General features: G+C 40.4%; 3 protein-coding genes across 5 annotated transcripts; 1 reads left to right on the top strand and 2 right to left on the bottom strand.

The window, feature by feature from the left end:
• Positions 1-9,356: 9,356 nt before the first annotated feature.
• On the bottom strand, positions 9,357-15,938 carry rpl26 (ribosomal protein L26). Its single transcript, XM_052014791.1, has 4 exons — positions 15,818-15,938; positions 15,286-15,458; positions 12,297-12,437; positions 9,357-9,541 (listed from the first exon to the last, which is right to left on the bottom strand). Exons 2-4 carry the CDS (start codon positions 15,451-15,453, stop codon positions 9,413-9,415), a joined length of 438 nt encoding a protein of 145 aa, XP_051870751.1. The 5' UTR covers positions 15,454-15,458; positions 15,818-15,938; the 3' UTR covers positions 9,357-9,412.
• Positions 15,939-17,333: 1,395 nt separating this feature from the next.
• Positions 17,334-21,153, bottom strand: pttg1 (PTTG1 regulator of sister chromatid separation, securin). 2 transcript variants are annotated; one of them, XM_052014701.1, is made up of 6 exons: positions 21,051-21,153; positions 20,083-20,179; positions 19,541-19,746; positions 18,458-18,557; positions 17,707-17,865; positions 17,334-17,629 (listed from the first exon to the last, which is right to left on the bottom strand). In XM_052014701.1, the coding sequence occupies exons 2-6, from the start codon at positions 20,162-20,164 to the stop codon at positions 17,544-17,546; spliced, it is 633 nt and encodes a 210-aa protein (XP_051870661.1). In that variant the 5' UTR covers positions 20,165-20,179; positions 21,051-21,153; the 3' UTR covers positions 17,334-17,543. The 2 variants fall into 2 exon arrangements, with proteins under 2 accessions (XP_051870661.1, XP_051870660.1); XM_052014700.1 differs by having other exon boundaries at positions 17,340-17,629; positions 20,083-20,188; positions 21,051-21,150.
• A 37,684-nt stretch (positions 21,154-58,837) lies between these two features.
• Positions 58,838-121,073, top strand: nsg2 (neuronal vesicle trafficking associated 2). 2 transcript variants are annotated; one of them, XM_052014250.1, is made up of 5 exons: positions 58,838-58,982; positions 60,006-60,172; positions 60,609-60,728; positions 109,305-109,415; positions 119,879-121,073. In XM_052014250.1, exons 2-5 carry the CDS (start codon positions 60,044-60,046, stop codon positions 120,080-120,082), a joined length of 564 nt encoding a protein of 187 aa, XP_051870210.1. In that variant the 5' UTR covers positions 58,838-58,982; positions 60,006-60,043; the 3' UTR covers positions 120,083-121,073. The 2 variants fall into 2 exon arrangements, with proteins under 2 accessions (XP_051870210.1, XP_051870211.1); XM_052014251.1 differs by having other exon boundaries at positions 58,859-58,964.
• Positions 121,074-136,352: the final 15,279 nt, after the last annotated feature.

Here is a 136,352-nt window from a genome sequence, read left to right as displayed (position 1 = left end):
GGGAGAACATGCAAACTCCACACAGACAGTGCCAGAAATGTGGATCGAAGCAGATTCGCTTGAGCTGTGAGGCAGTAATCTTGGAGCACAGTATGATTTGTAAAGATTACAGAGATTGAGGAGTGAAACCATTGTGCAATTTGAAAGCAATGTTGAAAATTTTAAATGGCAATGTACTGGATCATGAAACAACATTGATCAACAAGAACAAGGGTGTCGGATGAACAGGAATTGGTGTGAACTGGGACAGGGATCGCAGGGTTTTGGATGTTTGAGTTTATGACAGGAAGCAGTTGAAACAACACAATGGAGTGAAGAAATAGTCAAGTTTTTGAGGTAATAGTGTGTGAAATCTTCAATGATAAATGGCTGAGGCAAATGAAGGCATCATTATACATGGATAGGATTCTTGTAATTTGATAAGGATGTGCAAGATATAAGAAGACATTTATTTATTAGTCACATGTACATTCAAACACACAGTGAAATACGTCTTCTTGCGTTGCTAAGCATGTGCTGGGGGCAGCCCGCAAGTGTCGCCACTCTTCCGGCACCAACACAGCATGCCCACAGCTCCTAACCTGTCCGTCTTTGTGGGAGGAAACCAGAGCACCTAGAGGAAACCCACACAGACATGGGGAGAATGTACAAACTCCTGACAAGCAGCAGCGGGAATTGAACCCAAGTCTCTAGCGCTGTAATAGCATTACACTGACCGCTATGCTACTGTGCCACCCCCTATGCTACTGTACAGGGTTGTCGTTTATCTGTTTAGTATAATCTTCATGAATTTAAGATCCTATGCACCTTGCAGATTCCCTGCAGAGGTTGAGCAACATTTGCCCACAAAAAAATTTTGGTATTTTCCATAATCTTGCTTGCCTGTGATATTTCATGCTCCTTCTTTGCCCTCCTAATTACTAGTTTGTACCTCTCCCCCCATACATTCTATATTCTTGTATGGCCCTCCCCATTTTTAATTCTCTAAACCTGCCAATAAGATTCTTTTTTTAAAATCAAACCCTGAATTCCCCTGAAGATAAAAAAAATCAGAGATACTGAAAATCTGATATAAAAATAGAAAATGCTAGAAACCCCCAGCACAGATCAAGTTCTGTGGAGAGAGATACAACAAGAGCAGGGAAGTTATGCTCCAACTTTATAAAACATTGGTCAGACCATGGCTGGAGTACTGCATGCAGTTCTGGTCACTGCACTATAGGGAAGATGTGATAGTGTTGGAGAGGGTACAGAGGAGATTGACCAAGGTATTGCCTGGAATAGAGTGTTTCAATTATGAGGAGAGACTGGAGAAGCTAGGTCTATTCTTCTGGAGGGGAGGAGGTTAAGAGGGGAAATGATTGAGGCATATAAAATTATGACGGGTAAAGATTGGATAGACTGCATGAAACTATTCCCCATATCAAAGGTAGATAAAACTACTGGACATAAATTTAGGTAAGGAGTAAGATATTTAGAGGGGATCTGAGGGGACCATTTTCATCCAGTTCCTGGAATACACTGTCTGAGAGAATGGTGGAAGCAGAGTTGCTGACAACATTTAAGAAGTGTCTAGATGAGCATTTGAATTGCCTAGGCAATAGAAGGCTGTGGGCCAAGTACTGGAAGATGGCATTAATATGGATGGGTACCCACTGGTCAGCATGGGCATGGTGAGCCAAATGGTTCCATGATTTATGATGCCACGACTATAACCAAGAAAGAGAGAAACACAAGGGTTTTCAATAGCAGAGAAGGTGGGGTGGTGATAGATTGAACAAAGGGAATATCTCTGTAGCCACAAGAGACTGCAGATGCTGGAACCTAGAGCAACAAACAATCTGCTGATAGAACTCAGCAGGTTGAGCAGCATCTGTGGGAGGAAAGGAATCATCAACCCTTTGGGTTGAAACCCTGCATCAGGACTTGTGCAGGGATTCGACCTGAAACGTCGACAATTCCTTTCTTCCCACAGATGCTGCTTAACCCGCTGAGTTCTTCCAGCAGATTGTTTGTCGCTGCAAGGGAATATCTCTGATACAATGAGATAAATGGGTTAATGGGACAGTTAGAGTAGAAGTTCGCAGCTCGTTATGCTTCTCTATCTGTGCAATGTGTGTTTAAAAGCAAGGCTGTAGGACATGCTCACAGACCAGACAATATTAGCAGGGGGAAAAAACTAAGCCAAAATGATGACACACAACAATGGCCAGTTTGGATATAGAGGGGAAAAAAGTGAGCTACCTAAAGTTGGAGAGTTCAATATTGAGTCCAGAAGGAAGATGAGGTACAGTTCCTTGAGCTTGCATTGGGGCTCATTCTAACAGTGCAGAAGCCCACAGACAGAAAGGCCAGAGTGGGAGTGGGATGGTGAGTTAAAATAGCAGGCAATCAAAAGCTCAGGGTTACTCCAGTGGACAGAACACAGGTCCTCCACAGACTGATTACCCAATCTGCATTTGGTTTCTCTACTCCAGGAGGGACCACATTGTGAACATCAAATGCTAGACTGGCGGAAGTGAAAGTGAATCGCTGCTTCACATGGGAGGACTGTTTGGATCTTTGGGTGGTGGGAAGGAAGAGGTGAAAGGGCAACAGATGTTACACCCCCTGTGATGGCATGAGAAACTGCCTAAAACTAGGAGTGGTAGGTGGAAGAGTGGACCAGGGAGTCATGAAAGGAGTGATCCCTTTGAAGTGTGGGAAGGGGAGAGAAACAAAAGTCTGGTGGTGGAATCTTATTGGAGCTTGTGGAAATTGTGAAGGATGGGAAAGCCAATGGAGTGGAAGGGGAACTCTTTCCTGGCTTAGTTCAGGAGCGGGCATGGGAGAAGAGCTGTGAGAAATAAATGAAACACGATCAAGGGCTTTGTTCAGTTTTCTACCATAGTGGGGGACTCCTTGATTAATTTGGAATGCCATCTCCTGTTTTACACTCCACCCCACTGGTCTTGCCTGAAGATTCTATACCCTGTGATGTTGAGTGGACTGTCCTGCGCTTCTGTCTATTGTATCACCCTGATGGTAACAAAATCATATTCTCTGGTGTTAATCCATGCCTTAGTTCATCTGCATAATCATGTTAAAGGAGGTGGAATCCAGCCTTGCATTCTATTCGCCTTGTCAAGTCCATTTATGTTCCAGCTACAAATGACTCTTTCTTTCTTGCTCTTGGGCTCCCACTGTGTCCCATTCCCAAGCCAAATTAGTTTAAACTCTCCCCAACTAGCAACTCCCTTCCACATGAATGATGAATTGTTTGCGTTCTGGTGCAACTGCTCATTTTATACATATCCCACCTTCCCTGGAAATGATTTCAGTGATCCAGAAGTCCAAAGCCCTCCCTCCTCCACCATCCCTCAGCCATACATTCATCTGACTTATGCTCCTATGCTCACGAGAACCTGGCAGTAGAGGTAATCCCAAGATACAGCCTTGGAGGTCCTGCTTTTTAATCTGCCACCTTATTCTCTAAATTCAAGTTGAAGGACCTCTTTCTTCATTTTGCCTGTCACTGGTATCACTGTGACCTCTAACCATTTAATCTCCCCCTTTAGAATGCCCTGCAACTGTTCTGTGACATTGTTGATCCTGGCACCACAGAGGCAATGCACCATCCTGGATTCAGTCTTTGGGCCACAGAAACACCTGTCTGTTCTCACTATCAAGTCTCCTGCCACTATTACCCTTAGACTCTTGCTCCTTCCCTCTTCTGTGGCTGAGGGATCCACAGTGTTGTGAACTCGACCTTGGCTGTACTCCACACAGGAACATACACATCCACTGTTTTCCAACACAAAAAATGATTCTGGAGTGAGATGCACCCTGAGCTTCCTTTACTATTTACTGCCTTTCCTCTGCTTGGAGACATCCATTCCCTCTCTAACCACATTTCCTTAAACTGCTGAAAATGTGCTATCTATCTGACTCTCAGCCTTATGGATGCACCATTGTACTGCAGCTAGTGCTTATGCTTTGAAACCCAGTGCTCAAGCTGGTCAAGTTGGCAGCTCTTCCCACAGAGAAACAAAGGACTGCAGATGCTGGAATCTAGATGAAAAACACTATGATGCTGGAGGAACTCAGCAGGCCAGGCAGCATCCATGGAGAAAAGCAGGCGATCAATGTTTCGGGTCAGGACCCTTCAGGACTGAAGCTAGGAAAAGGGGAAGCCCAATATATGGGAGGGATAAGCAGAGCCGTGATAGGTGGATGAAAGAGGGGAGGCGGGGTGGGCACAGGTGGTGATAGTAGATACAAGTAAGAGATAGTGATAGGTGTGGGGGAGGAGAGGAGAGCAGATCCACTGGGGGATGGGTCAAAGGTAAGGAGAGAGAGAATAAAAAGGGGGTAGAAAAAAGAAATTGACTAGCAAAGGGAAGAAAAGAAGCAGCATGGTGGGGGGTGGGGGTTGTGGGGAAGGGAGGTGGGGATTACTTAAAGTGGGAGAATTCAATGTTCATGCCGTTAGGCTGCAAGGCTCCAAGACGGAAAATGAGGTGCTGTTCCTCCAGTTTGTGTTTGGAATTCTCCTGGCAGTGGAGGAGACCAAGGACTGACATATCAGTGATAGTGTGGGAGGGGGAGTTGAAGTGACTGGTGTGATCATTCAGACAGAAGGGTCTAGGAATTCCTACATGTTGCAGATCGTGAGGTAGTGCAACACTACCTACTGTGGCACAGCACTCTTTGTACAACTACAGACTCTTCTGCAACTATCATTCCCCTCCCAATCCCAACTATTGATTGCAACCTACGGATACCAATTGCCATGTCCACTTCAACTAACGATCAGGTCTGGCCCCTCCAGCTACCAATTCTGCCTTCACCAAACCCAGCAAGTGACCCTTGCCCCAATTCCATTGTTTCACTTAACCCAGCCCTTGTGATGCCTGATCACTCTCCCTTCCAAGGCCTCCCCTGTGAAGAGGTAGCCTTGATGGCATGAGGCCTATATACTGATGCAGTTGCAGCTCATGCAGTGCTGAATTTCCCAGTAGGGGCCCACAAATTTTGTTGGCTTTTTGCAATCTGACTGACCTACATTAAGAGGCAATGACCATTTTTAGGCATCAACCTTTAAAATAATTTTAAAGGTGGGAGTCACTCTATTTCATGGGTCCATGGCCCACACAAACAAACTCACACCTTGCCAATGCACACAAAATGCTGGAGGAACTCAGCAGGTCAGGCGACATTTATGGAGGGAAATAAACAGTCAACGTTTCGGGCCTAGCTGAGCTCCTCCAGCATCTTGTGTGTGTTTCTCTAGATTTCCAGCATCTACAGTCTCTCATGTCATACCTTAGCAATGTATTTAAAAGGCAAGGGAGATGAAAAGAGAAGGCAAATGCATTGCAGATGCAGTAAAATGTAGATAAGTGTTAGGTTATCCACTTTGGTGACAAATACAGGAAGGCAGATTATCTGAACAGAGATCGATTAGGAAGGGGGGAGGTGCAACAAGAACCAAGTGTCCTTGTCCATCACTCAAATAGGCACTGGATGCAGCAGCCTGTTAAGAAGGCAAATGGTACGTTGGCCTTCATAGTGAGAGGAATTGATAACAGAAGCAGGGATATTTTACTGCAATTGCACAGGGCTGTGATGAGACCACACCTTGAGTATTGTATGGAGCTTTGTTCTCCTTATCTGAGGAATGATGTACTTGTTGTGAAGGGAGGGTGTTGAAGTTTCATCGGACCAATTGGACTTATGCTAGCAAAAGTTTAATACAATTAGAGGGGCCTCATTGAAATGTATAAAATCCTGACAGGACTTGACAGACAAGATGTAGAAAAATGTGGCTAGTGATGGAGGTCAGGAGTCCAGACCAGGGGGCCAGGGGGTCGGAGCCTAAGCATATAGGGTACACCATTTAAAACTAAGGAAGGAACCTGTCGAATTCTCCACCACAGAAGAAAGTTGAGGCCAAATCATTATATTGATATAAGGAGTTAAATATAGTTCTTCAAGCTTAGGATTGTGTGGAGAAAGCAGGAACAAGTTTATTGAATTTGGATGGTCAGCCATGATTGTGCAGAATGACAGAATAAGCTCATAGGGCTGAATGGTCTATTTCTATTTTCTATGTTTACTATAAATTTTGAGATTTCATCATGTTCTCAGAATCACTCCCTAGACCTCATGAATCAGCATCAATAATATAAATTGGCACAACAGTGATCGGACAGTGCAAAGGATCATTATTGCAGCATCCAAGGCTCCAACATACAGAATATCTCAAGAAAACTATCAAACCTATCTTTTTTATATATACTAAACATTTATGCTTTTTTAAAACCTGTTTTTGCACGGTCCACTTGTGTCCTTCACAATTCTGTTACATCATGCTTGCATCATAATACTGTAGTCCACATCATATTACATTCCATCAATTTCTAACAGCTGGATTTTTCATTCTTAGTCCTGAGATGGAGGTGGAGGATAAGAATAAAGTCCAGCTGCTACCCCAAGGGTCTCTGAAGACAAACAAGGAGTCACCAGGGAGCAAATCTGAGGCAAGTGCTAGCTGTAGTTCAGTCTCTCCCAAAAGTGATGAGAGCCTGATTCGGGCACTGGTTGATTTAGTGACCACAGCAGCAACAACAGCTCAAAAAGCAAGAGAAAGTGAGAAGAAAGCACAGCTTGCTTTTAAATATTCTGAAGAAGTGCTTTCTTTTGCTAGTGATGTGACAGATAACGCCGAGCAGACACTGTTAACAGCCAAAACTCTGTCAGAGAGACTGGTCAGACATACTTCATATCTGGATTACCAACAGTTTTTCCGTTCCGTCACAGACCTTTCCATGGATTATGCAACATTTGCACAACTTCTACAATTGTCAAATGCTGGTGATGATGTAGGGAACTCACGTTTATTAAAGAAAGGGAAAGGACCCAGATATGGGAGAAGTGAGTCAAAAAGGGATAGACTATGCTTTCTCTGTCACTCATTATCTCGCCGTGAAAATGATGCTCTCTCTCAGAAACGTCCCCAGAATGCATCTCAGTTGGGAGATAATTACGAGGGTACAATTGAAGCAGATGATGAAAATACAGATGAAGAAGAATTTGGATTTGGGAAGGATGTGTACCGCAAACCTCAAGCCAACATCAGTGCTGGGATAAATAGTTCTCATCACAAACAGGTGGAGGCTGTCCGAAAAGAGGAACACATGGGTGGGGCCTTTGTGATCAGTAGACGTAGATCACCACGGAGGTCACCTTCTGGTGGCCTTGATGGTCTTGTGTCACCGTTACTTACTGAAGATGAACTAACGACATTAAAGCCACTGAGTCATTCCCCCTCACGCCAAGGATCAACAAAGGTAGTTTACAAGATGATTCACCGAGACAAGTCACAAGAGAATTCAGACAGTGATATTGAACACTTAGAGGAACCTGCTCAGGTTCATATTTCCTGTGCAGAAAATGAAGGCTTAGATCCTACAGAAAACTTAGTAATGAAATCCCAATAGTATTTCTGTATAAGCGACAAATCTTAAATAAAATACATTTTTGTATAGTTGAGTTTTGCTTAAATGGGGCTGGTTCTTTGTTGTTAACATTGTCCAATATAGCAACTACTAGTCACAGGTAAGAATGAAAATTCAGATATGGCAAGTTTCATTTTTAGGAAGTGAAATTTAGTAATGCACACAATTGTTGTGTTTGTGATCTCATCTCATGTTTGTTGATCGAATGCCAAGACTGAGGGAAAGCAGAGCATTTATTTTTGACCATATAGTGCAGTTAATTTTCCTAATTGTTATCTGCTGTGAAAGATGGATGAACTTCCAACATCTTGGATATTCAGCATTGAATGGAGACTACAACTGGCATGGCTGTCACAAACAACACAATTAAACAAACCCAACAGGGCCAGAAGAACACACTGGTTGAGACAGAAGGAACAGGTTTAGCAGATAGAGTAAATCACCCTTATTAGGAGTTACTCATGAAATGAAGCTACTGCTCACGTCTTAGTTGACAAAAGACTGCAATTATTTTGTACTGAATTATGGTGGATGTTTGTGCAAAGCTTTTTCATAAAAATGAATTCAGTGGCTAAATATTGCAGCTGGTCAGCAATTTCTCCTAGTAAAGTGTAAATCATTTTATCTTTGGTTAAGAATGAATGTCAGCTTTGCCTGTATAATCATTGCAAGTCAATATAGATAAAATGGATAGGTGTAAATGATGAAATTTCCTGTAAATGCTCATGGCAATCTTACATCCATAAAATAAGAAGTGTATGAACAGAGCTGCTGCGAAACAAATTTAGATTTATGCAAGTTATACATGGAGTAGGGATATACTAATAATTAGCATGTTACAATGAGTATTGTTCATTTTTGGTGTACTACTATTGCATACAAGAATTCCAACATGAACAAATTTCAATGCTCAGGGGGCTGTACTTTCAATCGAGTCACCATCAAGCTACTCATACAAGTCTTAACACTTTACAAGTAGCAATTAATTACGCAAAACACCACAGCAGTGTCTGACTTGGTTCACATCTGTACATTTTCACCAGCAATTGCTCATTCACTGAAACGGTGCCTGTTTGGCTTCTTCAACATAGATCACCAAGATGGCAGTATGGCATAAACTAAAAATGCATCTAGGTTATCTGTATAATGTACAACTGATAAATATCCTAAAACACTATTACTAAAATACTCAATGCAATGACAAGTTGGACCAAAGGGCCTGTTTCAGTGCTGTATAACTAAACTTTAGAGAAGTGAATGCAAAATAATTCAGTTACCCTCAAAATGATATTAAGGTAATCTTAAAGATAAAATTGTAGCTGATCTCAAAATAGATGCCAGAAGAATATATCAAACTCATCTATTCAGTGTGTTAGCATGTATGAAGAATATCTCAGCTTAAACCTTTAATAATTTATGCATCATAATAAAATTCAATACATCACCCTAACAGCATATTTTTTAAAAAAATTGTCCAACTTAACCCCATACCAGAAAATATCATTGGAGACCACACATATGTAATCAGAATTTGGGATTAGGTTGATCAATGGTAGATTTCAATGAATATTTTGGTAATGGCACATGGGCTCATTACTTGCAATTCCTCACAATCTGTTGATTTTTTAAAAGAAACTCAAGGCTTTCCCACAGACAGGATTGTCACCTTACACCCAGCTCATTACTTTACACACAGATGGGAATTCTTGAGAAGTTTCACAGAAGAGATAATAGCACGCGATTATTTCCAATGTAGGATCAACTGAAACTGAATGTCTTATTTCTCAAATTATGCTTAGTTTTGAAAGATATAGATTTTCTTTGAGCGCCAAAAAAATCATTTTATTGAAAAGTAAATAGTTTGCAATTTTTTCCACAGCCTTTATTTAAAGTAGCAGAGGCAGAACATAAAACTACTCCTGCATTTTTTCAATGGATTCTTCTTTATATTTCCCCTTATCCTTGCCAACTTGGCGAGATTTGGCTTTGCGTTCCAGGATCTTCTTTCGATCCTTATCCAGCTTTAGCCTGGTGATCACGACCTGCAACAGATTATACATTTATTACAGGTAATTCTTCAACAGTGTGTTCAGAGATTAAATCACACAAGTAAAAGAAAATAAATGGAATTAGCAGCTGTTAAAAAAGTCAATTATGACATTCTATGTGCGAATTCACTCCAGTGTCAAAGATGTCACAAGTCATTTTCTTTCATCGGGAGTAAAAGTATTATTTCATTGACACAACAAAATCCCCAAAAGAAAGGGCAAAGTGAACCACACACCTCAAGGCAAGTACAATGGATAACTGAGGTTGGAAAGCACATTTTCAGAAAAATGTGCACACCGAGGTAAATACAACTGTTAATTCTGCAAAGTGACTAATTTGTTTCACACTAGCCAATGCACAGAGAAAAATAGGAGTCTATAGCACAGGAAGCCAAATCTTTCTAACTAGTTTGCAGCAGCTGAAGGTGATAATAGAGCCCTCCTCCTTTCCCCATTTTCTTGGGTTCTCTGCATCAAATAACTAGCCATTTTTTCTTGACTGGAGTGGTTAACATAGAAACCCACACCACTCCCCAGCATTGTAAATTTTATCACTCACCTGGTTACTTCTTTACAATTCACCTCAAATAAATTGCCTTTTCTTCTATTAAAACCCTGCATAATTTTAAAAACACCCTTTGGGCCTTTCTGAGCCAATAGAAAAAAATCTCAGCACATCCTGGCTTACAGTTTCTGCTGCCCGGTATCACCCTGGGACTGGCCAGATGGATTTCTATACTCATTCCCTATACTTCTGCATAATCAACTCTGTTGTTCCAACATAATTTACAGGCTGACAGGAAAAACGGTATGGCTTTTAAACATTGTTTTATCTGTGTTCTGTGCTATCACATTCATGAAATCCATAATGATGCAAACATTCATTGCCTTATATGACTAATACATATTATGTATCTGCACACCCAGCTCTCCATATTCACCTCTTATCACTCTGGTATTAAACAACAAGCCCCATATCTATTTGTCTATCTCCACAATAAGGTGAACTTCTGAATGCTCATTAGTTTGAACTTGAATAATGGATTCCAAGTTTGCATAAAAAAGGTCAACACTCAAGTAGTTTAATTCCTACTGACATCCACTTCAAAAAGTGCCCTAAAATTGGCCTGACCTGTACCAATACCGAAAGATCCAGTTATTAAGTAGGGAAGAAGCAAAAAGTTTTTAAAATAGCCCAGGCTTGTCCGAGGAAATGTTATCTGGCTCCATTATCAAGGATTTGCCTACATCTACTAAGAAACACCAACATTTGAGAAGGTAGACTAGTCCTACTGAAGCAAATTAGAATTCTAGATAGTCCATTACTAAGGTAAATACTGTAGAACTAGCATATAGGCTAGTGTCAATACATGCCAAAAATGACAACTAAAATAGGTGGCATGTCAACACAATCCAAACATTGATTTCTGAAATTGTCTAATTGCATAGTCCAAGATAAGCAGCAAATTTTAACCATGTACTTATCCCAGTAATGCAAATTAATATTCAACCTGCTTACCACATATGACAACTGCACTGTAAAAATTGTGGGAACACAATTTGAATTGAAAGGTCACCACAATAATCCAATGCCCATCTTATTCTTCTAGGTCTAACATTTTCTCTTGCAACATCTTAATTTCACCTTTGTTTTACCAGCAGTTTCTCCACAATCTGTGCTATGGTCTGCAGTAATGGACATCCTTGCTATTTATGAGCAATTATTTATTCAAGGAATGGCAGCAAGCTATTTGCCTACACGAATGGAGAATGGCAGTAAAGCCAAACCCTGGGAATTTGTATGCAAATTAGCTGCTGTTTCCATACACTTCAGGAGGAACTATTCAGATTTCATATCTGTTCATCCCAGCAAAGACATGGAATGCGGTAGATTTTCCTTCCTAAAAACACTGTACTGAGATACTTTCATGTGTCTGGAACTTTCTTCCCTAGCCCTTGGTGTTCACTGCTGATCAACAGGACATATTTCTCTATACCCCTGAAAACATCACTCATTATCAAAGTGAAATATATGCTTTATAATCTTTCTTTTAAGATAGTTATAAAGTCATCTGTGGGCAGAAGCTTCAACAGCTTAAACAATATAAGCTTTAGAGTTAGTAGCATAAAATGTCATTAATTGTCAACCTCTACATTAGTACAACCATTGGCCAAACTGCCCAGGCAAAACCAAATCCAAAGTTCACTAAAACCATGTATATACCGAAATTATCCTCAGGTGGCAAGAATTAAACAAAACTAAACCTAAGTTGTGACAAAATGCAAATGTTGGTTTCAGAATTGCCTTATGATCCCATGATATCAAAGCACTTTTGAAATATGGTCAGTGTACAGAATGTCAACAGTTAATTTGCAAGCAAAGTCCCATTAACGGTAATGGCAGCATTAATCGGGAGATAATGGCCAAAACTCCAACTTTGCCCTAACAGTACTATATTTCTTGTTTGATATTTACTTGAGGCCTTAGTTTAAGATTTAATTGCAAACTGGGAACTGACAGCATAACATACACTAAGTAGAATCTGAAAAAGCTGGTTTAGCTCCAACCTTTTACAAATGTATTGCTTAAACAAAAAAAGAGGCGTACAGATCAAATTTATCGTTCAAACTAGTAAGATTTTGGTTTAATGGTAGGAAGCCACCTCAGATCATTCCAGTTCCCACACCATTACACCAAGACAACCAAGTACAAATGCTGACATAAACCAGATTCTGTTGTAGCACCTACCTTGCTGGGGTGAATGCCAACATGAACTGTGGTACCATTGGCTTTTTCGCGCTGCACACGCTCAATATAGATTACATACTTCTTCCTGTACACTTGGACAACTTTGCCGATCTGCTGGCCCTTATAATGACCTCTGACGACCTGCATGCAAGATATCAAATATAAAATTCTCATTTAATATAAAAGCAACTAAAATATCCCATTTATAGCACCTCGGTATTTGGATCCAGCACTTGTGACAGACGTCACTTTCATTAAGACCTTGGCTCGTGGACCCAGCAGCATCATTATCAAAAATTAACAGAACACAATTAAAACACGCAATAAAACTGAATGAAATTATACCAATTTCATTAAAAATAAACAATTAGTCTCAAAGTACCAGAGGCACAGTATCCCTCACATTAAGAACCTTCTAAATCAGGTAACACACATAATGTAGGAAAACATTTCAAGATACCTAGAAGAAAAAAAAAGCAAAGGAAAATAACTAAAATCTTAGTTAATAAGTCTTCTAAGAGGAGTCGAAAAGGATAGAGAGGAAGAGGGCCCTACAGGTAAAATTCCAGAATGTCTAACTACATGGCTAATGGCTTAGCCATAAATGGTGGTGTAAATGGGGTGGAGAATGCCTCGAGGCAAGAGCCAGAGGAACTCAGTTATCAGAAGACTGTAGGAGAGGGATGCTGATACCATTTTGAAATCCAATGCGATTTTACATTAGGTTTCATGTCAGCTATTTGGGAATGAAGGTGGGTTTGGTTTGGGATCCAATGTGAGCATTAAGTGGCTACTGACAAGCAAATATTAAAATGTCAAAGCAATGCCAATATATAACCAGTCAAAATAATGTTTGATCAGAAATGCACAATGACCAATGAAACAGCTAAAATGCAAATCCAATTACACCCTCATTCTACTAAATAGTACCGGTCTAGTCTCCTTAAGCTCTCTTCATACAACAAACTTGCCATCTATCATTCTGGTGGATCTTTGCTGCAGTTCCCTCCATTTCGAGTATATATTCCTGGGAGAGGAACCAGACCTGCACACAATGCTCCAGCGTTCTTGCTAGCACCTTATATAATTAGAGCAAAACTTCTCTCTTCTTATACTGAAATCATCTTCCAATACATTATCTGTTGAACCTGCATATTAACTTCAAGGGATTTGTGTACAAGAATATTCAATTTCCAATGAACACCAATTCTTCACTCTTTTCAAAATATTCTGTATTTATATTTTTCTGCCAAAATGGATGATCCTACCCTTTTCCACATTATACTTCCACTTGCCATGCTCTATCCCATTCAATATCCCCCAAAGCCTTCTCACATCCTCCTCACAGCCTATTCTGCCACCCAACTTTGTATCATCAGATTCCCAACAATAAAATGATTCCTCATGCAACACCTTATTAAAGGTCTTCTGAAAGTCCAAATACTAGTTTGCCTCATCTATTCTGCTTATCACCATTAAAAAAAATCCAATAAATTTGTCAAGCATGATTTCATAAATCCATGCCTACTCTGCCCAATCCCAAGTGACCATTAAACTTCCTTTATAATAGAATCTGGCATATTCTTTACAACTGACATCAGGCCAACTGATGTTCAGTTCCCTGATCCCTCTCTCCCTCCTCTCTTAGATGAAGCGGTTACATTTCCTACCTTCCAATTTGTGGGAACCGTTCGAAGATGTATGGAATTTTGGAAAATGACAAACAGTGCATTCACTAGTGTCATAGCCACCTCCTTCAAAACCACAGGATGCATGTTGTCAGATCCTGGGAAATTATCGACTTATTAGTCCCACTAATTTCTACAGCACAAGTAGGGTTACTCATGCTGATTTCTTTTAGCTCCTCAGGGAAACTAGACCCATAGACTGGGAAGATTTCTCTGCCATTTCCTTAATCCCCAACAGTATGCAGGTATGACATCAATGACCTTTCTTAATTGTGGCCTCCCTTTCACTGTAGTTGACAAAGCTCCCATAACTGCAGTTATTCTATGTCTCACACTTCTGCTCTCACCCACCCACTGTAAAGGTTCTTTTTACCCTTGTCTTCCACCCCACCATCATCAATGTTGAATGAATCAACCACTGTAAATGAGATGTCATCAGACACCTTCCCCTTCCCTTTCAGCATTTCATAAAAGGATCATTCCCTCTGTCACTTCCCAGCTCACACTTCCATCTCCCTTCAACCATTCTGCTTCTCTCTACACCTACTCATGCAAACACAGGTGATGCCACTTCCCACAGAGGCATACCTCTTCCCACAATCCAGGGGCCCCAAACAATGGTAAAACAGCAATTTACTGGCACTTCTTTCAATTTAATTTTCTCACAATGTAATCACCTCTACACTAGTGAACCCACAACCTACATGAACCCTAATATGTCTTCATCTCCATCATGTCAGACATACCCTTCCTCTGCTCCATTTCTCTCCCTACTCTGCAACTTAAAACAAGTTTTATTTCAAACTTTTCTTAGCTCTAAGGAAATGTCATCAATCTGATACATTAACTCTGTTCCTCCCCATATATTCTATGTTGAGTATTTGCAGCAATTTTTTATGTATGGCTGAGTAGAAATGATTACTTAGATAATTATCTACCACCAATGGGCCATTGAAGCCTAATTTTCAAACCTTAACATCATGGTAATAACAAACACTTTCAAATACTTAAAATCTGAATTGGAAATGCTGACGAACATCTAATAATTCTACCTCAAATACACCTGTCAGCAGTTGCAATGCAGTACATGTCCACAGAAAGGCAGAATCCATCTCCAACTTTCAATTTGTCCACTCAGCTGATGCAATTATTGTACCGTATTATTCTTAAAAACTATGTTCTTTCCAGCATATTACAACAAATCAAGAATTAGTACCATATCAGAGACTCCGGGTGACACGTCAGATAGAATACCGGGTTAATTTTCACTATTCATAACTTTCCTTGCTCTCGTTCCATACCTGAACCTCATCATCCTTGCGTATGGGCATTGAGCGAACATTGTATTTCTGCCTCAACTCCTTAGACAGCGGCGAGGACATGATTTTCCTGCGGATGTGAGACGGAGCATTGAAGTGCCTCTTGCGGTTCTTCCTCCGGGAGGACGTTACAAATGGGTTGAATTTCATGTTGGCTGCACAGAGAATAAATACAGAGGTTTAAGCTGCTGCGGGTCTAAAACCAAAAAAAAACGAGCTGCTAGCCGGGCCGGGTTAGGAAAGGAACACTCTGCACCAGCCACGGAGCCAGAAGCATCAGGAGCCCGGTAACAGTGAGTGCAGCAAACGCCGAACCCTCAGTCCGCGATCCCGGACCCTTCTCACTGGGCCCCACGGGCTTCGGGAATTGCGTTGGCCGTTCCGCACACCATCGTTCAAAAATATTGACACAAACATCGAGTATATCATCCCCCTGAACGGCATGGACGGTTGGCCGGCCCAGAGAAGCTCGCAAGCCATCGGATGTTGGCAGATACTAACGATGGGATCTTACCGTCCTACCCGGTCTCTGATGGCCGCCAGAGGAAAAGAGAGCGCACGCATGCGCCGTGCACCATTAGTCAGTTTCCAATTCGCGCGAGATTACAGTAGGGCCCGGCGAGCTCGTGTGCTCCCAGTGCAATGTTCCTGGAAGACTTACATTTCTCTAGCGCTCTTCTCTCCTTGGTTTTACAGCCAGTTCGTAGGAAATTCCCAGCAACAGCAATGTCTATTAACTTACTATTACAATGCTGATCCAAGGGTTGAAAAATGTTGACTAAGAATTCTTTATTAGTCACATGTACATCAAAACACACAGTGAAATGCATATTTTTGCATAATGTGTTCTGGGGTCAGCCCGCAAGTGTCGCTATGCTTCCGGCGCCAACATTACATGCCCACAACTCCTAACCCATACATCTTTTGGAATGTGGGAGGAAGCCTGAGCACCTGGAGGAAACCCACACAGACACAGGGAGAATGTACAAACTCCTTATAGACGGTGGCCAGAATTGAACCCAGGGCACTCTAAAACATTATGCTAACCGCTACACTACCATGCCTGCCCTTTAGATAAAGGAGAATTTGAAGTATTGCCGTGGGATCTTTGATATGCTACTCTTAGGGGCCTGTCAAATTTTGGGCTCAGTCTCTAGAGTAGAGCTTGATCCAAGAGTGTCTGACTCTGGTTTTAAAAAATGCCACAGGTAACACTTGGTGGTAAAGTGCAAACTTTGCACTTATTTTAAATTTAGGCACAAGAAAAACTCAAAATATAGATGACAAAAAGTGTTTGATAGGACAAAAAGTGGTGTGTAATGTGTTGGAGACATAACAGAATGGGTAAAACAGAACAAGGTCAAAAGTAGCTCCATAGTGCTCGAGTAGATGTAGGTAGCAATGAGAAGTACAGTTGGTCAGTTGCTGATATAAAAAGCCATGTGGGATTATAATGCTGAGATGAATTGGCATTTAAATATTTGAGTACAAGTTATTCAGGAAACCAATAATAAGGTTTCTGCAAATATGACAGGGAGGTCAGTCCTTAAACAGGCAGGTTGTTAACTTGCAGGATTTAAGACAAGAAGAACAGTAAAGGAACTGAAGGCAAATAGAAGGATAAATAAGCTGATGTAGGAAACTTCGTACAAGAACAGAGTTGGGTGTAACATGCTCAAATTTTAGGACAGCAGCAAACATTGAGGATCCTGGGCTTTATGAAAAGGTGGTACAGAATGCAATTTACTTCATTCTGTTGTAATTTATCTACTTATTTTTCACTATCCCACTAAAAGCAAGGCTCAGTGTCAAGCTCCCTAATGTGTTTAAGTATTTGAAAAATAAGTACTGGAAACATCTAACTGGGGAAAGATTAGGGTCTTCGATCTGAAACTTTCCATGTCAGAAGTAGCTAAAATTGTTTACCCACAAGACAGACTCCACTGCAAAAAAAAAATCTATTCCAAATTTAAATCATTCAAATTCAGTAGCAATTGTAAAGTGATCAAGGGAAATAAGTTTGGGCTATTGATGTCAGCTTGTAGAGACTGTAACAGTAAATGTATGAATGCTACTTCACAATGCACAAAAGCCTTTATTAAAAGTTTGATTACATGGCATAAATAAGAAACAATGGAAATGTCTTCAGTGTTCAGGATCAGTCTGCAAGATAAATCATGCAAATTATGTACACAACCAAGTTACAATAAACATGGTTTGAAGTTTCAGGTAATTAGTATTCAGAAGTCATATTCCATTGGTGGTAATTCAACTTCAATTCCATCCAAGTCTTCCAATACTTCAGTATTATCAAAAGCCATCAAACCTATAAGTTAAAGAAATAAAATATGTAGTTTCATCCACACAAAAAACTCCATCAAAGAAAGAAATTGTATTACATACTGGATTCTTTTACAAGTGAAGGCCACTTCATAGGTGAAGGGACTTTGTTCAGCACTTTTTCCATTAAAACTCCTTCCTTCTCAAGAATAAGGAGTGGCAAGCCTGCCAGGCAGATGTGATCAAGCCTATGTTCCTCTGGCACATTAAAGTCTTCAAAGTCTGCAAGTAAATATTAAAATTTTAATTTCCCTCAAAACTGAAAAATTCAGACTTGTGCTTTTCTTGATTGTATACAATAATGCAGTGCCCATGGTTCACTCAAGGAAGCAAGATTGAAGCCTGCAGAAGAGTGCATATCTGAAAAATTAGCTTTTGTAAAAGTTCTTAACAAATATCTTCACAAAAATTATGTTTGCACATAAAATCTTTGGTCAGTTTTAAAGTCAAGATACTTTAAAAAAATTCAGATTAGAATATTAGTACTCCAACAAGTGTCCCTGCATGCTCCAGAGCCAATTATGTTTGGTATCACTATTAGCACAGAAATGGGTCAATTTTCAGAGCAAGATCCAAGAAAAAAGGAATCAGAGGGATAATGCTGATATGAAAATTATAGCAAATTATTTCCACTGTAGATACTCTCCAAAGAGGTTTTTCCAGAAAAGTCATTAATATAGTTGGTGAGAGATGCAACATAGGTAAGGAGAGTTTGACAAGTTACTGCCAACTGATGCCATTTCATTCTTAATTTTTTTCATAGAACTTTCTCCTCCCTTCAATCCATCCCACAGCCAAGTTATCAGTCACTTACCAAAAGGATCAAATGGAATGAAAGTTTCAATTTCAGGATAGTCATCAGGTTGCTCACCAGGGCATTTTGGTGGCTCTGAAATGGAAGTTTTCTCTGTGGGCTGCAAATACAAGTACTTAAATCATCAATCAGGGGTTAGAGAGCAAAGTGGTGCTGAGGCAAAGATTAACCTTCTAAAAAGTAAAAATACACACACCTTCGTCACATTCTATGGTGGTGCAGGAAATGGAATATTCCTGCTTCTATTTCTCACTTTGGGAACAATCAAGAGTTTGATGCTTCCAAAAACACTTCAAAAAGTCAATTTCCAACAAAGCACATTTAGAAATTAAGTTAATGAAGCAGGAAGGCAAAAAGTGAAAAAGCTAAGGGGAGGGTGGGGAAAATAAAGATAAATACTTGAACATTCAGCAAGGGGTAATGGGCTTCAGATGACATTGGATGCTCACTTTCATTCTTGAAAGGACAAGTAGTACTATGGCTGCAACTTTGGAATTGAGAGCACAGCTTTTATATTGCTTAGCTTAAAAAAGGCATCATTAAGAAAATGTAGACAAATTCTGCAGCAAAGCATCTTTTGGGGAAGTATCATACAATTAATTCTGGAGAAGCAATTAAAATTGCATATTATCCAGTTTGCTTAACTGCATAGTGTCTCCTAATTACATGCTCCAAATATAACCATTGTGATTTTTCAAAAAAAGAATGCATTGTACTAACTCATTCAAGAACAGAATTTGCTCAGATTGTTTGCATCCATGGTAGGGTGGGGGTGGGGGAAAAAGGGGAACAGAATGGAATCTAGACTTCTGATCTTAGCTGCTATGTTATTGGTAGCAATTTGAAAGTTGGGAGTGGGGGGGGCAGGAAGGGAGAGAAAGCACTGCATACAAAATTCAGGTGGTTTAAATCAAATGTAGGACTAATACTGATCATATCATAATAGTTCATCTAAACATAAAAAGGAAAAGACAGACCTAAAAAAGTTATTTTCTACCCAACCCAAGTGCTTCCAACCAAACTATTCAGTTGGACATATTTATTCAGCATTAAAAGCTCCCTACAAATAAAGTGTTTAAATACCTTAGTCATTTTAAATGTTTGTACATTACTCTGCATTTTGTGGACCTTTTGCCTTCCCTTTTTCTGAGAGTGATCAGTCTTGGCACCTGTATGCAAAAGACAGTTCACATCCCCCAGTGCCTTTCTTGCAGACTGCTGTAAGCGAGGTGTCATGGTTAACATCTTTCCAGCTTTGGGAGTCTGCAGTAGAGATGTTTCAGCTGTAGCTGAAAGTGGAGAATTCACTTTTTAGTAAAAAAAACATTAAGTTCCATGCAAACACTAGTCAGCACTGTGTACATTTGTATTTAACCAACGAGGTCTCAACATAGTCCACAAGTTTACAGCATAGTTCAAAATTCACAGATATGTTTAAAACGGCCACTGGGGCCACTTCAGAGCACACTACCACACTAAGCTAGACTTTTCCCAAATACACTTTCCAATTAGAATGGAATTGCAAACCATTTTTGTTTTGTTCAGTAGGTCAAAAGTTTAGTGAAGTAACTAGCAATTTCTCTTGTTTAAGTTAAAGAGAGACAAACCCTATTTACTATACTTACATGAAGAACGTAGCTTTGGATGTTTTTTGGTACAGGCACTCAAGAGTTCATTTTCTTTCTCCACAAATATTCTCACTGCCATTTCAATTATAGATCACTGCAGAAACTAAAAGTGCATTAGTCCACTTTAACATAGAAAAGTCAGAAAGTTTAACAGTAGAAACACTAAACAGTGCACAAGATATCACCCAAGTTTAATGCACTATTTTATAAGCTAAAATACATTTTCGACACAGATGTAATATTTAAGGACTGAATTGTCTTCCAAATTACACCCTCCTTTCTCTTTAAAGATACACAATTCTCAATACGTGGAAGTGTACAAGGAGCTGCAGATGTTGGATATCTGCAATAACACAGCTTCCTGCCAAAAGATTTGAGCCCAAACAAACTATTTTCTTCCCACAATCCTACCCAAACTGCAGAGTACTTGCAGCACTTCCCGATTACATTTTACACAGCTTTCAGTTCTTCAAAATAAAAAGTTGGGATTTCTAAGTGGTTTGCCCAAGAAGTTAGACCTGGGTGTTCACTATTTTCTACCTGACCCAAGCGTTTCCAACTAGACTATTTACTGGACATAGTTATTCAGCATAAATAAAAAGCTCCCCGGATCACCCACAGTACCGACGACAAGTTATTGGTTAACTCAATGAGCTACAAGCCCTTATTCTCTACAATGTTAGAAAACAGTCCACGTTAATGACTCAACATTCTACACACACGCGTTTACACTGTATTCAGAGTTTAACTCTGACATTTGGCGAGGAGTTTAGGTTTGTCATTTTGGAAACCAAAGAGTTTAAAAGAAACAATTACTCCTTAAACTCCATTTGACCAAACTACACCAGGCTAGTTAACACAAACAGCGTACAACACTCTAGGTCCAAAACTAAATCGACAACGCTTAAAGACAGCCCAAAATTAAACACTGGAACGCACGGCAAATAAAGAACCAGGACACCCACCACAGCTCGTTAACACCAGGTAACCACCGAATGTCTCAGCAATGTCTCGCCGCCGCCGTTTTAAACGATGCCGAGCGACAAACTGCCTGGTGATTGGTTGGAGCGGTCCGGAAGCCTGAGGGCGACGGGAGGCTCCGCTCCCCCAACAACAGCGCCCCTGCACTCCGGAGGATACATCTGTGCACAGTGCTGGTAAGCAAGAACTCGTTGATGCCTTGCTGCAAAATCAGTGCGGTTCACGGATCAATTCTCTTTCTTGAATTCATGGGCTGAGCCTCCACAGCCCACCTGAGCTTAGAATTCCAAAGACTCGCCGTCCTGTGGGTCAAAACAATTCTTCTCATCTCAACCCAGAATGGTCAGTCCCTTATTCTGAGTTTCTGATTCCTTGTTCCAGACACTCCAGCCAGAATCTGTAAGATTTTTTTTCTATTAACGTTTTAATAAGATCAACTGACAACAGAAGCAGGGCAATTAGAAAGTAATGATATAACTGAGCAGAGTGAATACGGATTTATGAAAGGCAAATCATGTTTGACAAATCTAGTGTTTTTTTTAAAAAGCTGAATCTACCAGACTAGATAACGGGGAAACCAGTGGAAGAGATATATTTTGACTTTCAGAAAGCTTTGAAGAAGGTCCCACCTAAAAACTTATTAATTCATGGGACTGGAGATGATATATTGCTGTGGATTGAGGGCTGTTTTGAGACACAAAACAATAAATGGGTAAATTTTGGCTGTGACTACTGAGGTGCCACAGCTGTTCACAATATATATCAATGATATGGGTGAGGATAATATATCTAAGTTTGCTTATGATATTAAGCTAGGTGATTGTGAGGAGGACACATAGAGGCTTCAGGGGGTATCAACAGGCTAAGTGAATGGATGAGGAAATGACGGGTGTTATATTATGTGAAAAAAGTGAGGCCATCCAATTTGATAGAAAAAAATTCAAATCAAATCAGTTTTTAAAATGTGGGAGATTGAGGGACATTGGTGTTCAGAGGAACTTGGGTTTCCTCGTGCACAAATCTTTTTATTTCAAAGTCAAGTTTATTGTCATATGCACAATTACATGTATGCACAGGTGCAGTTAAAAACCTACTTGCAGCAGCATCACAAGCACATAGCATCATATAAGTAGGATTCACAAGATAAACATAAATTAAGCATAAATTCTACACAATTTTCACAAGAAAGAACACCATTAGAACAAAAAAAACAAGGTCCATTTTAGTGTGAAGTGGTCATAGCAAAAGAGAGAGTGCAACAAGGGTTCACCAGATTGATTCTTGATATGTTGTGGGGGGCTAGTTCTTCTATAAGGGGAGATTAAGCAAATTGGGCCTATACTAAATAAAGATAGAGAGATCATCTCATTGAAACATGCAAAATTCTTATGGGCTTGACAGGATAGATCTCAGAACTAAATGCCCAAGCATTGCACATTACCTGAAGCTGACCCTATCTCTCTCTCTCTAACATCTCTGCTTCTTCCCTCTCTGAACTCATCATGTTGGTGAGATCCATCTCCTTTTCCCTCAGCTTCTTTCCCACTATGATGTCCAATACCTCTACCTGGCCCATTTTTTAACCAATGTTGTTAATGATGTTCTCTCCCCAGTTGCTATCCTTTAAACTTATTCCCACACCTCCTCTCAAGAACAATAACTCTTGATTCTATTGTATCTGCAGATTTATGCTCCATCACCAACCTTTTCTCTCTAACATCCTTGAACATGTGGCAGCTTCCCAGATTTGTGTCCATCTTTGCCAGAAGACCATACTTGAATGCTTCCCTTCAGGGGACTGCCTGCCAGTACAGAAATGGCTCTCTCTTGGCCTGCTCCTGACCTATTTTCTGCATCTCCTCTGCAATTCTTCAAGACATCTATGCTTTTGCAGTTCTACCTCTTGAATACCTTCACCTTGCAAGAAACCAAGTTCTGGAATCTCCTATAAAAACTTCACATCACTCCTTCCTCCCTTCAAACTACTTCTTAAAATCTATTTCTTTGAGTGTTGGATTTTTCTGCATGACACCGCTGGTGTCAAATTTTGTTTGATATTGTTCCTCTGAAGCTGTTGCAATTTTTTTTAAAGAGGTGCTATAGAAATACAAGGTTACATTGTTGTTGAGCTCAAAAGAAATAACTTTTCAGGATCTGAGTATCACCCGCAAGGACAGCATTTAGTGCTGTTGAGAAGGTGTTGGCATTAACAAAGAAAGATCTTACAATTAATCTTTAGCTTTCTGAAAATCAACTTGAAACAATAACAGATTGCTGACTGTTCAAAAATCAGTGTAATCTCAGGCAGTAGTAAATCTTCAGAGCAATGATGGTTCCATCTTTTATTACAATATGTCGCCACTAGAAGGTGCTATGTGCTAATGTTTATTTTTGGAAGATACTGCAATGACTAACTTGTTGGTGTGTACAAGCCACTTCTGGCTTAGTGTCATTGAGAAATGACAGTCATACATTAGAATAATATTAGTTACTTCAAAATCCAATTCAAAATTGCTATTGTTTATTTAAAGAGGACAACATTTCCCTCCAGGAAAGCTGGAATCCAACTCTTGGAGTCCAACAACAACTGTCAAACATTAGGGGAGGGGGAGAGAGGAGAGGAGAGGGGAGGGAGGGAGAGGGGACGGAGGACAGGAGGGGAGAGAGGGGAGGGAGGACAGGAGGGGAGGGAGGAGAGAGGAAGAGAGGGAGGAGAGGAGGGGAGGGGAGGGAGGAGGGGAGGAGGAGGGAGGAGGGGAGGGGGAGGGAGGAGGGGAGGGGGAGGGGGGAGGGGGGAGGGAGGAGGGGAGGGGGAGGGAGGAGGGAGGAGGGGAGGGGGAGGGAGGAGGGAGGAGGGGAGGGGGAGAGGGGGAGGGAAGGGGGAGAGGGGGGAAGAGGAGAAGGGGAGGGGGGAAGAGGAGAAGGGGAGGGGGGAAGAGGAGAAGGGGAGGGGGGAAGAGGAGAAGGGGAGGGGGGAAGAGGAGAAGGGGAGGGGGGAAGAGGAGAAGGGGAGGGGAGGGGGGAAGAGGAGGGGAGGGGGGAAGAGGAGGGGAGGGGGGAAGAGGAGGGGAGGGGGGAAGAGGAGGGGAGGGGGGAAGAGGAGGGGAGGGGGGAAGAGGAGGGGAGGAGGGGAGGGGGGAAGAGGAGGGGAGGAGGGGAGGGGGGAAGAGGAGGGGAGGGGGGGAAGGGGAGGGGAGGGGGGGAAGGGGGGGGAAGGGGAGGGGAGGGGGGGAAGGGGAGGGGAGGGGAGGGGAGGAGGGGAGGGGGGGAAGGGGAGGAGGGGAGGGGGGGAAGGGGAGGAGGGGAGGGGGGGAAGGGGAGGGGGGGAAGGGGAGGAGGGGAGGGGGGGAAGGGGAGGGGAGGGGAGGGGGGGAAGGGGAGGGGAGGGGGGGAAGGGGAGGGGAGGGGAGGGGGGGAAGGGGAGGGGAGGGGAGGGGGGAAGGGGAGGGGAGGGGAGGGGAGGGGGGAAGGGGAGGGGAGGGGAGGGGGGAAGAGGAGAAGGGGAGGGGGGAAGAGAAGGGGAGGGGGAAGAGGAGAAGGGGAGGGGAGGGGGAAGAGGAGAAGGGGAGGGGAGGGGGAAGAGGAGAAGGGGAGGGGGGGGGGAAGAGGAGAAGGGGAGGGGAGGGGGAAGAGGAGAAGGGGAGGGGAGGGGGAAGAGGAGAAGGGGAGGGGAGGGGGAAGAGGAGAAGGGGAGGGGAGGGGGGAAAGAGGAGAAGGGGAGGGGGGAAAGAGGAGAAGGGGAGGGGGGAAAGAGGAGAAGGGGAGGGGGGAAAGAGGAGAAGGGGAGGAGGAGAGTTGGGGGGGGGAGTGGTGCGCAGGCGCTGAAGGGTTTGGGCGGGAAGTATTGCACGCGGTGGGTGTTGTCCGGCCCGCTGGTCGCTGATCGCTGAATGGCGCAGGTGGAAGGGGTGAAGGTAAAGGCGGGCAGGAAGGAAGGCTTCAGCGCCGTGTACGTTAACCGCTTCGGTAAACACGTATCCGGCTCGGTTATCGAGTTCGCAGGCAAGAGCAGGAGGCGGGAGGAGCAGCGGCGTCCCGCTGGCCCGGGAGAAGGCACATGTCCCATTGCAGCAAGTGGTGCCGAGCTGAGCCCGGAGCCTGGCCTGAAAACCCGCAATCAATCGAAGCGAACCTCATTCAACCCGCCGGCCCCTATTAAGGGCCCGGGGTTGTCGCTGGAACAAGCAGACGCAGAAACACGTATACAAAATGGTGGGCTTTCGGCCAAGAACGGTGCCCACTCTAATACTAGTAAGAATATTAATCATGATTGAGTGCACTTTTCAACCAATTTGTCGTCGCCATTCACTAATTCATCTTCTGAATGCGAGCTGAGTTCGGGCTTTTATTTTTGTGATGCAGTCACTGCCAAGGTCATTGTTCATTGTGCATCCTTAGTTGCTCATGGGGTGGAGGTGTGTTTGCATTGCTGGTGAAGGTGCTCTCTCGGAGTTGTTAGGTTGGAAGTTCTAGGGTTTGGAAGCAGTTGATGGAATGACTGTACCCAAGTCCAGGGTTTGGAAATAGTTGAAGGAAGGAGTGAATGTACACAAGTCAGCAGGGGATGCAGTCTGGAGGGGAGCCTGCAGGAGGGTGGATTTTCCCAAGCATCTGCTGTTCTTATTTTGCTGGTAATGGAAGTCATTAGTTTGGTAGGTATAGTTAGTATAGTCTTTGCAAGTAACTGGAGTGTGTTTAGTAGATTGTGTATGCTGCATCTACGTTATGTCGGTGGTGGATGGAGTAACTATTTGAATAGACGGATGTGCTAATCAAGTGGGCTGCTTTGTCCAAGATGGTATCCAGCCAATTTGGGTAGAGACCTTGAACAAATATTTTATAGTGTTAATGGCAGAAAGAAAGGCAAAGTGGAGGGTGGAACTTAAAGCAGCCATTCATGAGAGGAAGAAATACTGGGCAATGAAACTAAAGGCTGTTAAAGTCTCCTGGACCTGATGATATGCATCCTACAGTCTTAAAATTAATGACTGTAGAGATGGTGGATGCAATCTAGCAGAATTCCCTAGATTCTGATGCGTGTGCCAGCAGATTGAAAAAACTACAGATGTACTCTGGAAATGTATTTCCAAAGGCATTTGATAAAATACCACAAAAACTGATTGTCATGAAAAAAGATTGAGTAACTGACAGAAAATGGTGAGTTGGATAGGTCATTTTCAGGTTGGCAAAGGACATAAGTAGCAGTAGAGCATACGGCTCCTGGAACCTGCTCCACCACTGAATATGCTTATGGTTGATGTGATCTTGGCTTTGGCACCAGTTGCCTTTTGACTCCATTATAGACTAAATGTCCATCTATCTGGCTTTGAATATATTCAGTGACTTACCTCCACACCTCTGGGGTAGAGAAAACCAAAGATCTACAACCTCCTCAATTCACCTCTTATGGGTGACCCCTTATTCTGAAACCATGCCTCCTAGTTCTAGATTTCCTAATGAGGAGAAACATCCTCAGCAAGCCAAGATAGACTTGATTACAGTATGTAAAATCACGAGGGCTCTTGACAGAGTGGATGTCAAGTGGATGCTTTTTGTGGGAGAATCTAGAATTGGAGGGTCACTTTTTTAAAATGAGTAAGGGTGGATCACCTATTTAAGACAGCCGTGAGGTGATTTTCCTTATATGGAACTCAGTGCAAGCCGAGTCTTTGAACATATTTTAAGGCAGCAGTAGATGGATTTTTGATGAGTAAGAGGGTGAAAGGTTACTGCAGTTTATTGGATAAAGGCCCAACCTGCTCAAGTTTTCCTGAGATGACTCCTTTATTCATAGGACCACACCTGGAATAGAGTTCTAGTTTCCTTATTTAAGCAGGTTGTTCAGAGAAGCTTCACTAGGTTGGTTTCTGAGCTAAAGGGGTGGGCCATTTAAGGTGAAGATGAGGAATTCTTTTGGTCTGGATCTTTGAGAATTTTCTACTTAAGAAAGTTGTGGAGGCTGTCATTGAATATATTCAAAGCCGACAGGTTTTTGGACTATGGAGGACTTGATGGTGTTGTAACGGGCAGGAAAGTGGAGTTGTGGCAAAGATCAGATCAGCCATGATCTAACTGAATGGTGAAGCAAGCTTGAGCAGCCATTTGATCTACGCCTGCTCCTATTTTGTGTTCTTTTGGATTACACTGGGCTCTATTCCTAGCATCATCTAAAATGGACTCAGCGGTTCACAGGTTAGTTGATAGGATGGGAACAGTTTGATAATATTCATGTTTTTCCTGCCATGAACATTCTGGTAAATTTGTATTGTCTGCTTCTGGTAAGGATCAACTTAGCTCAAATTGGAGATCATATATGGCCCTTTCCTAGTTTATATATCTAAAGAGTATTGAAAATAAGACACATTAAAAGAATTACTGTCTGATTTTAAAATGTAGCCAGTATTAATTTTTAGATGAATTCTCTATGCTTTTGCACAGTATATTTTTGAAATTATTTTTTGGTATAGGAGGAATTGTGCACAAAGTAACCACCAGCAGCTATGAAAAATAATAGAAAGTTCTTGGCTTGCTTCAGCATCAAACAAAAGAAAACTTGAAGATGAAAGTACTTATGTTTTAGTTTAACCACAAGTAATCTGAAAGTATTCTATATGAATAATTACACAAAAAATTCATTTGGAAGGGTGTTGCTATCAGCTCAAAGAATTCCATTATAACAAAATAAAAATACACTTGGAATGTACAAAGTACTCCAGCAATTAAAATACTTTGAATAATATAGCAGCCGTAATATTAGTACCATCAATCACGTTCTAAAATGAAAGCTGTTATTCTGGTATTCTTCATGAAAAGCAATTAAAATCTAATTTCATCTAATGTTTTAACAAGGATTAGACAGTGCTTGTACATTTCATAGTATGGATGCAATTGTTAAAATATGAAGTTATTTATATTGGGAAGTGTAGCTTGTGCTTTTTTGTTCAATGTCAGCTGTGACTCAGTAGGTAGGACATTTTACACTGAGCCAGGAGACTTTTCCCATTCCAAAGTGTTGGACACAGAAGTGTAGGCTGATACTCCAGGGAATTACTGAGGAAGTATTGTGGAGGTGCAATCTTTCCATTTACATGTTAAACCACTTCATGCTCTCTGAATTGAAGGCAAAAGATCCCATGGCACTATTTGGTAGAAGATTATTTTATCCTGGTTTTGACTAATCAATAAATGTCTGCCAGTTAACAAAGCTAAAGAAAAACTATTATCTGGTCATTATCATATTCTTGTGTGTGTTGACCTTGCTTTGCATAAATTGGCTGCTGCTTTTCCTAAATCACAGTACTGACTACATTTCAAATGTGTCCCGTTGGCTAGATTGTCCCAAGATTCTGAAAGGTGCTCTTTAATTTAAGCTTTTATTCATGAAATGTCATCTTGTATTTCATTGGTTTTTATGAGCTAATGATGACACTAGAGTGCACAAAAAGTTCTTGTAAACTTCCTACATCACGGTTCTGTTACACTCAAGGATGGTAACATTTATTTCAGTCAAATTGTCAGCTAATTGACTCATCCATAAATTTATTCCTTTTTTAAAAATGGTAATTTAAGTATCATTTTTCAAAGGTACAGAAAAATCTCCCTATGTGCAAAAAAAGGAGTTTGAGACGAGAGACCAAATATTATTAAAACCTAGCAGACGTTTTAAATAAAAAGGGAACAAAAACATACATGCCAGAACCCAATTTGAAACTTATCCTGATGCACATTTGGGGCTAGAAATTTGTTTCCACAACTCCAAAACCATGTTAAGCTGTTCAAAATTGGCTAAATCTGGATCAGAGCAATTTTGTGTTCACAGGGTAGCAATATGCCTGTCAGGAAGTTGTCTCAAATTTTGGCAGGACTTTGGTTCTTTCTAGCACTCTTTATTTGGCATAAAACTTACTTAAAGATGTCAACTGTAGTGAAATAGACAATGTTTATCTGCAGTGAAACTTTCAATCAATTTCACTGGTCTGAAACAGAAGATTTATTTACTCTCAGAATAACCAGGTTTTACCAACCTTCATCTGAAACTGCAACATTCCAGCTGAATTCCTTGTCCTCAGATCTGTTATCTCAAACATAGACCCATGCATGTCTTGATTGCTTTGCTCCTAGATGTCAGGGTCATGGTCACTGTCACCTTGTTTGTCTCAATATAATGTCGTGTTGCTGCTGCTGTTGCATCAGGGAGGTCATTCAAACTCCATATATCAAGATAGAAAATTTCAACTACTTTTCTCTTGAGCTACAGAACTTGGCAGTGTAGGTTGGCAATAGTTTAAGTGTAGGCATTCATAAATTTCACTTGTCCTTGATGTGATTTCCTTGGAACCTCCTGCCAGAGCACCTGCCTGTAGCCCAGGAGGGTTTCCATGGCCCAGAGCACAAAGAACATGCTCCTGTGGGCATTGGTTTTTCACCTGCCTGTCTTGGACCTTCTGATTGTGTCGATCCACACTTGTAGCCCGAACAGCAGTCAGGAAGTGGACCATAAGTTGCAGATTGAGATAGAAAAAGCATGTCAGAGTGACAATGTGAAGATAATTATGGGGGATTTTAACATGAAGGTGGACTGGGAAATGCAGCAAGGCGGTAGTACTCAGGAGAGTGAGTTTGTGGAATGTCTAAGGGATGTTTTTCTGGAGCAACTTATTGAGGAGCCCACCAGGGGATCGGCTGTTTTGGATTGGGTGCTGTGTAGTGAACCCGAGGTGATTAGGGAACTAAAGGTAAAGGAACCACTGGGAACAAGTGATCACAATATGATTGAGTTTAGTTTCAAGTTTGAGAAGGAGAAGCTGATAACTGGTGTATCGATATTTCAGTGGAATAAGGGAAATTACAAAGGTATGAGAGATGAGTTGGCCCAAATTGATTGGAGGAGTAAGTTAGCGGGAGGGACGGCAGAGGAAAAATAGAAGAAATTTCTACAGGAAATAAGGACAATGCAGGACAGATATATTCCAAGAAAAAAGGTTTTGAATGGAAAAAAGGCACAGATGTGGATAACGAGGGAGGTGAAGGATAAAATAAAAGCAAAAGGGGCGGCGTACAAAGTAGCAAAAATTAGTGGGAAAACAGAAGATTGGAACGATTTTAAAAATCTGCAGAGAGAAACTAAGAAGGTCATTAGGAAAGCAAAGATGAGTTACGAAAGGAAGCTGGCGGACAACATTCGGAAGGATTCTAAGAGTTTTTTTAAATACATAAGGAATAAAAGAGAGACACGGGTTGACATAGGACCAATTGATAACGGTGCAGGAGGTATTATAATGGATGATAGTGAGATGGCAAGGGAATTGAATGAATATTTTGCATCGGTCTTCACCGTGGAGGACATAAGCAATGTGCCCATTAGTCAGGAGTCTCACGAATTGGAGCTGAGTTCAATTGAGATTAATAGGGAGAAGGTGCTTGGAAAACTAAAGGGGCTTAAGGCTGATAAGTCTCCCGGACCGGATGAGGTGCATCCCCGGGTTCTGAAGGAGGTGGCTGTGGAGATAGCGGAGGCGTTGGCGATTATTTTTCAGGAATCGATAGATTCTGGCATGGTTCCGGAGGACTGGAGGGTAGCGAATGTAGTTCCGTTGTATAAGAAAGGTGGGAGGCAGCACAAAGGCAATTACAGACCTATTAGTCTGACGTCAGTGGTGGGAGAATTATTGGAGTCTATCCTCAAGGAGGAGGTTACCGAATACCTAGAGGCGCAAGGCAAGATAGGACCTAGTCAACATGGTTTTGTGAAGGGGAGGTCCTGTCTGACCAACCTATTGGAGTTTTTTGAAGAAATCACAGGTAGGGTGGATAAGGGAGAGGCGGTAGATGTTGTGTATTTAGACTTTCAAAAGGCCTTCGATAAGGTGCCTCACAAGAGACTGATTAATAAGATGAGAGGTCATGGAATTATGGGCAGGGTAGCAAAATGGGTGGAGAATTGGCTGGTTGGCAGGAAGCAAAGGGTGGAAATAAAAGGATCTCGTTCTGGTTGGTTACCAGTTACTAGTGGTGTGCCGCAAGGGTCGGTGTTGGGGCCTCTCCTTTTTACCTTGTACATCAATGATTTGGATGATGGAATAAATGGTTGTGTGGCTAAGTTTGCGGATGACACCAAGATAAGTGGAGGAGTAGGGAGCATAGAGGAAATAGAAAGAATGCAGAGGGACCTAGACAGTTTAGGAGAATGGGCAAGGAAATGGCAGATGAGATTCAATGTTGAGAAATGTGCAGTTGTACACTTTGGAAGTAGAAATAAGCGGGTAGATTATTATCTAGAAGGAGAGAAGATTGATAGTGCGGTAGTACAAAGGGACTTGGGGGTACTCATACAAGATACCTTAAAAGTTAACCACCAGGTTGGATCGGTGGTTAAGAAAGCGAATGCTATGTTGGCATTCATCTCGAGAGGTATAGTGTATAAAAGTAAGGAAGTGTTGATGAGGCTCTACGGGGCGCTAGTGAGGCCTCATTTGGAATACTGTGCGCAGTTTTGGGCCCCGCATCTTAGGAAGGATGTGCTGACGTTGGAGAGGGTTCAGAGAAGATTTACGAGAATGATTCCAGGAATGAAAGGGCTTAAGTATGATGAGCGTTTGTCGGCTCTTGGACTGTACTCGCTGGAGTACAGAAGGATGAGAGGGGACCTCGTAGCGACATTTAAAATGTTGACAGGTAAGGATAGAGTAGATGTGGCTAGGCTGTTTCCCTTGGTGGGCGTGTCCAGGACCAGAGGGCACAATCTTAGAATTAGAGGGTACAGTTTCAAGACAGAGATGAGGAGAAGTTTCTTTACCCAGAGGGTGGTGAAATTGTGGAACTCCTTGCCACGCACAGCAGTGGAGGCCAGATCAGTGGGGGTATTCAAGGAGGAGATAGACAGATATCTAAATAGTCAGGGTATCAAGGGATATGGGGATAAGGCTGGCAAATGGGATTAGAATAGTTTTTTTTTTCTCTCTCTTTTTTTCCCACCCCATTTCTTTTTCCCTTTTCCTTGGAGCAGACTCGATGGGCCGAATGGCCTGCTTCTGCTCCCTTATCTTGTGATCTTGTGATTATCTGTGCCTTATGAGCCTAATTGAGTTTTTTGAGGAGGTGACAAAACAAGTTGATGAGCTGTGGTGTATGTGGATTTTAGTAAGGCGTTTGACAAGGTTCCCCATGGTAGGCTCATCCAGAAAGTCATGACACATGGGATCTATGGAAACTTGGCTGTGTTAATTCGGAATTGGCTTGCCCACAGAAGGCAGAGGGTGGTAGTAGATGGAGTGTATTCTGCCTGGAGGACGGTGACTAGTCCGGAAGTCAGTGATTAGTCCACAGGGATTTGTTCTGGGACCCCTGCTCTTTGTGGTTTTTATGAATGACTTGGATGAGGAAGTGGTAGGGTGGATAGTAAGTTTGCAGACGACACGAAGGTCAGTGGTGTTGTGGGGTATTGTAAATTACAATGGGATATAGACAGGATGCAGAGTTGGGCAGAGAAGTGGCAGATGGAGTTCAATCCGGAAAAGTGTGAAGTGATATACTTTAGAAGATCGAACTTGAAGGCAGAGTACAAGGTTAATGGCAGGATTCTTAGTAGTATGGAAGAACAGAGGGATCTTGGGGTCCAAGTCCATAGATTTCTCAAAGTTGCTGTGAAGTTGAAAGGGTGGTTAAGTAGATGTATAGGCGCTGGCCTTCATTAGTTGGGAGATTGAGTTCAAGAGCCACGAGGTAATGTTGCAGTTCTATAGAACTGGTCATCTCATTATAGGAAGGATGTGGAAGGTTTAGAGAAGGTGCAGAGGAGATTTACCAGGATGCTGCCTGGATTAGAGCAGTGGTTTTCAACCTTTTTTATGCTGTGGCCCCCCAGAACATGTCCTTGTTAGATGGCAGACCCCCAAAGCCCACAAAATCAAATGATCGATAATTCATGCATACAACAGTTAAATTACTGCACATAGGCCCTATTGAAATAGTGACTATTTCAATCACTGATAATTACCAGCAGTGTCTTTCAGTGTTCAGTTCAATGTGAAGGTTGTGCCTGTTTTGCACTGCAGAGTTTGTCCAAACGTGGTGGTATGTGCGACAAACATACGCGTATGTCATCAATATTCGGTCTTGACCTGTATTTGGTTTTCATGACAGTGACTGCAGAAAATGCTATTTCGCACAAGTAAGTGATTGCAAATGGTAACAGAACATTGACGACTTTGCCAGACAGCAGTGGATACTCCTAGGAACATGCTATCCAGAACGACAACAGTGACATTCCGTTGAACTGCAAGCACAAAGTCCTGTCAGATGACAATTCAGCTAATTCTTCTTGTTCACATCCAGTTAAATCAGTAAGCATGCATTCAAACAGATTTCGAATCCAATCAAACATGCTCGTGTCATCGTTGCCGAAATACTCATGGAAATAATGTGATAGCTGTTGAATATGGTTCAAAACAGCGCTCGCAATGGTCTGTCTTAGTCTCGTTCACTGTCAGAAAGTCAGCCAGCAACGGAAACATATCATAGACTCCTTGCTCACATCTTCCCTTCCAGATACGGAGTTTTTTCTGGAAGGCATTGATTTTGTTTTCAGAACATTTGAGCCAGGTCCTTGCAATGATAGATTTAAGCTGTTCAAAATGTTGAAAATATCTGCAAGATAAGCTAATTTGGCAACCCACGTCTCATCTGTCAAGAACTGTGCCAATGATCCGTTATGCTCATTTAGAAAAATGAGCAGTTCATCTCGCAATTCATATACACACTGCACAATGCGGCCTCGTAACAGCCATCTGACTTCTGTACGTAGCAACAAATGCTTATGCTCGGCTTCCATTTCATGGCATATGTTTTCAAACAAACAATGAGCAGCCTGGCTTTGATAAAGTTAACAATTTTAATGCACATGGAAAACATCCACAAGATTTTCATCCATATCCTTTGCACCAAAGCCTCACGGTGAATCATGCAGTGGGTTGCTGCTACATGTGGAGCTACTTCTTTCACTCGTGCGACTAGACCTGACTTCCATCCCGTCATTGCGGCAGCACCATCTGTGCATACTCCAATACACTGTCCACGCCAATTTTACAAAAAAAAGTGTCAAGCACACGGAAAAGTTCTTCACTGGTTGTACACCTTGGGAGCACCTTGCAAAACAGAAAGTCTTCCAAAGCCTCTACTTCCCAGCAATATCGAACGTAAACCGACAACTGCGCAACACTGGCAACATCAGTACTTTCATAGAGCTGAATAGCAAATGTGACTTGTTGAAGACGTGCTATCAGCTGGCTCTGTATATCTTCCGCCATATCGCCAATTCTTCTGCTTACTGTGTTATCAGACAGTGGAATGGCTTTCAGTTTTTCACTGGATTCTTTTCCCAGTACAACTTCGCATATATCTACTACTGCAGGCAGTATAAGTTCTTCTCCAATTGTGTGAGGCTTTCTGGAACGTGCTATTCGTAATGCTACCAAATATGATGCGCGAAGAGCCTTCTCGTTTACAGTGGCGCAGGCTGTCATTTTGCCTTTCTGCTTGAGGTACAGCTCCTTTTGCCGCTCAAAATATTCCTTCGGCTTACTGGCAATATCTGGATGCACTGTTGTTAAATGGCGCTTCAATTTTGCTGGTTTCTTTGCATTGTTGGACAGTGTTTGTAAACACAACACAGAGAGGTTGGTCCGCATTTGTCCCCACTGCGATGAAGCCATATGAAATGTATTCTGGATTGTACTTGTGTTGTTTTCTCTTTCGGTCACCCTTATCCGCTTTGTCATCAGAATCTTCTGGTTTCTGGTCAGCTTTTCTCTTCAGAAATTTCTCTATACTCAGCAATACACGCTGGACAGTTTAATTACTATTACTGATGAAATTATCAAAACTAATCTAAAATTTACACGCTTGCGCACTTCTCGTTTAACAGTGACGTCACTGGCGTAAATGCACGGTAATAAGCAATATTATTAAGGCACACCAACAATGTCACTCAGTCTCCCTAACACTACAGTGCACAACAGAATAGTAGTGAGTAGTGAACACTACTGATTACTCTGACTACACAAATCGAATATTAAGTGGCAGCTTCCCAGAAGGGAACATCGTCTAATTCTCTAAGATTGTCGCCTATAACAGATAGAATAGATATGGTCGATTTTATGAATAGTGGAAAACTGGAGCAAGCAAGTAAGCTACGTCTTTGTAACAGGTCACTTTTCCATTTTTTTTCTTGGCTTGCTTGCTGACCCCCTGGATTAGAGAACATGTCTTATGAAGAAAGGTTGAGTGATCTAGAGCTTTTCTCTTTAGAGTGAAGGAGGATGAGAGGTGACTTGATAGAGGTATGTAAGATTATGAGAGGGATAGATATTGGTCAGCCAGCACTTTTTTTTTCCCAGGGCAGCAATGGCCAATACCAGAAGACATACATTTAAGGTGAGTGGAGGAAAGATAAGAAGAGATGTCAGGTAGGCTTTTTGCACAGAGAGTGGTGGGTGCCTGGAACACACTGCTGGGGTTGATGGTAGAGGCTGATACAATAGGGACATTTAAGAAACTTAGATAGGCACATGGATGTAAAAAAAAATGGAGGGCTATGGGCTGTGTATAGAAGGGAAGGGTTAGATTGATTGTGGAGTAGGTTTATATAGGTCAGCAAAATATAGTGGGCCGAAGGGCCTGTGCTGTACTGTTTTATGTTCTATTCATTAGCAATGCTCCCTTAGAGTGTTGCTCCCAGAGTGTTGCTTCTGTGAGTACATCCCTTTAAGAGTGGCTAGAAAGATCATAATCAATAATGTCAGTCTCAGTGTGGCGTTACACTGAAAAAAACTGACAACTATTTTGTAAACCCTGAAATTGAAATTCTCACTCTAATGCACAACATTGTTTTAATGTCACAGAGTAATTTCTGCACCTTGCACTATGCACATGGTTTCCAATCAGACAAATAAGTGCTTTACTTCATAATTTGAGATTGTGGTCTGAAAGGACCACAGCTGTCTTTGCAGCAGAATAATACATTGTGTGTTATGTGGAACAACACTCCTTATAAAATAGCATTTCAACTGACTTAGCTGGAGAAATTCTATTTTGATTGTTGGGGGGTGTGTGTGTGTATATATATCTGTGTGTGTGTATATATATATATAATATAAAATGTAAATAAAATACAGAACTGCATAGAGAATTTACTTGATTTCTTGGTAATTTATCTTCTCGTGAATGGTCAAAGGAATTTATTCTGGGATGTATAAGCATTGCTTGAATGTACTTATGGTTGCTAATGTATACAATACAAATGTTAATTATATAATGTAATAGTAGAAATAATATTTACAACAAATGTCAACATTAATATTGCAAGCAGTTCCCACAATCATTTTTTAAAAATCTGCAATTCTCTCCTTAAAGTTTAAGCCTTGGCCTACTCCCACTGGGGAGAAATATGCTAGACATATTACTGCTAGTCTAAGTACACAAACAGCATTTCAAGTAACTCAAATACTACATGATAATTAATTTCCTTTTCGGGTGTTCAAAAGTATGTAGTTGATGGCATTAGGTAGTTTATTTTTGTGATGAGCTTAACTTATGACGTTTACATTACACAGAATTAATCACTGACTTCACCAGTGACAGTCCCTAAGCATCCTCTTGTCCTGTGACTTATCTGACGATAAATATATCTCCCAACTCTCTAGATCCTCATGATGTATTTCTCAAGACTGGTGAGTGTAAAGGAAAGGGTGAGTGATGAGGGGATAATAGTGCACCTGAGTACAGTTTGATATTTTTTTTTAAAGCCTCTGCTGTGAAATGGGTAGCCCCACAGGAAGATTCTTGCTCTGACCTGGGTGCATTTTGAAAGGCTTGCAGTTCAGTTGATTTTGTAGAATGAAGTATGTGCTGGTGTCTGATGGGGAGAAAAATAGGTGTTGCAGCAGTCGACTGATCAATAGTTTGAGGATGAAAGAGTCGATGTTGATGCTATTAGCACTTCCCCAATGCGGCACAAGAAGCACTGTTGAGAGAGACCCTCCCACGTACATTCAATGATGGATGTTTTCCATGCTCCATTTCATCATAGTTTGCAGTTTTAACACTGAAATTGTGGGCACTTATTTATGCTTCTGTGCCATTCAGTCCAAACTAGTTTGCCTCAGTTTCTTTACCTTCTCCATCTTTGGTCAGAATGTCTTTTTAAAAGCAGCAGTTTCAAGCACTTATTACTCCTGTTTTGCACAAAATATATTCTGATTACTCACATGAATGTACAGAGGTGCTGACATGTAAAACAGTGGTGTGGATGGTTCTGCAGACTATCTCTGCTCATTTCAAACGGTTATATTTGTGGTGTAATTCACTGCTTGTAAATTTTGGTCTGGATTGAATGGAGAATACAATTATAATTTCTTGCCATTGGCAAAAATACCACTTGAGGCATTGTTAGTGCTCATTTTAGGACTAATTTTATATCTTAAACAACACAGAAATAACAACATTAATATCATTTTAAAAAGGGTTTGTGATTAAATTTCTATTGATTTAATTTGTTATTTTTCTGAAATTTCAATGTGACAAACAGAAGAATATTACCATAAGGTAGTTTGAAGAATTATTGGTCCAAACAAAATATTTGCCAATTATAGTGCTTTCTGTGGTCAAGATACCAAAGATGGTCAATGTAGATTTCACACAAAATTGGTAAATGCTCCATGTAAAGTATATTTATTACTGCAGGCAATCCTGATGTATTCAAATTTCCTGTATCTGCCAATAGTGGTACTGCAAATGGGAAGATGAACACTACAAGGGTAAGTGTTGACTTAACTGTCTATCAAACTTTTCTAAAAGACTTGCATTATATTGCACATATTCTGCTTAATTATGTAAGCAAATGCAAAAATGGATTTTTCATTAATAATTGCTGTAACAGAGGCTTCATAACATTCTTTTGCCATCAACAACCTTGAAGAATGGTAATCTCTTAACTTTAAAGTTAACTCATATATTCATGCACACAAGCTTTTTTTCCTTTCAAAGCAATTGCTGTGAATTGGGACTAGGTTTTTGAGATTCACTATTTTGGCTGCTATCACACTGGAAGATTGACAGACTGCACGCTCCCCCAACAATTAAATGATTAATTATTTTAAGATTTACTCTGTCTTCGTATTGTACTGATTCAAATGTGTGAAATGAAAATTATAACTTGGATGTTATAACGTTTTGTTTGAAAGAAAAATCAAGCTTTTACTGTGGAATAAAATTACAAAAGCTTTGTGGCTGTTTGAACTGGTGCAGTATGCTGTAAAAAGAACATCTGTTTTATAACTTGGAGTTTGTAGTGTTAGAAAATACTGAAATTTGTGGAAGGATTGTCTAACGAGGAAAGGGTTGGTCAAGTTAAGCTTGTATCTGCTGGAATTTTGAAGAGTGAGAGGGGATTTAATTGAAACATGAAATCCTGAGGGGTCATGATAGGGTGAATGTGAAGATGATGTTTTGTCTTGAAGGAGAATCTAGAACTAGTGGTGATCTTTTACAAATAATTTAAGATGTTGAAAAGGCACAATTTTGTTTTCAGAGTCATGAATCTTTGCAACTCTCTTCCTCAAAGGGTAATGGAAGTACAAACCTTTGAATATTTTTAATCAGAGAAAGATGGATTGTGAATGATGAGTAATTGCAAAAGTAAACTTAATGCTCAATTGGAACATCAACTTCAAATGTCAGTGACATATTATGTAATGCAAAGGGGTAGATATTAGTCCTGAGTCAAGCATTTTGAATTGAGCCCATGACTATTTTCCTTGGCTCATGGCATGCATCTCGCTCTCTCTCTCGCTCTCTCTCTCGCTCTCTCTCTCGCTCTCTCTCTCGCTCTCTCCTTAACAGTAAAACTCCGATATTCTTCCACTTGACTAGTTGTGACTATTTGAAAATCCTGATGGTCTGGCATCTAGCTAGCTCCCTTCCACTCACCAAGTTACACTCACTGTAGCCCTGGTTCCCGTACTCCCTTGAATCTTAACACATTTGCTGGAAAATGTATTATTCTACTGTGTAGCATTTTAAACGCATACAGGCACTGCCAATCTTGCAGACTTAAAACCTTTTTAGATATGAATTCAAATATTAACATGTTAAATATTTATTTATATAGTCTAGCAAGAAACGTGAAGTTTTTAGAGTCATTTACAAAATGCTTCATGAGAATGAACACCTCAGGACCCGGTTGTTGAACACCAGTCAGAAAAGCACCGTGGGTCTGTATCACTATATTTGGGCACTCAATTCATTGGTAGCTATCTGATAACTAATTTTAGAGGGGGGAATAGCCTGTGCTTATTTATATTATGATTATAACTTTAGAATCATGGAGGTTATCTTTAACCTAACTTTTGGGCGGTTAACCTGCAGTTCAAATAGAAGATTCTCCCAATATAACACTTCAGTAGTTTTAAAATTGGGCAGAACGTAAAGCCATATTCTGCTCAACTGCTGGGATTGGTTAAAATTGACTCCATGGTTTGTGAAGTTTGCGAGTTGAGGTCTCCTTTATACGTTTGACTTGATTCTCTATAACTGTAAACCATGCTCTGAAATTAACCCGAAGTAAGGGTCTTTTCATAATTTCTGGAAGCAAGATCTCTCATTGTATTTGGAGATTAGATTGAGTACAAGATAGAGCCCTTGTCAGATATAGGTTTGATTGGGAAGAAATCTGGCTGCAATGCATGAGAGTACAAAGTTCTGATTCTCATCTCCTGACATTCAGTTCAATTGAAATAAGATAGTTGATTTTTGCTAACACTTAATTCTTTCATGTGTTCAGTACTAATAATCAAAAACCACTTCCTCTCACATTGCCTCGAAGGAGTGGGAAAATAATTATCAAATTTGGATTGTGTTCCATTTCATATTACTCCCATGTTGATGTTTTCCATGAGTTCAAATTCATAAATTATACTTAACAAAAGTCTACAAACATCTACATGTAAATTACTTAGAGGTGAATGGAAAACTAGGTAGTCCAGTCTATAAAGCAGCTTTCAATGAGTCTGTCACGTTTGTACAATAGTGTAGTGGTTGGCGTGATGCTATTACAGCGCCAGTGATCGGGGTTCGATTCCCGTCGCTGCCTGTAAGGAGTTTGTACGTTCTCTTGCGTCTGTGTGGGTTTCCTCCAGGTGCTTCGGTCTCCTCCCACAATCCAAAGACGTACGGGTAGGTTAATTTGGGGTTTAAAATAGGCAGCGTGGACTCTTTGGGCCAGAAGGGCCTGTTACCACGCTGTAAATAAAATTATAAAAATTATTTAAAAATTTAATAACCCACAATGCAAGAGATTGGCAATAGATATGATTCATAATCAGATAACAAAAGCATTTCTTCTAATCATAACCGTTGAAGTTGGTTTAAAAACCTACAATTGATCTGTACAGTGAAGCTGTGAGGAAGGTCCAAGGCCTTCGGCACCGCTGCTTCCCTGTTGCGCACTTCAAGCAAAAAAAAATTTATGGCAATAACACCAATTACAGTGAGAAGGGCTGGTGGTCAGAATTCCAATATGGCCCAGAGGGATTTGTCTGGAGATGGGAGGCTCGTGCAGAGGATTGGAGTGAGAGTGGTGGGAGTTGGCCAGAGCTTGGATCCTGTAGTGGGGTGTATGGCCAAAGATTGGAGCTTGGGTTCAGAGTTTTGGTCCTTGAGAGAGGGAGAAGGATGGTTAGAGTCAGGTTTGGGAGGTGAGAGTCAGGGTTTATTGGGATGTTGTGAGGATGAGGAGAGGTGTGCTTCAGGAATGCAGGTAATTCACAAATGACATGGTATCTACTTGAGTAATATTTCTATTGTTAGGGTGGGACCTGCTCAAGTAGACTCTCTTTAAATAAGTATCGCTATGAAAACACAGTTCTAACATCAGGGACCTCTGGGAGAAACTGTTTTCATAGCAACATTGTGGCCTAATTTCCAAGACAGTGCTCCAAAAGACTGCTGCGCAGAGAATGGAAATTCTATCGGGTTAGCGAGAGTAAATCCTTGGTTGGAAGCACCTAATGGAACTTTCAAAGAGGTATAATTTGACTCCTAAATTGTTGCATTTGTGTTCTGCTCTGGAAATGTGATTTCTGGATGCACAGTCCCATTTATCTGAATTTCTGGGCCCACATCTCTCCCTTGTCTTTTGTTTCTTTACTAAGGCCATGAGGAACTGATTTGAGTGATTATAATGGCATATGTTCATTTGATAAATGGAGTGCGTTTCCTGACAGTAGAAAAAAAAGGCACAAAGTTGTGTACATTAATGATGAGTGGCAATGGTGGAAGGATAGCTGAAGATAAGAGGAAGTACATAGCTGGGTCTGTTTAGGGGTACCTGCCATAGTATGAGGAATGATGTAGTGGAGTAGACTTGTGTTGGGATGATATGCACGGCAGGATATGAGTTTTATTTCTGCCCCCAGAAGCACATCAAATTCACCCTTCAAATGCTGTTGTGACTACACCATTTTTCCTTATCTAACTTTTTCAGATGAGTTTGAAAGCCACTGAAAAATATAATATCCAGATGTTCATTGCATAGTTTCATAATCAATTTGTTTGAACAGTAAAGAATCACTGTAACTACCTCTGACTTTAAGATCTGACCTAACTAACTTCGATAACAATACAATAGTGTCTCATTGAAACAATCTTTAACTGGAACGACAAAAGACCTTTGGAATATAATTAAGGAACTCAACTTGCTTGATTCTTGCCTATCCCCATGGGGTGGAAAGTTTCTTGGTTCTAAAATTGGGCAGGTTAGTATTGGAGTGGAAGTGGATTTTACTGTTATGAAATCTGCTGAATATGCCAACAATTTCAGCAGCTGGCCTTAATATACCGACCTCTCAATTTAACTTGGGGTTACCTGATTGCCTGTGTTTAGCCTCCTCTTGAAAATTGAGTTAACAATTAAGATATTTAAATGATTGGTGTTCCGGTGGTACTTCAACTGGCAGTTAATTTTAAGAAAATTTCATGGGTTTCCTGAAACTTGCCATTGAAATCAATGTGAGAATACAAAAAGCTAATTTCCAGAGTTTGTTAAAAATCAGGTGTACATAATCAATGTAGCTTGTAGTAAAGATTGTAAGGCAAGGGAATACATCGAAGCCCAAAACATTTTTGAAAAGAATAAAAATCAAATTATTAGAAGATAAAATAACAAATGATGTTGATGTTTAGATTGAAGAAATTAAGATGTTATATGATTACAATCTATAGTAACTTGCATTCTATAATTTACATTCTTATTCTGTGATTAGATATTTACCTTACTGTGGTTTTAAAATATTTAATTTCTTCTGTTTCATTGTAGTTGCAGATATGCCAACAATTTCAAATAGGGAGAAGGGTTCTCCTAAAGCCCTGGTGAGTTTTCTAATAGTTTTTTGAAATCTGGTGTCCATCAACTCTTTCCTGAACAATTTACAAAATAACCAGTAAGGCAGATATCTGTTGGTTGATTCATTTCAGCATCCTCTTTGTCTATGTACATGCTAAAACATGAGATAAAATATTTCTTCCACAGTCTGATGTAGAGTTGATTCTGTTATAAATATAGTTTAAAATGGTGTTAAATTCAGTGCTTGCTTCTGGAAGGCGTGATTGGCAAAGAGGGAGTAGGGAAAGCTAATTCCAATGGAATCCATCTTCTTACAAAATGCATGAAGCACACTTTATCACTGTTTGTCAGAGACAAAACCAGGCCTTAAGGGAACATTCCCATTCCAGGCACTGACGAATTATTTCATCCTCCAAGTGAAACACCAAGAACATCTAAGTCACCATACCAGGACAAGTACTAATGTCTATTGGAGTGGCCATTTCCTAATCCACTCTATTGCCTCCAGTGGCCTAGTTCCAAATCAAAACACAAACATTGCTGTAAGAAAATCAGTAGTGAAGCAACAGCAGTGATAGCTCTCTTCACAACCCTTTACAGAGAACCTGACCACCTTTTTAATCAACTGAAGGCTCAAAGTCCATAGTGTCTAAATCTACTCTAATTGGCAGTTATAAAGAGGCACTTGACTTCTCCAACAAACACAAAGATTGGCTTGATAAGAATGACTAGGAGCTCATTAACTACATAAATGCAAGGTGCTCATGCATCCAAATTTCCATCCTGCTGAAAGGGCAAAGAATCAGGCACATGAATGTCAAAGTCGAACAGGAAACCGGTGACCTAAATAATAGATTGTGCATGAAAAGAGAGTCAGAAGTTCAGCAATTTACTGATAACCATAAAATGTGCAGATTCTTCAGCACCTTCAAGGTTGTGTACAGCCCAAAACATCCAAAGGCCCACCCTGCTGAAAATTAAGAATAGAGGAGAATTTTTCAAGGGCAAATAGGTAATCAGTGGCTACGGGAAGGAACACTTCAAGATGTCCTCAGTTATGACTGTTCTTCATGTGAGCAACCTCAACTTGATTCTACAGCAAATTACCTGGTCCAGCCTTAATGCTGCTCTTGACGAACAAGAAGTCAAAAAAAAATATGCCAGCTGAAAAAAAAGGAAGGCCTCTGGAGCTGATGGTAACCTTCCTGAAGTTTTAAAACTTGGTGGAGAGGAACTTCAGTGATATTCACAACCTTGTTTCCCCTGTCTAAAGATGAGGACATGCTAATGGACCTGTAATTGTGGCCACATAGAACAGTACAGGACAGGCCCTTCAGCGCACAATGTTGTGCCAAACTAATTAAACCAATGACTCCTAATTAATCTAATTCTCCTTCCCTGCACATTGACCATATCCTGCCCTTCTCTGCATATTCATGTGCCTATCTAAGAGTCTCAAGTCAAGTTGAGTTTATTGTCACATGCACATGTATGCACAGGTGCAATGAAAAACTTACTTGCAGCAGCCTCACAGGCACATAGCATCATATAGGCAGCATTCACAAGAAAAACATAAATTAAACATAAATTATACACAACTTTTACAAGAAAGAACACAATTAGAACACAAAAAGTCCATTTTAGAGCAAAGTGATCAAAGCGATGATTGTGTTGCTAAACTGTAGTGATTAGGGTTTTGCCGATTGGTTCAAGAACTGAGTGGAATCTTAAATGCTCTTATGCTATCTGCCTCTACCACCACCCCTGACAGTGCATTAATTGGTTTTTAAAAAAAACACTTGTCACGCACATCTCCTTTGTACTTTCTCCCTCTCACCTTAAATACATGCCCTCTAGTACTAGACACTTCAATCCTGAGAAAAACGTGGCGACATTTGCGGGCTGTCCCCAGAGCACTATGCAAAAGGATGCATTTCACTGTGTGTTTTGATGTACATGTGACTAATAAATCTATCTTAAAAAGATACTGGCTGCCTACTCTATCTATGCCTCACATAATTTTATAAACTTCTGTCAAGTCTCCCCTGAGCCTCTGCTACTCTAGAGAAAACAGTCCCAGCTTGTCCAACCTCTCACAGCATGTGTCCTCCAAACCAGGCAGCATCCTGGTAAACCTCTTTTCTCCCTCCAAAGCCTCTACATCTTTCCTATAATGAGGTGACCAGAATTGAATGCAATACTCTAAGTGAGGCCTAACCAGAGTTAAAGCTGTAACATAACTTCCTGGTTCTTTAACTCAATGCCTCGACTAATGAAGGCAAGCATATTAAACGCTTTCTTTACCACCCTATCAACCTGTGCAGCAACTTTTAGGGAGCCATGTATCTGGACCCCAAGATCCCTCTGTTCATCAATGTCATTAACTGTGTACTCTCCTTTTATGTTGGATCTCCCAAAGTGCGGCACCTCATACTTGCCTGGATTAAACTCCATCTGCCACTTCTCTGCCCATATCTACAACTGATCTATATCCCGCGGTATCCTTTGGCAACCTTCTATGCAATCCACAATGCCACCAATCTTTGTGTCATCTGCAAACTTACTCACCTACCCTACCACATCCAAATCATCATATATATGTGACAAACAACCCAGTACAGATCCCTGTGGAACATCACTTGTCACAGAACTCCATCCAGAATGAGATCCATCCACCACTATCCTCTGTCTTCTATGAGCAAGCCAATTTTGGATCCAATCAGCCAAGTCACCGTGGATCTCATGCATCCTAATTTTCTGGATGAGCCTACAATGTGGGACCTTGTCGAATGCCTTACTAAAATCCATGTATACAACATCCATTGCTCTACCTTCATCATCTCCTTGAAAAACTCGATTAGATTAGTCAAACATGACTTGCCCCACACAAAGCCATGCTGACTATCCTTATTAGATCATGCTTCTCCAAATGCTCATAAATCCTATCCCTAAGAATCCTTTCCATTACATTCCACCATCTTCAAGAAAAAGGGTAAATCCCAATTTGGTAACTACAGAAGTGTCTTCCTCTTGTCTGACTTGGGGAAAGTCATTTTGGGATCCTTGTCAGCGTCCTCCACCCATTGGCTAAGGACCTGCTCCCTGAATCACACTGTGAATTCAATCTGTCTGGAGAATCAGTGAATGTGAACTTAACTGCACACCAATTTCAGGAGAAATGCATGGAATGGCTATATTACAGTATGTGGCTTTTTTGAATGCAGAAAAGCATTTTGCAATTGAGAAGGACTGTAGAGCATCCTTCTCAAATTTGGCTGTATGCTGAAATTTACCTCCAATCTACACCTGCTTCATGATGGCATGCAAGTTGTGATCTTAACCAAAAGACTGAAAACATTTCAGTGTACACCAGTGTCATGTGGGGCTCTGCCATTGCCCATGCTCTTTTCAAATTTTTCTCACTGCAGTGCTGCATTTTACCTCTACAAGGTCTCCACTGTAGAGGAGCTAATTTACAGGGCAAATGAAAAACTGTTCAGTCCATGTTGCTGTCACTCCAGATCCAAGGCCACTCCAACTTCAACTTAAGGCATTTTGTTGGCTACCATGATAGTGCAGTGGTTAAGTTACCAGACTAGAGATCCAGGGACACAAGTTCAATTCCTACCTTGGCAGCTGTGAAGTTTAAATTTAGTCAATAATCTGGGAGTAGGAAAAAGAACAACTGACTTTAGTGATGATGACCATGAAAACTACTGGATTGTCATTTAAAACAATTGATTCACTATTGCCCTTCAAGGGAGGAAATTTGCCATGTTTACCCTGTCTGGCCTATATATATGGATCCAGAGCCATCTTATATGGTTGACTTAAATCCCATCTGAAGTGGCCTAACAAACCACTTTGATGGAGACCTGAAATATCAACTGTTCATTTTCCTCCATTAGATGCTGCCTGACCTGCTGAGTTCCTCCAGTACTTTTTTGTGTGTTAAACCACTCTAATGTACTATTACCACTGCATTCAAACAGGAAGGATCACCTGGCATCAAATTCAGAACTGGCAAAGTCACCCTGAGCCCAATTAACCCTTATCACAAACATCTGGTAGCTAAATTGGGAGAGCTGTCCCACAGATCAGGTAACTAATGGTCTGACATTATCTGTAAGGTATGATTTTGTGAGAACAACTATGTGCCAGACTCCTCCATCACAATACCCGGGTATATCTTGTTCCAGTGGCAGAGGTAGCAGCACAGTGGTGTACAAGCTGGAGGGAGTAGCCCTTGAAGTCTTCAGTATTGATTTCAGACCTCAAGAAGTCTCAGGGCATAAAGTCTTCTGATTACCATCTACCTTCCTCCCTCAGCTGAACAATATATGAAAGAAGCATTGAACTCCCTAACTACATACATTTGGTCCCCTTGCTATTTTTATTGTATATCACTTAAGACAGCTTTGTGGCACTACCACTGACCAAGCTGGCCAGGTCGTGAAGAACATTGCTGCCAGAGTGGGTCTAATGTGGTTAATATACCAATACCATTGGAAGAAGTGACCATTGCACAGTCCTTCTGGAGACAGTCCACCTTCACACTGAAGACACCCTCCATCATATTTTGTGCTACTGCAGTTGTGTAAAATGGGATAGACATGTATCTGGCAACTCAATACTCAGCATCCACGAGCTGCTATGGATCAGCAGCAGAAGTGTACATTACTGCAATTTGTAACCTTATGGGCTGACGTATTCCTCAATCTGCAATTAATATCAAGTGGGATGACCAACCCTTGTTCAATGAGTAGTACAGAAGGATGTACTGGGAACAGCACTGGGCATACCCAAAAATGATGTGGCGCCAATCTAATGAAGCTGCATTATAGAAATATGTGGGCGCTAACCAGAAAAAACAGCATGTGATAGATAGAGCTAAGTGATCTCAGAATGAATAGTGGTGGACAGTTAAGCAGTTAATGGTCACCAAGGATATCCTTATTCTCAATAATACCAGGGCTCAGCATACGAGTGTTGAATGAAGAACTCGGGCATTTGCCAGTATGTTCAGCCAGAAGTGCCAAATAGGTGTTCCATCTTGTCTTACTTCCGAGAACCCCATCATGGCAAATCAGTTTCCAGCCAATTTGATTCACCTCACCTGATAGCAAGAAATGACTAAGAGCAAAAGTCATGGGACTGGACAGCATCCCAGTTGCGGTACTAAAGTCCTGCATTCCAGAACTTTCTGTACCTCAAGCTATACTTTTCCAGTACAGTTACAACACTGGCATCTATCCGACAATGTGGAAAATTGCCCAGATGTATCCTATTTACAAGAAGTTGGACAAATCCAATACAGATAATTACTACCCAATCAGTAGTACTCTCAATCATCACCAAAGTGATGGAAGCTGTTGTCAGCAACACTGTCATGTGGCAGTTACTAATCTACTCATCAATGTTCAGTTTGGGTTTCACCAGGACTAGTCAGCCGCAGACCTCATTGCATTTTTGGTTCAAACGGAGCTGAATTCAGAGGTGAGGTTTCTGCCAATAACAGCATTTGATTGAGTGTGTCATTAAGGCACTTTAGTAATCCATAGGCAGAGTCAAAGGGAAAACACTCCAGTGGCTGGAAGTATACTTTGCATGGAGGAAGATGGTTGTGGTTGATGGGAGGGCAATCATCCCAGTCCCACGGCATCACTGCAGATGATCCTTAGCACAATGTCCTTATCCAAGCCATTTTCAGTCACTTTATCAATAGCATTACTATGTCATAAGGGCAGAAGTGGAGATGTTCATTAATGATTGCACTATGCTCAATTCATTTACAGCTCATTAACAAATTTAGCAGTCTATGCCTGCATATAGCAAGACCTAGACAACATTCAGGCATGGGCTGATAAAGTGGCAAGTAATATTTGTGACTCAGAAATGCCAAACAATAACCACCTCTAGCAAGAGAGAGCCTTGAGATTCAATGGTATTACCATTGCCGAGTCCTCCATCATTAATATCCTGGGGCTACCACTGCCAGAAACTCAAATGGACCAACCATATAAATTACATGGGTATCATCAGATCAGAGGCTAGGTGTTCTGCACTGAGTGATTCACCTCCTGACATGTAAATGATGGAAAGGCCTTCAAAAGGTACATGTCAGCAGCCAGATGGATCACTGTCCACTTGCTTGGATGAGTGCAGCATCAGCAACTCCCAAGAAGCCTGACACCATTCAAGTCCAGCACATAAAAGCCCAGCATAAACAGAGGAAAGAGGAGAACACTTATGAAACTAAAAATCCATGCCTCCATCTAGCACTGTGGCAGAATCTGTGGGGCCTACAATGGCACCTCAGAATCCACAGAATTGGAATGGTTACAAGTCTCTGGACCTCAAGGGAATGTCTAATGAAAGTAATGATCAGATAAACAAATTAGATGCAATGATTGGAGATGGTGGTGGTGTAGTACAGCTACTTGCCACTTCCTACATCAGAAACATCTATCCAACTGAATGTCAACCCAATATTCAGAATCCATTGAATTCTCCTCCTCCTGGGCACGTCTGGAACATGGCTGTAATTTGTAATGTTCTCATACAGAGGCAAGGATGTATCACAGTGCCATATTCCATTCTGGTTTTACAAAAGCAAAGTAATATGGGCTGAAATAAAAACAGAAATTGCTGTTTTCAGTAGGATCAGGCACTAACTAGGTAATTAGAAAAGCCGTTGAACTTACAAGTTGATAACCTTTAAAATGAAGGAGAAAATGTTTGCTATTTAACAGATTTTATATAAGTGGGCGTAGAGAGTTGAAAGATAAGATAATAAAAAGACTTGAGATGGATTTTAAGGGAGAAATTATGAAATAAGAAATGGAATGATGATAAAAAGAAAAAGGTAATGGAATAAGCAAAAACTGTCTAGGAGAGTAGAAACTGACAAAGGCAACTTGTATCTGAAAAAAATGGGAGTGACTACTATCTGAAAAAAAATGGAAGCAATGGTCATAATCCCAAATTATTGAGCTCCATATTCGACACTGAGGATATAAAGTCTCACATCACGTTGAGGTGCTGTTGATGGTTTCATTGACCATCATGTAGGTAGAGGGGCAGAATGGGGCAGAGAGTTAAAAGAACAAGCAAGTAGAAGCTTGGATTCATACCTCTGAAAAAGAAAAGAGGTGTTCTCAGATGTGACCACCTAAGCTGAGACCGTCCTACACAATGTGGAGGAGACCATGTTGTTAGCGGCGAAAATTTCAAAAAAGGAAGGCGAGATTGCTGTTTCACTTGGAAGGAATGTTTGGGCCTGTAAACAATAGCAAGAAAGAAGGGCTAATATTGTTTTTTGGCTCGATTGGGAAGGCACCATGAGTTGGGAAGGAAGTGTAATTGAAGGGTGGCCTGTGCTGTTGTAGAGGGAACAGTCCTTTTAGAATGGTGGAAAGATGGAAGGTTTGGTACTATTTAGTGTCAGAATCAAGCTGGAATTGCAAAAATAGCAGATGACCTGTTGAATCTGAATGTCAGGAAAGTGAAGGTGAGGATGGGGAAAACAGGGTTGACACTTTCAAGGACTGCTTCAACCACAATGGAAAGGGGTAACATTCTTGGTTAAGTGAAAACACTGGTGTGGAAGGAAGCATAATAAGAACTGATGCAACACAGACATGGAAACTAGAAGAAAGAAAAAGAATCCATTCAGAAGGCAGATTGGGAGGAAATATCATTAAGGCAGGAGTTCTTTCGCTGATTGTGTATATTGGTTATGAGTCTAACCCATGAAGTGCAGGAAATGGGTTGGACACCTTTGTAGCCCTTACATCTCTGTTTCTAAATTCCTGCAGTCCACCAACCCTCAAATTCTTGTGCACTCTCAATTCTGGCCTTTTGGGACCTCCAATTTTAATCAATTGCACATTGGAAACATTACTTTGAGAACCTAGGCTTTGGAATTTCTTGCATTGACCATTTTCCCTTCCTATCTTTTAAGATGCTGTCTACAACTACTTTTGTTTGGTCATTTGCAACATTTCCTTACTTGGCTCTGTCAAATTCTGTTTGATACTACTGTGAAATGCCTTAGAAGCTCCCAGTTAAAGATGCTTTATAAGTATGTTGATACTGTATGGCAAAGGAAGCATTTCGGGCTAGGAAATTAAAAATGCCAGGATGGGGAGGGTGGCACTTTGGAAATGTTGGGGATGTACCTGGGAAGAATCTGGATAAAGAGGAGACTTAATGCCATGGAGACAGATTTTGTTTCAATCTATTTATTTCTATTCTTCATTGATCTCCTTTACAAGGACACAACTCATTTGAAAGGACAATCTGCTTCTAACTTTCCACTGATATTGTTCTCTAACCATCTGGCAGAAGTGTGGCATCTCTGAGATAATAGAAAAGGCAGGCTGGAATTGGAAATGTTTTGTATGTTATCTCTCTTTAGCCTGTGCTTTTTAACTTGAGCTGTCAGATCAGAACCAGAGGGTGGAGACTTAAAATTGACAAGCCTGAAGAAAATCTAAATGGTGTAGGAAACTGGAAATGGACAGCAAACTCCCATTAATAACAGCTAAAGATGTGTTGACTGCCTTGGGAAAATATCTGGTCAAGGATAATATAAAATGAAATATTAAAATATTTCAAAGGGCATTACAGTTCCTGATTTGGAATTGACAGATGATAATCACCGTGAGGTGGTGAATTTATTTGTGGAGACGCAGTACTCAATAGATATTCCATTTGATTAACTTTTTGCATTGGGGATTGTTTATGCAGAATTTTCCCTTGGGGACACAATGAGCAAAGTTTTATGCTCTTTTCTGTTAATGTCAAATCTGATGCTTGTTCTGAGTGATCTTTCATTGTTCCCTGGGGCCTTTAGGCCTCTGCAGTATTTTAGGGTTGTTCTACTTCTTAATTCCCTTGTACAGATAGAGACACAATTTTAATTTCTGTTTTTCTTTGCAGAGCAAAGATATCTTCCAGAAATAATTTTGTTTGTTTTTTTATAGGATGTCACTCCTTTTGGATGGGTGTAGAAATTACAAAGCTTCATAATTTCGAGGATTTGCCATTTACTTGAGTATTCATTTTGATAAGATGTTCACATGACATAAAAACAAAAAGTTGTTTTGTTTTGCTGCAATACATTTAATTTTTGTATAGTAACCAATGTTTTGTGAGCTTAAATCCTTTAAATAGATTCAAGAATTAGTTTGTCAATGTTGAGATAAAATATTTGTAGTAATATATGAAATTAAATGTATTTAAATTCAGGCAATGTTTTACAAGGCAGTGCACAAAGTTCTAGATTACTCTAATACTTAATAAAACTATTAAAGTATCATCAATTTTGTTTTTCTGTTTTATGTAATGTTCATTTAATAGAAGCTATAATGGGCTTGATACTCCTTTTTAATATCAGACCTTGTGGGGTAAAGTGGGGTGATACTGGCTGCTTTCTGAATCTCTGCTAAAACAAACTGCATTTAAATTGTACTCCAAGAAACTAGTCACTATGCTTTCAGGTTTCTTCATCACAGCATCTGGGTGGGCTTGATCAATGGTTGTCAAATTTTTTTTTCAGGTGATCCACTTTAACTATGTGACCTAATACAAATAAATAGTTAACTATAACTCTAATTATAGGTGCCGTGAAGCTACTTTAGCTAAATCCTATAAGGCACTGTCATAAGTAAATTATATTTCATGTATATTTCACTGTTACAGATCCCTAGTCTGGGTGAATTAAGAGTGACTAGAATGGAGGTAGGATGTGCAGTTCTCCATTCTATGTACCCATGTTCTCCCACACTTCCCGACAGCTCCTGCACTTCCCACAACTCCTGGAGCCTCTATCTCCTGTGCTCCCTATGCAATCCTTGAGTCCCACATTATTAACCTTTGTCTGATTCATTTTGGCAACCCATTTTGTAATGTTCCAAGGGTCATAACCCCCAGTTTGAAAACCACAAGATATGCACAGTTAGCCCCTCTGCCTCATTAGCTCCAATAATTGCCCAAAATCATTAGTGAATCTATGGGAGTAATTTTAATCCCCAAAATTGGTGGGTTGGGATCAGATAAATTGTTATTTTTTTTAAATCCAATTGCTGCATTTAATAGAAGTGTACTACAGAATGGGCAGGTACTCTGAGAAGTCAGGTTAACAATTTAGGAACAGCTTCTTCCCCTCTACCATCAGATTTCTGAATTGTCCATGAACACTACCTCGTTACTCCTTTTCTTTTGCCCTATTTATTTATTTTGTGATTTATAGTAATTTTTATGTCTTTGCACTGTACTGCTGCCGCAAAACAACAAATTTTATGTTATATAAGTCAGTGATAATAGTTCTGATTCTGATTTAAATATAATAAATATTAACTTGCCTTCTGGGAGTATCATAATTAACCTGCTTTACTGTTTTAATCTGGCTGGGAGAAAAGTTATGTGTCCTTACAGCAGTCGTGGGCTGGGAGGAGCAGGGGTATTTCCTCTAGCCCAGCAAACTATCTTGTTCCACACTGTCGGAACATCAGTGTTATCCCTGTCTCTAGGAACAGGTACGTATTCAACCACTCAAGGTCTGGACCTCTCACATTCTGCCTAATGCGGCATCAGGTTCCTCATGAGCAGACTTCCATAACCTCCCCTGGAGGCTTTTACACTGGACAGAACCTTTCAATTGGGTGAATTCCCATGAAGCAAATTTTGGAAACAGTAGATATTGCATTTATGATATGGAGGCAGAACTAAAACTAACCTTCCACTCAGCCATTACAGAATCAGTGCCTGACAATACATCTGTCTTATTTTCTGGTTTGAGTGTTGTAAATGCACTGGATATCCATTGAAGAAGGCAGTTTTGTTTTGCTTCAGTGGAAGGCTGGTTCTACTTTGTCTTGATGCTTGGAAGTAGCTGTTGTTTGTGTAGGTAACAGCGGATGTCTAAATGCCCCAATTTTAAATTTTCTGAAGAGGAAAAGGTTGGATCAGATTAATATGCCACACCATTTACTCTTGCATGCATGTGAACTCCAGAAAACTGATTTGACATTTAATCATGCAATAGTCCATCATAATAGTTGCCACTTTGAGAGGTGGTTATCGGTGTAGCTGGCTGTGATCAGAGCAGTAATGTCTTTGGATGCTAAGAAGTTATCTATAGATGGAGTGACACAATAGATATAGTATAACAAGAAATGTCATAGAATGAACATGCCAAATTTTTATTTTGGGTGACTGGATAGGATTGAGGAAGCCCTGTATTGCAGTCCAATGTGAATCTCCAGAGTTATTGTCATGCACTGCATACCTTGTAATATGGCAATTAGATGCTTTGCTCTCCCCTACATCCTGCAGCTTTAAAAAATGGAGGATATAGAGGAGGATGAAGCACCTAATTCTTTGAAGCCTGGAGATGGTGAGGAGGGAGGTGTGTCACGCAGCAAGAAGAGCAGGGAGGAAGAAACTTTTAGCCAGTGTAAGAAAGTTACTTTTAAAGATTCTGGCCACAAGGTGGCTCTGCATTAAAATGTTTAAATATGATTACCTCATTGGACCACCTACTGGACCTGATTCAATTTCTGAACTTTTCTTCCTCTTTGGCCCACACTTTGTTTTCTGATTCTGGTCAGTATTACAGTTGCTTATTCTGCATACCTAAATTTATGAAACTCCCAGCTTTTGTGAATTATAGCATCAAATTTGCAGCCATGAGCTGTTCTGTGGCAAAGAAAAAGTGTATCATGGTTGCAGCCAAAATTGAAATGTTACTGATTTTTTTATGCATTAACAAGTCATTTTATAGCTTATTTGAAGAAAGGTGAATTACTTTATTGAGGGAAAAATATTTTTCCTTAGTCATATTCATTTGGCAGACAAGATGGCTGTATTTTGTGATCAGCTGGCAGGATTACTTTTAATTAAAATGTTAAGTGTTACACATTTCTTTATTCCTTGGAGTAATATTATTGAGACATATCTTGATTAACAAGTTCCTCAGTTTTGCCAGAAGGGATTAGTCTTAAACAAAACAAAGTGCTTGATTTGAAAGAGAGCACTTGAACTGTTCAACCTATTATATAGCTTCTAGTTTTGGCTGTTGTTTTATCTACTGTGTAGTTACAGATCCAACAAATAACTTCAAATGTAGAATATAATATATTAAAATATAACCTGGATCTCTTGTTTGAATCATAAAGTTCTAAATGACTGATAGCTAGTAAATTATTTTGATGACAGCAAGAGAAGTAAGAAAAAACAATAACCTATGGTATTCAAATTCTACAGATGCTGGAATCTGGAGCAATGCACAGAAAGTGCTGGAGGAACTCAGCAGATTGGGCAGCATCCATGGAGGGAAATAAGCAGTCGACATTTCGGGCCAAGACAATTCATCAGGACTGGAAAGGAAGAGGACAGAAGCCAGAATAAGAAAGGCGGGGTGGGGGAGGGGGAGGAGTACACGCAGTGGATAGGTGGGTGGGTTCAGGTGATGGGCGAGTCCAGATGAGAGGGGGAAGATAGTGGGAGGGGGAGAAGATGTAATAAGCTGAGAGGTAATAAATAGTGTCCAGAACAATATCAAGCACTTTGCTAGTAGCCCAAAATTAACATTATCTCACAAAACTCCCACATGATTTCCAATTGGCTCAATTTTACAAAGCAAGCACAGTTTTAACAAACCAAGTCGCTCAATCATAAATAAGAGTACTGCACCTTGTATCAGAACCTTTCTGAGGTAAGGCTATTGATCTGAAATTTAACTCTTAACAGCTGGTTCAGCTTGCAGGTCATATTTAATGAGCTATCAAAGGATCTCTGTTGGTAGACCAGCTCTGTCATGCAATGGATTGATAATTGGAAAGCTCTATGTTGCTCAGGGCCTCACCAATTTGATTGGAGCTGACTTTACTGACAACCTGCTTAAGGTAAAAGCTTGTTGAGCGGGTAGGTTTAGCTGCAGCAAGAGCTGTTCTGAGGAATTCCAGGCCATAATGTCTTCAACATTTTCCTTTTATGATGAATGGTCATTGACTTTAAATGTTAATTTTGTTTCTCTGTCCATGGATGCTACCTGCATTGCTGAGCGTTCAGAAAATAAACCAGCTAATCCTTCAGAGAATATTCTCCAAATGCCTTCCCCTTTAAGAGTTTGTCACAAAAGTCCCATCACATGACTTAGTCATTCTCTGGCCTATATAGCAGCTGATACCATCTGTTATCAGTTGCTTTCAACCAGCTGAGGCCAAAATGCAGCATTGCCAATTAAGCACAGACTGAAACATTTATTTTACTGAAATCTAATACTTTAGCATTCAAATAAGCTTTTTTGTCTCAAAATGCCTTTTTAAAAAATCTGCTATAGGGTAAAAGCTACATAGAGTTCACATGATTGAATTTATGCATTTTTAAACAATCACGATGCATCTCAGTTCAATTCTTGATCCAGAAGAACGGACTATACCTATTTACTTTGTGAAGAACTTAATGTGAAGAAGCTAAATTACTTTTTAAACTGTTCTGTTGAAAACTGTTCTGTTGAAAGCTGTTGCCAATTGTAAAATAAAAAAATAGGAGCAGGAGTAGCCTGTTCTGCTGTTCAATAAGATCATGATTGATCTGGTCTTTGACCGCAACTCCATTTTTTGTGCTTGATTCCAAAGCCCTTGATTCCCATATGTCCAAAAATCTATCTATAACACTGACTTGATTGCTCAATTACTTGAAGCACAAAAAATATTGATTGTGGCATTCTGTCCCATTCACTACCCAAAGTTTTCATGGGGAAAAAAATTAAATTCTTTGTTTTCAAATTGTATCATATCAATTGGATAGAAAACAGGAGAACCCTGTACATAAAACAGGGTTATGTAAATATAGGAAAGTACACATTTGTTCAATTAAATTTCTTCTACCTTATCACTACACCAGTGAAGTATACTATTAGACACACAGTAGCAGCTTTATTTGTAGAATATTGTAGTTACATTTGATTTATTTGATGACAATGTTTATGACAATTTATCATTTTAAATATGAATTTTCTTGGGCTTATTATAAATAGACTTGCATTATAGTAGGAAAAGATCTCCTTAACTGTGAATTACATTTCTCTTTAATTGCCATCTTACACATTCTGTAGTATTTGTTTCATCTTTTTGTTTTGGTTGTTAGAAATCCATAAAGATATTGTATCTATTACTAATTTTGGGTTACAAGCATATTGATTTTTACAAAAGGTTACAACTATTGATCACCTATTGTGTAACACAGCAAATTTCAATATTCTAGAATTATTGACGCTAGTACTATAGCTTCTTGTCCATATATAAACAATAACATTTTTCCACTTGTCATTTAAAATAGTGCATTGATATTCAAAAGCACACTACCCTTAAAACGCCAATGTACTTCAAAAGCCAGGGAGAAATTACACCTTAGTGCGAATGTTGCACTACATTCATGACTTTTAAAAATAAAGAGAATAGAGGAAAAAAAGAACAATATCTGAATGTCTTGGCATTTTTTTTTGTTTAGCTGTTGTTTCTGTTACAAAAATATTGTAAATTCAATAATTCTATAAATTCTTCCTCATGTTTGGGTAAATTAGGATCCCATATATAGATCAGCTGCCAGAGAGGTTCCTACAAATCTTGATGTGTGCTCTGCAGAGTTCCACCAGACTGGTCAAGGGTGTGGAAGAATCGTTTCAGCATGCCATTGCTCTGCTTTATTGCATTTCATGTGGCAGCATGACCTTCATTGATTGTATGCTGCATGCATGTGTGTGTGATGCTCATGAGAACCATAAGCCACATTGTCAGCAAATAGCCCTTGTGTCTTGTTGCGAGCCTTTGGTTTGTAGTGATGGCTCAAATGCACGTGGCATAATCAATTACCACAGAATGAAGGAATTATGTCAGCTGTCAGTATATTGGGCATTAACCTGAATGATTTGCTACCTTTAGCTGCTGACCAGCTGAAAGGTTTTTTTTTTGGGTGTCCCTCACATGCCCATGCCTAGTTAACCATAAGAAGATGGCAATGAACCACATTGTAAAACTGCTGTTATCCTTCTGGTAAATCGGTGCCCAAAATGCTGTTGGGTAAAGAGTTCCAGGATTTAGATCCAGCATTCGTGAAGAAACAGCATTATATTTCTAAGCCAGAATAGTCTGCAGCATGAAAGTAATGTGCAGGTGGTGGTGTCCCAACAAATTTGTTGCCCTCCTGAGTGGCAGAGGATGCAAGTATGGGTGGTGCTGTCGGGGTAGCCCGGGCAAGTAACTGTGGTGAATTTTGTAGTTATTACACATTGTAGCCAAGCTGCACCTGGAGGATTGGCAAGCTTTGAGACCGGTGCTTAGGTTCCAACTAGTCACAATCAATATCAATGATTTAGCTGTGGGGATCAAACGTAACATTTCCAAGTTTGACACAAAACTAAGTGGGAATATGAGTGGTGATGAGGATGCAAAGAAGCTTCAAGAGGATATAGACAAGCTCAGTGAATGGTCGTCAACAAAGTAGTCCGAATGCTATGTGAAAAAGTGATGTTTATCCATTGGAAACATCTAAAAGGTTGAGTTTTTTTTTAAATGGGAAGTATTGATGATCAAAGGGACCTGGGAATCCTTGTATACATCACTGAAAGCTAACATCTATGTGGAGCAGGCTTCTAGTAAAGCAAATAGCATATTTGCCTTTATTGCAAGAGGATTTGAAAATAAGAATCAACATGTCAATCAACTGGGCTGCTTATTCCCGAATGGTGTCGAGCCTCTTGAGTATCGTCATCCAGGTTAGTGGAGAAAGTTCTATTACACTCATGGCCTGTGCCTTGTAGATAGATGGCGGAGGAAAGCAGCTGAAGGCGGATAGGCAAAAAGTAAAAGTTGTTTAGATCATATTATCGACTGGGCTCCAGGTCTCTGGAATTCTCATCAAACCTTCAGTTTTGTAAACCACAATTTAGTTGCTGTTACACTTCATGAAAGAGATATCTTGTTCTGGTGAAATGTCAGTCTTCAAATGGGATTGGGTGGCGATGTACAGGTTGCTTATGAGAATTAAAATTTGTTTCGACTTATTTTGCTCTATTGTTTTCCCGTAAGCTTCTATTTCATTTAAACCCATTTATTTTTAAAATATCCCCACAACGGGATAAGGCGCTGCTAATCAGTTTGGGCAAGTTCCTTTTAAACATTTAAGGAAGTGAGAACTCTAACCAAACTGCAGTTTCTAAAATGTTGTTATTCTGTTGGAAAAAGCGGTAATACTTGGATGCATTTGGTAGCAGAGTTTTGCTGGGTAAATGCAGTAGGCGGCGTTGTTTGCCCAATGCAGAGAGGAGCATCAACGGTTCTGGGTTGGACGTCAGTGTCCCGCAGCGCACGGAGCTTTCACTTTCAGCACCAAACCTGTTCAGTCTGCGGCAGGAGCGCTCTCTGGTCAGAATCTACTGCAAAATCTTCCCCTTACCAAACGCCATCTTGTGACATTAGGTGCTTTTATTGTAAAGGTAAAAACCACCTACACTGTAAGTATGCATCAAAAGAGCATAACACTAAAACTACCATATATTTTACCGAACGTAATTCGGACGGTCCGGATTTCAACCGACGTCATTTAGCTCCAAAAAGGCAACAATTCGACTGGCAATTCTAACGTGCGAGTTGTTTGAATAATGTTAATTCGAACCATTACGAATGTAACGGCGTGCTAACCAATTGCGGAACAATTACATTTTTCTTTGTGATTTATCATCGTCGCGTTGAAAATTAGGCAGGTATAAATGATGCACCGTGGACGCCAGATTAGTGCAGGTGCTGTGCTGTGGTGGGCGAGCTGGAAGGGCAGAGAAAATGGCAGTGGGGGTACGGTCATCCACTTCATGCGGGATTTTATAAAATACTTTGGTAAAGGGCAGGTGTTCGTGTTTCGTCTCTCCTGTCTGAAATAACATTCTTCACAATTCTCCAAGTCGTAAGGAGTCTGTACGCATAATCTTCAAGGCGACGTATCGATAACAATGCAGTCATCGTTCGGAATGCAGATCCCCAGAAATGAAAATGCGAATGCTGCTTTCCATTATACTTAATAAATGTCACATAGGGACGGGAATGAGTTCAGTAATGCGGGCTTTTCTTTCGTTATTGGGATTGTATTTATGGTCACGTACACAATTCTGGTATGTTTATATGGGTGTAATGTTGCACGTTGCTTTGGCATTAAGGAAGAATTTTTTGTACGCTGGCTGAAATCAGCTTTGAGTCGAGGATCCATGTGTATTGTGATAACTGCGATGGTTAAACTATATTGTTTTATTTAACATATGGCGCTTTATTAATCGCTTTGGGATTTATTACAGTGTGAGTACGGAAGAAGGCAATTAGTATTCTAACCTCGTTCTTGCCAGATCCTGTCTGAAAAGAGGATGGCATTGTACTGAATTCACGGCGTGGATTAAAGGCATGCTGTGGAAAGGTTTTCTTTAGGATCCAACTGTGTTCTCTTTGCCCCGTGTCAAAACATTGTCCCCCTGTTTCTCTTGTTTTCCCAGGATTTGGAAAGCACGTGAAGCAGCCGCCCTCGTGAATAATGGTGAAGCTGGGGAGTAACTTGAACGAAAAGAATGCCAAGCAGTCTTGTAGCGATGATAATTTTCACACCGTCCCTTTGATCACACCCTTGGATGTGAATCATCTGCAGTTCCCTGCTCCAGACAAGGTACTGAGCTTCAGTCAACTCACCACAGAGCTGAACCAACAACAATACAAACGAATACCGCTTTTGAGCCAGATGTACTATATATTGAATAATACTAATTAATTTCAACACTATGTGGAAAGGACAATATATTTCCAGAGAGTCCATTTTGACTATGGCTGTGGTCGAGTTCGAGGGCTACTATCGGTCAATCAAAAGTTAAGTAAAGGCTAATGAAAATTGACCGAATCAGCGTATTAGGTGCTGACCCCAATGAATTAACAGTGGAAAGAACGGCTGCGGAGGGGAATCGGGTGGGGCAGGAGGCTGTGGGTTAAAGAATACATCACAATTGCGGTGTATTTCTGCTATCATTGTGTTTGTACATTTTAGGTATTTGTTGCGAGTAGCTTCGCAGGTTAAAGAACCGGCACGCCCTGATTTTCCTTTATTGTAGGTTGTGGTGAAAACGAGAACCGAATTCCAATCGGATCAAAAGAACAAAGGGAAACTGCGGGTCCCCAAAATAGCTGAGTTCACCATCAGCTTCAACGACGGAGTATCCGAAAGGCTCAAGGTAAAGGTTTGAACACTTGTTCATTTTATTATAATGGAAACATATTATTCATTATCTTCGGCCCAGTGGAGGATTAAGTACACAACGAATACATTAAAAATCGCAATAACAGGAAGATATATGCAGTGGAATAAATTGGGAACCTTTTATATTTTTTCCAGGATTAAGTATATTGGTGTATATATATTAATAAAATTGAATGTCTTGTAACACCAACTTTATTTTTCTAATTGTAAGAAATATTCACATTTTGTCATGAATCAAAGTGCATATGATATATAGAGAGTAATTTGAAGATATTACTTGTCAGAGAGAACCATTTATATTTTAAATGGACTGGAAAGGTTTCACATATCTTGGAGATATAACCAGTGAATTTAAATGAATAGAATATTTCATACACAATTGGTCTCTATGAAATATGTAATGAACATGGGAGAACATTCACTTTTTTTTTGTAGATTAAGAATTACAAAGTAGCACAAATTCTAGTCAAGTATAACGCAGACAGGTGACAGTGCATCCTTTAAAACAATCTACTTATTCATGCAGACTAATACTCAAGAGGGACTTGGCATCTATTGTTCATTTCAAAGGGCTGGAAATTACCCAGTTTGATTGCTGTTTACACCAAAGGGCCAGTTTGTTGATACTAGATCCATGAATAAATATTGTGGCAAAGTTGCTTGGCTAATAAAAAAAACTCAAACCAATCAAAAAAAATTGGTGAAAGGTCATCGCCCTGAAATGTTGACTTTGTTTCTCTCTTCACAGATGCTGCCTGACTTTTGAGTATTTCCAGCATTTTCAATTTTTATTTTAAATTTCCAGCTTCTGCATTTTTGTTTTGCTTTTAAATAGACCTTCGATTACTCGCAGGTTTGTTGCTGTTTTGAAGTTGACATTGGTTGTTAAGAAATATTGCTTCCTGTCTGAAATCTCAGTGCAGTTCATGCACACTACAGGGAGTGGTGTAGCAAAAGTAAGAAATGTGTCCTGAAATCTAAGGTTTTAGTGAGTTCTGGTGAAAGTTCCTTTTAGTGTGCATGAGAAGTCACTATGCAGAGAAGACTTACTAGAAGAGGGGGAGAAAAAGGACCTTAGCAGGATCTATTCATCAAGAGAGCATAGGGAACAGATCTACATGCATCTTGGCAAGGAGCAATGCCTTGGGATGCTCCATTTCAATAAGGTGATGCTATTGGGGATGCGTCACAAGGATAGTCACAACTCATCTGCAGTAGAGAGTCAGAATTATGTTGCCAGTGGTTGTAAGGATCAAGGAGACTATTGAATTCAATGCTTCTGCATCTTTCCTGGCTGGTCCCAGAGACAGCTCAAATGTTTTTCAGTTTGTAGCATAATCCTGCATTAGGAGGCCATTTTACTTCTGGAGAATGGTATTCATCTTCTGTGACTGAAAGCTGTGATATTCTGCAACTGCAAGAGTTTCCACTTCCTACATGTGCAGCTATGACCTTATCCAGTGGATCTTTATTGTCACTGCCTAATACTGGATAACAGTTACAATCTATATATTTTATAATATTCCCTCCATCTTTCTCCATGGGCTACCTTCCCACCGGTTAGCTCTTGACTCCTGTCAGAACCACATACAGAAGAGCATGGCAATGTATAGAGTGGATGCAGTGCTGCCACCTGCAACCTCATTGAATAGATTATTGGTATACCCAAGCAATGCTTTCACTGCTCTGGTCTAGGATACATATGAAACTGAACTCCAGGTTCAATCTTCTATTGTATGCTCCATACCTGTCAATCATCACCTTGCCAGTTGCCTGAAAGTAGGAGGAGGAGAACAGAAAGAGAGGAGGCAATAGCAGGAGCCCCTTTCATGCTATCTGAGGAAAACTGATCCATCTTTGATGTCAGTGACCACATCTGAATTATCCATTTCACTACAGTTCCCATTTTACCATCCATTTAGACGCACTGAACGATAAGAGCCAACATCAAATCAACAGTGCACACTTTTTTTTTCATCTAACCACAACAAAAACCTTGTGTCAAAAAGTAATACCCTTATTGTTAGAAAGCAAAGGAAATTTGTGCTTAGTGTAGTCGCTGCCTCTCTACATGGAAAGTGCCCCAGAAACCCTTGTAGTCTTTTGGAGGATGGATTACTGGAATAGTGTCACACTTGCAAAGCCCTTTGGAATACTGCTATACAGAGCCAAAATAATAGCATTTGGTGCTTGTATGGCATTTGTTGGGTGGTGACTACAGCCACTACTTGTGGCTTCTGCTTGTGCTGTAAATGGAAGTTCAAAACTAGCCACCAAATGGTGCATGAAAGTTGGGTCTACAAGTGCTGAAATGGTCATCGCTCCCTTACTGGAAAGGATGGGTTCCGAGCTTTGTGTAGATCCCAGTAGTCAGAACTGGATTCCTTTGTGGTTCCCAACGTTGAATGCATGCTTTTCACCTAGTCTCCCAATCTACCAAGCATTCTGCAGTGTATTCAGCCTCCTGTAGGCTGCCCAGCAAAGTACACTGAGTACATTGCTGTAATAGCTGACTGTACCTTCTTCCTCCAGAAGTTTATAACTGGGCTACCCTTTCCTTTTGTCCTTGCAATAGGCCACATTTGCCTGGTAACTCAATATATGTGGGTACAGCCTCTAAGCTAACCTCTACAGAATCCAAAATGTCGGTACCTGTGCTGGGGGTTGCATCTGTCAGATAGATTAATAGGGTGACTCCATCTTTGCTATTTTGCTGTTAAGTTGTCTCCTGTCTAAGTTTCACTTTTGGCTAACTGAAAATGGAAAGACACTGGGTAGGGTTGTGGAGGAAAGTGAGAAGTGTATGCCTACACCATCTGTATCTCATAATGTGAACAGATTGTGGAATGAGTGAGAAATGGGAATTAGGATTAGGTTTGAACGCACGATCATCCTCATCAGTATCAGCACAGTTATTGACCATTATCTCTGTGATGGCCTGTGTCTGTCCTCCAGGGTGGTTAGACATTGTAGCCTTGACTTTCCATTTCTGGTTTTGCTGCAGTGGCATCAGTTTTGTGCCTCTCTGTTGTGAAAGTGTGTACGCTTACTATAGTTAAATAGCTTTGCATTCTGTGAGATGTGGCTGTGAGGCTTGGAGCAGTGGTAAATGTGTGAAGGGTGTGCTGTGGCATGTGAACATTAGGTCCAAGTCATTGTTTGGTAAAGACTGTTGATAGTTGAGTGATGGGCCATGTGGTGCATTGAGCAGTGTGTGTGGCTGGTTCCCCATATGATAGAAAACACCATTTGAAAATGAATTCCCTTATCTTGTGGCTATTAAAGATTTTGACACCACTGTGTCCATGACCTTGGTACTAGACGCTCCCTGTTGCCCTTGACAGCTACCTCCAGCCACTGGTATTCTAACACACACCTGGAGAGATTCTGTTCCTCTGAGGATGGGGACCCCCTTCCACCTTATTTGTTAAGGCCTCCAGTGACCGGTCCAGCCATGGCTTTCAACAAGCTCCGAAGACCTCTGCAATGACTTCCATTAGCAGTTGTAGCCACAAAACTCCTCTGGGTTAAGAAGTGGAAACTGCTTTTAATCAATCCAGCCACTTTCAACTATTGCTGATTCTTCATGAAATTGAGGCCCATGGTCATGCTCCAAGGCAATAAGTAGTGTTATAAACATTGGCTGAAATCACAGTAATGAGCAAGCAGCACAAATTTTGCTGCACCAGGCCAAATGGGCATGAGTTAGTTGTGCATTGTGACCTCAGCTCCTGTCTTTCATTACTATCCAGTTTTTGATTCTATATCATCTGTTCGGATGTCATAATCATTTTGACCAGATAAGTCCTAATTGCCTTGAAATAATTTTATTAATTGGATGAATGTGATAAAAATACCATCATGACATTGTCATTAAAATTAATCTGATTATTGAAACAACAAAAATGAGAACAGAGGAACAGGTAATGTAACAAAAATGGACTTAATATATTTTGCAAAACGTAATAAGCAATGAAATGTGTTCCTTGCCAAATTTATTTATTTAGATCTAAAATTAATAAAGAAAGCACGTGGTACTTGGAAAACTGCTAAGTGATTAAAACAGTATTTTTTGGAAAACAAAACAATGTCAAACAATGACAATCTTCTCAGTGTCTCTGCCTAAGGAAGCTGCATTGCTGCAGAGTTCTTACTTTAGTTACAATCTGGCTTTACCTTTTTCTCAGTTCTTTGCAAATATTTTGTTTAAACAGATGAGATGGAGAACATAGCTGCCAACTCAAGTCTTGATGTCAGATTGAACTTGAAATCCCTATTCATTCTAAATTATGCACACTTTTAAAACCATTTTTATTTGCTCTTTTTTAAATGTTTCTCATGTCACTAAGTTAATATAGAGGGTGGGATAATTTTTATTTTTAAAATTTTATTTGTATTTTTATGAAATGCAGAGCTGCAATAAATGAGTGAAAGTGCACACAGTTAAACTGTCTATGTACTACAAACTCCAGAAGGCAATAGAATACAGGGAAACAACTTATAATCTCCACATGGCACAAAGTAAATTTTATGCACCAAATTTCATGAAATGCAGTCCAGAAGCTTGACCACAAAAATGTAGGATGACATTCCAGTTCACAACTGAGGCCCCATCCACTTGGCTAGGGGATATTTTAGAGCAGTGGTATTTTCTCCTGGACAGAATCTATGTCTTAATCAAAATTCTTTGAAAAAGATGGATTAATTTGCTGTAATTGCATTCCTATTTGTGAGAGAACAGTACATGCAAGTTCACTGTCGCCTTACCCACAGTACAGTAGTGGCAATATTTCAAAAGGTTGTGAACTTCTTTGGGACATTCTTTGGTGCTGAAAGACACCACATAAATGCAGATGTTTGTTTTTATCTTGTTCACTTGAAATGAAATTGCAGCTCTCGCGATTGTCAGTACCTGGCCTGATCCACTTTGAGAAACAAAGTTAGGTTGCTCTGTTTATTACAGGGTTCTTCAGGTTTGGAGTAGGATTTCTTCCTTCTGCTTGAGGCCTAGTTGTAACATCATTGCTCATGTCACTGTTGATCCCAACCTGATGAGCTCTTAGTGGTGCCAGGTTCTGACCTATTCTCCTTTGATAGAAATAATGCTCTTCATAACCTCAGACTATTTGAAGTATGTCACAGCCAATGAAGTAATTTTGAAATATATTCACTATGGTGATGTAGGGAAATTGGTAGTCATTGCTACACATTAAGGTTCCACAAACAGCAGTATGATTAACCAGATTAAGCATTGGCTAAAACTGTGGAGTAACTCTCATGTTGTTCTTGCCATAGTATTTTTAAATGTCTGGGAGAAGCCTTACAACAGTGCAACTACCTTGTGTATTCCACTCTCTGGAATAATGGTTAGCGCTACTAATGTGTTACTGCTATCAATCAGCTTTAATATCTTTATCAGTATATGTCTACAATATATAAGTAATAGGTCTCTTCACTCTGTAATCTCAGTAGCATAGGCTAAACACGTGAATTGGTTTAAGTTTCATATTTGTATATTGTAATCAAATTAAAAGTCAAAAATAAGGAAATTCTGCCTATCAATTACATAAAATAAAGAAACTGAATGTATTGCTACAGGCCATCTTTCAAAATGTTTTGCCTGCTGTCTGTCCCCCTCACAAGAAGAAGTGTTTTCAACCAATGCTCTAACATGATAGCCCTAAAAAAAATTACCTGTTTCACAATACATGATTAAAGTTAACAAAAGTTTCTGGTGTCTGAATAACTTTATTAATTTTTTTTACTTGGAAGTCTAGTCTCAATATCCTAGGTGCTTCGACTGGATTTTGCAGGCAATAGCAAAAAAACTTTAATGATTGATTTGATTGAATTTTTTTCAATTAGTCACAAAGAGGTAGAGGACAAATTTTAAAAGCTTCATAAAGGTAGAAATCAATATTTCTTTTACCTTAAGAGGTTGTTAAGTAGAAGGGGAGGGAGAGAATAAAACAGATAAGAACAGCTAAAGATCACTTCAGATTTTGACATTGCTTATAAATCTGTGTTTACTTTTTGTCTTCGAAGTCCTAAACAATCTACTTTTTCTTTGTGAAAATAGTGTTATATCTTTACATGAAGCATTATTTCAGATGTGTGGTTGAGAAAATTGAATAAAATTGTAGAATACAGCACAGGAACAGGCCCTTTGGCCCATGATGTTGTGCTGAACTAATTAAGCTAATAAAACCTAATTAAACTAATCTCATCTGCCTGCACGTGGTCTATATCCCTCCATTCTCTGCATATTCATGTGCCTATCTAGGAAACACTTAAATGCCTCTATCGTACCTGCCTCCACCACCACCCCGGCAACACATTTCATGCACCCACCATTCTCTGTAAAGTAAAAAAAATACAACGTGCCTTGCACATCTCATTTGAATTTTCCTCCCTTGCATTAAATGCATGCCCTATAGTATTAGACATTTCAACCCTGGGAAAAAGATGCTGGCTGTGTACTCTATCCACGCCTCTCATAATTTTATAAACTTCTATCAGGTCTTCCCGCAGCCTCCACCGTTCCAGCAAAAACAACCCTGGTTTGTCCAACCTCTCCTTATAGCATATACCCTCTAATCCAGGCAGCATCCTGGTAAACCTCTTCTGCATGCTCCCCAAAGCCTCCACATCCTTCCTATAATGGTGCGACCAGAATTGAATGCAATACTCCAGATGTGGCCTAACCAGAGTCTGACTCTTGAACTCAATGCCTCGACTAATAAAGGCAAGCATTCCATACGCTGCCTTCACCACCCTTTTGACTTGTGTGGCTACTTTTAGGGAGTGTGAGTTGGAGAAGGTTTGAGAATTATGAGTGTGTGTTTGAGAAGATTTTCAGTTGAAGTTTCAAGTAAAATCTTTTGGGCTTGAAATCATGGTAGGTCCTGGCCCGTGCCATGCATTCGTGCACAAACCTCTTCTGCGACCTCTCACTACAGCAGAGAGTGGAGGTTGTGGAGAAAATGGTGAGCAGATTGCAGCAGTGGAGGGGGCCTGGGGAGCAGGAGGGAGGTGCTCATGAGGAAGATTGGTGAGTGCTGAAAGAAAATGGATGCACCCTGTTCCTGCCAGGTGGAATAACTTAAAAAAAAATCAACCCTTATATTTTTTTATAGAGAATAAGAATGTAAAGAAGTATGCAGCTGAGAACTGGAGTTTTAAGTGTTTCCTTGTCAGCAGCTGGATTTTATTGTCTTAAAGGCCAGCATGAATAGTTTAATAAGCTATAAAACTCTTGACCTTATAAACATTGTAGTTATTTGGATGTTTCAGATTTTTAGTTCTCTCTGCAAAATTCCCTGGTAAAACAATAATTAATTTTGGTGTAATCTCAAATCAAATTCTCTTACAGCCATCGTAATCTGAAGGACATAGATCATTTGAAGGTTCCTTGCTGGCAGTGAAATAAAGCTTTAAACATAACACAAAACAAGTAGCAGTTAAATTACAAGGACGTATAATTTTATAAACAATACACAGGGGATCTTCTAGAATATGTAGGGGTACTTTCATTGCGCACCTGATGTACTTTTAGTATCAGACTTGACACAACGTACTTTGCTGGATCAAAGGAAACAAAAGCCAATATTTTGTGCTGCTTTTCTCACATTAGAAAGTTGTATTGGGGTTTATGAAAGTGTTACTTACAGTCAAGAAAGCAATCAGCATTGCAAATTGACCAGAATGTCTCTGTTTAAAGCAGTAAATTTTATGATTTGTATCTTAGGCTAGACACACAAATATCTACCTTTTGTTGCAGGCGTTATGTGGTACAATGCTTTATTCTTTGTAAGGCAGCAAATCATCCAATTTGGAATACCTTGATAAGTGCAATAGTATGAATACATTTATTATAAAAGATGATTTTGATGGACCATAAAATGGACTGTACATTCGTACATAGCTCACCCAATTTCCATCCCACTAATTTCAGTGGACAAGAAAATCCAGCAGGATATTTATACAAGTAACCAATCCATCCATTTTATGGCCCCAACAAAGTTTCATGACTCTACAAATATTCCATGGTTTAAACTTTAATTGCTCAATAATATACTGGTATAGTTTCTATTAACTAGAGTGTTGACTGAGTTTTTTTATAAGACTACAAATTCTCTTATTTTCAACTGTAACTGACCAATTTTCGAGGAATGAGTTATTATATAGTATTGTATTACATGTATTTTACAAAGGAAATAACCTTTGTTAGCCTCCAGCATTTCCAATATGAGATTGCTGTTGTAGAAATGGATTTTATTCTTCAGTGCGTATTAAAAAAATCATTTTGCAAATAGCAAGTTATCCATCCTTGTCCAGAAACTACACTATTTTCTACACAGTTAGTTCTGTAATAGAAATAAAATAAAACCTGCAAATAGTGGAAATCTGAAATACAAACAAATTTTGTCAGAAGTGTGCATTGGATGCATAAGCATTCTTAACAAGAAAATGCAGGTTTGCTATTTAGATGCAAATTCCTCTCATGGCTTACGAAACCAGAGCATATAATCTTTCCTTAAATATATTGAGGGACATAAATTAGTTTGTGTACTTTCTGTTTCCGTTTCAGTTTCTGTTATGCTTTATGCCACATATAATACCTTGAGAGTAATCTTTTTTGCTTCCGAAGATTGCCCTACCTGATGGTATGTCTCATCATTACTGATTTAGACCTATCTTTCTGCTCCATTTTACAGGACTTATTTCACACCTCGTACAAATCTTTTAACAGAATATTTACTTTGACCTTTAAGAAAATCCAACTAATCCTCCCCTTATTTCCTTTTCCTCTCATGTGCATTAGAATCAAGCAGCCTTGTAAATACATTATCATCCTACAATCGTCTTCATTTAGACATGTAATGGTCAGGAAACCACAACATATTAATTATAAGATAAAGGTCCAGTTTTCATTGAAAGTTTCTTCTGCTCTTTCCACCATGGAATTTTCATGTGACTTTTCTTTCATTAAATGAAAATTCAATTTGCTAACTTTACTGAGTAATTCTATTGATTTGTTGACAGTCAATTTGTGGCTAACCCACATCAACATGCATTAAATTCCAGGATGGATTTTCTTTACACTATTCGTTCTGATCATTAGACAAGACATGCCTGTGTAGCTTGATATTGACTGGCTCATATAATTCAGCTTTCATTTCTTTGGCATAAGACTTCATTTGATGTGAAGTAAGCATTTTGTCATGTATCCTAATCCTTGATATGGTCTACTATTATAGACAACTCACTTCTATATTTATTCCAAATAAATAGTTCTCATTTTCTCTGCTTAATATCATTCCAGTGGATCCATTATGTGAATACCTTTTCTCTTGAGGTTTTGCAAGAAACTGCAGAATTAAGAACACTTTTTTTATATAACAGTAATGGCCAAACCAGAAAGTTTATTACATTCCTTGTTAGATATTAGTTTTATTTTATAATGGGGTACAGATTCTGGGATTTTTTTTTCACATTTTTACCATATTTGAAAGCTATGTTTTGATCCGAAGTCAATAAAGTGTGAAGGGCTTGACAATCTTAATGCAATGTATCTCCAAAATTATGGAATTGATTCTTTAAAAAATGCTTACTTGAACTATCTGTAGAAATGCATATTTTGAGGTTAAACTATATTTTGCAACAGTAATCCTTTTAGCTATACCTAATATCTTGTTTTGCATGCATTATAAAAATTTACAGGTGCATACATAGAAGAGAATATTAGTTGTCCATTCTTCCTGTTTAATTACATAAATTACTCACAGAATTGTGAAGGTTCAGTGGATACAAAAGTCTCCACAATTCATTGATATTGGTGTGTAAATGTGTTTTCACTTCTGATTCAGATTGCTGTTGATTTAATGGTGTCATTTTAAATTACAATGATAATTTTAAGCAGTATGTCCACGGTCTCTAAGGATCTTATCAGGTTTCCCTTGTGTGGTTTGCCTGCACGCTGTATCATATATTATGCCAGTTTACATTGTCTCGGTGGATCTGGTTACACATTCCATATGGCATGATTCATGAAGCTTACAATCTCTCGTTCTTGACTAGAATGAAGACAGTGCAGTGGATTTATTGGCCTGGAGCTTTCAGTTCATTTTGACTACAGTCTTGTACGGAATAATTTTACATCAAAAGCTGAATGTTTTAGTGGGAAAATATCGATATGTAATTTACTATTCAAAAATTGTTGATAAACCATCAAGGAATTATCAAGTCTTGAAACAGAATTGTTAGATGTAAATAAAAGTATTCTTTAACATTCCCTAATTCTATGCAGCTGAAAATGATGATGGAACTCCCATGCTTCTAAAGTTTTCCAAGGGGTTTATTTATTTGGATTTTCAATGAAAAAATTTAGAGTTGGCTGAAGGAGAATTGGTGATTGAAAGATATTTCGGGGCTGCTGAGGTTATTATATAAGGAAGGAAAATGAGAAGCATTAGCATGTGGATGTGCATAAGACTTGAACTATATCCCAGGTGGCTGGAAAAACTTCAAAATTTAGAAGCTTCTTAGATATTGCCCTTCATTTGCGTGAAGTAGACATGCTCTGCTCAGGTGGCACCTGCTTAGTGGAGAAAATAAACCTGTGTGTGGGGAGATGCAGTCAGTTATCATTTGCTATTTGATAATCTTGTTCATTGCTTACAAGTAGGCCCTATTCAACTCAGTAACTTGTCAAAAAGAAGTGTGATTGACCCCCACATTGCCTTGATGCCATTTTGGGAGACAAGCTTTCCTGTCTGTCAACAGTAAGTTTGCTGCTGGGCTAGTCATAGAATAAATACATTCTAATTGGATCCTACTATTAAATTTATCAGTTTCTCTTGGGCCCCCAGCTTTACTTGGTATTCCCTCTGCCAACAGGTACTTCTGCTGCCTCTCTGATTCCCTCTAAATATTGATGTGGAGGTCTCTTTTCTCACTGAACTATGCATGAGCTTGCTGAGTATGTGGTGTAGGCATTCAAATTAAACATATGCCTTCTGTTTCTGATGTAAGGCAATCTGTGTCCTGATTTCCTATTCCAACACTGATTGTAGAATAAATACCAGCTGCTTTCATAAAAGAAGAGGGCACTGCAAAAATAAATGGGTAGAAATTCATTTGCACGTAAAACCATGCATGAATTTGATGCTGTGTAGGGTACCCGTTCCAATGCCATTAGAAAAATATTTTCATTGGCATACCTTGTGCAAAACTTCATGCCTGTAATTGGTACAATTCACAATTTCTTTTTCCCAGAATTACACAATTAACTGTTAATTTTGGGATTTGCATGCAGCACAGTAAATAAACGGTAGCGTAGCGGTTAGCACGACGTTATTACAGTGCCAGCGATTGGGGTTCGATTCCCGTCGCTGTCTGTAAGGAGTTTGTACATTCTCCCGTGTCTGCGTGGGTTTCCTCCAGGTGCTCTGGTTTCCTCCCACATTGCAAAGACGTACGGGTAGGTTAATTTGGGTTTTAAAAAAAAATGGGCGGCGTGGACTCATTGGGCCGGAAGGGCCTGTTACCACGCTGTAAATAAAATTTTTAAAAAACCTGAACCTGGATATAATGGTTGAACCTCCTAACGCACAGTGATCAACTACAACTGCTGTTGTGAAGAGTGCTGAAACATATGGAAGTGGAGAGCTTTCTTTTCTGATGAGGAGTTTGAGATTGTGCAGCTGTGAGCATCTGGAATGAGGGTCAGAACGCTTGTTCTCCACCCCATTCAGCAAAAGGCCACACAGTCCATTTATGAACAGAAGTTTCTTCTATCATTGCGGCTCAGCTGAGCTCACCATCTGCTCTAATGGACTTCCAAGCAAAGACGAAAGGAATTATGTATCCCTTTATTATATGAGCAGACTGGTTCTTTCTGTCAGAATTTGCTTTACTGTGTTCAGCCCACACTGTTTCTTTGTTGCCTACCCATGAAGCAGTGTGCAGCAGCTGATTCAAATGTGCTTACGTGATCACTGGACTACACTGCGATATGCCCAGGCATATCACTAGCAGCGAACTACCTGATCAAAAATTTCAGAGTGCACTTGCACGCTATAAGATACTCACAATTGATTTTATCCTCCAATTCAATCCCATTGTTATATAATTGAATTTATTATAAACCATTGTATTTTCAATTCTGTGGAGCTGGAATTAGCAATAATTATTTATTCCCAAATTTCATCCCTTAGCAGCTCTTTTAGATATTAAAGGAATGCCTTCTATATCATTATAGCAGTGTAGATGCTTATGCAAGCTCCATGACAGAATCCACCTTGGATTCCTGTTCAATTTACCCTGTCTTGGGGAGGTGGTGTTGGGGAGGAGGAGGAAAAGGCTCCTGAGAATGTAAAGCTATAAGGTAACATTCAAGTAAAGAATTCAAAAGTTCCAGTGTAAGTAGGTTTATAGACTTTAAAGGTCTTTTCTGGACCTCAGAAAGGAATGACTAATTCATTGTCACTTGTTAAGTTTGAACCTGAAACAGTGTCTTTGAAGATCACCCTGACACACAGGTTTTTGCATAAACCAGTCAGCAGTTTGTGGGTGTAACCATGAGGTCATTATTATAAGGAGGAGGTTATTCACTCCATCATCATTATGCTGTTCCTTTAAACAAAAGCATCCACTTGATCATGTAGTTCTGGCCTTTTTCCTGTCAACTACATTTTTCATCAAGTACTTGCCCAATTCAATTAAATTGAAGTTATGAATAAGTCTGCTGCTACCACTGTTTCTGTCAGTGCATTCAAGGTTAAATAACAAAAATGTAAGGGGGTGAATAATTACCAGGGGTAGGTGGGAATGTCAAGTTAAGGATGCAATTGGATCAGCTATGAGCTTTTTGAATGGTGGAGTAGAACCAAGTGGCCTACTGCTGCTCTTAATACCTATGTTTGTATTACACTATGCACCCATATTCATCTGAACAGGAAAGACCTGTATGTAATCTCCAAGGGTACAGTGAGTGTGAATCACTATTTTTGATTGCTGGATAGATCAGCTGACATTGTTAGTTCTACAATTTACTGTTATTATATTTTTAAAGATTTTTTTTGGACACTGATATTTGGTTTGATACTTGCAGTTAAATGTTAGCCTATTTTTCTCTCTCATTTTTGTTGCCATTTTGGATTCATGGACAATGTAATTATACTGTTATTCCAGTAACCTACATCAAACAAAGCTGCTGTCCTCGTTGATGCCCCAACAATCAACAAATGAATTGGTTGATAATGGTTGACATTGCAAGGTTGCAATTAAATTGGGTATGTTCAGGAATATGTCTACTTTTAACTGGCAGAAAACCTTTAATCACTGCTCCAAAGGTAGTTGCAGTTTCAGCAGAGATAATCCGAGTAGTAAGTGCCTTGGGTACCAACCATTCTTTGGAACACAATATCTTTGCTAGCCAGATCTGTTTTGGGCTCTCTTCACTTGCACCCTCTGAGCTGATTGTGAAGAACGTCTTCTGTAGATAGTTGATAGGAAAAGAAAGCAAAAACTGATTTAAAAAAAAAACATTTATTTAATTTGAAGTATTCCATGTATTTCATCACTAATCTGTGTTGGGACCTGTTATACATGATTGGATCCCACTTGGGAAGAATTCTAAAAATCTGGCTTCTATGAGCCACCTTCATAAAACCACCACACCTAGAGCAGTAGTTCATTACTGGCTAATTTCAACGAAGATTTCCCTGAAGAGACTGCAGTGGAACTATCCCTTACACGAGTTGAAATGTACATTGCCCCTACTTGAATAGAGTATTAACTCAGTCTAGTATATAATTATTCAGTATGTTATAATCCATAACTTTGGTAACAGCATTGAATCATTTGATGCTGAAATGGTTACAAAAGTCAGTGTGGGTGTATACAGTCCCTTAAAGTTATGTTGTCTGATATAGTTGAATCTTGTCGGCTCTCTTCACAAGATCAGCATGTCCTGGCTTTGCACTGAGGGCAGTGGTTCCTTTTGGTGTCCTTGTCACTTTGGCAGCACTGCCTCGCCAGGCCTCTGACCTTTAACGCCGTCTGTGAAAAGAAGCTCAAGGTAGCTGTGGAAAGATTCTGAGATGCTTGCCTATTCATTACAGATCAACATCCGACACTTGGAGCTCTTGCAGGCTGTAAATGGTGGAGGGAGTGAAAGACTTCAAGCAAATAACTCTGCTTGTTTGGCAGGAATTCTGTGATTGATATGTTAATTATTTTTGAATGGCAGTAGCATCCCTTTTTATAATTTCACCCCATTATCTGTCTACTCCCAGATTACGGCAAATCTGGTAGCCATTAATGGTAACCATCACTACGTTAAGTGGAATTAGGTCTGATTTCCGCATTGGGTCTTTGGTGATGTTTTGAGGAGGTCAGAGGTTTCTAGGGAGCTCTGCAATGGGTACTTCCTCAGATGACTTTAGTATTTTCACATATCAGAATGGAGGCTCGCATTCAGAATGACCTAACATAGTACTGCCAGATTTTTAATCAATATATTTGGTTTATTAACAGACTCAAATAAGATACGGCACCATTGGAACTTTGGTTCACCTTTGAACAGTCAATGTAACGTTTGCCCTGCATAACAGCAGGTGATTTTAGTCTTTGTGCCAGGATGTTATTGTATTTGTGCCTAAACTGGGGATATCACTCTTTACAGCAGCTGGCCAGCACCGATACACTTTGGTACATAACTGGAAGATCCACACAGAAATGGTGTACAAAGCATTTTGAGGGTTATCCAGTGAGTTACCTATTCAAATTTTTGGATGATCCCTGTCTACTTTTCTGTTCAAGGATTACAGATAAGTCAGCATGGAACCCTGATGATCTTTTACCTGGAGACAAATGATCAGTGTACATTTTTCCACTTTTTTGATTTTTAGGATATTGCAGAGGATCACTGGAGAAAGAGAAAATGATAATCCTTTACTGGTCTCTCAATTTGTAATTCTTTAGCATCCTATCATCGAACAGTAGCTGTAAGATTATTACCTAGGAGAATGAGAGAGAGAGGCAAGTTCAATTGTCTGGTCAGATTGTACACCCAAGCCCAGCAGGTTTTCACTTCATAACCCAATTGCAGCTATTACCTCTCCGGTGAGAAATGTTTTAACAAGTAAGGGCAAGCTTCTCTTTTTCATGGCTGCTTTGTGGACATCCTTGAATCAACTGCTCATTTGTAAAATCTCACCCTCAAATTTACAAGTTGCTAGTTCAGACAGTATCTATGATTTTTTAATTTATTGGACATGTTGCTCTTTAGCGTGGACTATACTCTCTGGACCTGGATTGGAACCAAAAACCATAACCTTCTGAGTCAGGTGAGAGCATTATCACTAAGGCAATGTATTTACCTATTGAGTTAATATCTAGTGATGAATGGAGAATGCTGAATGAAGAAATTATGACTGCAACCTAATAGGGCTATCTTCAATCCTTACTTGGGGAATACCTCTTAATAAACCATCGACTGAGGAGTAACAGGGGCCTCACATAAATTTTTTGATCTGTTTATTTGCACCTGTTGTTGAGTGGGCCTTTCACACAATATAAGATTGGAGATTTAAAAAGTTTGTATTACATAGCACCTTCATGACCAAGGAAATCAGTTTGTTTAATGAAAAACTTCATAAATAGTAACAACATCGATGGCCAATTAGATTCCAGGTCTTTAGTTGGTTTAAGGATAAACATTGGCCAGAACATCAGGAGAATGTCCCTGCACTACTTCAAATAATGGGTGCATCTTTTATGAGCAGCTGAGAGGGGAGCCAGGATATAGGTTAGTATCTCATCTTAGTGCTGCTTGACTCGTTAAATCTTCACCCAATATATGGTGTTTCAAAACATTTCATCAGTTTTCTAGACTTTAATAATTTACAGAAGTTTTATGTCAAAAATAATGAAGAAAACTCTTGCAAATTTGGTAATCTTTTTTGGTAAAATCTATAACCTAGTAATGAATGCCAGTCAGGAGTGCCAAAGTGTTTTTGATATTAAACCTTGTGCCTAATCTCTCATTACTCTGTCACAACAAATTACCTAATCTTAGAAAAAGCATCTCTGGTTGGTTAAGGGAGTTCAAAGGAGATGTGTGGCACAAGTTCTTTGCACACAGTGGTGGGTGCCTGGAATGCGCTGCCAGGGTGGTGGTGGAGGCAAATACAACGGAGGTGTTTAAAAGGCTCTTAGCTAGTGACACAAATGTGCAGAGAGTGGAGGGATATGGATATTATGTAGGCAGAAGGGATTAGTTTAGTTAAGCATTTAATTAGTTCTGCACAACATCATGGGCCAAAGGGCCCATTCCTTTGCTCTACTGTTCTATGAGCAAAGATTAAGTGCTAGCTTATATTGAGTGATTCAAGAGCTTGCTTATGTGCTGTATATTCTTTGTTCATTTACAGGATATGGGTGTTATTGATAAGGTCAGCATTTATTGCACATTCCTAATTGCCCCTGAGAATATGGTAGTGATCCACCTTCTTGAACTGCTGCATACCTTCCAGTGAAGGCATTTCCAAGCTTCAGTCCCAGCAATAAAGGAGCAGCAATATATATTCAAACAGGGGTAGTGCGATTTCCAAGGGAACTGCAGGTGGAGGCGTTCCCAAGCACTTGCAGCCTTGTTTTGTTGGATGTCCTGGGTTTGGAAGATGCTGTTGGGGTAACCTTGACAAATAATTGAAGTGCATTTTGTAGATTCGAGCAAGTGAATATTTAGGGTAGTAAATGGCATACCAATCAACTGGCAGGCTTCTCCACTGTGGTTGGACCCGAACTCACCTATACATTTGCAGAGCATTACATCTGACTCCTGACTTAATACTTCTGGATGGTGGAAAGGCTTTGGGGGGTAATGTAATCTTGTGTGAGTATTCATAGTTCTCGTTCCAGTTGATCTTGTTACCTCTAACTGGGATTGCTATACTGTGCATGGACTTGAATCTATTAGGAACTTGGTTGAAGAATTGTTTTTTTCAGAATGCTCCCAGCTATTAGAGAGAGGAGACTTTCATTCCATCTGTCTGGACTGAGTTTGAATGAAAATCCTAGAGGTAAATATTCTTAGCATGCCATTACACAAAGCAGCTGAGCTCCTCTACAAGAGATGCATTATAATCAAAAACTCTTAAGAATATGCAGTTGTTGAAATGACTGGTTGCGTTTCCTCTATTGCAGATAAAAATTGACAAAATATATTAAGTTCAAGTCAGTGAGGATGGAATAAGGAAACATCTTGGACTGTGTTTACCAAGAAATAACAAGATTTTAGATAGAATATCTTTGGAATTACAGTGGCGGTGATAATTTTATTTTTAATGTACAAAATACAAATTAACTCGTGATAAAAATGAAAAATATATATTTGAGAAGTCTGACTTAAATAGATGCTTAAGATTACTTTACCACATAGAGTTCTGTTTTGTTTTAGTTTGGAAAGTAAATATTAACCACTTACCATGGAATCTCAAAATCTTCAAGTAGAAGTTCATTGGAAAAAATTGCCCCGTTAATTCCAGTCTTTTGCTTGTTTAGCTATGTCCTGCTTTTTTTTCTCCTTTTCAAGTAAGTATCCTATGTTCTTTTACCATGGAAAACAATTTATATAGTTTTACCCAGTATTTAGAGTGCAGATGGATACTTGGCTCAACACAAACCATGCAGGTTTTAATGCTCCACTCTAGCCTCACCCCACCCATCTTCTCATCCCATTCTATTTATTTCTCCTTCCTGCATTTATCTGGCTTTTCTTTAAATAGATCTACACTTCCTGTCTCCGCTGCTTCTCATGTTAGCAAGATTCACATTCTTGTCACTCTGAGGATGAAGAAGTTTCTCCTGAATTGCCTATTGGATAAATGAGTTATTATTCTGTATTTCCAGTCTTGGCTTCCTTTGAACTCCTGTAGAATCTTGGTTAGACCACACCTAAGAGTACAGTTCTCTATCACTGTAAATAGAATATAGAGGCACTGGAGAAGATGTAAAAAATTTACTAAAATGATTCTAAAATGCAGTGGTTATGACTATGAGGAAATGTCGAAGAAGATGCAACAATTTCTCAACATTTACCTCAGTAAATTCTTCCACAGGTTTATAGATCTCAGATCTGTCTTTATTGTTACTGAAGAAAGTAATTCCAACTTCTTCTCCAACAGTACCCCAAGGTATAACTGTTCACGTTGGTTGTAAGTTGCATCTCTGTGCTTCAATTTATATTAAGAAGGACAGAAATAAGAGATTTGTGATTAGTGACATCAGGAGATATATGTGTCTTGACAGAAAATCGTCACTTGTGCTAATATGAATGATACATAGAAAAGCCCTGTCCATTTTCGCAATGGGCATGATTTCACGCAGAAATTATCTCCAATGCAATCTAAAATAAAACCAGAATGTGCTGGAAACATTCAGCAGGTCAGGCAACTACTTTGCAATGCCAATCCAGTTTCTAAATGTTAACATGACTCATGGGAACTCTCTAATGGAAGACTGTCTGATCCATAACTATTAATTTAGCTTTTTATCAATAGAGTGAGGGCTATAGCACTTGGACTAGATGTAGATGCAGTTCAGGAGTAATACTTCATCATGAGAACTATTGAGTATAACATATTTGAAACTAATTTTAAATATTCTTTGTGTCAACTTAACTATGTACTCCATAATGTTATAGAGGTATATATTAAGACTATTCAAAAAGCCTCTTTTATAAATGCATTACTTAATCATGTATAAAACTACCAAGTAAAAATAACTCCAAAGAAATTCAGCATTAATCTTACAGATTACACCCAAGTAATAGCTGTGCTGTACTTTCATTGTGGGTTTTGGAAAATATTTATTTTCGAAGATGACAGACAACATTGTGAATAGAATACAACACAAAAAAATCGCTTTTTGTCATATTACTCCAAGGCCAGAAAATTAGGAGCCGATTCAGTCTCCACTAATGGTTTTTATGAGTTGTTGAAATGTATACACTAGTATGTTCTCGGGTTTGATTCCTGAGTGTACTGGTTTATTAACCATATGGCTGCTTAAATGAGCCTAGTCCTTCTGGGTTATAGAGGATAAAATTAGGATATTTGCAGTAGATTTTATTCTGGATGCAAGTTCTATGTAGAGCTATGGGAGTGTTGGTGGTTATGAAATCAGAAAGAATGGGTTTCCCAGACATCCTGTGAATATACCCCCAGGGCACAAGTACATGGCCACGGACAGCATGATTGACAGATGAGAAGATTTTTGGGTGGGAAGTCTCCTTCAGAACACTACAAGAGCAGAAAGGCAGGAGTGAGGGCTTGGTTGGGGTGTTTCCAGCTGGAGTGGAGGCAAAGCTTTTGGGTCCAAGCGGGTGTGGGGTTCGATCTTGTGGTGTTCTGAGGTTTAGTGATGGTTGATGGAACAGAGAGGTTGTGGAAAAATAGATCATTGCCTAGAATTTGGGTTGTTGCACTTCTAGCGCACCCAAATGTCCCCACACTCAGCACTTGATTGTCAAATGTCACCTCCTTCACTGCCTGCAGGCCATCTGACCTCTGCTCCCACTCCTCCAATTTCACAACCCCACACTACCCTTGATCATCTAACACCGCTACCCCAAAGCCTGCTCATCACCTGACCTCCCCACTCCATGATATCACAACCCCACACCCATCTATTGATCATCTGACTTTTTGCCTGAAGGTCACCTGACCCCACACTCTGAATCATTCAACCACTGTACTGACAACTATAGCCTCCTCCCAATTCTTCCCTACTAATTGTTGGCAGGCAGCTCTCACCCTTCCCCTTTCATCCCATCACCTGTCCTCCCATAGTACTTCCTGGGCTGCCTTTCCCATGACTCCCAGATTCAGCCAGGGCTCTTGGTTTCCTTTGTGCTTTGTTGCAGTGTGCAAAGAAAATGTCTTGTCATGTGCAAGGCTATTACTCTTTGGGGTGCTATTGCAAGTGCTAAAGCAATTCTAGGCCAATTACTGGTAAAATGAAAGCAAAGACTCACATAACATTTAAATGACTAATCTACCTCTCACTGCTAGATTTTCCACCTGCTGCTTGTTCCATCTTCATTAAAGCTGATAGTGAACTGCTTCATTTTCTGCTCCATGGCTGAAGGAATTTCAGTTCAGTGAAAAGCAGATGATTATACTCGGCCGCCGCAACAGCCAGGACCTCCCAGTGGCCACCCACTTCAATTCCACATCCCACTCCCATACTGACATGTCTGTCCATGGCCTCCTGTACTGCCATGTTGAGGCCAGACAGTTGGAGGAACAACACCTCATATTCCGCCTTGGGAGTCTCCAACCTGATGGCTCAACATCAATTTCTCTAACTTCCCGTAACCCCACCCCCCCCCACCACTCCTTTGTCTTCCCTTATTCCTGTGGCTCCCTTCACCCACCTCGACGACCTGCTCATCTCCTCTCCTCCCCTCCCCCATCCATTATTCCATGGTCCGCTGTCTTCTCCTACCGTATTCCTCCTCCTTCAGCCGTTTGCCTCTTCTATAAGATAAGATAAGGTATCTTTATTAGTCACATGTACATCGAAACACACAGTGAAATGCATCTTTTGCATAGTATCCTGGGGGCAGCCCGCAAGTGTCGCCACACTTCCGGTGCCAACATAGCATGCCCACAACTTCCTAACCCGTACGTCTTTGGAATGTGGGAGGAAACAGGAGCACCCGGAGGAAACCCACGCAGACACGGGGAGAACGTACAAACCCCTTACAGACAGTGGCCGGAATTGAACCCGGGTCGCTGGCACTGTAAAGCGCTATGCTAACTGCTACACTACTGTGCCTGCCCTATCACCTCTCAGCTTATTACATCATCTCCCCCACTCACCTACCCTCCCCCTCTCACCTGGACTCACCTATCACCTGAACTCACCTCTCACCTGCCTGCGTGTGCTCCTCCCCCTCCCCTCACCACCTTATTCTGGCTTCTGCCCTCTTCCTTTGCAGTCCTGATGAAGGGTCTCGGCCCAAAACGTCGACTGTTTATTTCCCTCCATGGATGCTGCCTGACCTGCTGAGTTCCTCCAGTACTTTTTGTGTATTGCTCCAGATTCCAGCATCTGCAGAATTTTTTATGTCTCAGATTATACTCGGCCTCCTCCCGAAGTCCCCATTATTAATAAAAGCCAGGTTCCAGCAAATTGTAGCGGCTAGTGTAATGCTTTACAGCACCAGTGACCCGGGTTCAAATCTGGCCACTGTCTGTAAAGAGTTTGTACGTTCTCCCCGTGTCTGCGTGGGTTTCCTCCGGGTGCTCTGGTTTCCTCCCACATTCCAAAGACATATGGGTTAGGAAGTTGTGGGCACGCTGTGTTGGCACTGGAAATGTGGTGACACTTGCGGGCTGCCCCCAGAACACTACGCAAAAAGATGTATTTCACTGTGTGTTTCGATGTACATGTGACTAATAAAGAAATCTTATTTTGTTTCCTGTTTATAATGTTAAGAAGCATTTTAATGTACTGGTCTCGAGGAAGGTTAAGAGACTATTGTGATGGTGGTGCTCAAGATTTGGACACTACAACAAAACATGCCAAGCAATTCCAGAGCAACACGAACAGCAGCAGCTACCCTCGGTGTGGGACAATTCTCAGATGTCCTGCAAAAATAATCAAAACCAATCCAATTTTATCAACTGTCACCCTCCTAATTATCGGTAAATGATGGAAGAAGTTATCAGCACTATGAAGTGGCACAAACTCACCAGTAATCTGTTCACTGATGCTTAGTTTTGGTTTCTGGAATTTCCACTTGATCAGAGCCTTAATCCATAGTCGAGCTAAATGCCAGAGGAGAATTGAGAGTATCTCCCCTTGAGCTCCAATAGCATTTGATCAAGTGTGGCACACATGAGTAATAGCAGAAGTGTGATGCAACACAAACTACTTTTCTACATTACTGAAGCCTTCAGCTATAGCCGTTGACTTCACCTTTCATAATCACAACCATCTCTCTTTGTGTCAGGTATGATTTAAGTCACTGGAAGCTTTCTCCTTGATCACTGGTGACTCTGGTTTTGCCACAGCTTCTTGATGCCGTGCTAGATCACCCATGCTTTGACGTTAAGAAAGGAATACTTGCAGTTACGTAGCATCTTTGATAACCTCGGGGCATCTTTTGAGATGTAGTCACAGAGAGAAATGTGGCAGCCAACTTGGACACATTAAAGTTTCATAAACAATTATGAACAAATCATTGCCTAGAAATTGGGTCACTGCTAAACAGGAACATAAATACTGCATTGTATGTTTGGTCCTCAGCTAAATATGCTAATCCAGCCTGTTTTTAATCCTAGTGTAAAATCTTGTGTGCATTTGGAATGTTCATCATAAACTTAAATGACCCTTGGTGCAGGGCAGGACAGGACAATTAGTTCTTGAAATCAGCACAACTTCATGTGCTAATTGATGTCAAAGCTCCAGCCCTTAAAAAGATGCTCTTCACGTGACTAAGTATATTTGCTGCATGTGCTGCGTTTTGGTAGATACCAAATGGTTGCAAGAAAGGAACTGCCCATTTCACAAGACAGCGGTTTAATCTTTCAGGCTGAGAAGGCAAGTCCTCTGCAACAGAGAAGTCAATTGTCTCCCCAGAGCAGGTATGAGGAATAGGTGACAAGGGTTGGCTACAAAACTAATCTCAAGGAGTGAATCATCCCACAGCTGGGAACAATGTTGCAAGAAATTCCATTACCTGACAAGTTATGTAAAGGGAAATGTCCTGACACTAAGAATTGTGTTAGGGCATTCACCTGTGCTACCTTAAAACGCATCCCACAGACCTTCACTAATACTCACAGATGTATATCCCACAATACAGTCACTTCTCCAGCAACACTCTAAGACTCCTTCTCAGCAACACGTATATATCCATTTACACCCACGCACACACAGAATACATCAACTAAAGAAAACAAGTTATTGTAGCATTTTGAAAATCCTTCTCACTTTATCTTCTAGGCTAACGATGCACAAAGCAAACAAATCCAGTAACAAACCAGAGGTAAACCCAAACACAGCCACTCACCAAGCTGGCGGTCGTGGCCTTCCTGACTAGGTGTTATGTTAATTTAGCCTATGGCCCATGGTATAGCTGAGGATCTTTTGGATAACCCAGGCTAGAAAATAGCTACTCGAACTTTATCATGTATTCTTCCCTCATAGTAATGTCTGTATGTGTGTTCACATGAGATGCTGGAGGAACTCAGTGGGTCAGGCAGCATCTATGAAGGAAAGTGGACAGTTGATGTTTTGGGCCGAGATCGGGTTCAGATGAAGGGTCTCAGTCGGAAACATCGACTGCCCATATCCCTCCATAGATGCTGCCTGACCCGCAGAGTTCCTCCAGCATCTCGTGTGTTGCTCCAGCTTCCAGCATCTGCAGTCTCCTGTGTCTCCATTCTGTATGTGTATTCACGTGTGCTGGGCATTCTGCCTAACTACGCCACACGCTCTCCATGACCACGCTTTTCACTTTGTCTTTTATCACAGCAAATTCTCTTGGGATAGCCCCTGTCCAGCTGCCCTCCACTTCCACCTCCTACCCAACAGCACCTCCCAGATGAGGAGCCTCGCATTGGTTCCGATACTGCCCAGAGGACTCTGATAGGGGAACATAGGTGAGCAGGCTGATGGAGATGCATGTCTGTTGATAAAGGGCAGGGGATATCAAAGACCATGGAGCCCTCTCTCTGTTGTCTGTGCAGATCCAGGACTGCCTCATTTCCATTTGAGTTTTGAGCCTGTCAATATGAGATGATGTTTATACTTCCACTTGGCAGCAGTTGGTGGAGCAGGTTTCTTTGTTCATGGAGGCACAAGTGGCCATGCAAAGCCTCAATGCTTCAGTGGATTCTCAGGCCTCTCGCATCGGATCTCTGCTTGATGTCATACGGAGGCTGATCTATGTCACCTGGGAGCAGACTGTTGTTCTTCAAGGCTGACTACTGGAAGCACATTGCTGTCATCAGGGACTGGAATGATTAAGATTTCTTTATTAGTTGCATGTACATCGAAACACACAGTGAAATACATCTTTTGCATAGAGTGTTCTGGGGGCAGCCCGCAAGTGTCGCCACTCTTCTGGTGTCAACATAGCATGCCCACAACTTCCTAACCCGTACGGCTTTGGAATGTGGGAGGAAACCAGAGCACCCGGAGAAAACCCACGCAGATACGGGGAGAACATACAAACTCCTTATAGACAGCAGCAGGAATTGAACCTGGGTCGCTGGCGCTATAATAGCATTACTGTTTTGCAATATGGGTCTGGTGGTATTGATAGCAGCTGCATGATCTGGGTCACTCCAGCTGCTCTCTGCCTGTTTCCACCATGACTGTAGAGTTTGAAGGTGCAGTCCTGTCTCGGGCTGTCAATGTTTCTTCTCCCATTGCTGGTTCTTGGGCAATGCTCTTGCTTGCATCCTACAACTAGCTCTTCACGCTGAGAAGACCGAGTTGCTCTGTCAACTGTCCAACTGAAAGGGAGCAGTCTTCCAACAGCATAGAAGCTTTAGGCCTAGCAAGCCAAGATGAAAGGCAAACATTAAGGGAAACCTCATGGATGCTTAGTAAATATCAATGCAGGTTGTAAGTTTTTTTTCCAATGTTCATTGATCTTATTGTAATTAAAACATTTAAAGTTTTACATGAACAGGACTACAATGAGAAGTGCAAAAGGCATGCTTGGTGACACATCTCAAAAATGCACTAATGCAAGATGCAGTAGTCCTTGTCTGCTTAATCTTTCTCATTCATTTTATTTTTTTAAAATGCTCAAAGGCAGACACCATGTAGGTAACCTACAATTGTTTATAAGGGTGCCATTCCCATTAACCAAGGAGATGGAATTGTTAATGCTGGTCACTATTTTATGTGTGACTTAACTGCCATGTCATCAAATCTTACGGTTATTTGCTGATCTTAAATTTCCTGCTGCCCTTTGTTATGTCAGTGGCAGATTCCCTCAAACCAAATGGAGGAAGCTCGTGCCGCTTGAGCTCCCTGGGCACCAAACTGTCACCAGGGGCTTTCAGTGTAAGTCGGATGTCAACAATAATTGCAGTTATATCAAGAGATAAATCATTCTGAAAGTTGGGTAAACAGCTGCAAATAAGTCTTTGCATGGGAAGCAGATTTTGTTCGCTTGCATAATCTGGAGCATTCTGGCAAGTTAAAGGTCAGCTGTTTTGTCAATTTCAATGATATCTCTAAATCGATTTCTCAGTGTTCGGCTGAGTAGATTGATTGCCTTCCTTGTTTTCTCCATCCTCACTGGCAAATTACTTACACTATCCTGATGGGTCACATCCACTGTAAAGTTGGATGATTGTGCCCAGTGCCCTGAGCCACTCATTGTCCACATTGCTTGCACTAGTGATGGTCAGTACTTCATCCATGTGCTTGATATGGCACAGTTTCTCTGTAGTGGTGTTTTATGTTGTTATGGTCCCAGTCTTCTTCCTAGGATAGGAGAGTCTAAAACTAGAGGGCATAGATTTAAGGTGATAGAGGAAGGGTTTTTCCACACTTTTTCCACACAGAGCGTGGTTGGTATATGGAATGAGCTGCCGGAGGAAACTATACAGGCAGATATAATTAATATGTTTAAAAGACATTCGGACAGGTATATGGATAGAAAAGACCTAGAGGAATATGGGGCAAATGCAGGCAAATAGGAACAGCTGAGATAGACATCTTGGTTTGCATGGATGAGTTGGGCTGAAGGGCCTGTTATTGTGCTGTAGGACACTATGACTTTAATATTGATTTTATAAGGTCAGTGGTTAGGACAAAATATCGTACTTTTTGTGGTTCATTAATAACAAATTTTTGTGGCCTCGATCCTGCATCCTAATACTTGATCAAGTAACCTGACGCCAAGCTGTTGAGTGTATGGCAGGCTTTACCAGTGGGGATATCCCCATTGTGTTTTGTTCTTTTTAATTCTGCACAGCTGAGAAGTCAATGTCAGTACTCTGTAAGGATGTGTAAAGATTTTAATTTGATTGGAATGAATGATTTGTCTTTGTTCTCTGAACAATCCTCATATGTACATGCTAACGTGTGTTAAAGTGCCCCGTCACAATGAATCTTCAGTAGGGACAGGATGCTTGAATCAGAGAATCCTTGCATGTGTAGGTAAGTAGTCACTAAATCCTTGATACTGGTTTGGTGCAGCATGAGTATCAGAGGATTACTGTTGCTGTTCTTCAAAGGAAGATGACCAGTTGGTGTGCTCAGCTTTCTCACAGATTTCAATGTAGACACTGTTTAAAGCCCTTCAGAAGCACTGGTAGGTTACGCCTTCTAAAGATAAATTGTCGAGTGCAAGTCAGTTAATAAGAAAGAGTGGCCCTTTAAATTGTACTACTGTGGTGAATGGGCTGCTATGATATGCTCCCTTGTGATTGACCAATGGCTTTTCTGAAGCAGAGCAACATGACCCAATTTTACCTGGCAGTGTTCTAAATGATGAACGATGTCAGCCTGTATCATGCATATCAAATGCCCGGCATGTTCTGGCACACGTTTTGATAGGAAGGTCAGGTCCAGTTTCCCAAGTCTTTGATAATGGCTAGATATTTGAAATTTGCACGTAAGTTATTGATTTCCAGTTGCACAGTGCTACGTGATCCAATCTCTAGGTAAGTGTGCTTCAGGTGTCAGTTGAGAGAGAACTCCAGGACACCAGGAGAACTTGCCTTCAAATGTTGCGGGAGGATGCATAGTGTTACCTGAGTGGCCTCAGTTTAACATGCCATGCAAAGGACACACCTGTCATAATGCAGCACTCACTCAGTACTGAATTGCCAACCAGCAGCATGAATTAGACCTGACACAATCCTTTATGATTGTAAAAGGTTAGTCATAGATGCTAACTGCTGCACTTCTATTGCCAAGTGGTTAGTGTTTTATCCTGATCGGAACATCATGGCTTTACACATCCTTCTTTACTCAGAAGCAAGGGCATTCAGCTCCTGCAGGTCATGTTTATATCAAATCTGTGATGAGGCTTGTTAATGAGTCATTTTCACAGTAGCTAAACGGTGCAGGTTATTGATGAGTAGGTGTTTATTGAGTAAAGAGTTCCAATCCATATGTTGTGATTAGCTGTACAAACTGGAGTCATTATAAAGATGTAATTTAATATCAAGTATTGAGCTTGCAGTTATAAATTACTCCAGTATCACTGTCATAGTTGCTTTGTAGTTACTCCAGGCTACCAATAATCTCTGTCCTTTCAGCACCGATTTGATTTCTATAATGCACAGTTATTAGGCATAAATTTTATTCAGGTTGCTTTATTAGTTTTCTATTTTAAATGTGCGGGTTATTTCTATTATTGTGTGCTTCCTTGATACTCGATAGTACATGAAATATCTGGCATCTGTTTGTTTAACTTGCTCAGGTAGCAAATTTTCTAACAAAAAAAGTGGCCAGGATAGTCAGTCTTCTTCCTAGGGTGGAAATGTCAAATACTAGAGAGCATAGGTTTAAGGTGAGATGGGGAAAATTTACAGGCAAGTTTTTTTTTTACACAGTGGTAGATGTCTGGAATGTGCTGGCAGGGGTAGTGGTGGAAGCAGATATGAAAGCAATGTTTGAGGCATTTGGACAGGCAGATGAATGAGCAGGGAATAGAGGGATACGGACCTTGCGCAGAGAGATGGGATTAGTTAGATTGGTATAGTCAGCACAGACATTGTGGGCTGAAGGACCTGTTCCTGTGTTGTCCTGTTCTATGTTCTATAACAGAATTGAAATGAGTAGAATAAGGAGAGATACATGTGGAAAGCCATGGCAGATGTAATTTAATCCTGAGAAATGTGAGGTGATGCATTTTGGGAGGTCTGATAAGGCTAGGATATATTGAATGAATGATAAGACCCTAGGAAGTACTGAGGAACAGAGTTCTTGGAGTATATATGCAAGAATCCCTGAAGGCACAGGTAGATAAGGTGGTTAGGAATGCACTTGGGATAATTGTCTTCATCAGCCAGAGCATTGAGAAAAAAGTAAGGAACTAGATAAAACATTAGTTCCGGTCACTGCACTATGGAAGGAATGTAATCCAACGGTGGGGTTCAGAGATTTACCAGGATGGATTGTTTCGGCTATGAGGAAAGACTGGATAGGTGATGTTTGTTTTCCTTTGAGCAGAGGAGGCTGAGGGGTGATCTGATTGGGTTATACAAAATTATGAAAAGCTTTGCTCCTTAGCAGAATTGTCTATGTTTAGCGGGCACAGGTTCAAGTTAAGATGCAGGAGAGGAAATCTGGAATGTACTGCCTGAGGGGTTAACGGGGGCAGGTACTCCCGCATCATTCAAAAAGTATTTAGATGAGCGCTCGGAAAAGCAATGCCATGGAAGGCTATGAACTGAGTGCTAGAAAATGGAATTATTATAGATCTCTATTTGATGGCAAGCATAGACATTGTGGGCCAAAGGGATTGCTGACCAACTGCCTGGAGTGTTTGAGGACATCTTCAACCTCTCACTGCAGTCCTAGGTTCTCACCTTCTTCAAAAGGGCAGCAATCATACCGGTTCCCAAGAAGAGCAGAGTGAGCTGCCGCAATGAGTATTGCCTGGTGGCACTCACATTTACTGTGATGAAGTGCTTTAAGAAGATGGTTATTGCTAGAATAAACTCCTGCCTGAGCAAGGACCTTGACCCATTGCATTTCGCCTACGGCCACAATAGGTCTACAGTGGACACATTTTCACTGGCTCTCCGCTCTGCTTTGGAGCACCTAAACAGCAGCAAAACATGCATCAGGCTACTGTTTATTGATTACAGCTCGGCATTCAAAACCATCATCCCCTCAGTATTAATCAAAAACTAGGCCTCTGTACCTCTGTCTGCAACTGGATCCTCGACTTCCTTATCGGGAGACCACAGTCAGTACGGAGCGGTAACAACATCTCCTTCTCGCTGACTATCAACACAGGCGTACCTCAAGAATGCGTGCTTAGCCCACTGCTCTACTCTACACTCATGACTGTGGCTGAGCACAGCTCAAACGCCATCTATAAATTTGCCAATGACACTATTGTACGGTAGAATCTCAGATGGCGATGAGGAGGCGTACAGGAGATAGATCAGCTGGTTGAGTGGTGTCACAACAACCACCTTGCACTCAACGTAAGCAAAACCAAGGAATTGATTGTGGACTTCAGGAAGGGGAAGTCGGGAGAAAACTCACCAGTCCTTATTTAGGGGTCAGTGGTGGAAAAGGGTGTGCAACTTCAAGTTCCTGGGCCTCAGCATCTCGGAGGATCTATCCTGGGCCCAACACATTGATGTAATCACGAAGAAGGCACGGCAGCGGCTCTAGTTTGTTAGGAGTTTGAGGAGATTTGGTATGTCAACAAAGACTCTTGCAAATTTCTATACTGTAGATGTATGTTGGGGAGAGGCTGCAGAGGATTGTAGACTCAGCCAGCTCCATCATGGGCACAACTCTCCCCACCATCAAGGACATCTTCAAGAGGCGGTGCTTCAAAAAGGTGGCATCTGTCACTAAGGAGCCTCACCATTCAGGACACACCCTTGTTACTACCATCTGGGAGGAGGTACAGGAGCCTGAAGTCCCACACTCAGTGGTTTCGGAACAGCTTCTTCCCCTCCTCCATCAGATTTCTAAATGGTCCTTGAACCCTACCTCTCCTTCCTTCCTTCCTTCCTTCCTTCCTTCCTTCCTTCCTTCCTTCCTTCCTTCCTTCCTTCCTTCCTTCCTTCCTTCCTTCCTCCCTCCCTCCCTCCCTCCCTCCCTCCCTCCCTCCCTCCCTCCCTCCCTCCCTTCCTTCCTTCCTGTCTTTCTATCGTCTTGCACTATATTGCTGCTGCAAAACAACAGTCACTGATAATAAATCTGATTCTGTGCTGTATGACCTTATGACATTAAAACAAAGGAAAACTGAGCAAAGCTAAAAATGACAGCTTTTCTCCTTTTCTTTCTTTACTTTTCATTTTCTATGCAAAAACTGAGAGCAAAATTCATGTATTTTTCATAAATCTGCTCTGGTTATTAAGGATATTAATGAGCTTTCAGAGAAAGATGCCTCTGTATTCCTCTGGGAGCTATTAAAATTGCCCAGTGCTGGAAGCTCATCGTCTGAATTGGAGTTAATTCAATGATAGAACAGCTAATCTCTTTGGCGCAGCATCTGTTTAATATGGATTTTGCTATTGTTACTGGTTCAATGTTGATGATAGTTGGAGAGGACTGCCTGGGGGCATGGCTTTCACCAGAGACAAAGCACCCTGCCAATTGCCCGGGTGCTTACTGCACTATGCTCACTGCCATTTTAATCAGTGAAGCGATATTGTGGCTAGGGGATTTTTAAATGCATGGTTGGTCAACTGTTTGTGGGTCTAATTGGGCTACTTTCCTTTATATTGCTTTTCCATCATGAGGAACTGGAATCTTGGCTCAGAAATTCAATCATATAAACACTGTTCTGTTAACATTAAGAAAATAAAAATTGATTTTTTTTCCCCCAAGTGAAATGTGATTGCAACCATTTCTGGGTCTTTTTGCTTCTCTCCAGAAATGTGAATGGGCACATCCTGATGTCACTCTTGTGTGCTCCCTACATTATTTCTGCATTAGTTATGACAGTATGATGTAGTTCCTCATTAAACGCCCACTCAGTATGGGGGGAGTCAGACCAAGATGCCCTGGGAGCCATCAACACTGGTCACATTCAGGAAAACTGTGTTTTACTAACAAAAGAGGTGGATTTAGCTCCCGTATATCGCCATGATCCTTCAGCTTCACCACCACCACACTGTCCCTCCAAAGCTACACCCTGGTACCCTGAACCTAAGCCTCTAATCTTCCAACCACCTGGTCTCCCAATGCCCCTCCTATTCTCTGATCCACAATTCTCTGTGGCCTCTTGGATCATCCTGACCCACCACCCAGCCCATTCTTCAAAGTCTCTCTGACATCTCTGAATCATCCCTTTGACCCCTGATCCTCTGACCTCCCGATTCTTGATTTAAGTCTTTGATTCTTGATGAAGATCCACCACCCCTCCAGTCACATACCTTCGTGGATCCACCACCATTCTTTATCTCTAATCCTCTGCTCTTGGCCTTGGTCCTAAATGGCCCATTTTCCATTGTGCAAAGTATGCAGCCCCCTCGCATGAGTGCCTGAAGCCTTGAGCCTGCCCTTGCAGATCTACGTTACAAATCCCATCTGGCACACCTATTTTGGTGCAGTGTAATTTTCTAATCCAGGGGCACAATTCTTTAAACTCAAATGTCTTGGGAAATAATGAATTAAGTATTGGCGATGTCTTATTTATTCTAGCATTCTGGGGTGGAAACCATCATGAGCTGGATAATATTAATCCCATTATTTTCTAATCATTTCTATGATAGTCATTCTACCCTGTAATAAGTTTTTTCACCTACTTGTATTTTAAGCACTTTCGGTACAATGCATTTCTTTAGCAAATCTAAGTTTTCTTTAGCAAACTTAAATTTACCCTATTTTACATTATATTAGTTTTAGCCCAAGAAAATGGGTGGATTTGGGTCAGGTGGGAAGTTTAAATATTAAAAATCTAGAACTAGAACACAGCCTGACTTTAACTTGCTAGTTTCAGAGGAGGCAGGACAGGGGAGGGATGAGCCACCAGCTCCCAGAGACAGGATCATCAGCTGAGGTATGTCCTCCATTTTAAATGGGTGTTTACTATTAACTGATGAAATACTAGCAGCTGAAAGAAGGCAAGAACAGCCAGATTGTAACACTATTTGTTGGCCCAGAGAGGTAGGAGCATTTCTTCTTGGCCCAACATCTTTATGTAATCTGGAATCTCTGACCCTCTCATTCCCTCGCACCCTATTTACTCAAATCTGCTTCTCAACTTCTTTTCTCCACAATAGAAATATGACCCATCAATCTGTCTGGTTGTCAAGTGAGGAACCTGCTCGGAAAAAATGCAGAAAAGATTCTTCAGTTAATTACTGCAAAGGTCTCCAGAAAGCCCAGACTTTTTGATCTCATATTTGGAAAATCATTTCCTGTGGACTCCTCCAGCCCCAATCACTGCCCACCACCCCCTCCCCACCCACACACACCATTAAATCCTAAATAAACATTGATATATATGATCCCTTGAATATATAGGGCTTGAGTCATGCTTAGTTTGTAGTCAAGTGGTTATTGCATAATACACCTGAAGATTAAATTGTGGTTAAATTTGAATTATATTCAGGATTGTAAAACCTTTAAGAGCCCACAATGGAAATCTACCAGAATGGTAGAGGGAATAAAAATATAGTTATATAAAAAGAAGTTAAGTACTGGGGCTATTTTAATTGCATCAAACTGTGGCAAAGTTTAATAAGGCTTTTAAAATTAGAAAAAGCTTTGAGTTGATGAATAGGGAAAGACCATTTCCTCTGATGGGAGAGCCATTGATGACGGATCATCAATTTAAACTTGCCTTCATTGGAGAAGTTCCTTTATGCTGAGAGCATGGAGAATTTTATAATAGGCTGTCGTTATGACAGCCAGCACTCCATCCTTTGAAGGAAAATTGATTAAAGATTTGAAGTAAAAGTAGATGCAATGGGTCGGTGAGAGAATAGAGGAATGGATTGCTCTAGCAATGAGTTGGCAATGACACAATAGGATGAATAGCTTCTTGAGTGCTTTCAGCTTCTGTGGTTCTATTATGTTCATTTCCATTCAATCAGCCTTCTTGGAATAACATAATTTGTTGGCAAAACTATTCTGCATCTCATTGCTTTTGTATCTATTCAGTAAGACAGGTATGTTTTATACAAGACCTCTAAACAGAAATAATTTTATGATTCTTATTGAAAAGGTTACATTCTTTAGAAAAAAATAATATTGCAAACTCTCAAAGCCTTGGTGCTAATGTTATGGTAGGTTTACTCGACCAGTTCTGGAAGTATGCCATTCTTCACATATCACTCAAGTGCAGCATGAATACAAAGACTGCACAGTATAAACAATTAATCTGAATACCATTTAATATCTGGTTGGGATTGCTTAAGTTCTTAAAGACTGGATGAAGAAAAAATTTTCAAAAGCTGCCGGACAGTAGTTTAGAGTAAGCTCTGGTTCTGCCTGTGACAACGAGGATAGAGGCAAGAGCATATCTTCCTCCTGCCCTCCCTTATGTTAAAGACAGCATGTCCTGCAGTTGCTCTGCAATTATCCCAGGCTTGTTTTGGCTGAGAACTGGCTTAGGACATACTGAAAGGTCTGAAACTCCAGTCAAATGTAATAGATATTAGAGATAATTACATTTTTTTATGTTTATACAGAAGATTCTAGATATGTTCATTGAGAAGCAAAGATGAAAAGTACTTGGGCATTCTCTTCTGCCTCAAGAATTGTGGAGTATAGTTCTAACTTTCTGGGCCAATGTTGAAGTAGAGGCCACTGAAGTACCCTTCAATAGCCCACCCTGTCTGTGCAGAGAGTCATGTCCTTGGGTTAAGGAAATTTGTAGTTGAGTGTTGCATTCTGCTGCAATGGCTCTTAATTCTTTACATTTTAATGATCATATCTGGTTGTCTTTTAATTTCTTTCCTCATTTTATTTCATAACCCTAACGACTGAACTAAACGACTAGCCCTAACGACTGACTAAATGCTGAGTGGGCAGTTATATTGATTTGCTGGGCTATTCTTTAAGGTTCAACTTTTTTATGAGGAATGCTAAGGTCCTGTGGGAAATCACAATTTGCAGTTGTGCTGAACCTTTGGGAGGAATGCAGTCATAGATTAGATTAAAGTCTCATCCACAAGCCTGTTAGTTTGTACGATTGGAAAACTTGAAATTATTTTTCTAATAATTATCTGAAGAACTGAAATTTGGAGGTTAAGAGATGATGCAGAAATAAGAGGTCATATTGAAAATGTTTGGCTATTCCTGGTGAGCAACCAGATTACCCATTGCACCCCCATCACCCTGTGGCCTCGCCACCATGACTATCTAATAAGCTGCCTTCAGCGTTCCCAAAAGAGAAAGCCTTACGCCTCCTTTACAAACCAGATTCCCATCTCTAACCTCCTTTCCACTCAAAGGTTTGCAAATGTGCAAATTGTATCAAATTTTTGTTCACCTTTTTTTCCACAGTGTTTTCTTTGTATTCCTGCACAGTACCAAAGTGGCTCTTGTCAAGGTCACAAATTACAACCTTCATGACTATGCAAAGGTTAAAGTGTCCATCGTCATTCTTTTTGATGTATCCATAACTTCGACATGGTTGACCATACCATACTCCTCGGTCTAGTTGGGTGGGAATGCACTCAGCTGATTCTATTCTGATCAATCCAGTGGAATAGGCATGTTTGGCACATGCTCAATGCCCTTGCAGTCCCTGGAGTTCCCTATCCACAGGGTTTGAGACCAAACTATGACCAGAGACCAGTCTGAATTTAAGGCCTGAGTTCAGATCCTGGTCAATTTCCAGAACAAGGCCAAGGTTACAGGTTAAAAGGGGACACTAGTAATGTAAAGGGGTGGGGGACAAGCAGAATGGGGCAGTGAATAAAGGAGTGAGGGGGAGAGTGAGTGAAGGAGTGATATGGGCAGTGAGTGAAGGAATGAAGGAGAGTGAGGGGGGAATGAGTAAGGGGGAGAAAATGAAGGAGTTGGGGGAGTGACTGATGGAGTGAGGGGGCAGTTAGTGAAGGCATGGGGGAAGCAGTAAGTGATGAAATGAGGGGGGAATGAGTGAAAGAAGAGTGAGGAGCAGTAAGTTCAAATTTTTCCCAGTTAAATATTGAGAATTCTGAAGCCATTTGCCTCTGATTCCTCCACAAATATGATCTCCTGCTGCCAATTCTGTTGCCCTTCATGGCCACGACTGAGGCTGAAGCTGTTTGTTGTTTCACCAGTGACTCCATGATGAGCTTTTGACCACATTTCCACCCCATCACTAAGTCTGCTTATTTCCAGCTCTTTAACATTGCCTAAATCTCCTCTTCCCTTGACTCATCTGCTGCTGAAAATCCACCCCTTCCATGCATTTGTTACCTCTGGAATTTACTATTCCAACAGACTCCCGACAGCTTCCCAGATACCGCCTTCTGTTAATTTGTTTCTAAACACTGCTATCATTTTCTGATTTACACCAAGGTCTGTGCATCCATCAACTGTATACTCGCTGACCAACATTGGCTCTCCATTATGCAGTGTCTCAGTTTTAAAATTCTCAGCCTTGTTGACATTAATCTCCTTCAGGCCTGAAACTCTCCTGAGGTACCTCTGCCAGTTTCGGCCTCTTGAGCTAACATTGGCAATCATACTACCAACATTTTGAATAGCACTTTGAAAACTATTTTCTATCAAATAGTCATAATGGGTTTCAAAGGGAAAGTCTGCATGGTCAACCTTGTTGAATGCTTTGAAGAGGCACGGTAGCCAAGGGTAAGATAGTACACAGGTTGTCTAGATTTCCAGAACATTTTTGATATCATTCAAGATACTAGATTAATGAATGAGGTCAAAGCATGTAGAATTGGGGATAGAGAAGCAGAATGGATACCTGGTTGTGTTCAAGAGAAACATCAGAAAATAACAGTGAAGGGTAACTATTCATCATAATAGAAGGTACTGTGTGGGGTTCCACAAGGATTGGTGCTGAGGTCACAATTCATAATTTATATTAATTTAAACTTTGTGGTCAAAATTGCAAATATTTAAAATATTTGGGGATATGGTTAATACTGAGGTGGAGTGCAGTGGCTCATTATTCATTAAGAAGACACCAATAAACTTGTAGAGTGGATGTACGGTTGAAAAATGCACTTTAATATTTATGATTGAGGTAAGGATAAAAAGGTCAAGTATTAGAAAATATGAATCCAAATGGGCAGAGGAATACAAAGACAAATCACTATAAATAGAAGCAGAGATAAATAAGGATATAAAAAGGCAAACCAAGCAAGCTTTGAGATCTTAGTTTTGATTCCCATTAAGTCTCATGGTAGTTGGTTAAACATTATTAAGGAAGTCTCCTGCTAATTAACCCTACCACCACTCTTCAGTTTATGAATCAATATACACCTCCATGTTTACCGCTTGTCAAAGCATGACGGATAGAAAGGGTATAGAATATCCGTTAAGTGAAGAGATAGTAATCATTTTCTTAACATACAGTGGCGGTATATTGAAGTACGGGTAATGATATCTGGTCTAGCAACATGAGTGTTGGCCATGTGCTCTGGGAAAGATTGGAGGGGTAGTGGTTGGCAATGTGATCTGTTGTTTGACTGCTGTAGCTTCAGTCACAGCCAGGACTTTATTTGAATTTTCATCAGTGCAGTAGATGGCCATATCTTCCTTCTCCAGTTCAAGCTAGCTTAAGACTGTGTTTTTATGTGTGGAAAGTCTCTATTTTTAGGGTCATTGATGTCTTTGGAGATCTTAATGAAATAACAGCAATCAAAGCAGTGTTCCTTGCTAGTGAATAGACATCAGCGGGGCCAGTTTTATAGTGTGTTTCTTGATCTTGGCGTGCCTTGTGTACTGTGGTGGATTGAGTGTGATAGGTTTGCAAAGATGTTACTGGTGAAGAGGTGACAGAGGCAACCTTTCTAATATCTAGAGACTGAGGGGACCCAGTTGGTGGTGGTTGACTTCAGAGTTCTGGTAACATTATGCATGGGAGTGTTTGGTTGGATGTGGTGACTATCTATTCATACAGGAATGTAGTACTCTGCAGTGAAGGCCAAAGTGGTTCTTCAGAGGGTCTTTGCTTCTTTACCCCATGTGGTTCCCACAAGGTTTCTGCAAAAGGCTTGTTCATATCTTCACCTTCTACCTGGGTCTTCCTCAAATGTTGCTTGAAGGTGAGGTCCAACCATACTCCTGGATATTTTGTAGAGGCCACATATTCAATATTCTCTCTGCAAAAATTGATGATCAGTTTCTGAGCAGTGCCCTCATTGTTGAGTGGGCTTCTGTTACTCATGTTTTGGATGGATTGGGACATAATTTGTAGCAACAGAAGTGTCATTCCAATTCTTTGAAGATGTCGTTCAGTCAGACAGTAGTGAATCTTTGGAGTTCTCTACCCCAGAGAGTTGTGGAGGATAGATCATAAGAAGTATTTAAAGTGGAGGTAAATACATCTTTGAAAGAAGGGGGAATTGAGGGCCATGGAGTAATGACATAGAAGAGGAATTAAGGCTAGTGTAGATCAGCCATGATCATATTGAATTGCTGGGCTGGACTGAGGGCTTGGTGGCCATTTGTTTTTATTGTCTTTTGTTTTTCTTGTGTCCAGGGTACTGCTGGCTAAAGCAATGGCATGTGCCTGAACTGTAAACCCTATGTCATTAATGTATATGAGTTTGGTTGATATTAATGCATTACGTCAGGGATGTTACTCGTTTAGAGACGGAAGAGCGACGGGGACAAAACTGATCCCTATGGGAATCCATCATAAACTGCGTGAAGCCAGCCTGTCAGGATGGATGAGGAATATCAATAAACAGCACTGAATGTGCCACAGCTGCACCAGTACTCACCAAGTTGACATGAGACCTGAAGGCAAGGCTGGCCCTGCACCAGATGATTAAAAGTCCAACTCCAGCGAAGAATCTACTTAAGCATATCTCACCAATTGACAGTCTATCACAGGTCCGTTCCCAGTGATAGATGAACCACAGCTCAGTCCTTGCAGAGACAAAGCCTCATCTTCATGTTAAAGATACCATCCATTGTGTTGTGTGGCACCAGCTCGTTGTTGAATGAGAGCTTGATGTATAACTACAAAGATACCTATCCAGCGAGGTGGATGAGACCTAATAAAAATCAATGCCAAACATTGATCCCCAGGCATTGGATCCTGAAATATGGATGTAGCCTGGAGGACTATTGCTCCAGCTGCTTTCATGGAAATATTTAGCTCAGTGTCTGAGCTGGTCCTTGCTCAACTGTGGTGCAGAATTGAGACTAATTCAATAACACCACTAAGATCAGCTGACTCTGCATAGATACGCAGCCAAACCTGGGAATGTGCTTAACCATTGTGTTCACAGAAAACCTTAAGTCTAAATTGTCTTTATTCTAGACAGAAAAGATTCATTGAGATGTTGCCTTTCTGTTGATGCATTCATTTATATTTACGATAAAAGCTTACAAGTGAAATGCATAATTGATTTTTAAAAATCTAATTGCTATATAAGAAATGCAAATAAAAGCCTGAAAAGCAAAAAAAAATGAAGTATTTGTATTAGAACTTTCTGAGGATCTGGTGAGCTGCAGGCCCATGTTTATTGTTTCCTAGCTGGTTGCCAGAACCTGATCCCTCTTTATGTATGAGGACTTTGCACTGATTGCACCAGAAATTGAACCAGCAGACAAGCAGGATTTTTGACAGATGATCCTATCTGCCAATCCTAGCCTCTTTCAAAAAATCTAGTATTTTCTTCCAATAAATTTTGTACTTGCTGAATTAAAGGGACTGTACTGAACAATAATAAAAACAAAATGTACTGGAAATACTCAGCAGGTCAGGTAGTGTCTGGAGGGAGAAACAAAGAGTTAATGTTTCAGGTCAAATTAAGGGAAGTTAGAAAACAAACCTGTTTTAAGCTACAGAGAAAATGAAGGGGTGGAGAGAACAAGGGGAATGTCTGATGGGGTGGAAACTAAGAGGGACTGTATGACTGTAGTGGTGTCAGCTGAGAGAGGATGGTGATGGTTTGTTAATTACAGAGAATCTGTCTTGAGATTTAAATAAAAGCAGATGATTGAGGACAGAGGAGAGAAAAAATACATGCTGGAACTGTGAGATACTGAATACTGCAGCTGGTGTAAATCTGAAATAAAAGAATGTTAGGCAGCATCTGTGGAGAGAGAAAATGGAGTTAATGTTACAGGCTGATGACCTTTTTAGCTCTTGTCCATTGAACAATCGTCCAATCCATAAGACAATGAAGATTTCAATTATGATTTCAAAAATGTCAAAAGTTTCCTTTACAATGATTTCTCAAAAGCATGTATATATTTTATAATCATTTAAATGGTTTTGGATATAATAATAAATAGGGACATACCATCTGAAGGTAAAGAGTTTTTTTTTCCACTCAAATTCTTCTTGTGCCATAAACCTGCCTAGTAATTCATTTACAATGCTTGTCAATTATAGATTAGCAGATTTAATAGAGTAAAAGCAGGGAGTAAGTCCACAGACATGTCTCCTGGGATATAAGAAAGTGGCCAGGGAGATAGTAGGTCCCCTTCAAGATCAGTAGGGCCACATATGTCTTGAGCTGAAGGAGATGGGTGAGATTTTTAACGAATATTTCTCCTCTGTGTTCACTGAGGAGAACATCATGGTTGCTCAAGAGACAAAGGAAACTAGTGGAGATGTTTTGGAGAACATTCATACTACCAGGGAGGAAGTATTTGCATTAAGGTGGATAAATCCCCAGGGCCTGACCAAGTGCATCCTAGGACTTTGTGGGAGGCTAGAGAAATTGCGGAGATATTTGCTTCATCATTAGCACTCGTAAAGTTCCTGAAGACTGGAAGGTGGCTAACGTTATTCCGTTGTTTAAGAAAGGTAGCAAGGACAAGCCAGGGAACTACAAGCCAGTCAGCCTGACGTCAGTAGTGGGGAAGTTACTGGAGGGAATTCTGAGGACAGGATTTGGATAGATGGAGCATAATTAGGAGGAGTCAGCATAGCTTTGTGGGTGGAAAGTCGTGCTTGACAAATCTTTTAGAGTTTTTTGAAGAGGTAACCAAAATGGTAGATGAGGGTAAGGCAGTGGATGTTGTCTATTTAGACTTTAGCAAGGCCTTCAACAAGGTCCTGTATGGTAGGCTGGTCTGGAACGTTAGGTCCAATGGAGTCCATGGAGAGCTAACTGGGTGGATTCAAAATTGGCTCAGAGGTAGGAAGCAGAGGGTGGTTGTTGAAGGTTATTTTTTGGAATGAAGGCCAGTGACCAGTGGTGTACTGCAGGGGTCAACGTAGGGACCCCTGTTATTCGTTATTTATATAAGTAACTTGGATGTGAATGCACAAGGCTTGATCATTAAGTTTGCGGATGACATGAAACTAGGAGGTGTTGTTGATAGTGAAGAAGGTTATTATAGATTACAGGGGGATCTTGATCAGTTAGGAAGAGGGCCAAGGAGTGGCAAATGGATTTCCATACAGATAAGTGTGAGGTGATGCATTTTGGAAAGTCAAACCAGTGTAGGATTTATAGTATGAATGGTAGGGATTAGGGAGTGTAATGGAACAGAGGGACCTAGGAGTACAAGTGCATAGTTTGTTGAAAGCGGCATGACAGGTAGACAGGATGGTGAAAAAGGCGTTTAGCACATTGGCCTTCATCAATCAGGGCATTGAGTATAGGAGTTGTATAAGTCGTTGGTGAGGCTGCACTTGGAGTACTGTGTACAGTTTTGGTCACCTTGTTATTAGGAAGGATGTAGTTAAACTGGAAAGAGTGCAGAAAAGATTTATGAGGATGCTGCCTGGACTGGAGGGCCTGAGTAACAGGGAGAGGTTGGCCAGGCTAGGTCTTTATTCCTTGGAGATTAGGAGAATGAGGGGTGATCTTATATAGCTTTATAAAATCATGAGGAGCATGGATAAGGTGGATGGTAGCAGTCTTTTCCCCAGGATAGGGGAGTCCAAAACTAGGGGGCATAGATTTAAGGTAAGAGAGGAAAGATTTCAAAAGGACTCGAGGGGCAACTTTTTAATGCAGAAGGTGGTAAGCTGCCAGAGAAAGTGGTTGAGACAGGTACAATAGTATCATTTAAGAAGCACTTGGATAGATACATGCAGGGATGGGGGTAAGAGGGATATGGGCCGAACGCAGGAAATTGGGACTAGATGGGTGGGCACCATGGTCAGCATGGACTCATTGGGCCGAAGGGCCTGTATCCGTGCTGTATTGCTCTATGGCTGAACTAAACAAGAATAGTATAAAAGCAGTCATCCTCGCACACCTTTATTATGCATTTGAATAATGCTGGCAAAATTATTTCATGCCAGATATTTCCTTTTGTTATCATTATAGTCTTTAGGAAAAAGTCTTCCAGTAGTAGCAGTAAATACCCCATAATGGGCCAGCAGCAACTTTTACTTTGCTTCCAGTATTCTGGTCTACTGAATCCTCTGGTGTTATGTGTTTAGTGGTACTGACCAAGGGCAAATATCTAGCCATTTGCCTGGCATTTTTCTATCTTACCCTGTTCTTTTATTTCCATCTTGACAGCCAAAGGCTGTTTGAATCTCTTGGATTACTTATTTTCAGCAATGACATATTTAGATAAACAGGAAAATGTAGAGCATTGTAATTCAAGATAAAAATCAATAATATTTTGAAATGTAAAATGACAAATGTTGTACCAATAAAAATACCTGTTAATATTTAATCTTTCATCTGTTAACCGTTCCAGTAATCTGTGTGGGAGATTGACTTCTTGCTTCTTCCATACAGATGTGTTTCCAATAGCTAGAGTCTTATCTTCACAGTTGATAGGTGATGAGCTACCGTAGCATAAATCAAATACTTAGAATTACAATAATTTAAAGCATCGGTTGACGTAGCACATTTTTATCTTTAATTTTAAAAGCAACACTTTGAAAATGGTTCACTTCTGAAATTTCAGTATGTTTGTTTCATACAAATGGGAAGAAAATCTTGGGCAATATCAATCTGTGTTTGCAATACCTGCTCCAGGCATACAATGTTCTCCCTGGGACTGCTCGTGCAGAAAAATATTTTTCTACATTTTAATTTTCTTTTTATCCATGGCCATTGAATACATTTGTCTTTTTAGATTAATTGCTTAGTACATTATAAAGCTTAGTGAAAATAAAGCTTAGTTTGACCTTTCTCTGGAATATTGAGGTTATGAAGACATTTAGATAAGATGCTGAATCAAATATTCCAATCCCTTGTATTTACTACTTCCTCTCAAAATATAAATGATTTTACTTTGTCTCCCACCTTGCATTTTCACTTGTATTTGAAGGCATGATAAGCCTACAAGTTACAATGATTTCTTCAGCTCCAGTGCTGATAGAATTTAACTTTGTTGAAAGGCTTAGTCATGCTTTTTAATATCAATCTATTTGTTATTTTTAAATTTATGCAATGAATATTAGGAAACTGGGCAAACAGGATGAGGTTTCACATTCCCCCACCTTACAGGATTTTTATAAAGTATTTCATAATTATTTTATATGTTATCAGTGGTGCACAATTATTTTAACAGGACTTTTGCTCTTAAAACTGAAATTCATACATTAACACTAAATTTCAGGCCAATGTGCATCTATCATCAAATTCACTGCATAATTTTCAGTACTGGGCTGCTCTCATTGGGATGCACCGTGTTATAAAAAAGGTAAAATGCTTCATTGAAATGGCCCTCGCTTTTCATGACCTTTTAAGTGTTATTGTTATATTTAGTATTATAAAGACGTTGGGTTCACTCCCTAACACTTCCTACTTAAATTCAACTTTATCTATCACTAAGCTGACACTTGCATTTGTTTCTTGACTCATGTACTCAGGACTAACAGAGCCAGTCTTTGGAAATTCAAGCCCCATTAAGTGCATTGGATGAGAAGTTGTGCTGTCACACCAACTCCACAGACTTGCCTTTCCATCATTCTTAAACAGCATTTGCATGTTTAAACCTCCTGCAAGATGTTGTTGAGTTGCTAAGACTGCATCTGCCCAGTGGAATGGCAAAGGCAGATACACAAAAACACTCCACAAGTTCACTTGCTAACAGGAAGAAATAAATGCATTATCATCATACCTCAGGCTTTGTCTGATTCAATCTTGATCAATATACTGTGCCAGCTTTATCCAGCACACCACATAACACACATATGTAAACGTTTGTACCATAGTGTAAAGTGATTCCAACAAGGTTTAATGTGTATTCCAGGTCATGAATTGAGGAGCTTCATAGTTTAAAGTCTGAATGCTAATCTATGTTGAGAGCTACCTCAAATCATGGGGTGAAAATCTTTCTCACCTTGCTATTTATTGTTGGAATGAGTTTCCACTTTGCAATTCAAATCTAAATTGTCCCCAGAATTTTGCAAGTTTTGATACGAGCTAATTACTTTTCAAACATATGCATACTGCCAAATGCAAAATCTGCCATAAACCTCTGTAATCAGAGTTTTAGAATGTAATTTTTTGAAACTAAATGCATTGCTTTATAAAACCTGTTCCTTGCTATGGTTAGGAGTGGCAACCTTGTGTGGTTTGATTAACCATAGAACAATACAGCACAATATAGGCCCTTCGGCCCACCATGTTGTGCCGACCTTCAAACCACACCTAAGACTATCTAACCCCTTCCTCCCACATATCACTCTATTTTAAATTCCTCCATATGCTTATCTAACAATCTCTTAAACTTGACCAATGTGTATCAGCTTCCACCACCACCCCCCCCAGGCAGCGCATTTCATGCACCAACCACTCTCTGGGTAAAAAACCTCCCTCTGACATCTCCCTTGAACTTCTTACCTGTTACCTTAAAGCCATGCCCTCTTGTATTGAGCATTGGTGCCGTGGGAAAGAGGCACTGGCTGTCCACTCTATCTATTCCTCTTAATATTTTGGATACCTCTATCATGTCTACATTTTGTATACCTCTATCATGTCTATATATATATAATGAAAATGTATTTATCACCAAAAAAGATGTCGGAGTGCGAGTCACCTGATTTTTATAAAACTGGAAATGACTTGTTTAAAAATAAATTGGTATAAACTATTTGGTTACGTTGGGACACGGTAGTGTACTTCTCAGTCTAAACACTTTAAGATACCAGTAATCTTTCAAGTCTGGTCTCCTGTATATTCTTGGTTTAGTGTTAGTTTGAAACAAAACTGGAAATGGCTGGAAATCCTCAGCAGGTTGAGCAGTATCAATCAAGAGGGCAATAGTAAACATTATGGGCTCATAAAATCAGAAAATTCTGGACAAACTTAGCTGGTCAGGCAGCATCTGTGGAAAGAAAAACAGTTAATGTTTCAGGTCTGCGATCCTTCATCAGAACTGAGAGAGAAAAAGTTAGCCTAGGAAGCAGAGAAGGTCAGGAGGGCAAGGGATTTCTTTGATAGGGTGAAATAATGTGACAGTTAAGGAGAAGTTAAAATAAGATTAAGCTTCTTTGCATGTGTAATGTATATTCTGAATAGGTGTGTCCATCTGGAAAAAAAGGGGGTAGAAAAGATGGCAGACTGTTTTGATGAATAAAAAATAGAAAATGCTGGAACTACTCAGTGGCTCAGGCAGCATCTGTGCAAGCCACCTGATTTTTATAATTAACTTTTCAGGTCCAGGACCCTTCATTTGAAAGGGAAAGTCTGTGATAGGATGGAAACCAAGTGAGATTCAATGACACAAGATGTGGTGGGTGCTGACAGGCTGATAAAGGCTTGTTAATCACAGCTGGAGGAGGTGTAAATAGGAGATTGAGAACAGGGATAGAAAGACAATGCTGGAACTGTGAGATACAAAACACTGCAGTAGCTGAAGTAAAAAAGACTTCTATAAATTCCCATCAGATTGGCAGCACTGTGGAGAGAGAGAAAAATCATTAATAAACAGTTGAATGACCATTCGTCACAACTGCCTAGTTCTGATGCAAACTAAAGAGGCTGGTTAGCTAAAATTGTTGAATTCAGTGTTGAGTCCTTAGTGCTGTAACACACCTAGTTGGATTTTGAGATGCTGTTCCTCAAGCTTACTCTGGGCTTTGTTGGAACAGGGCAAGAGGCCAGAAACAGAGAGGCTGAAGTAAGAGTGGGATGGAGAATTAAAGTGACAGGCCAATGACATGGAAGTTTTGGGTCCCCCTAGCAGATTGAATGGAGGTGTTCTGCAAAGCAGTCACCCAATCTGCATCTTGTTTCTCCAGTGTGGAGGAGACCCCATTGTGAACACTGAGTGCAGTGTGCTAAATTGGAAGAAATACATGTGAGTTGCTGCTTCACCTGGAAGGAGAGTCTGGGTCCCTGGATGGTGGGGAAGGGAAGATGTAAAGGACTTGAGTTGCATCTCCTGTGTTTGCTTGGGAGTGTGTGAGAGAAGGGGAATGGGTGTTGGTAGAGATGTTGGAGTGAGTGGGTGAATTGCAGAGGGAATTTGGAATGCTGAAAGGGGAGGGTAAGAGAAGATGTGTTTGGTGGTGGCATCTTGTTGTAGGTGCCAGTAATTACGAATGATGATCCATTGAATGTGTTGGCTGGTGGGGTGAAAGTTAAGGTAACCTTGCTCCAGGTGGAAAGAGATGAAGTGAGAGCAGAAGTGTTAGCAGTGGAACAGATGGGGCTGAGAGTCCTGTCAGCTGTGGTGGAACACCAGTGTAGAAGATGACATCATTAGAACAGATGCAATGGAGCCAGATGACCTGGGATAATGGAATGGTCCTAATAGAAAGCAGGATAGAAGGAGTCAGACAGTGACGGTGTCTGTGGATTAATAAAGAACCTCTTCCCTGAGATGCTGATAAGAACTCAAGAAAGATATAGGAAGAATCTGAAATGGACTATGTGAAAGAGGGAGCTGGGTAGAAATTGTATGAATGCAGGAAGCAGCATTGATATAGTCAACAATGTACTGGAATAAAGGGGAGGGAGAGCCTGAGCAGGATTGAAATAAGGACTGTTCCACATTATCGTATAACTTGGACCAGTGTGGGTTCCCATATTTGATTTGCAGAAAGTTAGTGGAGTTAGAGGCATCATGGCACAGAGTGAGAACAAGTTCAGCCAGTAGGAAGGTGGTGGAGAATCTGGTTGGGCCACAGTTCAGGAGAGAAGTGAGTGGCCCTTTGGCCATTCCTAGCACCTTGTACGTTGAGAAGGTTTACAAAGTTAAAGCATTACATAGAGCTTGAGCCGTATCCAGTATCAGCAGGGATCTCCATAATATCCACAAAGGAAAACAGTTCATCAATCAATGATTTTGCCATGTAATATTATTCATTTCGCCAGTCCATTCTTTTGATCAGTTGAAACTAGCTTAAGAATTGGCAGAAAGTTAACAGTGAAATATAAATTGGACGTTTTATGTATTCATGTTGAAATTCTCCCAGGATAAAAGAACTTTGTCAATTATTTAAGCAATGAGATGGAGAGGTCTTAGTGATTTTGTGTCAAGTAGCCATATCTAAAAAGATCTACAAGGATTGCTTGCAAGGAAATAACTTCAATAGTGGATACAAAGACATTAGAGGCTTAGGCCTTTAGTCTCATTTGATAAGTTGTTATCTTGCCCTCAGAAACAGGGACCAAATCACAGAATTCTCTCCTTGGCACTAACAGTGCACGTTGGTTGATAGTTTGGGATTAACTGTTCTAAATGGCATCACTGGTAATTCATTGATAAGTGGCTGGTAATTCTTAAAGGTGCTGACCTCTTAGCTCTTTGCTGCTGACCTTTCATAGCTACTGTTGAATAGGTGGGAAAAGCAGTCTGAGGTGCATTTGTTCTGTTATCGGTTTTATTTTTGAAGTGTATTTCACTGTAGAAAGTGACATTTACTGTGTGTATTTGATGTGTTTTTTATTCTCTCAGTTACTATCCAAAGACAATGTCAAAGAAAATCTATTTATATGTTGGAAACTATGCCTACAAAGTCACCTTCCAAAGATGACAGTGTCACTGATGTTGTTGTTGGCATTCAGTGGAAAAGTACTTAACCCTTACTATTGCTAGTGAAGGTTTTTTAAAAAAAATTAAGAGCAGTTCAGTTTTGAAGCACTAATTAACACAAACTATAAATCAGAATCAAATGCTGCATAAAGGGATTGTTTGCTTTTGTACTTGGCTCCGTCAATATTAGTGTTTGAATTCTAAATGTACAAAGAATTTTATTTAAAACATTCATGTTTGCTAATGAGCATGGAAAAACCCAAGAGAGAATATTTTGCAGTTCCATACAGACACTCCACTAGTCCAAGTGCTACATATTAAATATGCATGTAGGTTGTCAACAAACATCCCAGCTTCAGACAGGCAAATAATTGTAGTCTCATTTTCTGTTTGTGAAAATAGCACCCCTTATTCACCAAGAATTATCCACTGGTCCTGTAAGTGGCATCTTACATTCAAGCTTTTCAACTTTGGAGGTAACGGAAAGAGAAAACGGGCAATGCTAAAATGAAACATGTCAAGTCAAAGCTGAAAGATATAGGATGTTTTCTGAAACTCTCCCAGTTTTTTCAGGTTGGAGCCTTTAGCAAGTTGTTTCAACTCAAAATACGGAATTCAATTTTGAGTTTTGCAAAGAGATCTAGAATAGATCTAGTGTGTAGGTGCAAATTTCCACTGAAATCTCTTCTGGTACAGGCAGGTTTAATTTGTTTGCTGGTGGTGTTGCAACTAATAGTTTTACATTTTCCCCCTTTTTTTTAACCTGTTCTGACTGCAATGGTCCCAAAGAAACCAATGGTTCTGTGTCTAAGCATTCCTTTGTATTCATTTGCATTGCTTTGTATTCTAGTAATGATGGTTCATTTTAACTCCTTGTTTCCATTTAAAGTGAGACCTATAAGGTGAAAATATTTAGCAAGATCATAAAGGTCCTTGATGCAGACAGGCAAGAGCCTCACTGAAAGGCAAAAGCTGTATCTGCTTTTATTTAAGATATTGTGGAGATTTTTTACATGACACAGAAGCAGGCCTGTAAGAGAGCAAGAAGGTAAGTTAATTATATACTTAACTCTTTTTGTGAACAATGCAAATGCTTCTGTGAGCTGAGCTATGGCTTATTGTAGATTGTCTGTGAACTTTGGCCTCAGTTTGATTTTGTACTGTGCTGCATACTGATTTTGTACTGAGGTGGAAGGTACTCAGGCATTGATATCAATCTTCATCCATGCATGAAATTGCTGAATTAGTTGATACAAGGTGTGACCTAAGTTTTGTAAAAATGTGATCACTAAAAAAGGGCATGCTTTAATGAATAAGTAACAGATGTTCATCCTTTGTACTCTTGTCAAAATTAACAAGCATATCTTCAGGTTAAAGTGTACAAATCCTTTACATGCTTTGTAGCAAAATTCATTTACAAGATATAATCATCTTATGAGAAACTCTTGTGTCGTAGTTTGCTTACTGTTATACTGATGCAATGGGAATAAAAGCACTCATGATTTGATGATAAAAGTCTCCAATATTGTAATTTAAGTTAAAGTTATTAGCAGCCTGTCATTGGGAATGATTGAATGACAGTAAATATTTCTATGGAATAGTTCTTCAGAAAGCCTCCGATTACTGTTAGATTGTTATTTGGCATTCGGGACATCTTTGTATTGAACATGCCATAAAATGTGAGTATAAGAGTCATGAAAACTGTTAAAGCAGTAAATTAAATTTTAAAATGGTAATGAACATAACCAATGAACTTGCTAAGAATTTCTAAGTTAACATTTGGCTTTCACTTTTTCTTGTGTTATAGGTTACTATTCTCATTTTTCTTGCTCTTGCATTTCTTGCCTGCATTGTATTTCTCGTGGTATACAAAGCCTTCACCTACGATCACAGTTGCCCAGATGGATTTGTGTACAAGGTAGGGGTTCAATTTGTAGAATGAATCAATCTTGTTCTAGTATTAATAACTGGTAGAATTTGGAGTCATCAGCAGAGCAATGGCTGTCACCTGTCATCATTTCATTGTGATTTACATCATTTGCAGCATTTGAAAGGCACAAAATACATTTCGTTAATGTATCTTGTTTCATGAAATTAACCATCATGGAAGGGATGTATGGGGAAGATTCTGGGCAAGAATGTACTACTTTTATTAGAAGCGAGATTATATTTGCATGTTTGTCATCATAAAGCAGATTCAAATGTAACATAGGTAGGAGCAGGGGTAAGCCATTTGATCCTTCGATACTGTTCTGCTATTCAATTCATTGTTGATCTTCTAACCAAGAGCCATTTTCTTCCACCATCCCCATATCCCTTGAAATTAAGAAATTAATTTATTTCCAACAAGGTCCATGACTGAGCTTTCCAGGCCAGAAAATTCTAAAAATTCCCCACCCTTTGTATGAAGAAATTTCTCCTCATCTCTGTCCTTAACAGCCTATCCCTTGAGACTCCTCAGCCTGGGGAAACATCCTCCCTACATCCAATCTGTTGAGACCTGTAAGAATTTTCTAAGTATTTTTAAATAGTGAAAGACTAGGTAGAGTTGGTTTATTTTAAAGGGTATATTTGTACACAAGTTACTGAAAGCCAACATGCAGATGAATCAAACAATGCTTCTAAACTCCAGAGAATAAAAGCCTCATCTACTCAATCTCTCCTTGTATGGCAAATCTGTCATCCCTGGAATCAGTCTTCCCTGAATCTGAATGGCAGGTACATCCCTTCACAGGTAATCCTCTTGTAATAATGGTTAACATACCATTTGCCTTTCTAATTGCTTGTTTTCCTGTCTTGTGCACCAAAGTGGTGATCTCACATTTTTCTGTTTTACATCCTATCTGTGTGTTCTGGCTCATTAACTCAGCTTGTGTATATCCCCTTAAAACCTCTTTACATCCTCCTCCCTACTCACAATCTCAGCTAATTTAGTATCATCAGCAAACTTGGAAATAAAATAGTTGGACCCCTCAGCCACATTATTGGTATAGATTTTGAATAGCTGGAGCTCAGGCATTGATCCCTGTGATGCCCCATTAATCACGGCCTGCCAACCAGAGAAAGACCTGCTCACTTCCAATGTTTGCTTTAGAACATAGAACAGTATAGCACAGGAACAGGCCCTTCGGCCCACAATATTGTGCTGAACTATTTAAATTAGTAATCAAATGTCCAACTAAACTAATCCCTTTTGCCTACACAATGTCCATGTCCTTCCATTTCCTGCACATTCATGTGCCTGTCTAAGAGCCTCTTTAACACCTCTATCATAATTGCCTCTTCCACGACCTCAGGCAGTGTATTCCAGGCACCCACCACTCTCTCTGTGTAAAAAAAAAACTTGCCCCGCACATCTCCGTTGAACTTGCCCCCTCTCACCTTAAATGCATGCCCTCTGGTATTAGACATTTCAACAATGGGGGGGAAAAAAGATACTGGTTGTCTATTCTATTTATGCCCCTCATAATTTTATAAACCACTACCAGATTTCCCCTCAGCCTCTGCTACTCCAGAGAAAGCAATCCAAGTTTGTCCAACCACTCCTTATAGCACACACCCTCTAATCCAGGCAGCATCCTGGTACCCTCTTCTGCACCCTTTCCAAAGCCTCGATATCCTCCCTATAATGGGGCGACCAGACTGAATGCAATACTCCAGATGCACCCTAACCAGTGTTTTATAAAGCTGCAACATAACCTCCCGACTCTTGAAATCAATTCCTCGACTAATAAAAGCAAGCATGCCATATGCCTTTACCACCCTATCAACCTGTGTAGCCACTTACAGGGAGCTATGGACTTGGACCCCAAGATCCCTCTGCACATCAACACTATTAAGGGTCTTGCCATTAACAGTGTACTGTTTCTATGCTTTCTGTCCAATAACTCATTCTCAATCCAGATCAGCATGTTACCCCCAACTCCACATGTAACCTTGTGGAACAACCTCGTGTGTGCCCATATGGAAAGCCTTCTAAAAATCCAAACACAACACATCCATTGGTGGTTCCTCATTTATTCTTTTAGTCATGTCCTCAAGGAACACCAGCAGATTAGTTAAATATGATCTTCCTTTCATAAATCCATGGTGACTTCACTCAATCCTATTACTTTTTTTTCAACATGTTCTATTATTGCATCCTTCATTTTAGATTGCCATATTTTCCCACCCACCAATATTAGACTAATAGTTGGTTGTTCCCTGTCTTCTGTTTTCCTCCTCTCTTAAGTTGTGGGGTCACATTTGCTACCTTCCGATCAGTAGGAGCAATTCAAGAATTTGTAGAATTTTGGAAGCTAATAACCAGAGGATTCACAATTTCTTATAAATTCCAAGGGCCTAATGACCTACATCCCTCCCCTTTCAAAACACTGGGCTGTAGATCACCAGATCCTTGGGATTTATTGCTTTCAAGCTCACCAATTTCTCTAGCACTAGTTTTTGACTGATACTTATTCTTTAATTTCCTCGTTCTTGCTTGGCCCTTGATTCTTCAATATTTCAGGCAGTTATTTGTGTCGCCGTTGTTGATAACTGGTGCATTATTGTTTAATTTTTCATGTCATTTCCTTTTTGCCTGTTATAAATTCTTCCATCCCTGACTGAAAAGGCCCCACATTTGCTCTTACTAGTCTTTTTCATTTTAAATATCTGTAGAAGCACATGCAGCCTCTTTTTATGCTTCTGGCCAATCCACTCTCATTGTACTTTGCCATTTTCTTAAATCAATTCCTTGGACCTCATTTGCTGAGTTTTAAAGTGTTTCCAATCCTCGGCCTTTATAAGCGTCCTATGATTTTTATGCCACTTTAATTCCTTTAGTCAGCCAAGGTAAATCAATTTTCCTTTTGTTTTGTACTTTTAAGGTAATACATTTGCAAAGTGATGTTAGAAATCTGATTTTTGTTTATCAAAAAGTTCAAAGTTTTGAAAGCAAGGTTGAATGGTCAAAAATATTGGCCTGGAAAGTCCTTGACTGTTAAGTGTGACCTAAGAGCAATGGGGTGAGGTTTGTATGTACTAAAGTGGTGGCCTCATCATAAATCTTGGAATCGGCTAGTTTTCATAGCACTGAGCATGAATCCCATCAGCAGGGGGCTTTATACCCTGAAAAAATCAGGAAGGAATGGACAAAGGCAGTTATTCTTGTTTAAGGAGTATCCAGCATCTGCAGTGAAAGAACTGAGAGGAACACAGAACAGTACAGCACAGGAACAAGCCCTCCATGTCTCTGCCAACCATGATGCCAGTCGACTTAATCCCATCTGCCTGCACATGGTCCATATCCTTCAATTCCCTGTCTGTTCAAGTGTCAAAGAGAAAGTGAAATAGCTAGTTACTGCAACAGATAGGAAAACATAGATTTTTCTTCTCCAAGGTTGAAATGAAAGTACCACTGTCCAGTTCAGAGAAAGTGGGGGGGGGGGGGGGATGCTGAGAAGAAAGTCATCCAATGCAGCAGCATATTTCATGTGGAGGTTGTGGCAATGGCTTTGAGCAGGATGGCTAAGAAGGAAACTGAAAAACAGGATACTCTACCTGTCCTTACCTAGCTGCGTAGTTAGCCAATGGAAGAGTTTTTGTTGTTTATACAAATGTGGTATTTACACTGGGATGCACCATGGCATGTGGGATCATTAACCCCTGCAATCTTGGAATCTGGCAACTTTGAGAAATGTAATGCTTCTTTCATTCATTTGAATCAAAGCATTGTTGATGTAGCAGTGTGTGCATGTTTACTTCTGAAACTTGGTTCCATCAAAAGCAATAATACAGTATGTATCTGGTACTGTAGGCTGCATTTGGTATCTTTGACTAAGGTATTTTTGGCTCAACTGTGCACCCTATAGATTTTGCTGTGCAATTCTTTCCATGTGTGATGCAGACTGTAGGATGAAGCTGTGAGTCTAAAATAGGTGATGGAGAGTGATGGAAGAACACTTGATTCTTCCTAATTCTGTATTTGGCATCCAGTGGGATTTCTGGGTGTTTCTTCAACAAAGTTTGAAACTCCAGTGCAGTTGTAGAACTGTGCTACTGCGGTAGAGACGGAGTGTACTTGGAGCTGCGAAAAATTTGTGCCAGCATTAGTGCAATCGACAGGTTAGGTCCATTCCAACACAGGAATTTTCCAGACTTGCTACTTGCCAGTGCCAAGTTTATAAAATTAGAGGTCTTTAGTTACACATTATGTATATCCACACCTAACTAGGTCACTTATCAAAGATGTAATGTACAATTGAAAGCTTTGTCACACTAACATCTAACAATAGAATCACACCACAATTTATGCATGATTAGCACCTTGGTTGGCTTACAATTTGGTGACATATTGCTCTGTACATGTGAAGTGATAATTAACAACAGTATCTGAAAAATATACTTACATAAAGCTAGCCAAGGCATAATTCAAACCACGATCCTAACATGGGGGGGGGGGGGGGCGGGGAACATTTTGAATAAAATGCAAGGAGTCAAAACATATCTTTAATGTGATTCAGATGACCACAGACCTACATACATGGTAACAGTAGATTCCTATAGCTCACTCCTAATAATTTCAGAAGTTCTCTGCAAGGCTTGATCCTCCCTGGGTTTTGGAGGACAAGTCATTTCCAGAGTAAGCTGAATAACACATTTCAGATTGATTAAGCAAAAAGGTAAATTCCTTGAAATAAGTTTTGTTGCCAACCTAACCTCAGGATTTTTCAAACCCCTTCCCGATTCCAGTTGTGCTCATTTGTCACTGATGCAAAAATAAAACCTTATTTGTTTTTCTTAAGTAGAATATCAGTAAATTACCTGGAGATTGGGGCATTTGAGGGTTCTGGGGCTGGATCAGATTACAAAAATAGGGAAGGATGAGCTTTGAGGGGAGTTTTAAAATCAAGGGATTGCTTAACTATGAGTAACTTTTTGTCAGCAACTACAAAAGTGACTTGGTACAATTTAGAACAGGGTCAGCAGTGTTTTGGATGACCTCGGGTTTACAAAAGGTAGAATAAGGCTGACTGGCTAGGAGTTGGAATAGGCAAATGCGGAGGTGATGCAGCTTGACAAGATGAGGGCAAGGATGATCTTGTTCTTTCCACTGAATCCTTATGAACGTTCATTATACAGTGTGAACACCAGGCGGAACATATACAAGGTAAATTTACAATTTCCAACATTGTAAAGATTGTTAACATTTTTGCTTGCTTATCACAAAAAAGTATTTTATATAAAAGAGGTTCCATACAACAAAATTGCTGTTTTGGCTAAAAAGCAAAGAAATTTGTGAATAAACCAAAGGTCTAAATGGCCTGGGCTGAGTCTTAACTCCCATGAATAGACAACATTAACATTGCGTCACAATATTAAAATGCAAACTACTCGGAACAGAAACCAACCATCCCTCATGCAATACCCATACCCAGGCCAGGTTTGTATTGAAAATGCAACATACAATTGAAAGTGTTGCCAAATAATTTCCAGTTCAAACACAGGACAAGGGATACATGCAAAGCTTATTTAAATATTATAGTAAAGCTGCTTTCCTTCATTTTACCAAGTCATCCAATTTTTTTTAACCACGGGCAGTTGCATTTTCCAGACCTCTGAAAACCTGGTAGTTGAAAGCAAGGGAGAATGGCCAAAAGCGTGAGGCAAGTGCCTTGGCAACACCGCTAGTGAGCTGGGAGGAACAGGAATGTTTCCTCCAGGCCCATCAATCCAACTAGTAAGCTTCCCTGCTTCCCCCACCCTGCCACCTGATGCATCTGCTCTTTCTAACTATCAATAGCCCACTAATCACCATTATACATTCTACCAATGGGGTTGTCAACCAGCCATTTTTTTTATATACATTTGAGATGTGGTGTTGCTGTCAAGTCCAGGATTTATCACCCCTCCCTAATTGCCTTAAGAGGAAGGTATTGCACCATTTTCTGGTGAAAGTAGTCCCACAATGCTGTTAGGGAAGGAGTTCCAGGATTTAGACATGGTGATAATGAAGGAATGGTATTTCCAAGGCAGGGTGATGTGTACCTTGGAGAGCGACTTGCAAGTGGTGGTATTCCCTTGCACCTATGTTCTTGTCATTCTTTATGGCAGTGGCTGCAGGTTTGACCGGTGCTGCCAGGGTAGAGTGGGCAAATAATTGCAGTGTATTTTGTAGGTGGTGCACATTGCTGTCAGAGAGGAATTGAATGGTTACAGTGGTGGTTGATGTACCAGTCAAGTGGGCTGCTATGTCTTGGATGCTGCTGAATTTCTTTAGTGTTGTTGGAGCTGCACTCATTCACACAACTGCAGAGTATTCCATCCCATCACATTCCTTTTGAATATTGGAATGACATTTGGGTGTCAGAATGCGAGTCATTGGTTGCAGGATACCTAGCCTGTAACCTGCTGTTGTAAGCACAATATTTATTCTGCTAGACTCATTGAGGTTCTGATCATTGAAACCCCCAGGATGTGATGGTGTGGGCCTCAGTGATGGTAGCGATTACAGTCTGTCAAGGTTAAGTGTTCAGGCTCTTCCGAGTTGTAGATGGCCTTTGTCTGGCACTTATGTGGCATGAATCTTTCTTGCCACTTATCAGACTAAGTTGAATGTTATCTAGGTCTTGATACATGTGAGAGTGGATTGCTTCACTTGCTGAGGAGTTGAACACTGTGCAGTTGTTGGTGAAGATACCCACTTCTGACCTTCATGACGAAAGGATGGTTATTATTAAAGCAGATGACTGTGATGTCCTGAGCTGGGGCCAAAACCATCTTCTTTTATTCGAGGTAGGATTCCAACCATTGGCCTGTCTCCCCATTGATGTGCCTATTGACAAGTTTTGCCAGGGCTCCTTGATGCCACACACTGTCAACTCCTGCTTTGATGTCAAGGGCAGTCACTCTCATCTCACTCCTGGAATTCAGCTCTTTGAACTATATTTGGACCAGGATTTTGATGAATTCTGAAGCCAAATGGTGCTGGCAAAAACCTGGGCATCAATAGGTTAGTGGAGAATAGGTACTGCTTGATAGCACTGTTGACAATGTCTCCTATTGCTTTGCAGATGAAGGAAAGTAGATTTATTGGACTGTAAGTAACTTGATTGGATTTATGCTGCTTTCTGTAAACAGAGCAACCCAGACAATTTTCCACAGTGTATGGCAGATGCCAGTATTGTAACTCTACTGGGGCAGCTTGGCCTAGGGGTGAGGTTAGTTCAAGAGTGCAGGTCTTCAGAACTACAGCCAGGATGCTGTTTTGTCCCAATGCCTTTGCTGTGTCCAGTGCTCAGCTGTTTCTTGATATCATGAGGAGTGATTCAAATTGGCTGAAGACTGGGTTTTAGTGACATTGGGAATTTCAGGAGGAAGCAGAAATGTCTCATCCACTTGGCATTTCTGGCTGAACATGGTTGTTAATACTTCAGCCTTTCCTTTGGTGCACACATGCTCAGCCCTGCCATCATTGAAGATGAGAACGTTCTTGGAGCATCCACCTCCTATCAGTTTTTTTTTTAATTGTCTAGTACAATTGATAACAGTGTGGCAGAGCTGCAGATCTTAGATCTGATCCTTTGATTCTGAGGTTCTTAGCTCAGTCTGTTGAGTGCTGCTTTTGTAATCCTGTGTTCCAGTTTCATCAAGTTGGCTCATTTTTAGGTTTGCCCAGTACTGCTTCTGGCACTTTCTTCCTCTCTGCAGGGTTGATCCCTTACCCTGATTGTAATGGCAGAATGAGGGATATGCTGGGCCATGACCATCCAGATTATGGTAGCATTCATTTCTGCTGCTGACGGTCCACAGCATCTTCTGGATACCTAGTTTTGAGCTGCTACCTCTTCTGCGCCCATCTCCTTTACCATTATTGCAGTACCATACAATATGATGGAGAGTATCCTCACTGTGAAGATGGGAATTTGTCTCCTTGAGGATTGTCCAGTGATCACTTTTCCAACTGGTATAATGGAGAGGTGCAGTAGGTAAATTGATGAGGATGACATTTTATCCCTGATGCTGGTTCACTCACTGCTGCCACAGACTGAGTCTGGCAAATACATTCTTCAGGACTCAGGCAGCTTGGTCAGTGGTGGTGCTACCAAGCCACTCGTGGTGATGGATATTGAAGCTCCCCTCCAAGAGTACATTTACTTTTGGTGCTTCAATGAGGTTTCCTTCCTTAGAGTAGAAGTTGGGAGAAAAAGAAAAGGAGAATAGGAAGAAAAGAAAGGGAATGAAGGGAACTGTGAGTGGGAGAAGAAGGTGGTTGGAGGGAGAGGACCCCACAAAGCTAGAGTCCTGGCAGGTACCAAGCTGTATGACTTTGAGAGACCATTGAACGGGATTTCCTGCAATTCAGAAGGAGTGACTGTATGAGATTGATTTGGGAATTGCTGATGTATACAGCCTCCAACACCATCACTGGTCATCCATCAAACTTGGCTCTATTTGTTCCTCCCCTGACCACTGCCCAATCTTACCAGTTCACCATGATCTGGGCTGCACCTCAACTCCCAACATTGTTACTCACTCATCTCATGCTTCTACCTGCTCCCACAGGCTTTGCTTTCTGACCACTTCTGTCAATCAAATTTTTCTGTGGGTGAGAACCCCACTATATAAAACCAGTTTATTAAATCCTTCAGGAAATTCAGGAAATCTGTTTCCCAACCTCTTAACACTTACTTGTACAGAATTTGTCTTTATCCTGAAGTCCAGGCTGATACCCCACCTTGAAGGAGAGAAAACTGATGGTTACATTTAATTTCTCATGAGAAACTGGGGGGGGGGGGGGGAAAAACCATTAAACTCCTTCCAGCTTGATTTTTGTTACATTTGTATATATTGTGCAGGTTTAATATTTCGTTTTATTTTGGTCCAACTGCAAATAAATTTGACCAGCAGTTTTAGTTTGCATACATTACTTCTCCAATGTGCTTTGTTCACCCTTGAAGATGACTAGGAAACATGGTGGTTATATATGTATCTGGCAGTAAGTAGCTTGCTATAACTGGAGTCAGGTGTAAAATCTGAGCACCATGTTCTGGGCAGTAGTGATGAAAAAAGACAGTTTGGGGATTTGCTGTGCACATGTAAAAAGTCTAAATGTCAAAGATTGAGAGATATGATGCAATGGCTACATTAAATTAGTGATACCCAATAAATGAATATTGGGCACAAAACAAGTTACATTATAATATTGTAAATTATTTTTATATGAATCTAAACAAATTTCAAAGATTGTGACGTACTCTGATTTGTTAATATAATGTAGTTGATTCGGGTATTGTATAATTGAACAAGGAGTGCATCTTTCTAACTGGCTAATTATAAGCTAAAATGATTTTTAATTCAATAGTTTACCTCTTGCTGATTCCAAGCAATTATATGCTACATTTCCCATATGTGTAATCACATTTAATTCTTGTTGATTTTACATCATTGAATTATGTCATTTCAAATTAAACTAGGTTGCAGTTTCTGCTGTGTTATTTAGCTGAGTGAAATGTTGTTGTCACTATCAATAGCCACTGGGAATGTATAGAGAGAATGAAAAAAAATTGGTTGTGCTTTCTGAAAGTGCACAGTTGTAAGGCAAAATGAGTAAACAAAGCTGCACAAATTTTCTATTCCCCTGTGAATGGACAGTCTTGTGTTTCTTTCTTTGATCAGCAGCGGGATGCAATAAATTTTGCCTGCTGAATTATTTTTTTAAAAAAAACACAATTTTGTGTCGTATCCATTGAGAGTACAGGATTGCAATGGCCTTTTTGTTGCAGTACTATGATCAATGTTCAAACCCCACCATGGTGAAATGTGAAACTAGATTAAACAAATCTGCTAATTTCCAGGCAAGTACCATAAAGATATCATGAAAGCTGTCAATAGTATTGTAAAATCCCATTAGGTCAGTGAATGGAGTCTGCTGCCCCTATAACTCTGAGACTTGACACCACTGTAATACCCTTGTAAAACCCACCTCATTTACAATAATTGCTGTACTTTAAGAAAAAGATTCACTGCACCTTTCAAGGCAATTTGGGGAACTGCAATACATATGGCCTTACCACTGTCACCCACATTCCAAAAAGGACTGGAAACTACGATCATACCTGCCAATGACTATTGAAATTGAACATATGGTACCATACCAGTTTTCTTGGCTTCCAGCATTACACTTGGCACAGGTTCTGTCAACTGGAACCATTATTTATAATTTACTCATGGAAAAACCTGCAATTTTGACAAAACATTTGAATACCCTTACACTGTTTGTAGTTGGGCAAAAAATCCTCTGCTAGAGAACTAAATTCTATTTATTTAAATTAGTTTAGTTTTATATTATTGCAATACTAAGCAAAAAATGGTAATTATATATTTTTTTCCTCTTGGTAGCATAAACGCTGTATACCAGCATCTCTTGAAGCCTACTACTCAGCACAAGACTCTACTTCCCGAGGGCGGTTCTACACAGTCATCAGCCATTACAGCCTGGCTAAACAAACCACCTCCCGATCAGTTTCTCCATGGCTGCCTGCTGCATCAGCTGAGAAACCAGCAGAACATGATTCAAAATCCTCAACCAGTGATAGTCACTGAGCAACTTCCTCCATGGTGATGTTTTTTAAAACATAAAACCAAGTGAAAGGTGTTAAGGTTGCTAATGATGGGACTGTTGTTGCGGTTCCAAAATGAAGCAGTATTTGGAACATACAATAGTTGTTTCTTTTGTCCCTTGTCTTTGTTGATTTGTAATTGATTCTGAAGTTCTTTTGTACAAAGGCATGTTTGGTGTTGCTGCAGTTCATATTATAAACTCATTTTTAACTAGGTAACTTGAAGAAACCTCTTGTCAATAACTTCTTATTGTTTGATTGAATTTCAAGAATAAACTCACCAAGTGTCCAGTGAGCCTCTCTCCTGAAGACTTAGGCAGTGCACACTTAATCATTCTTTGGAATAGCGCATTTCCCGCATGAACAGTTTATGTGCATGAAATTTTGCACGTTTAGCTGACGTGTACACTTATAATCATATGATGTTTCATCTTCATGGCTGCACTTTTCTAGAAGTAAAACAGATAAGATAAGCTTATGTAACACAGCCTTTGGTTGAAGAGCAGTTGATACCATATTTCTCCTTCACCTGCAGGCACTTAGGTGTTCTGCAGTTCCTGCGTTCTATAACAATGCTAATGCTTGGAAAAGGATAAAGTGTTGTACATATGAATCCTTAATATTAAGGGATGCAGTATGAGGATTTAAGCATTAGATTTCACATGAATTATCAGATTTGTTAGCTGAAGCTTGGTAGAGAATTGTAATTAGTATTTAACACAAGTGCAGTACCATCTTACGTTTTCACATGTAATATTTCATTGTCAATAGTGTTGATTTTCAGCTAATGTAAAAAAAGAATAATTTATAACTCCTTGTGGTGTATTTTTGTCACTATCTAGCAGAAACTAAAGTATTTTTGGTTGTGTTTCTTGGGATTTTTCCGATGAAGAAATAAAGCTAGATGTGTCTGACATTTTCAATCTTTTTCTGTTGGATTTTCCGGTGTTCACAAATAAAACAAATTGAGCAAATATTTTATTATCCACTTTTATTAACAATGACTTCACTGAGTTACTGTGATTTTTGCAGTACCATATTTATATTATACCTTCTCTAACTGCAGTTCTACCAACGCATTGAATTCCCTTCCAGCAAACTCTCTCTGGGAGGAAACGGAATACTGCAGTAGTATCAAAGAACAAGGATACCTGAAATGCAACAGTTTTTTTCTGAAAAAGGCAGTTACTCTTAATTTCCAGTAGTTAGATTCTGGCCTTAGAATATTATGGATGAGGCTGTGCAAGCATCCTTGATGAACTCTTAATAAATCCCTTTATCTGTCTTTTCTCACTAAAGATGCCAATAGCAAAATACTTTTGAAGGGCCTGATAAAATTCTACTTCCATTATCCTTACAAGCAGTAAATTCCAGATAACAAATACTCACTGCATGAAAATCTTTTTTTCCCCACATCCTATATTTTTAGCCCAAGTGTTAAATCTATGATCCTCTTGTCCTTGAACCACCCACTATTGGAATAGCATCCATCAATTTACCCCATCTTAAACAGTCATGATCTTGCATGCTCAAATTAAATCTCCTCTGAGCCTCCTTTGCTCCCAGGAGAATGAACTCTAGTCATGTGTTTGAAATCCCTCATCCCTGGAATCATTCCAATAAATCTTTCTGCTTCCTCTTTCTAAAGTTAGATGACCAGAATTAGATGCAATACACCAATTACAACTAAACCAATGTTTTATACAGGTTTAACATAACTTCCCTGCATTATACTCCAGCCTCATTTATGAATCCCAGGATCCAATTTGCTTTATTAATAACCCATTCAAAATGTTCTTCCATTTTCAAAGATGCATCACATTTACACCCAGATCTCTATTTTGCTGCACAGTATTAGTTTATATTGGAGCAGACTGTTAACCCACCCTGGACCATGCTATTTGTTCCAGCTGTCTTGCATCCCTCCCCACCAGAGCTTGGCCCCTAGTACTCAAATGTGGCTGAATGCAGCACATGGGCAGTCTCAGTGCAGGCACTCAGTGGTGCTCACAAAATGGCTTTGACAGTTATCAAGGCCTCTCTCCCAGGATCACTAACTGTGTCTTTGACATTCACAGTCAGTAACCTGTTAAAAGCTAACGTTAAAACATTTTTTACACTTAACACAAAGTGCATTCATTCACTAGAGCTTAACTAGAACATTGAAACTAACAAATAAACAAAATAAACTGCTTACCTTTCATTCAGCTGGTGATGTCTCCCATTCATTGTCTAGGGACTACTGTAGTGCCACGTTTAAAGTGGTGCGGGCTCAGTCGGCCAGCTTCCCAGTCTGAGAGCTGAGAAGCCTGTGGAAGTGCAGGCTGCCTTGTTGGTCTCAGTGAGGAATCTGCCAACACAGCAGTAAGGTGGAAAATGTCATCGCCATCTGAGGTCCATGCAGGTGCTGGGAATGGGGATGTTTGTGGTGACATTCAGGTAGGTGTCAATATAAGAGATAATGTTGGAGAGGAGGATTTGCCCCGCTGACTGTCCCAATTCTTTCTACACATGCATATCACTTCACACTTCTCTGTATTAAATTCTGGAACTAGAATACCCAGGTTATCCATATCCATATTCTATTTTGTGTTACCTGTAAAATTTAGAAATTTTGCCTTACACACACACATCTAAGGGATTAATAGTAACACACTACTGTTTATCTTGCAGTCTGAAACTCAAAACTGTTTAACAGGACTGTCTCTGCTTTCTGCATTTGAGCCAATTTTCTATCCATTCTACTGAATACACTATTTTAACAGTTTACCAAAAATAGTCATATACATGGTGAAATTATTGGTGTATAATTTAAAATTTTTAATACTAAAAATATAAGTACAGCAGCTCTGCAAAAACAGAATGTGATTGAATTTTCTAGATATGCATTTCAAATTCATTTCTCTCCACACTGGTGGTGAGAAACAGTTGGTGGAATGTTCAGACAATGTTTTGCATTTTCTATTCAATTTTCTGCCCCATGGTGTTCAAACTATCTTCAATCATTGAGCTCCTGCCAACAGTATTTTTTTGGACTGAAAAGTTTCATAAGTTTCCCTGACAGTGTTTCTATCTCAATTATGACATTCATCATACAAGCAATTCTTCCTCGCTCTTTTCTCTGTGGGGAGTTGCAGGATGGTAAACAGTCAAAAAATAGCTTTTCTGTTATGAAGAACATCTCCAATCAGTGGTACAGCTCTGAATCCAAAAATGTATCATTGTCAACATTTGCTTTGGTTATAGGAAGTTTCATTATTTGGCTATCTTTCTGACTCGACTGTTATATTTAGACCTACTTTTCATTAACAACTTGCATTTCACTGTGCTTTTTCTCTATATAAAATGGGAGTGGTGTAAGATGCACAAGAAATGAGCAATGTATAAATAACTGCTGGTAGCAGAGATGAAAGTAAATCAGTACAGACTAGTCCAGCAGTTAGAAAGTTGTCAATGCAATCAGTACAAATGGGTTAAATTGGCAAAGATAGTGATTATACTGATAAGAACTTAAAGTTGCATTCACCCCTGAGTGGTCAACTGGCTTTATGTGTAACTCCAGCAATCCAAGTTTGGTTCTGACCTCTGGTGCTGTCTGTGTGAAGTTTGCATGTTGTTCCTGTGGCCATGAGGGTTTTCCCCAGGTGCTGCAGTTTCCTCCCAAATCCTAAAGACATGCAGGTAGGTTAATTGGCCATTTTAAATTGCTCCTAGTGTGGGTGGGTGGGCAGAGAAACGGGGGAGAGTTGATGAGCATACGAGAATGAATAGGTCACACGACAAGAAGTGGTGAAATGGCAACGACGCCATTGTTCTGAGAGATGGCATAGACTGAATAGGTCAAATTACTTCCTTCCAATGTTGTAAGAAAATATGAGAAAGTGCATGGAAATTGTCTTGGAGAAGCGAGATCCTGATCTGTTAGGGTGGGGGTGACATTGCACAAAAAAGCAGAAATTAATATATGCTCCACACAAAAGATTTGGTCTCAACTTGCTTATTTTACATTATAAAAGTAAACATTTCAATTGGTGAAAGGAAGAACATTGCAGCACAAGACAAAATTTGCAATCCAAGTAATAAAAAGTATCCAAGTTCACTGCCTGACTGGAATTGTGTGTGCAATTTTTGACTCTCCAAGTTTGTGTGTTAGATATTTTTTCATACACCATCATGGTGGCCTCTAATGACCTTTGGTTGAGGAACACTGAGTGTCGCTGATGATTCCATTTAGTTTTGAACAACATTGATTAGAAGTTAGAAACTAATGCGGAGAATGGAACCTGGCAGAGGAACCATTAAAAAAAAGCAGCTTAGCCTTGCCAACAGCAGTACTAAATTGTTGGGGCCGGTTGGCAAGGTGGGTGGGGGGAGGGGTGAATGCTGTGCACTCTTGTGGCCCTCTGAGTTCCCTATGTGTAGCTATACACAAATTGCAAGGGTTATCATTCCTTAAACATCCAACTGTAATAGCAGAGTAGGAGTGTGGTTGTCACTGCATTGGTATCCAGAGATCTGTCCAATCTATTTCAACATGCGAGTTCAAATCCCATCATCGGGAAATTAAATTTTAAGTAATTCAATCCAACTGGAATTAGTATAAGCAATGGCTAACTACAAAACTGTCAGATAATTGTAAAAAAAAGCATTTGGTTTATTAATGGCTTTCAGAGAAGGAAATCTGCCATCCTTATTCAATCTGGTTAATATCTGTCTCCAGAACCTCTAAAATGGTTAGCTCTTAACTTCCCTCTGAAATTCAATAGTTCTAGGGATGGACAATAAATGCCCAACCTATCAATAATGCCCACATTCTATGAATGGATGAATAAAGAAAGAAACTATCATGTTGATGCTTGGACAGATAGGCAGATTAGTGAACTACAGGGGAGCCAAGGGTGATGGGGAACAGGCTGAAAAGTTGAGCTGAGGGCAAGATCAGATCAGCCATGATCTTACTGAATGGTGGAGCAGACTTGAAGGCTGTGTTATCCACCCCTGCTTCTATTTCTTATGTTCTTATGATGTGAAACAAAAAAATCTGATGCTGTATTTCTAGGGAGCTAACCTTTCTCCTTTATTCCCAGTCTGCCTGCAGTACCCACAACATATTGGCTGCTCTTCAAGGCCAAGAGGTAGCTCTAGGGGGAACAAGGGCCCTCCCTACATTCTTGGCTCCTCACTTCTTTCTGAGTTCATGACTGTGCTGCAGATTTTAGGTACAACCAGAGTCCAGAGGCACCAGGAGATGAGTGGAGAGTACCACCAGGTCCTCAAGATGAAGTTACAGTGCCTGAACTGATCAGAGGATACCTTGCAACACTCAGGGCACGATTCACCTTCTGCTGCCCTGGTTCACAATTCACCATTGCGAGAGCACAGCCCTGACCTGAAAACCTCCAGCAAAACAGAGGAAGGAAGGAGAGAAGGAGAAAGAGCACATTAGCAAATGGTGAAGAAGTGAGGCCATCTGTACTGTCAAGGCAGAATGAGTAAACCCACCTGCTCACACAATTGGTGAGGTTGCTAAAGACGGTGCAGGAGGGCCCTACTTGTTCATGGCTTTTCTCTTGATCAACTGAGAAGAACCACAGTGATTGTGGAGCCCCTGGTTGTAAAGTCACTCTGGGGTTCAGAGTACATGTGGTTCACCAAGATCTGGCTTCTGGTTGGGGCAGCGAGGAAAAATACTTCTCCCACAACACTTGGGGTGAATGTCTCATAATCAGTGCAATTGCTGCGGTCACCCTTGTTATATGAGTCACGATCTATGAACCCATGTACCCTGGGAAGCAGGAGCCCTCTCTCCAACAGAGCCACAGAACTTCACACAGATGCTGCAGGTACACTGGCTTCCTGTGACGTTTGAAAATTCAGGTACAATGACATCATCTCCTGATGCATTGTCAATAGTAGCTTTATTCTAAGGCCTTGTACCTAGCTCTTCAATGACAGATAAGCTCCCTAAAGCCACCTTGGTGCTGATATTTTCTCTGGGATCCAACTGGAGGTAGCGCTCCACTCATCCATCCATCTGTTTATTACAGTTGGTGATTACGTCCCCTGCCTTTGTGTTCCATAGAGTTGTTTTCTTTAGGACCTGTTGTATTTCAGATCCCATCACACATTCTCTCTGTGGAAGAGCACAACTGGGGATGCTCTGACAAAGTTGTAACCAATAATTATTGAAATAGCACCCAGTGGCCTCAGCCCCTTACTGTACTCCCTATAAACTCACCACTGTGTTGCCAAATTCTGCTATAATTCCATTTACAAGTTTGCAGATGACACCACCATAGTGGACCAGATCTTAAACAACAAAGAGACAGAGTACAGGAAGTAGATAGAGAGTCTAGTGGCATGGCGTCAAGACAACAACCTTTCCCTCAATGTCAGTAAAACGAAGGGGCTGGTCATTGACTTCAAGAAGCATGGTGGAATACACACCTGACTGTATCAATGGTACTGAGATGGAGGTGGTTGAGAGCTTCAAGTTCCCAGGTGTAGATATCACTAACAATATGTCCTGGTCCAGCCATGTGGATGATATGGCCAAGAAAACACACCAATACCTCTACTTCCTCAGAAGGCTAAGGAAATTCAGCATGTCCTCAATGACTCTTACAACTTTTATAGATGCACCATAGAAAGCATCCTATCCAGATGCATCACAGCTCGGTATGGCAACTGCCCTGCCCAAGACTGCAAGAATTTGTAGAGTGTTGTGAATGCAGCCCAGTACATCACGCAAACCAATCTCCCCTCCATTGTCTCTGTCTACACTTGCCACTGTCTTGGAAAAGAAACCAACATAATCAAGGACCCCTTCCACCACGGCCATTAACTCATCCCCCTTCACCCTTTGGCCAGAAGGTACAAAAGCCCGAAAGCATGAACCATCCGACTCAAGGACAGCTTCTATCCCACTGTTATTAGACTCTTTCATACACTGACGGATGAACACTTTATCTCCCAATCAACCTCGTTGTAGCCCTTGCACTTTATTTGTCCACCTGCAAAACATTTTCTCTGTAACTGTAACACTATATTCTGCAACCTGTTTTCTTTCTACCACCTCGATGTATTAATGTATGGCATGAACTGTCTGAATGGCATGCAAAACAAAAGCTTTTCTCTGTATCTTGGTACATGTGACAACAATAAACCGATACTTCAAACTCCTCTTAATGCATTTAGAGGCTTCTTGATTGGATCTCATTTTTAGTTGATGAGGGCACATCACAACAATGTTGACCTTGAACCAGCCAGCTTTCATTTGTTCTTGTTTCCCATGTGTTGAGACTGCAGTGGTGTCTTAAGCTATATTCAAACTTGGTTTTGCTCTCTAAATGGGAATGCTGGAGAGCACTTTTTCAATAATTTACATAAATATCAGCAGTTAGTAGCACTACAGTGTAATTGCAACTGTGCAGAAATGGTGGATATACGGCCAGATTAATCCCAAATTGGAGTTGGCTCAAAGCAAGCACATTCCACCTTGTAGTGAATGTACTAATGTGACTTAATTGCTTCCAACAGAAGATAAGTACAAACTTTAGTGAAAAAGCACATTTGGACTTCTATTTACAGAGGTGGCAATTGATTAATCAGAGAGTGATAAATAGGAATTCATTTTATGAGGCAAAAATTTGTTTGATTAAAAATAATCTCGGAGCAAACGTTATCAAACAAATTGAATTAAAAATATGATAATTATCTTAAAAATGGCACCACGTATATTGGTCTAGAATAATTCTATTAGCCTGGAAATTACAACTGACAATATTATGACACTAACTTTCTTCAAATAAGCGGATTAATACCTCAGTTAAGGTAGCAGATGGAGGAATATATATACACATACATACACATACAGTGGCATGCAAAAGTTTGGGCACCCCTGGACAAAATTTCTGTTACTGTGAATAGCTAAGCTAGTAAAAGATGACGATTTCCAAAAGGCACAAAGTTAAAGATGACACATTTCTTTAATATTTTAAGCAAGATTACTTTTTTATTTCCATCTTTTACAGTTTCAAAATAACAAGAAAGGAAAAGGGCCTGGAGCAAAAGTTTGGGCACCCTGCATGGTCAGTACTTCGTAACACCCCCTTTGGCAAGTATCACAGCTTGTAAACGCTTTCTGTAGCCAGCTAAGGGTCTTTCAATTCTTGTTTGGGGGATTTTCGCCCATTCTTCCTTGCAAAAGGCTTCCAGTTCTGTGAGATTCTTCAGCCGTCTTGCATTCACTGCTCTCTTGAGGTCCATCCACAGATTTTCGATGACGTTTAGGTCAGGGGACTGTGAGGGCCATAGCAAAACCTTCGGCTTGTGCCTCTTGAGGTAGTCCATTGTGGATTTTGAGGTGTTTAGGATCGTTATCCTGTTGTAGAAGCCATCCTCTTTTCATCTTCTGCTTTTTGTTTTACAGACGTTGTGATGTTTGCTTCTAGAATTTGCTGGTATTTAATTGAATTCATTCTTCCCTCTACCAGTGAAATGTTCCCCGTGCCACTGGCTGCGACACAAGCCCAAAGCATGATCGATCCATCCCTGTGCTTAACAGTTGGAGAGGTGTTCTTTTCATGAAATTCTGCACCCTTTTTTCTCCAAACTTTCCTGCGTCCTCACCACAAAATTCAGCGTCAGAAGTTTGCAAAGGAACATCGAAACAAGCCTGATGCATTTTGGAAACAAGTCCTGTGGACTGATGAAGTTAAAATAGAACTTCTTGGCTGCAATGAGCAAAGGTATGTTTGGAGAAAAAAGGGTGCAGAATTTCATGAAAAGAACACCTCTCCAACTGTTAAGCATGGGGATTGATTATGCTTTGGGCTTGTGCTACAGCCAGTGGCATGGGGAACATTTCACTGGTAGAGGGAAGAATGAATTCAATTAAATACCAGCAAATTCTGGAAGCAAACATCACACCGTCTGTAAAAAAGCTGAAGATGCAAAGATGATGGCTTCTACAACAGGATAACGATCCTAAACACCTCAAAATCCACAATGGACTACATCAAGAGGCACAAGCTGAAGGTTTTGCCATGGCCCTCACAGTCCCCTGACCTAAACATCATCGAAAATCTGTGGATGGACCTCAAAAGAGCAGTGCATGCAAGACGGCTGAAGAATCTCACAGAACTAGAAGCCTTTTGCAAAGAAGAATGGGCAAAAATCCCCCCAAACAAGAATTGAAAGACTCTTAGCTGGCTACAGAAAGCATTTACAAGCTGTGATACTTGCCAAAGGGGGTGTTTCTAAGTACTGACCATGCAGCGTGCCCAAACTTTTGCTTCGGGCCTTTTCCTTTTTTGTTATTTTGAAACTGTAAAAGATGGAAATAAAAAAGTAATCTTGCTTAAAATATTAAAGAAAGGTGTCATCTTTAACTTTACGCCTTTTGGAAATCAGGTCATCTTTTACTCACTTAGCTATTCAAAGTAACAGAAATTTTGTCCAGGGATGCTCAAACTTTTGCATGCCACTGTATATATATGAATGTGTTAAGCATTCACTTAATAATATTGTTAATGGTAACTTCTAGGTTACATTAAATTCCTTTATTAAATTGCAGAATATTTATAAAGCACTTTGCTAACTATCAAATATTAAAATGCTGACTCATGTATGAAGCAAATTATAACAAATTGGATGCATTTTTTTTAAACTAAGTGCACTGACAAACACAGGTAACTGGATATCTAATTGCCCATGAAAAGGTAAACAAATCTGTTTGTTTCAGTGCTATTGATTCAAGCATTTTACCTGTATACCCAGTTCCTGCCTAGGTGAGTGCTTAAAAGGTACCTAGTACAATGCTTTTACTCCTTAAAGCATCTTGTACTTTCAGGGGTCCTATACACCTATCAAAACTCGTTAATGCTGATTCAAGTCATGCCTACATGTCCTGAAGGGGAGATAAGCATTGATTATATCCATTGCCAAAAGACATTGGCCATCTTAGAGCACAATGTGGAGGCATATTGCAGCAGAAACTGAGGTATGAACACAATGGGAACATCCAGAGAGTGTGGCTTCATACTTGGAGGCCCAGGAAGCCACAAAAGTCAAGGATGAAATGAGATCCAAGAGGTGAAGTCCAAAGGGAAGAGATAGGTAACCAAAGGGTCGACCTGAAGACCTGGTCCCAATGCTGGGAAAGGTGTAATGACCTCATCCTTTTGGTCCAGCTAGTGGTGGAAGAAGCAGGAAATTCTATCAATCACCAGTTGCACTACTACACTTGCTCATTTTGCAGTAGTTCAATACTCTTGCATCAACCTTACAGCCTATTCATTCTTCCAGCTACTCAACAATGCCATGGATATCAGACATACACATTGCAACAGACTCACTGACAATTTTCCCTTTATTTTTGCAGGAAAAGATTGCAGGCACCAATAAAAGAACACCCTGCTTCTTCCATTTACTGTCTTCATATTACATGGCTGATGTCAACTTAATTGTAATTTCAGGGGCCCTGTGCAGCCACCAAAACTAACTTGCACTACTGCTTTAATTTATAGAGTCATACAAATGATTGAGGCCATTCGGCCTACCATGCCGACCAGTGGGCACCCATGCGTATTAATCTCCTCTTTCAGCACTTGGCCTACAGTGTTCTATGCCGAGGTGATTTAAATGCTCATCTAGACACTTCTTAAATGCTGTCAGTGACTCTGCTTCCACCACTCTCTCTGGCAGTGTACTCCAGGTACTCACCACGCTCCGAGTGAAAAAGGTTTTCCTCAGATCTCCTCTACATCTCTAGTCTTATCTACTCATGTCATACCTTCAATTCTTAGTGTAGCGGTTAGCATAACGCTATTACAGCACCAGTGACCCGGGTTCAATTCCGGTCACTGTCTGTAAGAAGTTTGTACGTTCTCCCCATGTCTGTATGGGTTTCCTCTGGGTGCTCCGGTTTCCTCCCACATTCCAAAGATGTACAGGTTAGGAAGTTGTGGGCATGCTATGTTGGCACCGGAAGCGTGGTGGCATTTGCGGGCTGCCCCCGGAACACTCTACACAAAAGAGGTATTTCACTGTGTGTTTTGGTGTACATGTGACTAATAAAGATATCTTAAAAGAAATTGGGAGGTAAGCACTGAATCCATCCACTGCTTACTTGGTTTTCAGCCAGTAAAACAGATCAGTCTTTGGGGTCTGTTCTCTTTTCAATCCTCACTCCTGAGAGGCTGTAGAGACAGTCATTGTAACAGGACTGTGGATATAATTGTGCTCGATGGTATGGCCAGGAAGCTAGACTGGAGTAAGTAGTTAAGGATAGTTAAGGATAGAGTCTTTGTTGCCCAGGAGTTAGGAATCCATCTGGCACAGTAGTTGAAACGTGACAGGCATTATGTAATGCCTCAGAATGTTTAGGTCACTCCAGCTTCCTAGATGCTTTGTAATGACCATGAGCAGTTTTCAGTGCTGGTCACATAAAGTCTGGACATTCAGAGAGTAAAGAAAGCTCTGGATTGACAAGTGGAGCTCGAAGGGTCCATTACTTCCTTTGGGAAGCCTGCAATCTGCCTGCTGCTCCCCTCACAATTCCCTTCACACAGGCAGTATGATGGCCAATACACGGGAGTCTTCTACAAATCAGGAGAGATGGGTCAATATCAGCTGCGGCCTCCTGGATCAATCAATTGAAGTTTTACAGGTTGAATTAAAGAACAAAGAGGCAATCAAAAATGTGGTACCAGAGGACTGGAGGACTGCCAACACTATAATGTTCGTTGAGGGTGGAGGGGATTAATTACTTACCAGCCAGTTAACTTGTGGTGGGCAAATTATTGAAATCAATTCAAAGAGATAGCAGAAAACTTCATTTAGAAAGGCATAGATTAAGCAATATTCTTAGATTTGTGAAGAGCAGTTTGTCTTATCTTCCCAAATGCACTACCTCATGATTCCCTGGATTAAATTCTATTTACCCCTTTTTATTCACAACTGACCAGACTATCCCCACCTTCCTGCATTCTAAAGCTTTCCTGACTAACTTGGTTGAACTTTTTTGAGGAGATAACAAGAAGTGTTAATGAAAACAGTTCATTACATGGACGATAGCAAGGTTTTGGACAAAGCTGCTCAAAAAATAAAAGCCCATGTGAGCCCTTGAGAGTGCTAAATTGGATCTAAAGTCAGCTCAGTGTCAGGAAGAAAAGGGTAATGGTTAATGGGTATTTTTGTGATGGAAAAGCTGTTTCCAGTGGGGTTCCACAGGACACAGTACTTAGTCCTTTACTTACTGTAGTATATATTAATGACTTTGACTTAGATGCAGGTGGCAATGGTAAACTCATTTGCAGAAAATACAACTGGCGGTGAGGTTGACAGTGAGAAGGAAAGCTTTAGAATGCAGGAAGGTGGGGATAGTCTGGTCAGTTGTGAATAAAAAGGGGTAAATCGAATTTAATCCAGGGAATCATGAGGTAGTGCATTTGGGAAGATAAGACAAGATGTCTTTATTAGTCACATGTACATCAAAACACACAGTGAAATATATCTTTTTATGTAGTGTTCTGGGGGCAGCCAGCAAGTGTTGCCACGCTTCCGGCGCCAACATAGCATGCCCACAACTTCCTGACCGTACGTCTTTGGAATGTGGGAGGAAATCAGAGCACCCGGAGGAAACCCACGCAAACATGGGGACAAGGTACAAATTCCTTACAGAGAGTGGCCAGAATTGAACTTGGGTCGCTGGCGCTGTAAAGCGTTATGTGAACCACTACACTACCGTGACTGCCCTGCAACAAGGCAAGGAAATATATAATAAATGGATGGATATTGAGAAGGATGGAGGAACAGGGGGTGCTTGGAGTGTATATCCACAGTTGCTTAAAGTTACCAAGTCAGGTCAAAGGGGTACATGGAATGACTTCCTTGAGGACATAAGAACAGGAATGTGATGCTAAAACTGAATACAATACCAGTCCACAGCCTGAATAGTGAGTACAGTTCTGGTTTCATGTTACAGGAAAGATGAGCTTGCACTGGACAGGGTGCAGAGGAGATTTATGAGGATATTTCCAAAGCTGGAAAATTTTGGTATGAAAAAGTGTGGATAGGATGGGGATGTTTTATTTGGAATAGAGGACTGAAGGGAGACTTAATTCAGGTGTTATATTATAAAAAGCCCAGAGAGTACTTAGGAAAGACTTGTTTCCCCAGATAGAGAGATCAAAAGCCCACAATAGATTTAAAGTAATTGATTGAACGATCACAGAGGAAAAGAAAAATCAAACAGGAGGTGGGTCTGGAACTCACTGCCTGAAAGGGTGTTATAGGCAGAAATCCTCATCACATTTAAAAAGTACCTGAGAGCGTACTTGAAGAGCCATGCAGGGTCACAGACCTTGTGTCGAAGGTAGGATTAGGCTGGTTAGGTTTTTTTTGAATGGCCTGGCATTATTGGGAAATGATAGTGACCACCTTTTCAAACAGAGCTGCTCAGGGTCGAGTACGTGGTTGGATCTGATAGATTTCTGCGGACACTGACGGAGAAAATCATAGCCCCAGACAGGAGAACGAAGTGTCGCCCTTTGATTTTTCTTGAGGGTAGGCTCCTTCTCTTGTTCCTCTTTCAGTCTCCTCTAGAAACTTTTGGCCTCTTTCTTTCTGCTCCTGGTCACTCTAAAAAAGGTCGCTTAAGTTTCTGGGTCCAGCGGAAGTCTCACTTAGACCACTATTCAGCCCTCTACATCCCTGAGCTCAGTTATGTTGCCTCCCCAGTAAACCTGCAGGTTATCAATGATCCCTTTAAACAACACAGGTGCTCAGCTTGACTTGTCTGTTCACACCTGTGTACCAAGGTGTGCCTGGGTGATTTGCTTACATGTAAATAAATCTTAGGGAGGATATGACAACTGATCATTGCAAGACCATTGACACTACCTCTCCTAGGCACACCGCAAGCTTAGGCATTTATTTATTATGTATATTGAACTGTGTGATCAAAAGCTGTACTAAGTGTTATGACCATTTTAAGGTTTAGTAATAGGTTTTTTAACATTTAATGTTGCCATCCCTTATATCAGTTCCAAAAAAATTCTGAGCCATAAAAACACATTTCCTATTTCATTTTGGATCAATTGGTTTGCAGTTTAATCCCGGTTTAATAGAGCTCCTGAAAATAATCCTTACCCCGTTACTTCTGTAAACCAAGATCTTGCTTGTTATTACATTTTATCAGTAAAATCAAGTCATGCTTTTTACAAATTTCTTTCTATTGTGTAAATGGTATCAAACTAGCTGTGCAGGTTTCTAACAGTCTTTATCATTGCCTTCTATTCAATATTGTTTAAATGTTGCAAAAGCTCTCATTTTTCGATGAGTATAGTAATTTGTCTGAAGTGCAATCTTCCAAAAGGAAATAAAGATAAGGAGAAATCATGATGTAGCCAATTTTTTTTCATTCAAATTACTCATCTGAGCTTAGTTAAAATTATTGGGCTCTTTCATTTCTTTTCAGTAATAAAATATCTTTGAATTGAATAGAATCTAACACTGTTCCGCCTTGCACTAGTTCAAGAGTGGGGAGCAACAGTCCAAGTACAATAGTGGTAGGTGACTCAATAGTGAGGGGAAGGGACAGGTGCTTCTGCATTCAGAATCATGAATCCAGGATAGTACACTACCTCCCTAGTGCCAGGCTCAAGGATATCAAAGAAAGGGGAAGGTAAACAGCCAGAAGATACCTTTAGAGCCAGATGTCTACAGTCATGAGGTATAGTCTGGGAATGAACAAATTAGTTCTTTAACCTTTCCTTACTCAGCCTTCTAGATCTCTAACATAATGGGTAGGGTACAGGGCCTGTAGTCCAGTTACATTTAGTGCTTTTGTCTGAATTAACTGATGCCAACATGAAAATAGGGTTTCTGTTCCATGCCTCCCCTTCACATGTATGTTTGCGTCTGCTGTAGATGGACACACTCTGGCCCCTTTTTAGGGTAACTCCAGAAATATCAGAGTAACATGATGAGGGTAGTGACACAGCATTATAGGTCTTTCACTTTTTTAAACTTCACTTTGTACCCAAAACTGAGCACTGCAAGGTCCAGATCAAAGGTAAAACTCTCCATTTCAGTTTCTGCTGGTGGAGGATGAATGTTGACTTGGGCAGATGTAGAACTCCAAGTGGCGGGATGGTGCCATGCCTGTGATCCTTCAGATTCACCTGAATCACTGGAATGGGCACAACTAGTCTCTGCTTAACTCATCCAAATGCCATCGCCTTCATCAATAGAACACCAGTTAACTGATGTCTTTGAGTTCAAAGAGGATGTTTAAAATTCAAAGGGAGATAAAACTAGAGGACACATTTAGGGTAAAGAGTAAGAGATTTCAAGGGGATCTGAGGGGTCCTTCACCCAGAGATTAGTGAGCACCTAGAATACACTACCTGAGAGGGAGGTGGAAGCAGAGTCACTGACGGCATTTAAGAACTGTCTAGAAGAACACTTGATTCACCTCAGCAGAGAAGGCTATGGGCCAAGTGCTGGAAAATGCAATTAATATGCATGGGTGCCCACTGGATGGTGTGGATGTGGTGAACCCAATGGCCTGTTTCTATGCTGTATGACTCTATGTATGCAATCCAATTAAACATGGAGAGCTAAGGAGACAGTGTCTTATCAAGATAGGTTAAAGAGGCTGGGCCTGTATTCTTTGAAGTTTGGAAGAATGGGGGGTGATCTTATTGAAACATGTAAGATCCTGTCGGGGCAGGATAAGGTAGGTGTTGATGTTTTTACTGGTGGAAGAATCTCGAATGAAGAGACATAGTTTCAAGATAAAGGGTCGGTCAACTGAGGTAATCTAATTTTTTGTCTCGCAGAGGGTGGTGAATCTCTGGAATCATGTACACCAGAAGGTTGTGGACGGGCTAGATCATTAGAATTAAAATGGAGGTAGATAAACCTTTGAAAGACTGGGGGGATGGGGTTGTGGGATTAAGGGCTATGGGGATCTGGCAAGGCCTGGGGTAGATCTGCAATGATCATAGTGAGTGGCAGGGCAGCTTCATCGACCAGATGGGCTGGTCCTGCTCCTATTTCCTTGAGTTCCTGTTCAAGGCAGTGGATTTGATATGCATCACTCTAGGAAAAAAATGAGCACAGACATGATGGATCAAAAAATCTCTGTCATTTGGCTTTCTGAATCTTAAAACAGATGTAGAAATGCTGTCAGGTGAGCTCAGCTGCCAGTTGTTAAGATTTAGGAGTGGTATTTGTAGTGCAAA

This window comes from Pristis pectinata, chromosome 4 (genome assembly GCF_009764475.1).
Source record: "Pristis pectinata isolate sPriPec2 chromosome 4, sPriPec2.1.pri, whole genome shotgun sequence".
Classification (NCBI taxonomy): Eukaryota; Metazoa; Chordata; class Chondrichthyes; order Rhinopristiformes; family Pristidae; genus Pristis; species Pristis pectinata.
This window is presented reverse-complemented; position numbering and strand designations above follow the sequence as displayed.

Bases quoted from the DNA above. Each gene is read 5' to 3' on its own strand.
- pttg1 (XM_052014701.1), bottom strand. From the start codon at position 20,164: ATGGCAGTGAGAATATTTGTGGAGAAAGAAAATGAACTCTTGAGTGCC. The intron at 19,747-20,082 runs GTAAGTATAGTA...CTCCACTTTCAG, and splicing joins TCCAAAGCTACGTTCTTCAT to CTACAGCTGAAACATCTCTA. The intron at 17,630-17,706 runs GTATGTAATACA...TTTAACTTATAG, and splicing joins TTCACTTGTAAAAGAATCCA to GTTTGATGGCTTTTGATAAT.
- nsg2 (XM_052014250.1), top strand. From the start codon at position 60,044: ATGGTGAAGCTGGGGAGTAACTTGAACGAAAAGAATGCCAAGCAGTCT. The intron at 60,173-60,608 runs GTACTGAGCTTC...CCTTTATTGTAG, and splicing joins AGTTCCCTGCTCCAGACAAG to GTTGTGGTGAAAACGAGAAC. The intron at 109,416-119,878 runs GTAGGGGTTCAA...TCCTCTTGGTAG, and splicing joins CAGATGGATTTGTGTACAAG to CATAAACGCTGTATACCAGC.
- rpl26 (XM_052014791.1), bottom strand. From the start codon at position 15,453: ATGAAATTCAACCCATTTGTAACGTCCTCCCGGAGGAAGAACCGCAAG. The intron at 12,438-15,285 runs GTATGGAACGAG...TCTTGCATGCAG, and splicing joins GCAAGGATGATGAGGTTCAG to GTCGTCAGAGGTCATTATAA. The intron at 9,542-12,296 runs GTAGGTGCTACA...AATCTGTTGCAG, and splicing joins TTGGCATTCACCCCAGCAAG to GTCGTGATCACCAGGCTAAA.